Source organism: Ptychodera flava, chromosome 16 (genome assembly GCF_041260155.1).
Source record: "Ptychodera flava strain L36383 chromosome 16, AS_Pfla_20210202, whole genome shotgun sequence".
Classification (NCBI taxonomy): Eukaryota; Metazoa; Hemichordata; class Enteropneusta; family Ptychoderidae; genus Ptychodera; species Ptychodera flava.
The window spans coordinates 12,037,872-12,148,460 of NC_091943.1; the positions used below are offsets into that span (position 1 = coordinate 12,037,872).

Genomic DNA, 110,589 nt, shown 5'->3' on the forward strand with positions numbered 1-110,589 from the left:
ACTGAATACGTTACAGATTAGTTCCTCAACAAACGATGTTCTCGTAGCTACACTTGGCGGTTTTTACGTTTCCTTTGATTTTTAATTAAGCTTATTTTGACCCAACTACAACTTCTTTCTGCTATCTTTAGTAGTTGATATTTCTTGTATTTAAACTGTTATTATCTTAAGTTGTAAAAGCTATACCAGTCTGTATAATCAAAGTTAAGCCTAATGATGGAACGGGACAAGAGAATGTTTACGCATGAATCGTTTAACACTTCGTATAACCGCCAACATTTTGATGAAACACGACGAAACAAACTTTTCTTCCCGACCATCAATAGAGGGCGTTATTATTTAAAATTGAGCTGACAGTCTAGTCCTTGTTGCTGTGGTGGAGATGATATAACGTTGTTTCCATTTGTGCCTGGCAGCTGCAACTGACTTGGTACCAGTACTAGGGGCTGGTAGTTGCTCCGCTGAGCTCATATCGCCGGTTTTAAAGCTCCATAAGCTGTATCTTTTGGCTATTTTTTCAGAACTTTTGTTTTGTGGTTTCTCTACACTTTCTGCATTGAATCCCTGAACTGTACTTTAATGTGCCAAGTATTTACCTTATCAACACAACCTATATGTATAATCTACATTGTTATTGTTGAAACTTGTATTCAAGTCCGGACTAGAATTAATTTGTAAACAATGAGCAATGATCACTACACACATACAAACTTAGACTCTCCACAGTCGCTGTGCCTTGTTTTCTGCGCGCCCACGATGAGACTGCATTCGAAGGCTACGCGCTGCCAGACACCGCGTCGCGTCTCTGAAGGGCGCGCGCGTGTTCCAACAGCATAAACAGGAAGAACGCGAATCGCAGGGTCTCTGCCAGACTAATACAAACTGTGTTGACAAAAAGAATACTCGAAATTTCAGCATGACAAACGGATTAGGGTCAGACACGGTGAGCTTAGTTGATGTACTCAAACAGGATACTGAAAAAACTTGCCACAAGTTACAGCTTATGTCCCTTTAAATGTCGATTTTGGTTCGTTGACGCGACGATAGACTGAGATCCTCACACTGAGATAAATACATGCAGCAATGTGTAGTTTTTTATTGGTTTATTTCATCCATTATATGATAACTTGCATCAAACCAAAGTGAAATTAAATCTTCTTGATGATAATTTTTGTGTTTACAAATAAAAACAGTTCGGGGACAAGCTTGGTAAGTACTCGTTTAACATAAACACGGTTGGAACTAATTTGGGATAACTGGATCAAACTAATGTCGGTTGAATCTGCAAATGTAAGCTCATCTGCTTTTCTTTTTAAGTTCTACACTTGTTTTTATGAGTAATTTGCAATATCGCAACATTCAGCTAAACTTTCAAGAAATTTGAATTGAAAAATATAAAGATTCACTTCTCCCAAATTAGTTCCACGTGTTAATAAGAAATGGTATAAATGCGTTTGGTAAGCTTATTGCACTGCATTGCAATATATATATATATATATATATATATATATATATATATATATATATATATATATATATATATATATATATATATATATATATATGTATATATGAAAGCTTATTGCACTGCCTAGCATATATATTTATATATATATATATATATATATATATATATATATATATATGTATGTAAATATATATATAGATATGTATGTATATATATGTATATATGAAAGTTTATTGCACTGCCTAGCATATATATATATATATATATATATATATATATATATATATATATATATATATATATATATATATATATATATATATTCATGTTGGCTGGCCCTCGTCTCCCTTTGGAGAGAAAATGCCGGGGCAAACGCATAAGCCCGGGCCTTAGACTTTTTAATACTGTAGTGTCGGGCTTATGACGAGATGCACTTCAAACACACAGCAGCATAAATAGAATGAAGATCGATAAAACGTCAGTTGATTTCAGAAAATTTTCCATCGAAAAAAGTTGGTTAGATGTGCAAGGCAACATCTGTTGTAAACGTAAGAATGACAACACAAGTACTAGAATGAATTAAAAACTGACATGAGATCTATCTGAGATCTGACTGAGATCTCTTTCCTTACCACTACATACATGCATGGCACGCGCCTGTGATGACAAGTACGTGAAAAATTACTTTATTTGTTTTCTATTATTGCCAATATTGAGTTGATTGAATGGTAGCCTATCGTGAATTTTTTCAGAACTATGCCAGTACACTTAAACTCTGAAATTTATGTGCAAGTGTCTAGTATGAAAGGATAGCGTGCAGAACTAGTTTGTCAAAAGTTGTCCCTATATCGGCAACAATCTCCTGATTGGAGCTCGGTCACTCTGTCTAGCGATCGTGCTCAGGAGAATGTCTCAATTTCGTTGTAGTGTGTCAGGCTGAAGATATGTATTTCACTATACGGTAAAAGACATACATGTATGTGTGCTATGCCTTCAGAAATATGGTGGGTGGTTCGGCAACATTTTTCTGTCGTTTCAACTGTAATGGTTGCACCAATAAAAAACCAGCAACATTTAGAGAAATCATTGGTGATTTCCAAAATGCGAACAAAGAAGGTTTTGGGTTAAAGGGAAACTGCGAATTTCTTGTTTACAAACAATGTATTTCGTGCACGATATCTTGATGCACCTCATCATAGCTGCAACATTACATTATAGGATATATATTATGAGAGATATGTTTTAACTTTCATCAATCACCATCGCACCTTGGATACAGTGTTTACATTAGTCGTATGGGTCCCACACGACCTTTGAGCGCACGACGACTGGTATCCCTTTAAGGGTACTAGGTAATAGGTCGGGTCACCGGAAACACCTTTTATTTATTTGGCCTTATTATCCTTTAAAATTTTTTCTTTGTTTGTTTGTTTGTTTTTCAGTTGAATTACTTACCTTTCTATGTGTAAAAGAGATCAGAAATGATAAAATGTAAGATTCAAATTTAATTTTGTCATTATATAGCTTATTACCTAACCAAGAGGGACAAGCCCCTGTCGAAGGGGGTTGCCAGAACAATAATGCAGGAAAAAAGACACAGAAAAATTAACACTTAACGACACCTTCGGGTCATTAAGTTATCCACACTAGAGCTATACTTTAGGTATTTTGTTTTCATGTTCATTAACCCCTAGCAATATTTTACTGAATAATTGTGTATTCCTATATATATTACATGAAGGTAGAATTGCACAATGACATAGCTCGGTTATTGAACCAATCTTTTCAGATTGGGGATTTGGCCGAGCGGTTTTGTCTGTGGCTTTCTCCGCTAGTGATGGGTACCGTACGTTGCGTTGTTGTGAGTTCGAACACTGTTGATGATATCACTATATGTGTCCACAAATTAGGTCAAACAGCGCCGTCAGCGGTAGAGCGGAAAAGGTTGGTTTATAATGATTTATTTTGATTTCAGTCGGTAGGCGTATAAACTTGTGTCATGAAGATTGTAATATTGGGGGCCACAGGAGATACTGGCAAGGAACTGGTTCGTCTAGCGCTTGATTCAGGACATCAAGTTGTTGCCATAGTCAGGAATAAGTCGAAGATAACCCAGAAGCACGCAAACTTGCAGGTAAACGACTATGTTTGTCCATGGAGGTACTGAGAGTACTCCATGGTTTATCATAAGCAGGCGAACCTAAGACTTGACGCGGTGCACAACGCCCTTCGAAGTTCGAGTACGATTTGAGCGCCTGTATACATTGTAATTGGTCCGTGGAGAGCAGCATGAATAGTTACATCATATCATATATTGTTTATCAAGAAACTTATCTGTCAGGGAAAATATCTAATAGTTTACCCATAGACTACTAAGTGAATGTGGTGGCGGGGTTAAAAACGTGAAAGTCAAAACCAGCCCGTCCGACGTCACCACAGCTATGGACGTGCGGCTAGGTGAAGTTCCAATAGCGCAGCTACAGGTGAAGTTCCAATGTCATCAGTATTATACAACACTTTGTGCCCCGATATAAAAGCTCCGAAAACAAAAGAACACCTGTTTCTCTTACATTCTCATACCTGATTGGTGCAAATTACACACTAATGCATTCACTGGATGTTAATTTCCCGCTTTTATTGCAAATCGTACTAAATTTCATATCTAATCATGACTGTCACATAACACAAAACATGTATAATGGGTAATGCAGTACTCCCACTAGAAAAACTAAGAATGGGGAAAAGTGAGATGAATTAAAATCGTTATACCCAGTAGATATAAATTAACATGCCTCCTAGCTAGGGATGAACTCCAATTTGAATATCACTTATTGGTAGGGACCGTCTCAAATTTTCGCATATTCAAAGAGCGAAATTCGTTTGTTTACAGGGGGTGGGGTGGGATGAGTAAGGGGAGGGGGTTTGACCTCCATTTAATGAGTGAATTTCACTTTCGCACTTTCTTATACTCTTTACATTGTGAACAGAAACTGCACACTAATGTACTAACAAATTTTGCTGTAACCAGTGTAACTGTTAGTACTCAAATTTGATCGATTACTTGAGGATGTAATGTGCTCAGTGGATACATATTCCTCGGTAGCTTAGCAAAATGTTACATTGTACTCTCAGGCAGACATCAACATTTCGCACTTTTAAACTTTCGTTTAGGGGAAAGGGGTTTGATGTACACGAAGAAATTTTGTTTCTTGAACTTATGAGACAATCTGAGACTGTCCCTAGGGCCGAACAAAAACATTGTGCTGTTCCAATAACCCACCCTACCCTAATTTTTATCTGCCGACCCTTAACTTTTTAGATCTACGTAAACATGGAAGTGAAAAAAAGAAAGAAAAAACTGTAAAATCATGCTTTCGTTACTTGGCATTTGATTTTTGCTTGAACGAGGATGTCTTTATGTTGTTTTTCCTTTATATGTATGATACATTTTTCTAGAAATGTTGTAGCCAGTGTTTGATTGCCCTGAACTCCCGAAAAATGCATATTTAAAAATAAAAATATTTTGGAAAAAAAATTCCTGCCGACCTACCTACATTATTTTTGAAAACCATGTTATCGAAACAGCACAATTTACTTTTTTGCCTAAGATAGTGAACCTCAGACAAATAATCACTGACACAATCACCAAATTCATAAAGTGTATACTTACCATCTTTTCAACTATATGCTGGCATTAGGTGGATTCCTTCTGCAATTGCTACAGCCAGGCATTTATTCCTGCACTGGCCAATTTCCCAAATGTAAAACAATTAGCTCCTTGCTTTCCTTGGGTCTCACTACTGACTGCCCAAAGGTTAGTGGCAGCCTGAGATGACTTTATCTTTATCAGTTGTGTATAGCATATTGCTGAAAACTTGTGCTCTTTGCTTGTTGCTTTTCTCTTCTTCTTTGCCCTGGCCCCTACCTGGAAGATTTCTCTTCTCATCATTAGAACCTTCTGCCAACTCAAATCTTCTGTACTCTTCCACCAAAGGCTGACCTAATTAACCCTTTGAGTGCTGTAATTTTTCCCGCCGAAATTTTAGTGCAACATTTTACCAATTTTTATGAATTTTTCTGTAATTTTTTTGATAATTATCTTGTTCACATTGGCAACCCAACTGAAATTTGGGCCGACGCAAAATAATTGTCCTTTTGGGATTAAATTTGGTCCGTGTCCACACTTACCGGTACCAGAATTAGGGCCGACGTAACTTTACCTTCCTTTGTGACCTCTGACCTGTCAAAGTTCAAAATGGCGCATTTGAATATGGCACGCTGTTTCTACTGTTCATGATTTTCCTGTGTTTTTACGCACAAGAAGGGCAAATATGACTACCACTCACCCTTTTAATCATCGGAGAGATCTTCACCATTTATTGGATGAGCATATGGTATATATAAGACCGCGGTGGAGAAATAACCAGTGCGCGGCATTTTTGACATGCCTCTCTAGTCTATTACGTGCACTGTGGAATCGAATGACATGGTCTCGTTTGCGGAACAAAGGTTGGTGGGAAGTTCAGCGTACATGGGATGATATTAAAATGTAAAGACTGGATTGAAAACTTTCGATAGGTGTAAACTTTAGTTTCAAACGTCGTTTGTTTTGTGCGAATAGTGTGACTAGTTCAACTTCGATCCATAGCGGAGGCCTGGTCAACTGGGACCAGGGCCGACGTAACGTGTCCACACTGGCGATTTGCGTCGGACCAAATTTTGCGTCGGCCCTGAGTCGGCCCTGAACCCCCCCTTCTAACCGGGACCAAACTGAGTCGGCCCAGGGCCGACTCAGCGTGTCCACATTGGTTTTTACGTCGGCCCCGGCCCTGGTCGGGACCTGGGCCGACGCAAAGTCGTCAGTCTGAACGTACCAAATTTTGAACCAAATGGTCATCACATTGTATTGGCTACAGTTTCTTATCAAAATTTTGGCAAAAATCTTTAAAAATTGACTGTGATATATTTTTTAAAGATGACAAAAATTAACTTTGGCGCTCAAAGGATTAATCAGACTTGTAGGCCATTCTTATCAACTTTTGCCAATGCATTAATAGAACAAACCTTTGCCAATATTCTCTTTTGCAGTAGTGACTTGTTGAGGTTGTGGCTGCAGGATGGAACTTGGCTGTCAATGCGCATCAGATTAATGGTCAGTTAATTTCTGGTTGAACTTGAATGTAACTTTGCACCCTTTCTTTTTGGAGACTGATGTTTCATAATATATCTGCTCTTTAACAGCGCAAATCTGTGACTGGCTTCAATTTCCTTTCTGCAGTGCCTTGTAAATGTGATGTCATTACTTTCTCCTGATCCTACAACTTCATTTATTTTTGCTGTTTTTACCAACCACGTGTTGGACTCGACTTTGCAGACTGTAATTTTCACTTTTCTAATGACTGAAACATAATGTCAAGTGGAAAAGGAAATGGATGCCAGCAGTGTACAATGACTGATGATGAGAACACAAGAGAACTGCTAGACTGCACACATAACGGTGCTCCAACCAATACATAAAAAGGCTCCCAAAATGAAAGCACTTTTGTTCCTAATGCGTGTAGATTCCCATACCTATTGTAGCAAATCTCATGTCTAGCTGCCACCACAGTAGTACAAGTGACATTACGTTTAGGTCCTAAATATCTTGTACGTTTTTGTTGAACCTTCCCCCATTTTTTCAGCTTCAGTATCAATGAAACAACCTGATGATGGTTTTATGTATAGTGAACCAAGTACAATGTACATGCATTCAAACACCTGCTACACTGTACACCTAATACTAGCTAGATTGGAAGATCCGTCAGCTCTTTTTCTGAATTCATTCGGTAGAATACATCAGTATACTTGCTTTACTATACTTAAAACCACCAGCTACATTGTAATTCATCAGGAATAAAGAAGAAACACATGGTGTTGACATTGCAAAGTGTGGTGATTTGTTTATGTTTCTCTGTCTGACGTGTGTTGAGTGGCTGTGGTGTGTTGTGTAACTGAGAGCATGTAGCTGATTAAATGTACACAAGACTACATCCAGACCAGGTGTTTATGTTGCAAAATCGCTGATACACATTGATTAAAACAACACCCCAATTGGCCAATTAAGTTTGCAGCGTGAACAATTTTGATTGTAAAAGATTTTAGCTATGGAAAGGAACTGTTGGCGAAGTCGTATTACAATATTTATAAATACACTAACTGTTAGTTTTGATGCATTTTCTGGTATTTTTGTTCTTTGTACTAAATACCATCTAATGGAGCATTTCCTGCACAGCTGTAATAACTAAATTTCCTATCCACTTAGTAAAGATCTATTGGGTAGAGTTGTGTGATTGTATTAAGAAAGCAAGTTGTGGAATATAATTAGAAGTAAGACCTGTGGTTCAATTGAAACATGTAACATATACAGTGAAACTTTGTTCAGCTATAAAGTATAAATATGCAAATTTTGACATTGAAGACAATCATATTTACTGTCAGATATTATTCCTCCTGATATCTGATTGGTTAATTGGATCAATTCAGTTCACCCTATGTAATTTTGTCTTCTACTTCATCAGGTAGAGGAAGCTAACTTATTCTCTGAGGAATCGTTGATACCACACTTCACAGGGAGTGATGCGGTGTTGTCATGCATCGGTAGCTACTTGGGATTCGCCAACTTCTTCAAAGTCACTCTGTACTCAGAAACTGGGAGACCCATCATATCAGCCATGCAAAAAGCTTGTGTCCAGCGATTTGTATGCATAACGTCCTGGTGTACAAAATGTAAGCCTTGCTTAAGTCACTTGTAGCATGCAGACTTCATTTGCAAATATATACCGTATATTCTTTCTATATATTCAGTGTCCGTTTACCAGCTTGCAAAATGGCTAATTGATTTTGAGATTGATAACTTGCATGTATTCAACTCTCGACTCTCATCAAACAAGTTAATTGACATCAATGTTCAGAGGTTGTGCTATACTATCTTCTTTTGCAGTGCTAACTTTTGATGTGCATATTGAAAAACAAAAGTCAAAATATTGGTAATCTAAAAATGTATCAGTCTTGTGCACTGGTTTCTGTTATTGCTTTTCTTGTACCCATGGTCGACAGTTAAATGTGAAAGAAGAACTTAGCCATTAAACTATTGATAAATCTGCCCTCAGATTACAGTTTGAAATCTGAAAATATTGTATACTACAGCAAAACAAGGGACTCAAGTGATAGAGGGCAGGCAACCTTTTCAGTCTCCTGCCATGAGGGTACACAGTCCCTTGTTTTGGCTATAATCTCTTTATTATGTGCCTTTCCAAGATCTTTTTTGTTTGATTTGCAAATAATAATCACATGAGTTAATTTCTATGCAATTTTTGGATTTTTTTTTAGTCAAGGACATTGTCCAGAGGGGTACTAAATGTGAGCCAAGTGTCATTGACGCTGAGTTTAAATTTCTGAGCTGTTGTCAAGTTAAAAATAGTTATGGGTCTGTTTCAGGCTGCTACATCATCAACAACTTTCCATTAGATAAAGGAGCTGCTGCTTGAAGTTGTGACATTATTTTAAATATCTTGGATCTTATCTTGACGAAAACTTTGCTTTGATGAGGTGAACACCTTATATAATGAAGAAAAGCCCAACAAAGATTACATCTCAAAGAAAGCTTAAATCATTTGATGTACATCAGCCAGAATGTCCTCCAATTGGTGTTCAGATCTCTTATTGAGAGTTTTGTGACTTTTAACATTGACCTATGGTATTGTAACTTGACTGTTACAAAACAGAAACGAACTTTCCCAAATTGTGTGAACACTAGCAGAAAAAGTAATTGGCCTCTTGCAATTCTCATTATCAAGCCTTTATCACTCTGCAGTGAAAAGAAGGCACATAATATCATTGGTGATTCAACTCATTCTCTTCATTGTCAGTTTACTTCATTGAGGCATTATCAATATCTAAGGGTCCCAACCGGTAGGGAAGGTCACTTCAGAAAGTCATTTATGCCCAAAGCTGTCACTGTGCCACAAACTCTCTGTAAATCTGTGATGTTGTAGATTGTAGTTGTTTTGTAAAAGTAAGTGAGCCTGAAAGTAAATTTCTGTTTTTATGGACAGATGAACAGGTATTTGATTTGAATTGAATATATGAGGCATGTAATAATGATAAAGTATTGGCTTGGGCCATCTTTTACGGACTCTGATTTTTCTTAAGCATTTTGAAAATTGATCACAAAGAAAGATTGCAGGCTTTTCAGCATGAATAATGAATGGATATTTTACTTTGAATACAGATAATAGAAATGATCCTGGGCCATTTGTCATGGAGTGGATTGTATTTCCTCTATTTAGAGCTATTTTAAAAGACATGGCAAGACTTGAAGATATTCTGCTCAGTGAGGATTCCAGCGATATCAACTTTACCATCGTCAGACCTCCCCAGCTGACCAACAGCCCATCAAAGGGTAGGTGTGGTACTTCTGCTGTGGTTTAGTTCATTTTGCCTCTAGCTGTATCACAGCACAGGAAAGGCAAGCAAGAAATTGAGTCATTAAATACAGTAGTAAATTAGTCCCCACGGACATCGTGTAAGGGGACTTATAGGTTTGGTCATGTCTGTGCGTGCGTCTGTGCGTTTGTCTGTTCACACAAATTTCTCAGAGATGCCTGGAACAATTTCATTCAGACCTGGTACAAGGATTACTCCTTATGTCATACATATGCACATGGATTTGTTTTGTGATATGAACCAATATGGCCTCAACCAACCATTTTGTTACAATTTTTTCATGTCCAGAGCCATAACTCAGACATGTCTCAACTGATTTTATTCAAAGTTGGTACAAGGACCTTGACCTCATGCGTAAGTATGTGGATTTGTTTCACAATACAATCCAATATGGCTATGTTGCAGCCATTTTGTTATGATTTTTTCCTGTCCAGAGCCATAACTCAGGCATGTCTCGACCAATTCTATTCATAGGTACAAGGACATTGACCTGTGTCATACATATATGCAAGTCACTCTGGATGTTCAGTCTGGTATTCAACACAAGCAATTTCACAAGTTTGAAAGGGTTTTTTTATGAATTTGGCAACAATAATTTGATGTACACGATATTGTGAGTGAAGTGGGTGTGTCTGAGCCATCCTGATCGCGGCAACCATGCCACAACTTCAAAGACCAGCGTAGACAAAGAAATAACAATAGGTGTGAAAGGGATTATAGGGCTGTCCTGTATCCTTCTATTTTTTACATCCATGTTCTGTTTTACAATACGATCCAATATGGCTGCATGGCTGCCATTTTGTTATAATTTCTTCATGTCTAGAGCCATAACTCGGACACATCTCAAAGTTGGTGTGAAGACATCGACCTATGTCATACATAAGTAGATATATTTGTTTCACAACACGATCGATATGGCTGCATGGCGACCATTATGTTACGAATTTGTCATGTCAAGAACCATAACTGAGACATATTTCAACCAATATTGCATTCAAAGTTGGTACAAGGACATTGATCAATGTCATGCATATGCACATCAGTAAATTTGTTTGGTGATATGTACCTGTATCATGTCAATTAACTGCAGATTTTCATATTTTAATGATTTTTGTAATAAGGCCAATATGTCATGGTTCATCAAATTTCATGAAACTTGGTACAAATGTTGATCTCACAGTGCTGTATGCAATTCAATGACACTTAGCGGTATTGTTTAAATTAATTGCTAATTTGCAAATACGTAATGAATTTTTGTAGAATGTCAAAAAGCATTGCATCAAACTTTATGAAATATGGTACAGGTGATAATCTGTAAGTCTTATAATAGGATGCAAAAATGTTTTGCACCATCCTGTTGATTAATTACTAATTGACTCATTTCATGGCCTTTTGTAATTAGGGTGGCAGGCCCAGATTGGTTTTACATTTTCACCATGGAACTCATTCTCTGCCAATATTAGCATTTAAAAACAGTTCTGTCAGAGGACTTGTAATCAAGTACCCATTAACAAGTGGGGACTGTCATCAATGATGACTTGTTACCAAATGTTAAAAGATGTGCAAGTCTGGAATGTGTGCATGTCCTGCTCTCACTATCACTGCATAGTATGTCAAAGAAATGGCCTGCAAGTGCTTATTGCTTATCATGGTACGTAGGAAGGAAGGGACTTGCTGTTGAATTGGCTTTATGAAGCTTTGCCCCATGATAGGTATAGCCTTAGGTTTAAAGGGGCAGTACTCAATCCCTGGTTTTCAGATTTGTTCTTGTTGACATTGAGTGCTTATGCGGTGTTAGCCCTCAATTTGTTTTCCATCAAAATTTTTATCAAGTTTATAGTCAATTGACTTTTGGATTAAGCTGATAAATGACCTATCCCTTTAAATTAGAGTTCTTCTAGGGCAGTTTCTTGGTCTGCTAACTCCATTTGACATACATTAATAATTAGGTAATACTTACCTAATTTGCATACATAAACAGTTCTGACGAAATTTCAATTTGCATACATAAACAATATGGCCTCCCTTATCTTTCAGGTCAAGAAATCCTGGTTGAAGAACGTCAGTTTGTGAAAGGTGGTTGCCGGAGCACCCCTCGTGTAGATGTTGCGAAATTCATGTTGTCAGCTCTGTCAACTGACAAGTATGACAGAAAAGCAGTAGCTATAGATTGTGCAAAACTTCGTGGCTAAATAGATCGAATATAGCTTCATGGCTATAGATTGAGTATAGTACTGACTAGCCACAATTGCTTGTATATAGTCTGGTAACTTCCATCAATTTCATGGTTGTTGATTGAGTTGAACTTAGTGGCTATTTGGTATATATATATATATATATATATATATATATATATATATATATATATATATATATATATATATATACCGGTATATAATATATATATAATATACATATATATATATAATATATATATATATATATATATATATATATATATATATATATATGTACCTGTCATACTAAAATAATCAAATATATATATATATATATATATATGTACCTGTCATACTAAAATAATCAAATATTATTCAGTTCATTATGAAATAAAAATATACAAATGTATATAACGGCATACATGTCGACCTATAACCTATCTATGCCAATAGATGTTCTAGAGAAACTGAATACGATTGTACAGTAAAGAGAATGTAAATGGATGATTGTTGGTCATGGTTAACATTGAGTAAGGGGGCAGAGACCTTGGCCATGGCTATAACTTTCAGATATTTGCAGTACTGACAACCCACAATGGTTTGTTTATACTCTCATAACTTCATGGCTGTAGATTGAGAAGAACTTAGTGACTATAGTATTTGGTGTATATATATATTTACAGCAGATGTGCCATTAAATGGATTGGGGAAAAAAAATTATCTTTTGTAGAAGGTCATTTGTGCAAGCTATTTCATATCGCAGCATGATCCCACAAGTGATCCGTACGTGCCATCTTCCATGCTGATATGATGCAATGCATCCCCATTGTGGCAGTCAGCACGTCCTTGGTAACATGTTGCCTTCCCTTGATGTCATTAAAGTCTGCGACTGACTTTATGGGAAAGGCTGCTGCGACATCAAGACATGCTATCAGTGGATTTAGGCCAAACCTTTGGTTCAATGTTGTTTCTTTGAGTTAACTGAAATATACAACTCATACCTGTTATTTAAGTTTTAGAAGATGTTATTTGAACTGTGATGGGAAGCGATTTCTACTCTCGGTCTCTAATGGTAATTGAAATTCTACCATATCCCAGGTCTTTGCACTGGCAATTATGTGATTCTTATTGTTTAAGTGTAGGGGGCTGGTCAAATCATGCCATGTATCATATCACTATAGGGAAAAATTGCGAGACTAGAGCGAGAAAATGACGCTTTCTCGCAATCAGTGAGAATCTGTTCTTATTCTCACCGCTGTCAGTGAGAAAATTTTAATCTCCATTGGAGATTGGTGAGAAATGCACTTCTTGGCAAGAATCAAGTGTGAGAACAAATTCTCACCGGTGAGAATGGAAATTCTCACCAAGTATATACTGTGAGAATTGAATTTCACTGGCGAGAATCATCAAGACTCCCCATTCATTCTGATTCATTCTGATCCTCGCCAATGAAAGGCAAGTCTTGATGATTCTCGCCAGTGAATTTCAATTCTCACTGTACTTGGTGAGAATTTCCATTCTCACCGGTGAGAATTTGTTCTCACACTTGATTCTCGCCAATGTGGTGGCATGGCAATGTCTAAATATCACGTTATACACGGTGACATCATCAATCCCACAACCTTCAGTCTGTCCGAGACCAATAAGGTTGTACAACAATTTACAACAATGGTGTAATGTTCATAAATAGCATTTATTCTGAATCAGAACAATATTGGCAGAAACGATGACACATTAAGAGAAAATTTTCAAATCTAAATACATGTAATGCAACACAGTAAACCTTAAATGCACTACTTCATTGTCAAAACCCGCTTTTATGACACATCCTAGTGTAAGACAGTATAATAATTGCCATACATACATACATGTCCCTACACAACCATGAAATGAAAACATATATGGTTTTGATGCAAAAGTAAATAGGTGAAATCAGCACATAACATACCATGTAAATTGATGCACATTCATTTGTCCCAAGTAATTTAATAAATGAACTTTCAAGGTGAGAAAAACATCAAATGCACAGATCCCCTGGTATACCATGTAACCCTGGTGCAGGTGTGTTGTGGTTAAAAACATTGTATCTTGTCCATGTGATGTGAGCTAACCTAACAAAGAGAAGTAACCCCGATGAAATGAAGAGAAAGTCGCCATTCTACAATGACAAAATACTACCACTATTCATAATGGTCGATTCAGAATTTACTTCCAGGGGGGGGGGGGGTGGAGGATTTTCAGGGGGGGCCACCCATTTTTCCCAAGAAAATTTAGGGGGGGCCGGACAAAAATACCACAATCTTTTAGGGGGGGCCAAAGAAAAAAAATATCAATTCAATATTTGCCCAGATTCTGATCTCTACAAAAGAGCACCGTAGACGCTACCTGGGTGACAGATAAACTCAACATGTTTAGTTAAACTCCTTTAGCTGCCAAATTCGGTAATATTCATAGTGGTTTGTTTTATGCATCTACTGCAGTATCTTGTTCTCCTCCCTGAAGCGTTATGAAATGTCCAGTATTTAGCGTGTCAATACAAACCATACAGTGAACAGTCAGGGTTGTTTTTGTTGAAAAGAGATCTCAGATCAAGTCCAGACTAGAATTTGTTTATCAACAATAACAATGGTCATTTATGTTCACACTGTTATGTTGCTAAATACAGCATTGGGTGTTCTATGTAGTGATAGAATAACAAACAAATGCTGATACACAGAGATGAACATTGAACAAATGCTAAAATTACAGCAAATGTCTTATTAAGGTTGGGTTTACCTTGTAGATTGTAAAGCAGTTGAAAGTTGCATGATAAAGAAGTGTTAATTTATGCAAATGTATGCAAATCACCTGATTTCTTGGCTACTTTTGCCTCCCAATTTCAAATTTCCAACGAATTTAACTCCACTCCGGCTGGGTCAAATTTTCTGAAATTTCACATTATGTTTTTTAAATGCTATATAACACAACAACTATCAATTGGTTTTGTTTGGCAATAAAGCTCTTACATTTTTAATAAGAGGCATTTTGAATAAGAGGCATTTTAATTTTGCTGATCATGATTTTAATCAATTATTAGAGTGTCAGTCTTTAAACCCCTACAATTTTAAAATGAAGATGGATAATGCCAAGTAAAATAGTTGTTTTTTTCTACATGAATACTATCCTTTCAAGTGAAATATTACATTTCAGAAAATACTGTCTAGTTTTCGACTTAAATTAATTTTTATCATTAATACAAAAATTGAGGTTTTTTACCCCAAATATACACCCACTTCATCCTTTGAGTAAACTACTGCTACTGCTACTCTTCTTTTTCTTCTCCTTTTTTCTCTGTTTCATTCTCATCAATTTTACCCTTTCTAAATTTTTTAAATGTTCTACATAACTTTTTACAGTGCTTACATCTACTATAAACTTTTTTGAAAATAAATTTATGGCCGTCTCATCTTCAAGGTGCTTTTCAGCGAATAGTTTTTTAATGTTGAAAATAAAAATATTATGTATTACTGTCAAAAATATATGGTGAAAAATTTACAAAAGGGTTGATTTTCCAATAATCCTGTATGTGCATCCAGAAGATCATGTGGCACTGCACCAATGCTATGGTGTCGGATTGTTGAAATATTGTGTACACAAGAAATTTGCTGTAGTCCAAGAAGTGATCTCAGTGTGTATGAGGCCAGGAGAAATGTGGATAGGCTTACACATTGTGTATTGATGCTAATACTTTTGTGTCCCATTCATTCTGATATGTATAATCAAAGATTTCACAGTGGCGGCTGGCAGAAAAGGCAAAAAAACAAATTAACATGTATTGTTTCGTGTCATCTGAAAACATGCGCATCATGACTATTCTAAAATTAAAGTTTGTTAAAAAAATTTGAAATATGAATGCTCTGTCAATTTTGAAAAATACTGCTGACAAAATGTGAATTTTGACTTACACAGGGTTATCTGCATTTTAATATGAACATTGGATTGTGAATGGAATGAGCAGAATAACATGTGAATTCATGTTTTGGATAAGGTGTTTTGTTCAAGAAATGTTCTAAAATATTCCTCAGCATTGTTGCTTTCAGTGGCAGCAACTTGGTTTTATGACAACCAAATTAGAAAAAAAGAGAAATTAAAAACAAGTTGGCTTTCACCAATTATAATTCCTAATGTTTAAAACTTTCACCGTGAGTCTGCAAATATTCAGCATCATCAAATGAAAATGTATGCTGAACGTGTGCATGTACATGTACATCTCACTTTCCAGAAATATCTGGATATCTGCAAATGAGATGTACCATTAAACTTCAAGATATATATCACTTTGCCAATTATCTGCTCCTCTGATTTTCTGTTCACCATTTCTAACTGACATCTTTGCTTGTCTTTGTGTGCTCATATGTGCATCATATGTATCAGTGAGACATAACAAAAAAGTATTCATATTTAGTAATTAACTTTTCTTCAGAAATTTACAACCAGATATGTTTATTGCTACACCCTTTCCAAAAGTGTGCCACTTGCAGTCCCTGCAAATCATTCTTTTATAGTCCCATAACCCTGAAATGATTGGTTATATCATCGATTAATGTCCACTAGGCCCTACAGTTCCTGCAACTTGTTAGACTAGATATGTCTATGATGTACCGTATAAGCATGCATGTATATATTGGGGGGGCCATGGAAAAAAAACAGGAAAGATGAGGGGGGGGCCATAGATTTTTTCTATAATTTACTAGGGGGGGCCATGGAAAAAATCACCGAGAAAATAGAAAATCCTCCACCCTCCCCCTGGAAGTAAATTCTGAATCGTCCCTAATGTTGTTTCATCACAAATTAGAAATATGCTTGTTTGTTTTACTGTATGAAAGAAATAATTTATCAATTTTTGCCATAATTCCTCATGATGATAGTCTGTACAGGGTCACCATGTTGTGAGCACATGTGGATGTTTAATGAAATTACAGATTTCCATGTCATGCTGTTGCATCCAATCCCATATTCTTGAAACTTTGTGAATTTGAGTAGACAAATGTTCTGGCTGCAATAACACAGCTTTGTAAATTATCCAAATTTGACAAAAGGTAAATAAATGGTCATTGCAGATGACAACCCTGTGCAGTGCACCCTCCACTATAATGAGTGCAAGTTTAAGGAAAAGTCAAAATTCCTTGTCCATAATGTATCTTTACCAATGATGAAAAAAATCAACTCAAGAAGTGAAAGTTCACGTGAAAGGGAATTTTCATCGTCAGTAGACAAGTGAAATCTTTGAGGTCATACTGATCCGATGAAATAATTGTTTCTTTCAACCCGTTGAATAATGCAGTTACCACAGCTGGGACAGTCAACTCATTTTGAACATTGTTGCAACATGTATCTCTGGACACATGAAAATACCTCCCTAAATCTCAAAATATACATGGCCTGAACTTTTTCTCACCAAACTTTCTAAACATCTACAGGACAGCAATCCAAAGAATAAACTATAGAATACATGTACAGTGTACTTTGAAAAATTCAAGAATCAGCTGAAACAAAGATTTGCACCTACAATATTTTGGTTAAAACTTAAAAATGAAGATGGCACCATAAAACCAGTATGTACGGACATTGGACAAGTGATGGATATTGCAAAGTGTTATCTTCTTGACAATATGGAATTGCAACAAATTAGTTACATTCATTCACTCAAATTTTCAGATGTGTACAGCAAATGGTGTACATACTAAAGTTGCTAACACACTTTTTGTAGTGTTTTGCATAGTGGAACTGAAGCATGCCAACATGCAAGAAAACAGTTTGGTATAAAATAACAGCAGTATTGGCGCTCTGTGGTCACAATAAAGACAAGGAACTGTGTTCTAGCATTGTGTGTCCATGAACGCTGTAGAACATGGCATGGTACGTATCTTGACCATACAGCAACCACTGTAAATTGTCATGTCATCATCCTACACACTGATGGCTTCGTTTTCAGACAAACAGACTTTCTGCTTGCATTCAAGTGGGAGTGACAAAGACTTGAACGACCACTACATGTACTGGGCTGCACTGAAACACACTGGAATTCTTCTTGAATAAGTTAACAGCAAAGGACTGCGTGAGTTTTGGATAACAGAACTTGACTCCACAGAGTGATGCATGTAAACCTTTGAAGAACTAGAGTTTCTACAAATGCAATCAGTGATATAGTGATTGCCACAATTCACGCCAACAGACAAAATCTCACAAAAGGAATACCAGTAATAGCTGTCCTTTAAATTTTTTTTTTTCAGTTACCGAATCAAATATATTGACTGCAATTTGAAGTTTCTGTGCAAGACCGTTTTTCACTGTTCAACATCATACACACATATACATAATCATTGCATTGTTCCCTAATAGGAAAACTTTTGAGTGATTATCATTTTTGGACATACGTGGATTGCACAACACAACGTGACTGGTTATAAATGGCACAGTAATTAATTTCTCAGTTTTCAATGAAGAAATCATCGGACTAGTAATTAAATTTATACAAATATTGTAAAACTGAGGAATAATAATGTACTGAGGAATAATAATGTACTAACTGAAATAAAAGCAAATGTTTTGCACAACTTGAATTTCGAAAGTGTATACATTGTGTTTACTTTGGTCGTCTTTGCTTAGCTTGTGTTACAACTGTATTGATAAGTCAATTATTGAGTACAAATGCGACTTCATAATAATGTGTATTTTCAGCAGGAACATTTCAAAAGAAGCGCCGTACTGATCTTTCTGTATGAACAAAACAAGATGCAGTAGAGTTTATTGTTTTGAGCCTTTGAGTGCCACAGTCAATTTTTGTCACCTTTATAAAATGTACCCCAGTCAAATTTTTCAGAATTTTGCCAATTTTTGATGAAAAAACTGTATCCAATGAAATGTGATGTCTGTTTGGTTCAAAAAAATTACAGAAAAATTCCTAAAAATTGGTAAAATGTTGCACTAAAATTTTAGAGGGAAAAATTACAGCACTCAGAGGGTTAATGAACTGTTTTGTATCAAAAGCATTAGCAATGCCAATGGTGATGATCGCAGTCTAATATGTAATGAATTACTCAGACCTTTAGCATGTTGATGGGTGGGTGATGAGGGTAAGCATATAAACACTGACAGTTTGTGTAGCTTAAACTGTGTAATCTAAAGGAAGTCAGCATAAAATAAGACTATATTTGCAAACAAATAAAATGCAAAAAAAGACTAGCCCTTCCCGAACCCCAATTTAAAACAATAGTAGAACCATATCATGGACCCTGGAGGGTGATTTGCTTTTGACTCCGCCAAACCGCTATGAGCAGAATTTTCAACTTTCCATAGCATAATGTCACCAAAATACATGACAAACCAACAAAATAGCACTCTTTATGTACAGAAATGCACTTGTAACAAAACTGATATGAATAACTGTTTGTCTACATAAGAACGTTTCACCAAAAGTTATTGTGTACTTTATGCATACCACTCTGACCTTGTGTCAAAAAGATGATGCAATTTAACTTCTGAAAATTTTTCTATATCAAAATTTGTATGTCTTGGAAAGGCATACTAAATAATTATCATAGTTTATATCCTACTTAATTAAGGTAATGTGTTTTACTATACATCTGTCTTTATACATGACTGGCTTTACTTAAATTTTCCTCTCAACTTTTTACCAAAATATCTGAATAACACTATTTTCCTGAAAATATACACGGTTAGAATGACCCTAGTGACAAAATGTCTTCTCTGAATTCTGATATGACATGGATCTAGATATACCAATGTAAATTGAGATCACCCATAATACAATAGGATTTGTACACACAAACACTGCAAGGAATTCAGTGTGTGTGCAGATATTAGCATAAGAAGTTTGGTAATTTGGAGAACCCATTTACTCTTATTGCACATTTTGAATGAACTAGAAAATAATAATTGTTTGCAGAAGAATATCGCAATTTTGTGAAAGTCTCGGATGCTTTTTGCAAGCAGTTGTACAGAATAACTTGGAACCAAAACAAGGAATCCAACTGCATCTGTTTTATCAACACAGTCGAAAGTAACTTTTTTCAGTGGATATGACAAAGGAACTGTACATGTTACTTCCTCACATGCACTGGCAACTCATGACGGTCATTCTAAGCTTTTAATAAGTGCAATATTTATAGCAATGCCAACCCTGATTATCAACGAAATTAACTCAAATTTCAACATTACTGAGTTTTTTAGAACATACCTTTTTCAAATATGATAATGTTGAGGCTACAGTGTAAAGAAATTCTGTTAAGCAGAAGAAAACTCAAATATCTGCCAATAAAAATCAGGGAGAATTGACAGTGCTTTTGATATTGTTCTGTGATCCCATGCAGATCTTGGCATTTTAGATGTACAGAGGTCAACTATAGAGGGCTCTCTTACATTCCAGTTGCATCATTGAGGTCCTATTCTGCCATCGACGGTGATATTTAGCAATCACTCAGTTGAGTTGTTGAGCTATGATGTCCATTTAGAGGTCATTGTTATCAATCCTAGAATATTGCGATTGCTCCTCAGGTTGACCGTGGGGTTGAGGTTGGCTGTTATTTCTTGCTGCACCTCCCCTGTGAAAAGATCAAAATGAAAACACTATATATAGCACACTACAGGAGTCGTAAGTAAAGTATCGTCTACTTCTCATAGGAGTTACTTAGAATATCTTTGAATTTGTAAAGTTACACATATATACAGCTGATGCTGTGAAATTATATAGCTGTAATTCTGTAATGAGGTGAACTTTCATTGATTCATAGAATACCATTGTGTGGAGGAAAGTCTGATTCTTGCAAATGTGTGATCCTACATGCAACCTAGACTGAAAGATCTGTCAATTGAGGAAGCTCCCTACGCTCCCCTCAGAGGGGGGGGGGAGTGTAGAGAGCGCCCTCAAACGATGGATCTTCAAGTCTACATGCAACCGTACAATGTAAATGGTGCCACTTGAAAACATTGAAACACATGAACAATCACATAGATGAAAATGTTTCATCGCTTATGGAAAGGACACGAGCTTACGCGATAGAATTTAACATCGTACATGGAGCCTTTTACAGATGAAAAAAGGGAATATTTTCTGTGGATGTTGCTATTTTCTTCAATTTTGACTCTCTTGCGATACTGGAAGGATGAATTTTATTCTCTATTAATAGAGGTTGACATTGAGAGGGTCACCTGGTGGGATGGTGACTGGTGTCCATATTCCATATTGTGCAATAACTATCAGCAAACATGGTGACAAGCATCAAATGAGCATGATCATGGAGAAAAAGTAATACATAAAATGAATGGAGACTTATATGTACATGGATGTGAATGTGATCACGGCTCCTCGGCAGGCTGTCCTGAGCCGTCCATCAAAGTCCTGGTTTCCATGGCGAGCTGATCCTGTCGCTTTTGGACGTGAGCAATCTTCACGGCGTCACCTCTACAGAGAGGAGTTACAAGATGATATGATAACACAGACAATGAATGCTGCAAAGTGTTAGACCTATACACAAATCAATATACCGGTACTTATCACCCCATTAATTCTAAATCTGGCAATATTTCTGAACATTGATATTTGCTTTTATCAACTCCAATATCATTCTTGTTTAGTTTTTCAATCCAATTTAAGGTAAAGTGCGACGAATTCAGACGCGCACACGCTTTAGAACGTTTCTGCGCAGATTTAACTCCAGCCTGCTGCAAATGGGTTATTTTGTAGCGCATGTATTTAACATCACCTGTCATTGTTGAAATTGCGCTTTTACCTAATTTTTTGACCCAGTCTCTTAGAAATACATGTGACCTATAACCTTGTCATGTTTTGACCTCCTAGTAAGCTGGTTTTTATTCAATATGAGCGCAAAATTAACATTTCTCTCCAATTTACATGGCACATATTACCCATTCACCTGGAGATATTGTAAAAAGTAGCGTGGTGACACCCTTTTATTAAAAGTGTAAACTAAATGGTATTATGTCAGGATTTTATTCGCCAAGTTTGGTCAAAATGACACCATTCAACGCGATAGGAAGAAAATTTGAAAATTATGTAGACTGTAGTGATATAATTTCGATATCGGCATTTTGTAATCGGTACTTATGTTAAAATTTCTTTACAAACATCATGAAAACTATACATTCGATAGATATGGATCTTAAGTTTTGGTATTTAGTAAAATTAACTCATTTGCTAAGCGTTTTATAATTGCTTTCTTTAGTTTATGTGAATTATATCATTTTTATTTATTTCTAACAACGCCATTTTAACATTTGTTTCCATGGAAATGAGTGTGGTGACCCCCATTTTTATTTCATATTTGCACTTGCACAACTTCCAAGAATATTTGTGCAAAGTTTAAAGAAAATGACACCACAACCTAATTTTGACGTAATTCGTAGTACTTCACCTTAACCCCATGCATCAACTCATATCAAAGTTGAGCAAGAGTCTTCTTTTTACTGAATTTCTGATTTCCATCATGAGATGGCCAATTTCCTGTTTTAAATGATTTGTGTGAAGTGATTATGAGATTATATCGGGTGTAATTGTTGAACAATACTTCATGAGCTGAAGACAAAACAACACAAGATAATCAGTTTGGTACAGTGATAACAAACATAAAAATCTAGAAATCTTGGAAGGAAAGCAAATAAATGATTAGGGGATCTAAATAACCTGGTCATGGTATAAAAAAAATTATTGCCTAAAGCGAAAACACCATCATACCTGTTGTGTCCTATATTTGCACATTTATAGAACAAGAATTCAGTGATTCATACTTCAAAATATGTTCATAATCCCCATTGATAATCAGTACAGTGGCATTCTAGTGCTGTTCTTTTACTGTTCAAACAACTCATGCCAGTGAAAAAAGTGTTTAACCTCTACTCTAGCAATGGGACAAGCTGTTACAGAAAATTCAACCCAACAACAATAACTGTAAACAATTCTTGCATTGAAATGTGGAACACACAGTAATGGAAAGGAGGGACACTCACTTTTTCCCCACAGCCATGAGACCGTACAGTACTCCTGTAATAAACACAGCACCACATCCGAGGAAAGTTGATAATGATGCGCAGAGGGCAACTGGAATAATGGCTAGTCTGAAAAAGGAAAGAAATACATAATCATAAAAATGTTCATCTAAAAACCACTTGGTAAGTACAAAACAGATGTTACACTTCTAACTGCATTCTCATATACCACATATTACGGGATTACATAGACATACATGTATATAGTAATAAACACAGATGCAGACATATGTACAGACAATTATGTCTCAATAAAATAAACACATTTCAGCAAAATTTGTCTTGATTTAATGTTTACGTGAGTGGTGTGATCTCATAATAGCCGTGTGATTGCTTGGCGAGCACAAACCTACACTCAGTTAAAGTCCCTCGATCATGTAAATTGGCCAAAACCATATCCGGGACGTAGATAACAAGTCATCGTTGATGACACAGTCCCCACTTGTTAATAATGGGTACTTTGATTACATTTCCTCAGAGAGGATAGAGTCCTCTTCATTAATTAGGTCTGTGATAAAAATACTTTGATACAGATGGCGCTCAATGGCCAAGAATGAGTTCCATGGTGATGAAAACATAAAACCAATGTAGGCCACCATCCTAAAGTTCATAAAATGAGTCAACTAGGAATTAATCAACAGGATGTTGCAAGACATTTTTGCATACAATTCTAACACTTAACAGATTATCACTGGTACCATATTTCATAAAGTTTGATGCAGTATTTACAACACTATGAGATCAACATCTGTATCAAGTTTCATCACATTTGACGTTGTATTAATTTGTGGCTATATCACCCTAATTAGGAAAGTTCATTACTTATGCAATTACAAATTAGATAAAATGACACTGATAAATGTCTTTTTCAATGTTAAAGCAATGTGAGCTTTACATCGGTTAACATCTGTATAAAGTTTCATGAATTTGATGCAGTACATATTTCTTGACATATCAGCCTACTTATGAAACTTCAATAATTGACATGTTACTGCTACATGACGTGAAACAAATTGACGAGCATATGTATGAAATAGGTCAATGTCAACTTTGAATGATACTGGTGGAAATATGTCTGAGTTATGGCTCTGTACATGAAAACATCGTAATAAAATGGCTGCCTAGCGACCATATTGGATCGTATCACATAAAAAAATCGACGTACATATGTATGACATAGGTCAATGTCCTTGTACCAACTTTGAATAAAATCGGTTGAGATATGCCTGACTTATGCCTCTGTATATGAAAAAATCGTAACAAAATGGCCACACAGCAGCCATATTGGATCGTATCACAAAACAAATTGACGTGCATATATATGACATTGGTCAATGTCCTTGTACCAACTTTGAATAAAATCGGTTGAGATATGCCTGAGTTATGCCTCTGTATATGAAAACATCGTAATAAAATGGTCGCCTAGCGGCCATATTGGATTGTATCACAAAACAAATCGATGTGCATATCTATGAAATTGGTCAATGTCCTTGTACCAACGTTGAATAAAATCGGTTGAAACTTGTCTGAGTTGTGGCTCTGTACATGAAAAAATCGTAATAAAATGGCCGGCTGGCGACCATATTGGATCGTTTCACAAAACAAATTGACGTGCATATCTATGACATTGGTCAATGTCCTTGTACCAACTTTGAATAAAATTGGTTGAAACATGTCTGAGTTATGGCTCTGTACATGAAAAAATCGTAATAAAATGGCCGCCTGGCAGCCATATTGGATCGTATCACAAAAAAAATTGACGTGCATATCTATGACATTGGTCAATGTCCTTGTACCAACTTTGAATAAAATTGGTTGAAACATGTCTGAGTTATGGCTCTGTACATGAAAAAATCGTAATAAAATGGCCGCCTGGCGGCCATATTGGATCGTATCCCAAAACAAATCGACGTGCATCTGTATGACATATGAAGTAATCCTTGTACCAAGTTTGAATGAAATTGCTTCTTGCATCTCTGAGATATCTGTGTGAACGGACGGACGCACGCACGCACACACGCACGCACGCACGCACGCACGCACGGACGCACGCACGGACATGACCAAACCTATAAGTCCCCCCGGACAGTGTCCGTGGGGACTAAAAACATATAATATAGATAATGACTAAGTAAGTAGAAAATTTTCATTTAAACATCAAAAAAAATACCGCAATTATACGGTGTCGCTCAAATTTGATCAGAATTGGTACATACCAAAGATCACCAATAAGTGTTATTTCTATCTGTTCAGTGCAGGAAAATTATACATTGATGTTATGACAATTTCTGCACAGTACACCAGAAAAACAACAAGAAATATTTAAACCAGAAAAACAAGAATGACAAAAGTAAATAAGGTCTGAAACTTTAGGTACTGAAGGTCAACTTTAGCAACATGCATAGCAGAGAATCTTTCAACCATGGATGTACAAAAATAGAACATCCATGGTTTCAGCAGATCTGTTAATATGTCACAGTTCATAAATAATGACAGGAAATGACCAATTAGCTGTTTCAGTTACTGCTACCACTCCCAAACATAATAGGTACCCTGCATACAAATAGGTTAAAGGTCAAAATCCTCTTATTCAGATGTGTGGGCTGATTCAGTTTACTGCCACCACTCCTGCACAATTGCAGTATTTCCCTTTTTCTTACCTCATTTGCACATTTTTGACACTGATGTGTTCATTTGAACAAATTCATATCTCAACCCCTACATCTACCTGTACACCAAATACTGAGACGGTAGCTTTGGCGGTATGGGAGCCTTTGTGTGTGACGGACATACATCCGCACATACATACCCACAAATATACAGACATACAGACGCCACTCAGACTCATCATATAAGCTCTTTTTGGTATTTATATATAAAACCAAATATGAGCTAACAATAAAAGCTAAAGTGATTAGTGGGCTAGACCAACACAGGCATAAAAATTCCCAAAGCATAGTAATTTGACAACTCGTGATCAATCTTGTCATCACTATTAACAAGTGTTCTTCCCAGAATTTCATGGTAGTGTGGTGGCTAATTTACATAACAATAAATGTAATTGTTATGGTAATCCGTTTATATTGTTTACCAAAAATTGAAGAGTGGCGGACACCACTCTATAATTGCTCTAGGGAGAACACTGCTAAGAATAGTTTGTCAGATATTAAACTCATATGGACAATAACATGACATGGTTATTAGTCCCTGCGTGCTAAACAGTGCAGGGCTGAATATACTCACACAAAATACGAGGCTGCTTTTTGCCAGTAAGGTCGCAGGTCAACCCATTTTGTTATTCTATCTACCAAATCTAACCATTGGCAACAAATTGGTGCTTCTAGGACTACCACAATAAAACCAAGCACCCTGTAAAATTTAAAAAAAAAGATAAAATTAGTGCCTGCAATAGATACACTGTTTATGAGTGTGCTCAGAGAGTGTATTGTATAGCACCATTGTAGCATTCTACTGGACTCTCCCTCATGTACTAATAGGCTTATATAAATTGTATGGGGAGATTGCTTTATTGTGTATTTAATATTTGAGTGTGGTCCAACCATTGCAAAGTGCAGCTCTTCTATTCTTGTTGCCATTTACAAAACTATTGTGTTATGATTATTATTTGAAGTTAAAGCATTGCACAAGAGATAAAATAGAGGTACTTACATCATTAGAATACCAGCAACTAAACACAGCGGTGTGAAAGTAATGCACCTCCATAACCCAAATATCATACACACTGTGAGTTGAATGAAAGAGAGATATTGTTAAGTTGATGATGTGGTTATAATGGGTATATTACATCAGTGTGTTCAATGTCACCAGTGTTTGGAAGTCATTTTTCCAGAGTTCTTCCTTGAAAAATCAAGAGATATTTCAAGTTCTATGTGTACAATAGACTATAAGGTTCAGTTGTGTATGGGTCTCCACAAACTCCAACACTATAGTAGGGGTTGGAGGTGGCATGACACATACACAACTGAATCTTTCACTCTGTGTGGGTTTGTTTTGCAGGATGAAATATGCCATGGCCATATGTCTAGTTTGTTTCTAATTTTTGTTGTCTATTATTTCCACATTTTAATACGTTTGCAAAAAAGAGTTTCCATGCAGAATTCTGCGTACTGAGTAACAAAGACACACTTTTCAGATTGACTGAAGTACACCATTCTGACTTCCCTTTGATGAACATTTTTTGATTAGAAGTTTTTTCCATACACTTCTCAATTCTCCATTCTCCATGTTGATGAAGTGACAAGATGTTACTTACAGAATATATGTAGCTGGACGTTAAACAATGTCATCTGGTATTGTACCACTTTAAAACTGATAAATTTGTTTGAGCTTTTTTATAATTTTGCATGGAAGATATTTTATCAGATGTAAATATGAAATGTCCCATCACTTCAATGTTTCTTTTTAGTTTCTACAAAAGGTCGTATTTGCTATTATACTATTTTGTGTGCCCAGTAGACAATATCTCTCTCACTCTCACACACACACACACACACACACACATTGATGTGTGGTCAGTGGGACAGGTGGCAGCCCATTGAAAGAATGAAAATCCTTGTCGCCTGGGATGGATTTGGTTTGAGCTTTGCTATGGTATGTGAGCAGGCACAAAATATAATACTGGTGGTGGGTAGTCATAGATGGTTAATCAAGCTTAATTATTGACCGTCACGGATTTAAATAAAAATCACGCTAGACTGAGTCACGGAGTCTAGTTCATGCGATTGTCTTGATTGTTTTGGCATGGTTTTACGTTTATCTAAAATTTGTTTTCCAAGTTTTTGGATAGGGTTTATCACATCACTTACAAACGCCTGCAACTGCACCAACTGCTCGTACCAGTATGCGAAACCACCACGACACCTCTGGGTCGGACTGCACTTGTGGATTAGGTGTTGAGTTGATATTGACAGCGACAGCTTTGTCGTCGGGTCCTGGAGAACTTTGATTGAAATCTCCGGCGCCTCTGGAATCCATTTTTGACGGTCACCTATCTAAATTGTCAATTGTCATGAATAGTTTCCCTGTAGCACAACAATTCAGTGAAAGTGTCCCGCTCACTTCTACTACAGCAACATTAGTAGCTTTCCATTCATGTCGACGTGTAAAGCCTCTATCTCATCGATGCACTTTGACCTCTTCCGACTCAATTTCCGACGATGCTGAAGTTAGACTCGGTTTCGGATTCGGTTTCGGATTCAGTTTCGGATTCGGTTTCGGATTCGAGTGACTGAAAGAAATTTTATATTTTCAGCCGATTTTGTTAAAATGTGGATTACTTTATTTCACTTGGAATTTATTTTCTTTACTTTCCCTGGACCTTTTTTCAGCTAAAATCAAATCAAATCAGACTAGACAAAGTGAAAATATATCACAGTGAAACAATGAAAATCTATTCTTAGCTGAAATAAATTTCTGTCTGTTCTGTGCTGTTTTGTGTCTATGTTTATACAACTATTGTCTTACGAATTCTGACCTAGTGTTATTGGATTATGGATTGGTATGATTGCAATTATTTTACAGTGAAAATAAAATGGTCCATAGTACTTCGGTATGTTGCAAAGATAAATACTTGTCGTCAAGAACAAGTTTTTAACGGGTTGCCTGTCGGCATAAATTGTGTGCATCTATTTACAAAATAAAATAAAATGGTTAAAAAAATAGAAATTACAGAAAGCTTCAAAGCACTTTATAATTCGAAATTGAAAGTAAGTGGAGGAAAACAACACTTACAAAAACATTTATACTTTAATTTGTTTATTTGTCACAATGTGTGTCACATGGTGTAATGCTAATGTGTTGTATTACTTTGATGTTTTGGTTGATGTTGATCAACATGTACTATACTAAACTCCCGGACTAAACTATCAGTTAATATGTTGTGTAATAAAGATTGCATTGAATGCATTCTTTGAATTGTGCGTAGTACTATTAGCGTACACGTATACTGTCACCTGTTCCAATTTTGCCACAGTTACAATGGAAAGAGAAAATCTAACCAATCACAGATTTTAAGCGGGTGGCCGCTTTTTAAAAACAGCGCCCTCACATGGGCATTTTGAATACCAAGGAACGCCCCTTTGACCATATATGGGCATATTTAGATTACAGGTGACTGTATGTCTTTAAATAGTCCTAACTGCATAATGCTAATAATTGAGGTGGACACTTTTGACTTGTGTAGTCATGCACATGCACCATAGTTTCTTGCTCTAGTGCCGAAAGTGTTTAGTAATTTTGAACTGTAAGCTTAGAAGTTATGGTTATGTGTGAAATATTTATGTCATGAAATACATGCTACAATTTATGCTGTGAAATATATATTACATATGCCGACCGGTAATCCATTAAAAACTTGTTATTGATGACAAGTATTTATCTTTGCATACGGAAGTACTATGGTCCATTTATTTTCACTGGAATTTATTTCAGCTGAAAATATTTTCATTGTTTCACTGTTATCTTATTTTCATTTTGTCTAGTCTGATTTTATTTTATTTTAGCTGAAAAAAGGTCCAGCGAAAGTAACGAAAATAAATTCCAAGTGAAAAATAAAGTATTCCACATTTTAACGAAATCGGCTGAAAATATAAAATTTCTTTCAGTCACTCGAATCCGAAACCGAATCCGAAACTGAATCCGAAAACCGAATCCGAAACCGAGTCTAGTTTCAGCGTCGTCAATTTCCGACTATGTTTTATCATAGAGGGCGCTAATAATCCAGACAGTCTCTGCCCGTTCATTAATCCAAAATTCTCTCTCTCTCTCTCTCTCTCTCTCTCTCTCCATATACAGAATTTGGGCTATAAAGACTTTTTGACTGATGCATCCGGAGAGAAGGGGTTAACAGGCGGTGTATATAGCTTACTGGCCATATCAAAATGCTTATCCTTCCTCCATTTCCCTCTGCACGGATCCAACTCTAGTAGACTATAGAAACCAACGGAGCAGGGTTCAAACTACTATGGCGATTACGGTTTAAATTTAAGTTGAATTCGCCCCGGGGACACGTAGTCGGACTCTGGTCCACCGCTTGTAGGCGCTCAGTTTGAAGCTCTTGGAGGAAATGAAGTTTCTGCACGGTCTCGGTTTTTTCAGTCTGAAAAATCAAAATTAATTTTTCTCAATGTCAGATATCGGTATTACATGTCAGGTAATTTGTTTCTCTACTATCTAATACCAAAATTGCAAGGTGACCCTAGACTTGGTTCAAGTCTGTGATTTGTGAATGTTTGAGTGGAGTGAACGCAATGATTTGTATTTTGCTTTCATGTGAAACGCGCGCGTGAGTGGACGCGATGAGTAGGGTGAACGCGATGAGTGGAGTGAACGCTATACAGCGGAGTTTCACCCGGAATCACAGAATCCGGCAGAAACTAACTCACTACTGCGCAGACTCAAACGTGACGCATTCAATCGCTGGGAAAACCTGGCGTGAGCTGCCAAATTCCGGATAGGTTTGTACGAAATAGGAGAGACACAAGAGAAACTATTATAAATGATTTATTTTTTTAAAATTCACCGACTTGAACCAAGTCTAAGGTGACCCTTAAGTTTCATTCTTCCATGGACTGATGGAACTAATGAGATTAAAGAGAAGGCAAATTGATTCAACCGATTTAGAACTTAATTGAATGCAAAGGTTTGAAAGGTGTGAATTAGAAAGTTGAGCTAAATGTACCATGAACTGTTGATATTCAAAAATACGTCCCCTTTACAGAATGTTTGATGAAAGAGAGTGTTCATATCATACATTAGGTATGCCGACAAATTGACAGAGCAGCTAATGAACATGAAGACGAAGTCATTTTTAATTTTAACAGCTATGTAAATCATATATATATATATATATATATATATATATATATATATATATATATATATATATATATATATATATATATATATATACGCGGTTCTCGACAAGGTTGAAAATGGCTGCAATAATTGTAGCCTTAGTTGGCCGTTGGGCTTTGGCCTCTGTCGTGCGGCTCCGATCGCGCCTTGCCCAACAAAGGTTTGGGCAAGGCGCAAACCGCCTGACAGAAGCCCAAGCCCACGGCAAACCAAGGCTACAATTATTGCAAGGCGCGAGCCTAACGACAGAAGCCCAAACCCCACGGCAAACCAAGGCTACAATTATTGCAGCTAGGTTGACAAGATATGAACTAAAAATGCTCACGTGTTTCTTTATATACTGCAGTCGTGTGTAAATTAAAACTTTTACGACATGTTTGCAACTTCATTGAACGTGGATGATCAACATCATGAACAATATTCACCGCAGATTAATTCTAAAGGTCATTAAGTATACAAATATGTAATTAGCTGAAATAAAAATACTAAATGTCTTTGACTGATGTGATTGTATCACCACTTCATATCGCAAGTGTAATTACCTCAGGTCAATCCTTCAAGCTATATATGCCAAACTGTGAAAGCTCATTAGATATGCAAATTATAAATTAGCTGATATGAAAATGCGAAATGACTTTCAATATTGTTTGAAACTGGTATCATCAATGTACATAGCATGCTTTGCCAACTTTTATCAAGTACATCCCTGTATATATCCCTAATTAGGAAAGTTCATTAAATATGCAAATTAGGAATTTTCTGAAGTAAAAATGCTTAATGACACTCAATAATGTTGTATCATAGTATCTTTAATGTACATAGCAAGTTTTGTCAACTTTGGTTTAGTCAATTCAGATATCCCTAATTAGGAAAATTCATTAAATATGCAAGTTAGGAATTGACTGAAGTAAAAGTGCTTAATGACTTTCAAGAATGTTGTATCATAGTGTAACGTGGCTTGTTTGTGATGCGGGCAGTTATAGTCGGCTTTGATACTTACACGCCGGGGTATAATGTCTGTTCCGTGGCCTAAAACGACACCAACCCTCTTCAGTTTGTAATTGCGTCGTTCTGTTTGAGCTGCATCATTCTATTTTGATCTGCACTCTTCAGTTTGTAATTGCGTCGCTCTGTTTGAACTGCATTGTTCTGTTTGATCGTCGCTCTTCAGTTTGTTTTGATGTAATACAGGGAAAGCAACTCTACACATTGGTCATATCAGTTGTTTGCGTTTTCTGTATGATATATATTGTGTATATTGTGAGTGTGTATCATGTTTAGTTTTGTTTTATGTAAAGTGTTGATTAGCCATGGCGAAAGTAATAAAGGGAAAGCAACTCCACACATCGTTCATACCTGAATTGTTTGCGTTTTGTGTATGATTTTGTGTATGTGTATATCAATATCTCAACTTATGTACTTGGATGACAGGAACAGAAAATGATGACCAATGAAAACGTATTCTTATTGCATTTTGATCAAAATGTATCAATCACAAACTCCTCTCTACTACAGAAAGCCCATGGTCTTTTTAGCCCTGCTGAGAAGGTGGTGGTCATTGCCACGACGACAATCAAAATTGGCATGTAGCTCTGAGAATGAAACGGGTTGCCAATACAATGGTTGGTCACCAAACGTTATAGTGTCACTGTCGTCAATTATACTAGTTTCTTTTGGGTAATAAAGGTGTGCTCGTATTCACATCAAAATGACGAACAAATTCACTTCAAAGGCAGCATCTTGAAAAATAGTTTTTTCTTTTTGTCCATGAAAAAAAAAACTAAACTAAAATAGCATTGGCTACCAACCATTGTCACTGGGCTACCCACCTCAGAAAATGGTAGCCCAAGTGGACTACCGGGGAAAAAAAGTTAAAGTGCCTGCGTAAAAAAGTCTAATTCGAAGCTGCGTATTATGCTCAAAACAAACTGAAGAGCGCTAGAGTCAAACAGAACGGCGCAAGTCAAAGAGAACGACGCAATTACAAACTGAAGAGCGCAGTTCAAAACAGAACTACGCAGGTCAAAACAGAACGACGCAGCTCTAACAGAACGACGTAATTACAACTGAAGAGTGCAGATCAAAACAGAACAACGCAGCTCAAACAGAACGACGCCATTACAAACTGAAGAGGGTTTGTGTCGTTTTCGGCCACGGTATGTCTGGGAGTAGAGACGGCTACAGGTACACAGAAATACTCTAAGTCGTAGTACTTTATTCAGCTTGGTAACACATAAGTTACACGGTAAAACTTCTATGACCTACACTAGTCGTCAGGGTCACGGTTGAACGTCGTCTCGGGGCGTCGCTGGTCAATGTCCCCAAACAAGGTCCACCCACGGAGGGAGCGTGTCACAAAGTTCTCCTAAATCGGCGTCTGGCGTTCTCCGTCTAACATGCTAAAATGCACAGTTTATATTGAGACAGAATCTGCAGAGTCATGGGTCTATAATTAATTAACTAAGAACAATCGGCAAAGTCAAATCGCTTTTGGTTAAGTACAATGTCAAACAGGGGTAAAGGTCGTCCAGGCATTGATAATGACTTCAGGAGTTGAGACAATAAAACGTCACGAAAACGAACACGGGAGATATTAAACGTGCAGGGTTACTGTAGGTCGTTACAATTAAATTCACAGTTAAATTCTAAGCAATTGTCGGGCTATGTCACAATAGTATCTTCATTATATGTAGCAAGTTGCGTCAACTTTATCATGATCAATTCAGATATATATCCCTAATTAGGAAAGTTCATTAAATATGCAAATTAGGAATTGGCCGAAGTGTCATCCCTTAATACCTTTCACGGCTGATATATCTTGGTGTGATCATCATTTTTAGCAAATCTCAGCACGATGCTGAAGTTATTTTCGTATTCGTTTTCGTATTCGTTTTCGTATTCGTATTCGTATTCGTATTGGAGTCACTGACAAAATTTTTTATTTTTAGTCCGAATTTCGTACGTATTATATAAAAGTTCTGTCTTTACAGAACTTAAAGTGCTTTTTATATGGCAATATATCAATACTTCAATATTTGAGAATGTAAGTTGAAAAAGATCCAATTTTTTAGGCCCTAGATTGAAAGATATCGTTGCTATAATTAGAGGAGAGATTTTAAAAACAAACGGCCAGTACACAGGCACTCCTTAGCTGGGTAGTCTGTTGAATAGATCGATTTTCGGTTCGATCTATCGATCCCGTAGTCGATATGCGCGCCATTGTAACCAAAATACTCACTAGGTTACAGTGGCGGGCATACTGACCACGGGATCGATAGATCGGGCCGAAAATCGATCTATTTAGCAGACTACCAAGATATTAGCGCCTGTGGGCCAGTATAGTAGTCTTTGGAGGAAAGATTTTTTAAACAAACATCATTTTCGTATTCGTATTCGTATTCGTTTTCGTATTAACTTTATCACAACAACCAACTTACACATTCTGTTGACATCATTAGTATCGATAATGGAAATTTAGCTGACCCGCCCAATTTGACGAGTTGTAAACTTAAAAGGTAATTTTCTTGTTTTAAACTGATATCTCTGAGAAAGTGATCGTCATAACGACAGTGAATGCAGGGCTCAACGTTATCGCATGCCCCTAAGTCGATGACATGCTATATTTAGACTGCTGTCGCAAAGAAAATATCATCTCATATGATGTGGGAAAGCGTCATAAAAGAAAACGAGATGAATAAAATGGTATCATAGGCCTATTTCCCGATCGGTATATTTGTTTCCCTAATAAAGATTAAATTAATGTGTGAGCTGTTGTCAGAGTCTTTATTTCAGTACGGCCCATCTCTTTTTCTTTCGTTGCGTTTGCGTCAACTGTCATTGCCAGAACATGTTGATCATCTTGTGTTATGATAAGATACACCAGAATGCATGGAAATTAATTTGTATCGCGAAATATCGAGAAATACCTGTATTCTATGATAAATAGACTTCAGCTAGTCTAGTAGCTGTCGCAACTGGCTCGATCGGTTTCCGTCATTTGTTACTGTGCGATCCAGTTTTAGGCTAGTGTTACGCAGTTTGCCCCGCTCTACAACTCCGTTCTGCAGGTCACTCCGAAAACTTTCAGCAGTACTATTTTGGGGGACCAATTAAGCCGCTAGCCGTAGATAGCTCCTTTTTTCAACAAAAATCTGAATAGAAATGCAGCAACTATCAACTTTCGATAGATATTTTGTAGGCAAGAGAACAAAACTCAAACGTATATGCGCATTTAATCCTAGCTGTGATATCGCAGCGGTACTTGCGGCGTGTATCGAACTCGCTCGGGTCAATTGAGGTCATCGCCACAGTCCCATCCATGGTCTGTTCTCTACTACCTCCATGGTTCTACATAATTGCAGTCGCTACCCGGCAGATTTGCCATGATATTTCAACAAAGTTGCTTGCTATTTAGATCTAGCTGAAAACAAAACCTTTATGAAACAGGATAATCCAGTCCAAGCTTGATGAAATCGATGCTTTGATCTGCTTTCCAAAGGACGATTTCCGGAAATGGTCTAGCCGGTCACATGCCACTAACGCAAATATTCATTACGCACGTGAACGCATGAAATATGTTGCAGTTACTGGTTGCTTGTTTTCCCTTGTCAGCTATATTTTGATGACATTTTATGCTGGGATTATGATTGGTTCATTGAAATGATGTGACAGCACTAAAACTGCTTCTGATACTTGATTGGATTGTAGTAAAATTTATCATTAAATTCATGGGATATTTTGACAGATCATTCAAGATACATCAGCAGACACATTGGCAGCGCAGAGGAGAGAACGCGCTCAAACCTTTGAGTAACTCCGCTCAACGGCTATGCTTATTCAATGCGTATTTTTGGGTCGTGGCCTTTCAGGACAATGCTCCGTGAACACTGAGCGAATATATGTTGTATTTGATCACGTATACGGTATGGAGAAATGTCTTGAAAAAAATTCAGTCGCAATCTCATAAAATTTGGTCGCCTATGCGACTGAAAATGGTCGCTACTTTGAGCCCTGATTGAATGTAATACATGAATTGTCGGTCGGTCCGGTTTATGTATAATATTGCTCACATCTTATCTTTACTCTGAAAGATAAACTACCTATTGTCACTGATTTATGTTACTTTCTCCCCTGTAGCAGCACGTACAACTTAGTCGTAACTTGCAATTTTGTAATTTTTGCCTTATCGCACTCCCTGAGTTTTGTAAAGTATTGTATTGTATTGTTATTATAATTTATTTCAGGTCTACGTAGAGCCATATCAAAATCAAGTAAAATACTTGAAATACAAATTGTAAATGGATATGATCATTCTAAAGTGAGTCCAAAAGGATGACCGGATATAACAATTTTCACATTTTTTTATTCAGATGGTTGTCCTAGACAAGTCCCCCGTTCATCATAGCTTTCAACAGTCACCCGTTTTACAGCGCCTCACAAAAATCTGCCCTCCCCGCAAAACAATGGTACAGTCCAGGGCAGCTCCTTTGCATCCGCTCTCACGAGTCCCATTACTTGGCACTGACCACCTGATTTCGGGGTGCATCCAGCTGCCCGGTCAACAGACATTGGCAAGCGAAGATGCTGCCTTACCAGATCCCAACCGATTTTAAGTATTTTTTTTAAATAAAATGAAGTGAACAAAATTCTTTAAAATCTACAAATGCAAATTATGTAAATTTAACCAAATTTGGCAGATGAAATTACGAATCAAATTATCAGAATATTTGAACCTCAGTAAATATCGTATATTGCACGTTTCATACCTGAAACCTGGACTAAAAATAACAATTTCTGTCAGTGACTCCAATACGAATACGAATACGAATACGAAAACGAATACGAAACGAATACGAAAATAACTTCAGCATCGTTAGTGAATCTCATCAAATAGTGTGCAGTCGTCCTCACTGTATGTCCGTTTTTTCTAAAATCATTTATTATATGCAAATGAGCAAAATGTAAGCAAGCCACAGCCACCGAAAACTAATCAGTTCTTGCAATTTGTAAACTTAATCTATGTACCAGATTTGGCTCTGATCTGAAGAGCAGTTTTTGAGATATCGGGCCCACAGACAGACAGATAGACAGACAGACATCGCTGCGACATAAGCTCACGTGTGTGAACACGTGAGCGAAAAATGACTTGAATTCTCATCGACGCATCATTTCTCGATGGTCAAGGCCTTACTTGTCGTGTGGCCGAGAGTATAGGCCTAAAACAAGGTCAGCTTGATGTTTGACCTTTCGATCTGCCCAAATTGGCTATAGAAATATTTGAAATCTAGAAGTAGCTGTGAAGGAAACAGTGCACTGCTTTGATGTCCACAGTCGGACCGTACCCTTCCTATTATTTACTGTTTCAATAGAGACTGCCGATGCAGTACTGTGACCGCAGTACTATGCAATCAAGGTAGAACGCGCGTTGGGGATAGATATTCGGACTCTCAAATTTCTACTATTTTTTTCTGAACTACCGCTTGTTGGGGCTCATTTTAAAGCTCTGAAAGGAAAACTTTCACCGGCTTAATTTTTCGAAACTATACAATTTTATGTTTACCGATAAATGGATGGTGACCATTTTGAATTTAAATATTGCAAAATGTTGAGTAATTCTATCGCTAGTTTCAAACTGTGCACTGTGACCCCTGATTTCTATTGCTGATTTTGTAAGAGAATGGTTGAAAGTTTCATTTAGGAAAGTTTTAGCAAAATTTTAAAGTGGATCATTAGATATCCTTGAGGGGGGCTGGAAGATTTTCAAAAAAAAACAAAATTCCCAGCGAATGTCAATAAAAAAAGTCAGCCAGAGGGGACTTAGGGAAAAAAAGATGGCTCACCAGGGTGAAAGAAAATAAAATTCATCAAAAGTTACTTTCTGGAACACATTTTTTGAATTTCAGGGCGCTCTTCGGGCGCAATACACAATGGTTCTTTGGCCAAATGCATTTGGGGAGTGCTATATTTATATTTCAATGTCTTCCTCATACAGCTCGATCCCAAGGGTGTAATTGTGGTCAGTACATGAAGCAACTTTTGGCTTTTTAAACTTATATATAAAGGAAAGTGAGGGCAACTTCACACATCGTTTTCTACCATTGTTAATGATAAGATATATTGAATCGATCAATGTGGTTTTATGATAGGGAGAAACATGGCGAGATGCCGGTGAATCGATAGTGTTTTGACCCTGGTCATGTGATCTTGGACCCCTTTATGTTAGAGTGATTCGTCTTAAGAAAGCCATCATTATTTACGGCCTGGGGTCGGAGAAATATGAGGGGGGTAACTCAAAATATTGAAAACTTCAAAGGGGGTTTACTCAAAATGTAGAGAGGAAGAAAGGCGGTTACTAATTTTTTGTGCGAAATAAATTGAAACACCTCTCAGATTGCACCATTGCACACATCAATTTCTCAACATTTTCGATGCATGAGGGGGGTACACCCCCTCGTGCTCTCCCTCTTCATGGTGTTCTAACAGTTTTATTAGTAAAAGACAAATTGAAAAAAAAACCCTCTCAGATTGCACCAGCTCGCACACGTCAATTTCTCAAATTTTTCACACGATACAGGACAAAACTGAACTGTTGTGAATTCATCCTTTATTATCACAGGAACATATGTTTTAATTGACTCCAGTTTAATAACCATTTTGACAACTAACCATACCGTATTCAGGCTTTTTCACTAGAAGCTGGCAGCTGGAGAAATAACACAAGAAGCCTGTCACAGATTTTCCATTCCTGCATATTCATTGGTCTTCAATCTCTGGCAAACTGAGAACTGTTTTTCACAAAACGTATTGTCATTGTTTGGTTGTTGAATATTGTGACTCAAAAACTGATCATGCAAAAGATGTAATAAAAATATCAGTGTTCAATGTCATTTTCAAACAATTTTACCAAGTGAAAACATGGTGAGACAGCGGTGAAACACCTCTCAAATTGCACCATTATACACATCAATGTTCAATACGAGAGGGGATCCCCTTTTCGTGCTCTCCCCCTTGAGATGTTTTAACAGTTTTACTTAGAAAAAACACCTCTCAGATTGCACCAGACTGCAACATTGCACACATCAATTTCTCGAAATTTTCCATGCAAGATAGGGACAGCCCCTCTGACGCTTTGCCCTCACCATCCCGCGTTTTCTCCCCCTGTACTTTAAAATTCTGCTCAGCCAGATATGCTTGTAAAAACTGTCATTATAGCCATCAAAATTAAACAATACTATATGGTTGGATACTGGTTATAGCGTGTGAGCTTAAATATCTGTATATTGTTGTCACTTTGTGCTGTATTTTAGTATATACATGTGTTGGTCTTTATGTAAGTGGGGGAGGGGGTCAGTCAAAATTTCTAAGTTAGAGAGGGGAGTTACTCAAATTCATCATGATTGTTGGGGGAGGGTTCTTCGAAATTTTGGAGTTTTTGATGAAATTCCTCCGACCCCTCCCAGGCCGTAAATAATGACGGCTCCCCAACGGTGTTTCGGAACCAAAGTGCGGTTCCTTCATCAGTCGCTCAAATTGTTTTGTTTTCCCACGTGTTAGTTAGATGGTAAATGGTAAATATATGTACAAGTATTGTGTTCCAACTCATTATCTAATGTGCAACATTTTACTGGGCACACAGTAGGGGACTGTACATTTGTTGTTGGGAAAAAAGTATCCAAATGAGGAGTGCGAGAAAAAAAGTTACCAGTAATCAGGGAGTGAAAAAAAATTTGAACAGTGGATCAGGTACAAAAAATGCAACCTCTTAAATCTTCCAGACCCCCCAAAGATATCAAATGGTCCACCCCTACGTCTTTCATTTTCGAGGCGCATACCACTTTAACTAAAGCCTCTATTGTCGAGAGGCCACCGCAAAAATTTGCCAGAACGTCAATAGGGATCCCCGTGCAGTTTGGTACTTATGAAAGTACACAATAATGACAAAATATATTTTGATATTCATAACCATAAATTTATTAGTATCAAATTATATTTACAGTTCTGTTTTACTTATACTGCCTTGCAAGCAAGCGCAGAGAACAATACAGACATACAGCCAGGAAAGGGTCGTTTATCTTATCCTGTGAGTAATTTGACATTAGTCTTGTAAACACATCCAATTTAATCGTCTAAAACATGGTCAACGTGTAGAATCACTTTGAAGACAATTTCTCAAAAGATTTCCAATCAATGTTGGGCAGTGAGTCTTCATTGTTTGTTCGTTCTATTGTTTACATGTAAAATCACGAGCAGACAAGACAATGTAGTTTAAAGCTTTGAATGAAAATCTTTCTGTCAACTTTGATCCCTGTCCTATCTCCAAGTTTATCAGTAATGTCTGCAAGTCACGATGAATATCCGCACTGTGTGTTGGCCATTCAAGGGTAATTATAGACTCAACATTGAGTTGTAACTCAGATTTCATTTCAGATTCTTATTATCGTATGCCAAGATTTTTATCCAAGAAGTTCGATCATGACATTTTGAAGAAAGGGAGCAAAAATTGTAGTGTTTGCACCAAAGCGCTTATAAAAAATGAATGGGGACTGAAACATACTCAGGAATGTTAAGGGGGGACCATTTCATTTCCTGAGGGGAGGATTGTTGGAAAAACATCGTTGGCAGGTGAAGGAGAAAAATATTTGATCCCGTGACGACTTGAGAAAAAAATCCCAGAGACGTATTTTTTGAAAAATTTCAATGTTCCTGACATCAGCAAAACTTGAGAAATCTGATTTTCTCATATGTTTCGCCGGTATTTGTAAAAACGTAACAAAAGTCTGGTTAAAACTAATTGCACACGGTATTTCTGTTGCAACAACAGACCATGGAAAACATATTTCAAGATTTACATATTGCAATAACATTGACACAATCAACATCAATCAAATATCAATCAAAGGCAAATTCTCGAAATCCTTTTTTTTTCAAGTCTTCCACCCCTCGGGATATCAAGTGATCCGACCCTTGGGAGTATATTGTCCCTAAACCAATTTGCTCATCATGGATGTTTTACCAGTTATCTCTCGTAAAAAATTTAAACATGGATTGTAAACTTGTACTGAATGCTACTTACACAGAGCTGCAAGGTAATTGTTGGGCATACCCATTTACCATAGGTTACGAAATTTCGTAATCACAAGGGGTGGTTGTGCATTGTTTATGCACATATACACAAATTTGCTGTCATTGCCACTGTCACACCCTTGAAATAAAATGGTTCTTCCCTGAGTGAAAAGTTAAAACATAACTCTGCCTACTGATTAACATGTCAAACTTTAGAACGCGGAAACATGCATTTTGACATTCATACAGGACTCGATGATCATTATTTGATAGTCTGAATGGGCAATGAGATATTGAATACGCAGAGATACACAGAGAAAGTGATGAAGTTTATTGTAATTGTGTATCTCGACTACCCTGTCTTTGAAATGTGATGATGTGATTTTGAAAAAGTACAATACACCGTACACGTGAACCGCACGTGTTATTATATCATATCCGCGTGTCCAAAGTTTCCGGTTTCGAAGATTGCATATCAAAAGTCCCTGATATCTCAACGCAGGGTAGGTCTAACACAGAATGTACGAAATAGCGACAAAATGACTTAAAGAAGATTCGAAAAAAGGCAAAATTGTCTGAGAACAATGAGTCATTCAAACGAAGTCGACAACCCAAAAATTCAATCGCCTTTCTTTACGTCCAGCCACTCCCCTACACTAAATGGAAGCTTCCTGTACGGTACACGAATTCATCGTGACTATGCAAAATTCCTTGGCGACGAAACGGTTTCAACATATCGTTTCAGTGGGAGTCGAAAGACAGCAAGTAGCCGTATCAATTTTGACGGACATAGTCGAGATGTATCAAACGGCTGGGCAATGAATGATTAAGCAGCGCTACGGCATATTTGTTCTATTTTGGATGTCTTCAACAAAATGATATCCCCCCCTACGATATGGCGCACTCCATATAGAGTGTTCTAGGTGTTGCATCATTGTTGATATACGCAAGGTCAAAGGGGTTTCCTTCTGGAAGAGCTATGGTACCACAGGGTCTAGCAAGCAGTATTAGTTCAACAAAGTGAAGAGTTCAATAAAATGAGCGTTATAGGAATCATTCCCTAATCTAAGTCCTACGCAGCCGCTTTCAGACCTCGACAAACTGTTAATATGAAAGCAGTCCATATATGATAATATAAGTCATTTGACCAATGGGATTAAAAGAGAAATTGTGTGAAAAAAATCAGCACAATGCACTCTCAGTTCCAAAACTGCAGGATATAGACTCGTACAGAGTGTTCCCCATGTGTCTAACTTTTGTTATATTGCAAGACATTAAAGGTATACTGTCACCTGTTCCAATTTTGCAACAGTTACCATGGAAAGAGAAAATCTAACCAATCACAGATTTTAAGTGGGTGGCCACTTTTTAAAAACAACGCCCTCACATGGGCGTTTTGAATACCAAGGAACACCCCTTTGACCATATATAGGCATATTCAGATTAAATGTGACTGTGTACCTTTAAGGCATGTGTAAAACATATGATACAACAATTATCAGCTTCTCTTACCCTGTTTATGGATGGTGCAACATGAATTCGCATACACAGCAACAATGAATATGGCTGAGGAAGGGGCAGAGTACAGAGAAAAATGCAACAGCTCTGAGTGCTATAAATGATTCTATAAAAGACAATGAATAAGCTTATTGAAATAAAGGGAGAAAACAGGGACATTTTCATGAATTTTGTTTGATACGAGATACTACTTATATTGTTTGACATGTTGAAAGATACTGAATAATGCTTGACCATGCATATATTCGACCCCGATTTTAGACATGATACATGAAACCATCGAGAAAATGAAGTAATGGTCATGACCATTCATTCATTTTCGCAGTACTATTTAATTTGTCTCATTCATTTTCGCAGTACTATTTAATTTGTATAAAACAGGCCATGGTCACCCATTTATTAAGTATCTTTCAATGTGTCAAACAATACAAGTAGTATCTCATATCAAACAAAATTCATGAAAAATGGCCGACTTTGTCCCTTTAAGGTGGGGCACTGTTGGGCGCCATTTGTTACAAACAGGTTGTGTTATAAACCTCAAGCAGGAACGTCACTGCCTTTGAAAGCTGCTTGCACTGCCCTGTGGCTCACAGCAGCATCGGGATTGGTGGATCCTCTGAATTCGGTGAATGAATGTAAACAATATATCAATCGCGGACGCGCACCATGAGTCGGCACTGAGTTGACGACCGACCGTCCGGGCACGACCGAAGTGGCTGAACGTTACTTTATGACTGTAAAGTATAACAGCTATGTCTACCTCACGTGTCTTTTCCCGGAGACTGCTCGAAAAGCTGTCAAAAGTGACCCGTGCTGGCAGCACCGCGAATAACGCTGGAAAACATGATGCAATAACTTCACGGTACGCAGACGCAAGGACCACTGCACGGCATATCAGTCAAACAGCTGTGGCCCACAGCGGGTCGTCGAGAGGCGGTGAACCGGAGTCGATGCATTTGCCTCAGATTGAGCTGCCGGACTACAAGGAGGAGGAAGAACGGCTATTTCGCGGTTTGGAAACGACATTTCCATGTCTCCTCAGACAGTAAGTGCCAATATCGATACAGGCTGCAGGCGCTTGGGTCACTTTTCGTACAGCCCTATCCTAAGCCCCGTGATTGTACGTACGGAAAGTGAACCACTCGCCGCGCCCGCGGATGACATAGTGTTATTTACGTATGTTTTCCCGAAACTCTCGACAATAAGTTCAACATATATGTACTTGTGTTCATCCCAGCCTTCTATCTAGCGAAAGACTTGTAAGTCAGCCAGCCAGTCCTATTGGTACTAGGCGACATATTAGCGGAACGTAGGATGCTTTCAAACTTTTTTGCAAGGAACGGCTGACAGGCAAGGTTGATCCTCTCCATCATCCGTGATTCATAATAGTGCTAAGCCTCAGTGCAGTGTCCGTGGTTTTGTAAATGAGTATTTTGTGTGTGTGGCCGGGGGGGGGGGGGGGGGGGGGAGGTGCTTACGCTTGCTTCAAGAATTTTAGGAAGTTAAACGCCATACCAAACAAAAAAGTTGAAGTTACTTACTGTCGTTACGACACAGGGCCAAAGTTTGGAGTAAAATTTAGAATCATGTTATGAAAATTGAAACGATGTACACGTTGCTCAGTTCTGCTGGTGTTGCAGTACAATGGTGCTCTGCGAGTAACTGTAAAATTATCTTCATCATCAGAATTTCAGATGCCAGTTTCAAATGATGTGTACACTACACAGTTAAAGCGTCTCTTTTCCTCTTCCTTGGTTGAAGTGATGGCAAATTTTGTGTCTTCGACTATTCAATGTCTCAAGGTTCTATTTAGAAGGTTCTATTTTAAAGACATGTCAGTGACTTGTCAAATAATGAAAAAAAAGTTACAAACGATTGCGCCGACATTGTCTCTTCAAGGTTCTACCCTTCCAGCCGTTGGCATAAATAATTAATTATTTCAGGCACGCATACTGGCTATGAAATCATACACGGTACAAAAGGCAATACAACCAGTATTAAATTGCTGTTCACGTTTCCAGTCTATCGGCAGACTGTCCTAGATGTGGATCGGAAGTGTATCGATAAACACTTTTTGTATTCACAAAGATTTGTCTGGCAGCACAATGCTAGCTGCAGGTCTGCATATAGTGAGTATCCCCATGATCAGGACACTGACTGCTCTGTGACAGCATGACATTCAGCACGTCCAGAAAGTCACCTTTGAACCTGGTGCTGCATCACTCTCCAAGCACCCATCGGTCACGTGTACCGCTGCATTTTAAAGTCTGCGATAGCCAATCAATGCCCCAACTCACTTGGAATATATTGCAAAACTCGTTTTGTGGACCGTATGGTTTAATCAGAGAAACATCCTGATATTATCGAAAAATCATGGCAATATTTTTTACATCTAAAAGTTTAAAAGTTCACAGGTGTAATTGTAAACGTGATGAACTTTATTGATTAACAAAAATTAATACAGTGCTGTGGACAACATGCATCATGTGCGTGTCAGCGTGACACTGCAAAAGTTGAATAACCCTACGCGTCATGATGTTTGCCTCAAGATACTGATGCAAATACAAAATTTTGTTACAAAACAGACACAAAAATGGTTTATTAAGTTATTCAAAAGTGAAGGACCTCTCTTTGGTTTACGGTATACACTACTAGGTGGAAGGGTATAGTGCATACTGCAACCAAGAGAGGTCCTAGACTTAATTATTCATTTGATACAGTATCATGTCAGTTATTAACTTGCATTATAAAGTCTTGTCCTTTACTCATCAAATATAAAGATTTGAAGTAGCCCCCGTGTCAAAAAATTGGACCCTACACAATCACTGAATACGCTGTCGAGCATACAGCCATCACATGTTATACTTCAGAGTCACATGATTGTCAGACTTTTACACTCACCGAAGGAAAAAAATGTGTATTTTTTAAATGCATGCACCTATTTGCATTATTGATGCACAAACTCCATGTATGGTTATACGTATCTTTTATAACTCCATTTATGGCTGATAATTGAATTCTAGTCCGTACAGCAATTTCATTTGTCAATAATAACGTATTACACATTACACACAGGTGTGGTATATCTGCAAGCCTAATTTAATACCTGGTATTTTATCATACCTTTATTGTGATGAACACATAAATATACACATTTTACAGAACAAATTTAATGAAAACATGATCTAAAGTATAGCATTTGCACTGCGTCCCTAAGATATATGCCATAACTGCTCTGAAATGTGCAAATATACGATACTCATTCACCAAACAAATAGAAATGGAACAGACTCTGAGAGACAGTCAATGGTCAAGGCAAACCGTACTTTAAACTTGCTTAGGAGTCTGGGGGCACTGAACCATGGACTCCTGCCCCAGACAATATCACTCGGATGTCCTTTTTGTGTTATTCACAGATCCAGGCATCCATTAACAGTTATGCAAAACAGCTAGGGAATTGTGTGTGTGTGCATAGTGTTGAAATGTAAGCTCTACTGAGGTTAAATATTGACAATAAAATTACTTCAAATTAAAAATATATACCAGGCAAATGAACATTTATACAGTAGCATGGGATAATCGCTAACCACTTAACCAGATCAATAATTTAATGTGATTGGTATTGTAGCTTATAGCTGTACATTCTCATGCCATTAGCACTGCAAAAAGACAGCAGTATATTCAGGCTATAAAGATACTTTAACCTACCAGTGTGGATAAATTGTAACATTGGTGAACACTTAATTGATATCAGACCTCATTTTCAGCAATAATAATTATAAAGCTAAACAGTTGGTAATATACCCAGCTTCATGTAAACATATAGCTGATAATAATTTACTAGGCTAACAGTAATACCAATGCTTGTTGACTGGTCAAGCAGTGGCAATATTGACATGCTGATAATGCTGATAGTGTATTGAGGCAATATGGAATTATGTAAATTGCCTGGCAACCAGTAGCAGTGGGCGATAACATTGACTATATATTCCAGTTATGAATTACTCTAAACAGGTAGTATTGACCTGCAACAATAATATACTTGCATTTGGACTGTGCCAATCATGTCCTTGGCCAGCCAATCAGTGGAAAGGAAATTCTCATATTGACCAGGCATGCAGTAGCAATATTTACCGTGGCATATATCCCATAGGGCGGTGTAATTCTGTCATGGATACTGTTTCATATTTCTTCATCTACATTCAACAGTATTTTTTTCTACATTTTCAGTGACTCATCTGGTCCGGAACCAGCCTACCAGAAGATCGTCTCTGGATTCAAAACTTACAAATACAGAAAACCTTTCCATTTGAAATACAACAATGGAGTTCTTCCAGAATTAGATATTGCATATGAAACTTGGGGAGAACTCAACGCAAACAAAGACAATGCTGTACTTATACACGCTGGGTTGTCAGCCAGCTCTCATGCTAAAAGTCACAAGGTTTGTGTTCAACATATGGTCATCTACTTGTACAAAATTTTGAAATTCTGTAAGACAATGGTATAATGAAGCAAAAGGTTAAAATATGGAAAACATGCAACAAGAATAGCTATTTCAGTTCAGGAAAGCTAGGAAAATGTCCAAAAAAGATGTTTAAAATCGTGAGGGACAGAAGAATTTTAATGGGGGGACCACTGAGAGGGATCCAATTTCATTTAATGGGACCCTCCTTGTAAAACAATAACTTTTACCTTCCCCAAATACTACATATTACCTTTCCAAGAGCTTGTAGCATATTTACAATTTTCACCAAGAAGATTCAGAGAAGCATAAACTGCCTTAAACACTTGCTATTCAAAAATGGCTGCCATCTCTGTGTTAACTATGTGAAATAACTGAATTTCTGATCTTTAACAAAAATATTGATGTAAAATCCTGTTTTCCTCTGTTTCATAATGAAACACACTGGTCTTCTGCATTTTAGCAAAGGAAAATAAGTTTTTAAAAGGCCACGTCCTGAGAGGTGTCTTACGTTTTTTGCAGGACAACAGAAATCCTGGTTGGTGGGAGAAATTTATTGGTCCAGGTTGTGCTGTAGACACTGACAAATTCTTTGTGATTTGTACCAGCAATTTTGGAGGCTGCTATGGAACAACGTAAGTACAGCAGATCTAGATGGAGAGAAAAAGAATCTCAACAGTTAAAATCAGACAAGACAATTTTAAAGAGACAAAGTCGACCTTTTTTGTATCAAGAAAACATTGAATGCTTGCAGAAAGTCACTCAGGGTAAAAAATGACAATGGTACATATCTGTAAAAGTGTCAAAAACTACCTGTTGGCTTAAGGTGGTTGGAAAGGCTAGAGCGTCAGTTATAAATTTCAACAAAACTATTAAAATATAAAAGTAGTCAACATTCTCTGTGGAATAAAAAAAACTAGACATTTGGGCACAAAGGCATTGCAGAGTTATAGCCTGTTAAAACTTCAGAAAAACTGACCAAATAAGAAGAAGTTGGGGAGTCCTTAGTGTATTAACTATGGTAGAGGTCCCCTAGCTTTTAATAAAATGTTTGAAAAGGGAAAGTCATTATTTGCTGTTTTTCAGGAAAGTTTGACAAGGCGGTGCTGGCATTCAGAGTGAGTGACTGCTAATGTAAATGCATTTTTAGATTCTTTTAGTGTCAAAGACGTGTCAAAAGTGAGATTAACCAAAAAGACTGCTCTTTGACTTCAAAAGAGGGGTGCAAATATGGCTTGTTTTCAACATTTTTGACAGAATAACAGTTTTCCTACATAATTGTATACCAATTTAATCCAACTTTGAAATGAGATATGGACATGGAATTTTTACAGCCTATTAACAAGGTTACAGATAAGATGTGTACGGCACAATTTTCCTGTATTTGAAGTACTTTTTGAAAAATCACATTTTGAAATTTGAAAGAATTTTTAATAATTTTTTGATATATAAACCCATGTAAAATCATAAAAACAAATTTTATTTACAAATCCTGCCGTACAAATCTTACAATAAATAGTGTCAACATATTTATAACTAATTTGGTAATATTAATACTATCCAATTATTATTAAATTCAAATATGTAAAAAAAATATGAAAAATTAAATTTTAATATTTACTGGTGTCATATTTCAAAATCATGGCTGTAAATATACAATTTTTATATTCTTTGGAGAAAATATTAACTAAGGGAGTTATCCTAAAAATTTGAACTAAATATCTTGATTCTAACACTTGAAACTTGACATTAACTCTGAGAAAAGAATTGGTGCAAAAATAGCCTTTCCAACCACCTTAAAGCAAAGTGATATTTCATTTGTGACCTCTAGACAGAATGGATTTTTCCTATTCTGACTTACTGTCCTATGAGAAAATAAACATGGCAACACTGTAAGGGAAAGCTGCTAGCTACCCTTATCTCTATGAAAAACCGGCAATTATGATATCATTACAAAAACTTGCATGACGTCCAAACTTTATGTAACAGTGTGTGTTCAGCCATGCACAGTGAGAGTTGTACACTGAACTTGCTTTTGTGGTACAGACCATAAAATGTTTCACTTAATATTCAATCTTGTCTGGCTGCAAGCAGAGTTTAGTTTTTGCTAATTTTTTTGTAATTTTTGTCAAAAAATCTGTTTCTCCAAATTTGCTCATCTGATAGCTTTTATATTTAGTATACAGGTTCTGAGGGTTTGTTTAATTTTTGATGTGTTGAAATTACGGTGAAATCTGCCATTTTATATTTTTGGGTTAATTTTGTTGTTTTTGGTCAAAAAATTTGTTAATCAAAAACTGCTGGTCTGATAGCTTTGATATTTGGTATTCAGGTTCCTACAAATAGAGTAAATGAGATATATTGATATTATGATTAAATCTGCAAGTTTGCATTTTGGGGCAATTTTTAGCACATTTTTGGTCAAAAAATTTGTCTCTCAAAAGCTGGTCATCTGATAGTTTTGATATTTTGTGTAGAGGTTCCTAGGGGTTATCTTATTTATGATGTATTGAAACCATGATAAAATCCTGCAATTTTGTATTTTTGGGCAATTTTTGCACTATTGGTCAAAACATACTCTTAGCTTTGGTTGACATGTTCTCAGGGATGATTTTAATGTGATATGTTCAAATTTTGATGAATCTTCAATTTTGTATTTTTGCAGCTATTTTTACCATTTTTGGTCAGGCCACTGAAATGAGCTATCAAAGATGTCCACACTCTATACCAACATATATGTCACAAATAGTTATTTACTACATAATGTATAGCAGCCACTAGGTCACTTGTTTTTTAACCAGCGTACCTTAAATTCTGTTCTGTTTGGCTCATAACCAAATCTTGCAAAATTCCTAAGTAGAGTCTAAAGTCTAGCATGATTTCAACGATGTTACATTGCCCAAATTTACTCTCGGGCCACCAACAAAATATGTTTTGGTTAGAAAGTGCATATCTGAGTAGATGTAGTATATTTACAAAGAGGAACACATGCCAAAAATCTGCATTTATCTTCATTATTAAAGGGGAAGTTCACCAAGGATGATTTTTACATATGTGGTAGCTCTGTGGTCATTTACCCAGGAAACACTATTTTCACCATTTATAACTCGCAAGATTTTTTACAAAAACGATAAAAATAGTACAGGAAGTTGCCCATGTAATTTGAATCATGGGGAAAAAAGCTCCAAGCTTGGAGCTTGCATAATGTGATATGGAAGGGACCATCTCCGGACGGGTATGGCCCCCTCATTGTCCACTCACAGTAACACGGTAGTAAACAGCGACACAAAATCTGACAATGGACAGTTTATTATAAGTAAATCATCGTTTATGCAAGGATACTCAGTATAAACAAAAGTTATGTAAATACGCACAGCCTGCTTTAAGCATGAGTGAGTGGACAATGCAATACCCATGGGAAAATGGTCCCTTCCATATCACATTATGCAAGCTACAAGCTTGGCGCTTTTTTCCCATGATTCAAATTACATGGGCAACTTCCTGTACTATGTCTAGCGTTTTTTGTAAAAAATCTTGCGAGTTATAAATGGCGAAAATAGCTTTTCCGGGGTAAGTGACCACAAAGCTAGCACATATGTAAAAATCATCCTTGGTGAACTTCCCCTTTAACTCAATGTTTTCTCATCAGTTTGGTTGTCTTTTCATAACAACTGTGCAAACACATGCAGTTTTGCAACAAGTATGCCCTAGCTCTGGCCATTGACCTTAAACTTTATTCTCTGATCAAGCTTGGACATTTTACAATGTCATTCTCTGAGTCAATATAGAGAGTTTTGGAACTTTTCATATAGCCAGTCTTTTACCAGTACTTGCAAAACGTAAAAGTTCTTGAATTCAAGGATATGTTTTTACTCAGTGACTCATTTAATTCAACGAATAAATAATAATTTTTCAAGTACAAGATTCTTGTACTGGTGAAAATTGTATAGACAAAGACTACCGTATAATTTAGGTTACTGTTTCTTTGCTCCTGATCAAACAATACGTCCAAAGCATCAATGATTACGTTACCAAAACTTTTTATTTAAAAGGGGTCCATCATCCATAAATCCGTTAACTGGTGAGGAATATGGTACAACATTCCCAATAATATCAGTGGAAGACATGGTCAACACACAGTTTCTTCTGTTGGATCACCTTGGGATAGAAAAGGTACAAGTATATAGCCGGATTAAACAAGAAGATTATTCAACTTACAAGGACGGTCATTGACCTGGGTTTTATCAAACCTCGCTCTTCTAAAAACTAAAGTTCGTATGTTTGTTTGCATAAGGTATCTTTGATTTGATACTGAAAACAAATTGCAAATTCAGTAGTTTTAAATACAGTCTGCTGAATGGTGTAAGAAAATTTAACAGTGCATGATGTAAGGAAATTATTTTATCCTGTTATTTGGTTTGGTTCCTAGGTCATACTGAAACTTCAAAATGAAAATATTTAATAAGAAATATTCATTTCAACAGATTACATACTCCTTCTGTAATCTCTTACCATTCACTGTTATCACAATCATGACTCTGCATTTTTTAATCTGATTTTTTTGTTCTGCATTGTCTTTTTTCCATTATTTTAATCAGGTTCATGCATCTATTGGTTCATCTCTGGGTGCGATGACATCACTGTTGTTAGCAGCTCTTGATCAAGACAGGGTTTGCAGGTGAGATGAAATGTTGAAAGGATACAGCACTGGGAACCTTTGAAAATATGTTCATTATAATTGTGTTATATAAAACATATACACACTCTTTTACCACTCCCTTAAGTGTTTTGATAAACAGAATGTCAGACTTTCCAATATATGTAAGTGGTAGTTGTGCAAGTTTTATGCATAATATTGGCCTCAAAGATATATTTTGAGTCTCAAAGTTTTACAATACTTATCTGGTCAACTTTTTGTGTGGGCTCATTTTGAAGCTCTGGAGTAAATGAAGTTTTTCACAGTATTATTCTTTTGAAAACCAAAAGAATTTAATTTCTCCTCATGACAGGGATGGCAGCCATTTTGAATTTAAAATATTGGTAATTTTTAGGTAATTTGTTTCTCTACTATCAAAAGGCACAATGATGCCAGAATTTTATTTATGATTTCTAAAGGGACTGGTTGTTTAAAAGTTTCCTTTTGGGAAAATTTGAGCAAAAGTGTAAGTCTTTCAATTTCAATGTGCGAACTGGTGCATCACATAAATGTTCAATATCAGTGACAAGTGAAACTGGAAATGATTTTAAATCCAGATTTAAGTCCAGTGTTCAATGAGAACACTTGACATACTATGAACACAGGCTGAATGACAATACTGTCAACGTACTTCATCTTGATCGTTTTGGAGTAGAACACAAAACAGAACAAAAATACTGGAGAAATACAACAAATGTTTGAGCAAAAGGAGCTTTACGAATACCACGAAACCTTTAGATATAAAGGTTAATAATTGTAATTTATGTTTAAAAGATACCTCTTCAGTGGGAGGGAGGGACAGACTTGAGTGTTGACCAGACTATAGTCTTGCATTTGTAAGGTCACTATAGATTCCTTGCTAGTTGACATTCTGTAATTTGACTCCAACTGTGACACAGAAAACGATACTCCCAAGTATAGTTAGGCTTTGAAAGGGCTGAAGTTTCATGGACAAAAATGCACTGAGTGTAGCATTGTTCACTTTTTTGCCACTTTTGTTTTCTGTCCTTCAGGGTAATTTCCATATCAGGAGCAGCGCGTTCACACCCGTCCTCCATCGCACTGCGGTATTTACAAAGACGTTGCATCATGACAGATCCCAACTGGAACAAAGGCCATTATTACAAAGGCACCTATCCTAAAATGGGCATGAAATTAGCAAGGTCAGTCAGTGTCATCGTAGTTTAACAAATCATCTTTCATCAGGTTTACTCTGAAACTTACGATGAAAAGTTTTGTCAGTAACCTTTAAACTCCATGGCTACTACAATATGTTACTTGCCACAAAATTTCACCACCAAACTTGTCATGAGCAGGTATAGCGATCTCATCGGAGTTTCCAGGCACTAAGTACACAGTCCCTCCACCAAACAGTATAAATAGTACATGTAATTCACTATAGTGCAAGCATTTAAGGTACAAGTGCATGTAGTGGAGGATTTCAAGTGGAGATATGGTGTAAAAGTTCCAGTTTTGGCATGCATCTAACTGCAAATATCTGCTTTTTCCACATGCGTCGTAATTGAGAATATGTTCGAAAATGTCATTGACAGTAGTTTTGTTGTAAATAAAACAGCTAATATTAGGTAGTAGAATTTCAGACTGTACCCACATCGTGAGAAGTTATCGGCTAACAAGGCATCTTCTATTTCTGCAGAGAGATTGCAACAATAGGTTTTCGGAGTGGCCCTGAATGGGAACACAGATTCGGGAGGAAGAAGATTGATTCCGGGGAGAACCCAAGTTTGTGTCCGTACTTCTTGATTGAAAGCTACCTGGATTATCAGGGAGAAAGTTTTGCTGAAAAGTACGACCCAAACTCACTGCTGTACATTTCAAAGGTAAGAATTACTATGAATAGGAAGAGTTTGTACACTTCAAGAAGTGTTGCATGGTGCTATAGGAAAGGTGTATGCAACATCCACAGGTGAACTTATTTGCATAACAAAAGTGGCTAACATTTCCATGTTGCATCACAGCGAGATCTTTTCATGTTAGAGAACTTAAGGTCAATATCAAATTATCCCTACCTATTGCAAGCTAAAACGCATCATTTTGTATTAGTTAATAAATGACCTGCAACTTTAATTTTCCCTGGAGGCATCTTTAAAGAGGCACTGTCTCAATCCCTGGCTGTTGCAGTAGTACTTGTTGACATTTGGTAGTTATATGGTGTTGGCCCTTAATTTGTTTTCCATTGAAATATTTATGAAGTTGGTTAATTTACTTTTAGATAAAGCTGATAAATGACCCTCCCCTTTAACTAAGCATTTTAGCCTTGACCCATACCCTAACAATTTCCCATTTTATCTAAGCAGTGAATGTAAAATGCTGTCTATGTGTCTACTCATGTTCACTATTGTCTCTCTCCATCTTAATTTTATTTCCATCAGGCAGTGGACATGTTTGATATGGCAGAGGGGTTTTCCTCTATGCATGCTGGACTTTCCAGGATAAAGTGTCCAATCATGATACTGGGAGTACAGACAGACATTTTATATCCAGTCTGGCAGCAAAGAGAGTTGGCTGACATCCTGAAGGAAACAGGTGAGCTAGTCCCTCATGGTAATTTAACCCATTTGTCACAATGGTTTTGCCCAAACTCATTTTTATCAATGATGTAATTGTAGACCTGTAAACAGGAAATTTGGACGAATAGGTTAATGTGTTTTACCTTCTTAAAGCTATAAACAAAAATTAAAGCTGCAAGCAGCGTTGGCGGGGCCCAAGCGGTTAATCACGTGACCGATCCAAATGTCTTTTACAAACTTGAAAGAGATCAGCCTAAGGATGACATGAGTAAAATTTCAGCTCAACTGGTGTTTTACTTCTGGAGAAGAAGATTTTTAAAGATTAAATTGGTATTTTTCGAAAATCCAATATGGCGGCCAAATCACGTGACCGATCCAAATGTCTTTCGCAACCTTGAAAGAGACCACTCTAAGGATGACATGAGTAAAATTTCAGCTCAATCAGTGTGTTAGTTCTGGAGAAGAAGATTTTTGAAGATTAAATCGGTATTTTTCGAGAATCCAATATGGCGGCCAAATCACGTGACCGATCCAAACGTCTTTCGCAAACTTGAAAGAGATCACTCTAAGGATGACATGAGTAAAATTTCAGCTCAATCAGTTTGTTAGTTGTTGAGATGAAGATTTTGAAGATTAAATAGGTATTTTTCGAGAATCCAATATGGCGGCCAAATGACGTTACTGATCCAAACGTCTTTCGCAAACTTGAAAGAGATCACTCTAAGGATGACATGAGCAAAATTTCAGCTCAATCAGTGTGTTGGTTCTGGAGAAGAAGATTTTAAAGATTAAAATGATATTTTTCGAAAATCCAATATGGCGGCCAAGGTCATGTGACCGCATGCAATTTTATTTGCCAATTCTTAAGACCTTAGGTCATGCTTGCTATATAAAAAATTTCAAATTGACTAGACCCCTAGGTCAGCAGGAAAAGCCATTTTTAGGTTTTCGGAAAATCCAATATGGCCGCCAGGTCACATGACCAATCAAAATTTTAAGGATAATATGCACGAGTACCCATAAGTACCTATAAGCTCTCCAAGTTTGAGAAGTTTATGTAAAGCTGTTTCTGAGATCAAGAGTGACAAAAAAGTGACAGTAGAAGAAGAAGATGAGGAAGAAGAAGAAGAATATTGAACTCCAGTAAAACCAATAGGGGCCCAAGCCGCAAGGCTTGGACCCCAAATAAACTCAAATGTTTCTTCATGTTGCATTTATAGTTCTGTATGAATCCACCAGTATTCTTATGCTGTGTTCTATGTTGCTTTAGTTTCTTTGTCAGTTTTGTAAATTTTTCAGTTCATATTGTACACACGTTTTGTTTTGCTGAAAAAACGGTGCTTTGCATTCCAAGTTTTTGATATTTCTTTGCAGGCAATGAAGCTGTCACTTACTATGAAATCAATTCCATTTATGGTCATGACACATTCCTCCTGGATCTGAGTAATGTTGGAGCCGCTGTCAAGGTGACCATTTTCTTGATTAATATTATTTCTCCAAGGTTGGTCATACAGTGAGTAGCGTTTGACCTGAAAACTGCAATATTTCTAACTTAACTTTGACCCTTTAACCAAATGTTTGACGTGCCACATTATTCCCTTTGGCAAATATGAGCTCTACACCAGAAAATGGGATTTCAAGGGTTAATTTTTGTAGACGTTGTTACAGTTCACAAAACTGACTTTGCTATTTTTGCCACCTGAGCCACTTTTGCATAGAGTGAATCCCAGTAAGCCAACATTATGTGACTCTCATGCACCAAACAGCTCTTTTATAACGAGAAAGTAGAGGCACTGATACAGATTTTCCAAAATTATTATCTATTGAATCAAAGGGTGTTCATGTACCACTTGCATATGTCAGTGTGAAATTCTAATAACTCGGAACTCTCCCCATTGGCAGGGACATCTGGAAACTGACTTGAAGGAAACAGGATTGACGAGAGATAAGAAATTGAAAACAGAGAAGAAAAGTGTTTGGGAGGAGTGGAAATCCAAGGACAATGACAATACATACTACCTAAAAGGACCGCACAGTCCTCCAGTGATACAAAGGCCCAGCGATGAGGAGGGGAGAGTCTTGGAAGAGGATGAGAGTTTCAACAGTGAAAATATTGGGGTCTTGGAAGAGGATGAAAGGTTGCGAGTACTGCAGTTCCAGTCGCAAGCAGCAGATGCAAGCGTCATGGGTGATGGCGGCGTGTGGAATCAATGGAAGGAGAAAGATGATTTCTATCTGTTGAAAGGCCCCCGTAACTGAGGCATCATTGGCTTTTTTGAGAACATACACATGAATAAGAGCAGGATTTTCGGTCAGGCCAGAACTCAGGCAAATATTACAGTAACTCGAATCTGTTTGTAATGATTTGTCACAGAAAGCCAAAGAAAAGCATGTTGTTGAACAGGGAAAACTTTACCAAAGTTCTCAAATCACTGGTCTGTGTGCCTTAGCCCCAGTACAAAATTTAAAAAGTGCTCAAAATGTGTGTTTTCCTCACAGACATTCACATAGTATCAAGATGGAGTAAACTTGGACTTTCCGCTGTTTCACACAACACAATAAATGCAACGGTTTTAACTGTACAATGTGTATCATCTGAATAACTTAATCAGACAGAGCTTGATTAAACACAGGGGCTGTAAGACATATGACCTTTTAATATGAATATTAATGAGGACTACCTAATATGGAGGTGCCCTAAGGCTCATTTATATGCAAATAATAGGTAAATGTTTACAATGTATGAGCAGGCTTCCAATTATACAAGAGGAAATTTGATACACCTTTGTTTATATGCCGAAATGAACAATTCCGTAACTTTGTACATTCCACGTCACAAAAAATTTACCAAGCTTCCCAAGTTTTTTTTCTGCAAAAATAAAGGTAAATAGTTTTATAGCGCAGTTTTTACAGATCCAGAAATCATCTCTGTATTTAGACTAAGCAAACTTTTGATTGGCTTGACTAAGTCTTAAACAAACTTTTATCTGTAGTTGTCCAATCAGAAACAATCTTAGAAAACAGCTTCTGTAGCTTCTGTATAATGTTGACATTGAGAAGTGAGGAAGTTGAAGCATAGAAATGACATTAATGGCATGTTCCTCTTTTGTCATAATTTTGGTTTGTTTCAGACAATGATTCTTTTTTTTTCAAATGAACAATCCAACGAACAGTCATGTAAGTTGCCATTTTGGTTTTGAACCTTTAATGTTAACTCTTAAAGTTTTTACGCACAATCTCTTTTGTAGACCATTCCTGTATAGTAATGTAAACAAACAATTTGAATCTTTTCTTTTGAACTGATAGACAAAGTTTTCCAGTATATTTTCAATATTTCAAGAATTTATGAATATCGGGATGTTATTGTTATCCATATTTGGTATGTTGTGTATTACATGCACCTTTCTATACATTGAGGTTCATGTTTGTCACACTCAAATTTGTATTTTATTTTGTTCAACACTGTTCTTATAACTTAGTTGCTATCATTAAAATTCAAATATTTCATCCTATTTTGTGCTTTACAAAATCTGACAGGACTCTCAGTCCAGGACTTCAAGACACTCTGAACTGTCGAATTACTATAAGATTTATGCTCTGTTTATGACAGTCATGGATTTCTTGACTGTTACAGTTAACCAGTCATAGCCTCTCTGTGACATAATCAAACTGTTACAGACATAAATACTGTCATATGGCAGTGAAGGAACAAAAACATTTCCTGACAGACTACAGTGACAGTGATACGATTTGGTAGTTGGAGCGAAACCTATCATACAAGTGTCACCATAGCAACTACTATATAATGGCAAGAACAGAACTACAAGTGTAACAGATAATGCCATTCATATCATGTTTACTTCCTTTGATTTCCAAATGAAAAAGTAAGCTTTCTTTTCAAGGGTAAATCTTTAAATTGCTTGCTATAGAGAAAACGATTCTGTTCAAAGTTATGCTATCACAGTTTCTTCAATCTACATGTCATCTATCAATGTAATTTTCCAAGTGACAGCTATGTTTATTAACTTCAGTTAAAAGTCAGTGCGAATGATAATTTTCAGTTTTTTGTAAATATTGGAATCAGGTGTCATGACATCTTTTAGGAAATAAACAAAATTATATATTACATGTAAACCCCGTTTATTTATATCTGTTGACAAAACTCTTATTATTCCATGAACCGTCACCTTCTTGCAAGTTAGTCTACTGCTAGGTGATATGGAGTGGTAGCTGTTATAGTTTGTTACCGGTAGTGCAGTAAGTGTAGGGTGGTGTGAACAACTTTAGCTGTGACTGCTGTGGTGCATCTGGTGATTGTAGCAGTTCACATTTTGAACTTTGAAGTATTGTTATTTTTTTATCATCTATACTCAGATATCATCCTTGTACTTGTTATTTTCAAAAGTCTTTTCAAAAAATTGTGGCACATATTTATTTGTGCACATTGGATATAGAAATGTGATGGCATTTTGAAATAGCCCTATCCTTGTTTGTGCCATATCTGTAGTGAAATATATATGTAACACAAGCATGGAGTGCGCCATGGTAGTTGTACTAGTCGTTCACTACCATATTAAAAAAATATACAAATAAGCAATTAATTGTCATGATACTGCAAAAAAAGTATTTGCACACTATTACAGCTCTGGTATACCAACATTTGTACCAAGTTTCATCAACCTTGAGTCATTAGTTCTTGATATATCACCTTAATTACGAAAATGGGACTAAAATGATGTATGATATTGGCTCGGCTGTGGGCTGTTCTATTGTATTTTACTAGTCACTATTGCGAGAACATTAGCCCTGCGTACGATGCTGTGTGTTTCCCTCACCCCCAGCCAAAGAACCTGACCAGTTCCTAACCTTAACGATAACCTTAAGCGAATAGGTTTTCATTGTGATGCCGCCATGCTAGTTCATTGCTTTTCTTCATATTTTTACTTCAATGTAGATCAGCCAGCCAGTGTAGATCTATGAGTACAGGTGTGACATGATCGAAGTTTCGAGTCCGCGAGACAAGGCGAGCTGCAGCATTCTGAAGTGATTGAAGGCATCCGAGCTGAAATTTCCCAACACTATACAAAAGACTGTTGCAGTAATCAATCCAATTGAAAAGTGACTAATGCATCTTTTCAGTGGTGGGTTTGTCCAACAATTGACGGATCTTGCCAATTTTAGGCAGTGCATAAAATCCATTCTTACAGATGTGGCTGATATGGTTTGACATCTAATTTGTCCACCCTGCGTACCGTGCTGTGTGTTCCGGGCGTTACATGGCCCCAAGGGCCAGTAATTAGAAAAGATCATTGAAAATGCAAACTAGGAAATGGCTGAAGAAAAAAATGCATAGTGACTTTCAATAATATTGTATCATAGTATCTTTAATGTACATAGCAAGTTTCATCAACTTTGATCAAGCCAATTCAGATATATAACCCTCATTATTAAAATTCATTTAATATGCAAATTAGGAATTGGGTGACGTAAAAATGTCTTTTGACTTTCAATAATGTTATATCACAGATTAATATCCCTAATTAGGAAAGTTTATTAAATATGCAAATTCGGAATTGACTAAGGAAAAAAATTGAATGACTTTCAAGAACGTTGTATCAAAGTAGCATCAGCTTGGGTCCAGTCAATTCAAATATATATCCCTAATTCGCAAAGTTCATTAAATATGTAAATTTGGAATTATGTGAAGTTAAAATGCTTAATAACTTTCAATAATGTTGAATCATAGTATCTTCAATATACATACCAAGTTTAGTCAATTTGATCAAGTCAAATCAGATATATATCCCTAATTAGGAAAGTTCATTAAATATGCAAATTAGCAACTATCTTTCATGTCACCCCTTAATGGTTCCCACTGCTGATATATCTTGTCTTGGTGTGATCAACATTTGTAGCAAATCTCATCAAATTGTGTGCAATCGTTTTTAATGTATATACTCTTTTTCTAAAACCATTAATTATGCAAATGAGCAAAAGTATGCAAGCCACACCCATCAAAAACTTATTAGTTCTTGCCCTTTGCTAACTGAATCTATGTACCAGATTTGATTTTGATCAGATCAGCCGTTTTTAGGATATCGGACCAACAGACAGACAGACAGACAGACATCGCTACGACATATGCTCACGTGTGTGAACACGTGAGCAAAAAACGTAACTTGAACTTGACGTCTCCCACCCCACTCCGAATTCACGTGCCACGTGCCGTGTGCCAGGGACTCGTGAGAAATTATACGGAGGGAGGGAGGGCCTAATTAAAAAGCGTATTCGACGAAATCTGACACAATCACACAACGGAATCTAGGAATTGCGTTAGTTTATACATGCCCAGAGTATATTCAGGCAACACCACAATAGCGCTATTCACGATTACAGGTTTTTTACTAAATATAGCTGTACGCGCGCGACATCGGACTCGCAGCTTGAAATGCGGACAAATTTTATCAATGTTGCTTACATGGCCATTTTAGCAGCTTGTACTCTGAGTCGTGAATATGCCTTTAGGCTGCGTTCACAAATAACGATTAGGGGGGGGGGGCTGGAGGAATCTCGATTGAAATCTTATTTTTTTTCAGATCCCCCCCTAAGTCCCCTAAAAAAATTTCAAATGCCCCCCCCCCTCTATATGGTCAAAATTTTTCAAGTCCCCCCAACTATCCAACAGGCCTGCATATTTGTACAGGATGTGAGCGCAGAAAAAATAAACATGTATTGCGCCGTTCTGCTAACAGGTGTTCAACACTACCTGTATTAGCACTTTGTATAGTCATATTCCCAAGGCAAGTTCTTTAAATGCATCAGTGAATTTTTTAGATTTATTGGTCTAAAAGCCAACTTGAGTTAATCCAACTCTGGCCAGGTCGATTGCTCCTATTGAAGAGCACACAAAATGCAATCATGACAGAGTAGGAAAATTGTGAATTCTGGCTAATTGCCGTAATGCACAGTGACCTACCAAAATATTGTTTCAAAACTACAAGACCTATATAAATTAGATACTTCTCAAAATTGACAATACCGGAAGGTTAAAATATTCCATCAAATAAATGTTTTAATCTCTGAAAATTCGGGTGTGATAATTGCAAATTTGGTTAAAATATAAATAATTCCATTTGGTCACATATTTTTTCTTTTAGTCTTTGCTATTCAAAGTTTTACTTCTGTATCATTTTATAATAAGAGTGTGAAAATTTAGAAAATCAAGAATGGTGACCCCATCTTTTTTCTTTAATATTTGATTATTCTCATATGCCAGAATTCAAACATTTCTATGTTTCCTTCCATGTGTTTCTCTCTGGTCTGATCTTGTGTACAAGTGAGTTTCACTGTCATGAGTGTCATTTGACCAAAACTCTTCTTAAACTACCATGTACATCAGAGTCAGAGCTGTCTCTGTCACTGTTCAGGTATGCAGTGACAGTGACTGCAGTAGCAGGGTAGTATCTGGTAGTGACACTACCGTATGCAGTAGCTGTATTAACTTTGATAATTTCGGCAATATTTTTGTTCAGTTTTACAACTGCGTTCTTGTTCTACTCCCTACAGCATGTTGAATTGTCCAGTATTCAGCTTGCTATCACAGCCTGTGTATGTGTACCATGCATTTATATCACTGACAACTGACTGTCAGTCTGGACTCCAATTAAATTATCACCAAATACATATTTATATTTATATATACAGGCTTTGTCAACAAACTAAATATTGTGTGTTTGAGCATGCTGTAGGTAGATAGCAAGAAACTGTAGTTGTTATATTGCATAGAAATATTGCAGAAATCATTAACAGTTGCAGCTTCTGCCCTGTTACAAGGCTCAAGTTTGTTTTTTACGACAAATCACACGTTTAGATTTTTTCGAGATAAAAGTCATGAAATGTGACAAAATGGTTCTAGATTTTGTTAAATTATTACTAACATTACAACATTTTGATGGCATAAAAAATGGTATTCATTTTTCATTGAATTACCTACAAAAACTTGGAATTGGAAAATGTGAAACTCAAAAGGGACCCAAAAAGTCCCCCCTACAGGTAGAGTAAAATTTTCAAATCCCCCCTCCACTACCCCCAAAATTTTCGAATACCCCCTGAATTCCTCCAGCCCCCCCCCCAACCGTTTTTTGTGAACGCAGCCTTAGTATTCATTGTTACACTAGTAGTCGTGTACAAAGATGTGTTTTCGTCATTTTTACATGCGTAATTTTCAAAAGCGTAATCTAAAAATGCGGACAAATATTTATTTTGCATATTAATTAGAGAACAGTCACGTAGGCCTAAACTGTGAACAACCCCATACCCATCTCAACACTAACTTTGTTACGCCAAACTCACAAAAGTCGGGGATAGAAATTAATTAGATGGAATAAGGTCTTTAGAGTTTGATCAATTTCGACACTTCTACACACAGAGAGGCCGACTTCGTCTTGGAGCCGAGTTGTCGCAGAGCTGAGAAGTTTGCGACTGGACGTGTTCTCATTGTATTCAAACTTATTGGCATCTAAAGAGCGGCACAATTGTGCACTTTGTCGCAAAACCGTGATCTTTGTGACAAACTGATGGTGAATCACAGTGATATTTGGGAAAGGGTATCAGTCATTGTTTTCATTACCAGAAAGTAAATTGAAGTAATGCGGAACAACAAATGTTACGGTAATAACACAGCGTGTAGGTATAAAAGTTGGCTACAGATGGAGACATACGGGATACGCTATCCGTTCACGTGATCGCTAGGTCGGAAGCAATTCACACTCAAAGTCGATGCCGAAAAGACAAAGTGAAATACTATTGGCCGATAATTGTAGTTTTTCTCTATTTTCCCGCCTTTGGCAACCTTACCATATGGTCTACAAAATCAATGTTCAGAATTTTGATTCATCAAGTTTTAATGTTACAAATTTACGCGCAGTTTGATTCTGAAAAATACTGGCCCTCCCTTCCTATAATTTCTCTCGAGTCCTTTTCTGCATATGCACAGAATTCGCTGGTCATTTTCTGGTCCCCAGTTCATGCATTTACAAGGCGGTGTTGAAGCCCGAATGTTGATTTATTCATGAAATTGAATCAATGAATTAAATTGGAGTGAAAATGCATCTACTTCTGGCACGCGGCACGTGAATTAGGCTTACCCTAAATGTATACGCATACGCACGCACACACATACATACATACATACATACATACATACATACATACATACACACATACATACATACACTTGAAAAAGTTACCACAATGGCGGTTGATGTCACTCATCGTCGCCTATCCTATATCTCAGTAATTCTTTAGGGCTAGTCTATAAGCAGATTATATCCGGACTGAAAATCTACAATTACAAACAACCTTTTCATTTAAAATACAACGGCGGACTACTTCCTGAACTAGACATCGCGTATGAAACCTGGGGAATCTGAACGTTCCCTCAGTTCACACACTAAAACTACTAAGGTGAGTATTTTATACTTCTTGTAGAATTTATCTGATTTACTTTCGTAAACTGGGCAGCAAATCGACCAGGTACCCAGCAAGTTCACAGACGATATTGAAACTTGTTTTGAACTTGAATATATTAGCAACATGAAACTAGACAATAATTCTGGCTGCACCAGTTTGATTGGTCGCAATCTGTAGCTGAATATTATCATATTGGCATAAACTAATTTGTGACAAGGGTTAAGGAACTAAAGGACATTTTGCATTCTTTATTATGGTTAATGTCTCGTAAGACCCAAACAATAAATGTTTTGGTGGTATTTTTGTGCTGGATTCTTTTGTAGGACAAAAAGAACCCAGGATGGTGGGAAAAGTTTATAGGTTCTGGCTGTGCAATAGATACAGAAAAATTCTTTAAGGTTTGTATAAACAATTTAGGCGGTTGCCATGGAACGACCTTAGTACGTTTTTCGGTTGAGTTTGAGACAAAAGTATTTGTACCAACGCAAAAAGTACCTTGTGAAATTGTGAGCCTCTTCTTCAGAATATGAATTAAGTCCCTGTTAAACTATGGACCTAAGAGTAAGTTAGTCTATGAGAAAACGCAGTCTTTCTCAACGTCAGGAAATCACCAGATGATACATTGTTCCCTATAATAGTCACTTTACTCTCTTTACCAAAAACACGCCGTAGCAATCATACAAAGCGCTAAGAAAATAATTGGAATTCTATAAAACATTCCAGTAAGATTCCAAAATTAATCAAAAAATTGTTGACCATGCAAAATGCTAACTGACGCTTTCTCATTTGACCTTTGAACTTTCAAAGAAGCCTTTTTGACTTGAACAAATAATCACTGGAGTGAAAATCCAACATCAAATTACAATGGAGATGCCAGGATATTGATACTTTATCAGGAAAAAACCACAGGCCAATTAGACATTATTTTCGTTGATTTTTACTGTTATAATCAAACATTTATTATGAATATCAATAATTATTCATATGAATGTTACGAACAATGTCGTCTATTTTGTGTAAATATCTTCTGGAAACCCCATTATTGTTATAATTATGATTATCAATAAATTATGATTATGATTTATAAAGTCATATATTACACATTGTAATCTGATTACATAAACAACTCTGGAAACCCTTATTTGGTTCATAATGTATGCAAAAATATACAAGTGACACCATCACCTATGGCGAACGTTACTACTTAGTGTATAAACTGTAACTCTCGCCAAAGACTGAACACGAGTAATGGTGTCACTTGTATATTTTTGCATTATGAACTGAACAAGGGTTTTCAGAGGGTTGTTTACATAAGCAGATTACAATGTGTATATCATAATCAAAATTTTGTTAACAATCATAATTATAAAACAATGGGGTTTCCAGAAGGTATTTACACAAAATAGACGCCATTGTTTGTAGAAAAAAAAGTTAAATTATTCTGTAACATTCATATTAATAATTCATTAATAGTCATAATTAACTGTTGATCATAACAGGAAAAAATCATCACAAATGATTTGGCCTGTGAAAAAACATGTCTTCATCAGATTTTATAATTTTTTATCTAGGTATCTGGCTGGCTCTCTCTCTCTCTCTCTCTCTCTCTCTCTCTCTCTCTCTCTCTCTCTCTATATATATATATATATAATATGAATATATATATTCATATTATATATATAAATTCATATATAGTAATTTATGTTATCATATATATATATATATATATATATATATATATATATATATTATATATATATATATATATATATATATATATATATATATATATATATATATATATATATGATAACATAAATTACTGTCTTACTTAAGATTGATTACTTTGTACTTCAAGTAATTTGTGTTGTATTTTGTTACTATTTATAACGCTCTTCCAATAGCATCGAGCACTGTAAATTATTACAGTGTGCGAAATTAACGTCGGTCCGACGGTCCGAGACCGACAGATTTCTCGTCGGGCCGAAAGTTTTTAGCAACATGTCGGTCCATATGACCGACTGGAATTTTGAATAAATACATGTAATGAATATTTCTCCGTCAAGACATGTAACAGATGCAGATGATGACTGGCTCTGAATCATGTGATTCAGACTTGAATGTCATGCATCTATATCAATGTTTTCCACCGAGGGAGTGCGGGGCAACAGAGTTGATCGCACTTCGTGTCCTGGTAGTGGGGAATTCGATCGCTATGGTACGCCAGACAGGGGGGTTGACAATGTCGCAACATAGTAATTCTTGTTTTGCGACATTTTACATTTACTATTATAGTCTAATCCCTGCGATCGGCGCGCAAAGCACGGTGCAGCTAATTATATTCAGATCAGTATAAATTACGTCCGTGCATGCAGATTCTAGCAATGGAATGGATTGATTTTGGTGCAACAATGCGATACAATATTATAATAATACTCGTCCAGTGAGTGTAACCCTGGTAATGTTAGCATATCGGTGTTTTATATGACGACTTCACTAGTTCTACACTTCAACTTTTTGGAATTTATAGGCCTAATACAGCCCTAAACTGACTCCGTTTCCTATGCTTTGATTTTCAATAGATGTGTTCAAAACATAAACGGTTAATAGAGGAGTTGCAGCAAGATTTCGTTGGAAAAATACGTATGACAAACGCCGCTCTCATTTTGCTATCAAAATCAAGTGTATAGAAATTGCAGACAACATGAATGGCCCACGTCGCCACTCGCGGAAATGAATGCATGATTTCTGATCGAAAAGTTTTGCCTGAGCGATTGCTGGGTGTCATCGCCCCTGAAAGCTTTAAGTTATTAAAATGACTCTGAAAAGTTTGACAGACACTCGATAAACCATCGCGAAACGTCAGTTAATAATACCGTAAAATCTTAAAAACGCAATTTTTTGCTACATTTAGTCATAAAACGATATACATCGAAACAATTTGAAGCCCTACTCCCGGCCTCAGAGAGAGAGTATACACGACGGATCGTGCAACTCGACAAAACTGTTATGATAAGGCTGCCTTGTTTTATAAAATGTACAATTGTCATCGATATTTTGTGGTAACAGTCGGCCTTGTGAACTATGGTTAACGGACCAACGAGCGAGCATAGATGTTTTAGTTGTCCACAAACAAACGCAGCCGCTGCGAAACGTGAACTTGACTGTCGACTGCAGGTAGCACAATTGGGCTGTCATGTAACATCTAGTCCTTATATCTGGCGTAGTTCAAAACCATGGAGCTAAAAAAATACCTCCATGTTCAAAACCAAATATGTTTAGTCGACAGCACTGTTCTCGTGGTAGATTTTTGTCTCAATGTCAATTTATCTAATATGTATACCGTATACTATATAATGAAAAGACTTGTATGAAAAAAACAATCTAGAAAAAGTCACGATACTTGTCCTTTTGATAAAAGTATAACTTCATCTCTTTCTTCATGAATGCAAGAGAGGCCACATTTAAGCATATTTATATTTGAAAAATTTTGAAAGTAATCCACACGTCATATCAAAACACATACCAAGTATTTTCTCCCTTCTGTTTTACATTACAATAAAAAAGACGTAGCGATCAATGTTTGCATACAAAATTTATTCATACACTCCCCTTACTCATGACTGTCTTCACGGTACTAATAAAGCTATTCACTCACTCTTCTACCACTCGCGTTGGCTAATTTCAGAATTGATTTTCAGCTCGCCTACCATTTTCAAATCACAATACAATTGTACACAGTAATGTAGAGAGCATCATCCCCATAGAAAGTCGTGAGAGTCAAACTGTCTCGCTTTCATCATCCACATGTAGTCAGTGCATGAGCCTGTATTCCCGGCCCCTAGGTGTTTGACATCATTTTATGGTCCGAGAGTAGGGGATTAGACATAGCTAGAAAAAATGTCAAATTCTCCTGTTAATCCCATAGTCCCCCAATGGTGGAAAACATTGATAAATGCATGCGCATGGCATTGAAGAAGATGAGGGCTGTGATCTTTTTCAGATTCCAGATAATGTAGATGAATGATTCATGATTATTCACTTACACTATTCTGCAAGCTATGTAAACAATAGTCTTTTGGAGTGAATACTTGCTGACTCTATTGATAAAAGGACATGAAAAATTGAAGATTACAACATTCAAAAGCATAGTACTTGTGGAGAGAGTGTTAACTTTCAGGGCTCGAAATTAGCGGTAGTCCCGCGTCCACAGACTACCAACTTTTCTTTTGGGCTACCAAAACCCATGAAATAGTAGCCCACGCGGACTACCGAAGCCTGGGACATGATATTACTTAGTGAGCGACATGATTTTGGTCGCTGTGAGACGACCGACGCTCATACAGTCAACCCAGTTATGAAAATTAAAAGGCGACAGAGCAGTCGAATTTGTAGTGACAAACTTTCAATAAAGTGTCATTATGTTAACTGATGTACTTGGATGACAGGCTCGGGAAATGATTGCCAATGAAAATTTATTTTCATAGTTATTTAATCACAATGTATCAATCACAATTAAACACAAAATTATTCAAACTGCAAAGTAAAAGCTGTCGGGCCATCCACAAATTACGCTTTCCGAAGTGTACGAGATCATCCCATGATAGTGTACTATGGTGTAGAAATATAGCCAAAATTGCCACGAAAGTATTAGGAACATGACTGTACCAAGTTTTCATCCTGAAATTCATAGCTTATCTATTTTAGTCATGTTATATTTACACGTGCTGAGTGGAAAGTCGTTGTCATGGCGAACATCAAAATTTGCATGTGTGAATAGGTCGTCTAACTTTGAGGCGTCACCGTTGTCCACTACACATGCTATACCGTTCTCCTAAGGCTATGATCTGCAGGTATTCATGTCAAATGACTAGAATCATGCAAAATAAATCTTTCATAGTCTAGATATAAATAAAGATATCCTTTACAAACAACTCTTCATTCATGCATGGGCTACCAGACCTTGTCACTGGGCTATCAACTTCAGAAAATGGTAGCCCAATGGGACTACCAGGGAAAAAAGTTAATTTCGAGCCTTTACTTTAATGGTAATACAGGTCGTTAACAACTGCATTTATTGAGGACCGGCAGTTTTCTGTAAGGACCTGAAGCTTTGGCTCGGTGCAGGTCCTTATGACCTGAAGCTATTTTCTCTTAATTTCGCACACCGACTGTAATATATATATATATATATATATATATATATATATATATATATATATATATATATATATATATATATATATATATATATATATATATATATATATATATATATATATATATATATATAACCGTACTCTCTGTGCCCAAGTTCAGAGGTTGCCATAAAGCCATTATGGTGATAACCGGGAGGGCACATTGTATACATTTTGTGTATATATATATATATATATATATATATATATATATATATATATATATATATATATATATATATATATATAATATATATATATATATATATATATAGGCCCTGACGCTCTGGTCGTTTTGGTGGCGATGCCGCATTTAGATGAGGACCAACAAAAGGTTAGGATGAACGATGGTCATCGATATCACACCATGAATGACAGTTTGTTTTTATAAGTTTAGAGGTCACCGCTACGTCACTGTAATGACGTACGTTCTGCAGAGAGCCGTGAAGAACAGTTTTACCTTATAGAGGTCACCGCTACGTCACTGTAGTGACGTTCTGCAGAGAGCCTTGAACAACAGTTTTACCTCAGCAATATGGCGGTCTCCGGGTAGTCATGTCGTTTGAAGCTAGAAAAAAGCCGACATTTCAGTGAATTTTAAGCGGATTTCTGGTCGTGGTGAGTCCCTAATAACCAAGTTGTTGATGAGTGTTGGCAATTTGTAATTTGGATGGAAACTTTTCGAAAGATCGGCGAACAAAGTTGCGACAAGGGTGCTGTCGGGCGTAACGCACTTTCCCATGGCTGTGGTGGCAGGGTTAAAATCAGGGACCTTGTCAAGTATGGATGCTGCCACGCGTCGGATCGGAAGAACCTACTGGACTGTACCAATATTTTTAGGGGTGGCTGACGGATTTGAGGGGCTGCATATAGCCCTTGAGACGACACATATGCCTAAGTTCAACTACATACTAGTTCAATTTGTGTGTTCTGTCTTCTCAACACATAAATCCTACACGGAAATGGGTTAATATTTAAAGTCGTTGGAACTTTCTTGTGTTCATGCGCATTGGAGAGATCCCGTCTGAAAACACCACAGCTATGCACCCACAGCTACCCACCGTGCACCACAGGCCTGTGCCGTGCACCATAGACAAAACCGCTGATTGCAGCGCGCAGTTTCTTTTCTAAAAACAGCCGATTTTTAATTTAAAATCGTGATCGATCCTAGTTTTCGAGCACGCTCATCTTGTTTAGATATACAGTGTGCTAAGGTGCGTTTTAGACTTATGCAAAGTTCGCATTTCTCTCTCTGTGCAAGGGGATCATTTCGCGTCCGCCATTGTGAATCTTGTTCGATAGCCAGTAACACTGCCCTGCAGTATGCTCCGCAGACTCGCGGCGGCAGATCTAGTGATCTAGATCTAGAATGTATGGAAATCCGGTCACGACATGCGACATGCGACCTGCGACTTCAAAACTGCGACCTGCGTCCTGCAAGTTTGAAACATGCGACCTGCGACTTCGGCATTTAGACCTAGGTGTAACTTGCGACTTCACAACAGCGACCTGCGTATATAAGAAAATGAGAGCAACTTTACACATCGTTTTCTACCTTTGATAGTGATGCGGTATATTGAATCGATCACTTTGGTTTAATGATATGGAGAAACATAGCGAGATACCGGTGAATCGATAGTGCTTTAGTGCTTTGACCCTGGTCATGTGATCTGGGTCCCCGGGAAAAGAACCGGTTATGTGTTAGAGTGATTCGTCTTGACGGTGTTTCGGAACCAGAGTGCAGTTCCTTCATCAGTCGCTCGAATTGTTTTGTTTTCCCACATGTTAATTTGATAGTCGCGATTGTACATCAAACTGAGATGCTGGTATGGTTATAACGAATCTGGCTTTCCCTCTTCGAGGACGAAGATGACTTCATCACACAACCAAGGAGGGGATACAAAACAAGAGAGCGACTGATCACATGACTATGGAAACTAGGGATGTGTTCCGCACAAAATAAATGCAATGATCCTTTTATTCACCATATCGTAATATTAAACAAACTTGGTAGAGCCGATGTGTGGAGTTGCCCTCATTTTCCTTTATTAATTTATATTGAGTCGCTGGTACGTCATAGTCACAGTCACATCTCGCAGGCAGGCCCACAGTCGATCTGCGACTTACAAACTCCGAGATAAATAATGTCTAGGGCTGGGTGGGGTGCATGGTCACCGAATCGAAGTACAACATCCAAAGAATACTTCTTTAGGCCTAAACTAGGTCATTTCGATCTGTGAAATAGCCACCACTTCAGGAAACAACATATATAACAACATGCTTGTTGAAGTAGGCCTATCAAAACAAATTTTATTCATGAAAATCGGTGATCAGTTGAGCATTGTCCCTTAATTTGAAACCGGACTTTGAAAGCAACCGAACAACATGTAGGCCGACACAGCTGTGTCATCGAAGCTCATCTCTTTCCAAAATGACACAACCTATCATAGCTCTGCATGGCAGGGCTGTGTGTTACCAGCGTTAGGCCCATACGGCTTCCCACCACATGTGGTGGGAGGCCGTATAACGCCGGTAACACACAGCCCTGCCATGCAGAGCTAAACCTATCACTGATATTACTTGTGACTGCTTTTCATACTCTCAATAAACACCGAAAATCATGGATCAGGTCGTGATCTCGCAGGTCGCAGTTTCAAACTCGCAGGTGGCAGCTAGGCCAGAGCACCCGGAAGTCGCAGGTTGCAGTTTGACAAACACGCAGGACGCAGGTCGCAGTTTTGAAGTTGCAGGTCGCATGTCGTGACCGGATTTCCATAAGAATGGGATGTAATAATTTGTGAAAATTTCAGAACAGTATATTGAATTGTGAAATAGAATTGGGAATGGCATGTTGTGTTGTGAAATGAAATTCAGAACAGCATGTTAAATTGTGAAATAGAATTCGGAATGGCATGTTGTGTTGTCAAATGAAATTCAGAACAGTATGTTGAATTGTGAAATAGAATTCGGAATGGCATGTTGTGTTGTGAAATTAAATTCAGAACAGCATGTTGAATTGTGAAATAGAAAATGGAATAGGGAGGATACGGAGCAGTGGAATAGCATGTTTAGTAGTGAAATAGAAAACGGAGTTGCATGTCAAATTGTAAAATCAAAGTAGTAATTTTGGCATGGATTGGATACCATTAATGCCTTTGTACATTTTAAAGTCTGAGTCATTGTCACGACATAGCAACAGGCTGTGCCTATAAGTCCCCGGCCTTGAGGTTAAATAGGTGCATGGCGCAAGGCCTTTGCTGCAGTTCGGAGAGAAGCTGCAATGAAAAACCCCGAGCATGTGTGGATTCTATCGCTTTATCCATCTCATGGTGCATGTTGAGGGATCTACTGTGCGATCTTGCTCACATCTCGCAAACATGCAAGAAATTCAAACCTAAACGTGCCGGCGCTTGTATGCAAGAATTCTAACTTTGACCCTGTTGTGCCCGAGCCTGACTTGGCGTGTTTGTTCCAAGGCAGTTTTGACACTCAGGTCTTGACCTTCTTTTTATCATGTGCCGTAAACATCAACCAGCATCATCTATTTAACTACGTCACCCCTAAACCGGCACAAAACCAGAGAAGATCTATTGCAGCATGGAACTGGAAAAGAGAAGTACACAGTTTGGTGAACGTGAAGTACAGTCCACCTATAAACTTCTGTGAGTGCCATATTTAACAATGATGAGATAACTCTACATATAAATACCAAAGAAAGGAAACAAATTTTGTGAAATTTCTACATTTTAATTAAAACTTTTCTCCCATTGTAAAAGTGTACAATTTAGCTGTGCACTTTGATATGAGCACGTCATGAGTAATAATATGGACCATTCTTTTATGTTTTAACGTTCAACTTAACTTTACATCATGTGGTTCACTTAAGTCTTGAAGTATATGTTCGCCTTGAAACCTCTTTTACAGTTTGGCACCAGCCAGAGAGTATTCAATTAAGCACTATTTTGCAAGCAACTATGAGGCATCTAGCGCCCTCGCTGGCGTGCTATTCAGTGAACATCTTGGCTTACGAAATGACAAAATGTCATAGAATAATCCTCTTACGTTCTATAAGCAACGTTCTCACTCATAAATACGCATACGCACGCACATACATACATACACATGCACACACACATACATACATACATACATACATACATACATACATACATACATACATATACACACATATACACACCAATCTGATTAAAATCAGATGTAGAGTACGGCGACGTCTTCTTATGCGTACGCGGTATTCTCTCGCTGTCGCCTCTCACTACAGAGGCGACAGCGAGAGAATACCGCATACGCATAAGAAGACGTCGCCGTACTCTACATCTGATTTTAATCAGATTGATATACATACATACATACATACATGCATACATACATACACATGTACAGACATACACACACACACACATACATACATACATACATACATACATACATACATACATACATACATACATGTTGAAATTTACCACAGTGTAGCTGATGTCACTCATCGTCGCCTATCTTATATCTCAGTAATTCTCTAGGGCAAGTCTATAAACAGATTATATCTGGACTGAAAACGTACAATTACAAACAACCTTTTCATTTAAAATACAATGGCGGAGTACTTCCTGAACTAGATATCGCGTATGAAACCTGGGGACAACTGAACGTGGATAAAGATAATACAGTTCTGATACACCCAGGGATATCACTCCGTTCACATGCTAAAACTACCGAGGTAAGTATATTATATTATGTTTGTAAAATTTATCTGATGTACTTTCGTACTCATTTTACAGGCAACTTAAAAATAAACTGGACAGCAAATCAGCCAGGTACCCAGCAAGTTCACAGACGATACTGAAACTTGTTTTGGTGATAATTAAATAACTTGATTAGCAACATGAAACCAGAAAGTAATTCTGACTGCAGCAGTTCGATGGGTGGCAATCTTTACCTGAATACGCGCCTTATGCGCTAGCATAAACTAATTTGTGACAAGGCTCGATGCACTAGACAGGACGCTTCGCATTCTGTATATATTTTGGTTAATGTCATGATGTTTTTATTGTGCTTTGGATTAATTCTTTTGTAGGACAACAAGAACCCAGGATGGTGGGAAAAGTTTATAGGTTCTAGCTGTGCAATAGATACAGAAAAATTCTTTGTGGTTTGTGTAAACAATCTAGGTGGTTGCCATGGAACGACGTAAGTACGTTTTTTTTCGGTTGAGATTGAGAGTAAAGTATTTGTACCAATGCGAAAAGCATGGTGTGAAATTGCTTGCCTCTTCTTCAGAATATTCATTGAGTACTTGTCAAAGGGACAAAGTTGGCTATTTTTCATTAATTTTGTTTGATACAAGATACTACTTATATTGTTTGACATGTTGAAAGATACTGAATGAATGGGTGACCATGCATATGTTCGACCCCAGTTTTAGACAAATGAAACCATGGCGAAAATGAATTAATGGCCATGACAATTAATTTTATTTTCGCGATGGTTTCATTTAATTTGTCTAAAACCAGAGTCGAATATATGCATGGCCACTCATTCATTCAGCATCTTTCAACATGTCAAAAAATATATATAAATAGTATCTTGTGTCAAAAAAAAATTCATGTAAAATGGCCGACTTTGTCCCTTTAAAACTTAGACCTCAGAGTAGTCTATGATTAAACACAGTCCTACCCAATGTCAGTAAATCACCAGATCATACATGGGTTCCCTATAATGTATACCAAAGACAAGACTCTTCATGACTAGTAAATACTTCTGTAGGGGTCCGTCATCCATTAATCCATTAACTGGTCGGGAATATGGTACAACCTTTCCAATAATATCAGTGGAAGACATAGTCAGGGTACAGTTTCTTCTGCTGGATCACCTAGGAATTGAAAAGGTAATTAAAATTTTCAACAGACATTTAATAACTGCAGATTATTATGTTTTGCTGATTGTTTATCCATAACGTCTATGGCTGAATGTCTGACGCTATGTTACGTTGTATTACTTTTAATTTGTTCCTTTTTTGATATTTTCATGTTAGGCCATTTAAAGAAACTCTTTGTTAGCCGTCCTTGGATTTTTTGAAACTTACCAGCCAGCCAACCAGCAGGTGGTGGTGGTGGGGGGGGAACAAACACAGACAAAATCACAAGTGTATTAACATAAGCTGATTTGTAATTTGGTTTCTTTTGGAAAAGTAATATCTGTAATTGTAACAGTGTTAACATTGTGTTTGTTTTCTTAATTTTCTTTGAAAACCTACCAGCAAGCGGACGGCAAACAAAGAATTTTATTTTATAACTCGCCTTATTTCTTCTACCTAAGGTACACGCTTCTGTCGGTGCATCCCTGGGTGCTATGTTATCCCTGATGTCGGGAGCAGTCTTTCAAGACAGGGTTGAGAGGTAAAGCGTGCAACATAGCAGTCAGTATACGTCTTAGATGTAATAATAAGAAAATATGTGTCGAGTAAAATTCATAAATTAGCCTCATAACTCGAATTGAGCCAGTGTCATCATCACAAGTTGAAAAGACAATGTTGGCTACAAAATTTGTAAGTTTAAATTTGTCTATTGTTGACTTAAGGTAGTACGCTACCATTCTATATAGGAGAGCGCCCTCTTTTGTCCAGAAGATGTACATGTTACTTTTAGACTACCTAACCTGGTGAGCGTGAATAACAGGACAAAATGGCAAAAAATCATGCTAGTGACCTTATAATATTTCTTTCAGAAGTTTTTATGAATCAAAACAACCGAAATTATATTTTGCACTGAAAAATCGACAGTTATTTTTATTTTGAAAGATCAGTAGAGAATAATTAACAATTGTAGCTCTGACATAATATCAGTAAGCTAGAGGGTCAAATCTCAGGTCTAACAAAATTCACCTTTTTTCGTCACTTTTTGCTGTTTAGTAAGAAAATTTGCGTGGTGACCCCAACTTTTTTGCTTCTAAATCAAAGAACACTGTCTGTTTGATAGATATTGCTGTACTTTTTAACATTTTGAAAATTATTTTGTGCATTTACATGAAGTTTATATTTTCAAAAAGACTAATTTTACAGTTAAATGATAAATTTAGGGTCTAATATTTAATTTTTAAGACAAGACATCACAAATTTTAGTTGATTGTCCTAATTCAGCTGTCCTGGCAATGCAAAAATGTGGTATGCACACTGGGATCTGTTAATCGTTTGCGACAAAATAAAGATTCTGCTGGTAAGTGCAAATTTCGCAAAATGGGAGATTTAGTGATTTTCTGTCAATTTTGGCATGTGGTTTTTCAAAAATTTTGCAGGGGTACCCCATATTTTTTTCATATCTTTGCAATGTACGCAGAAAGATTATTTCAGAAAAGTCAACTTCAAGAATGTCCCAACATTTTTTGGAATGGTAGCGTACCTCCTTAATCTGAATGGGATCATGTATTTAAATATAACACTTTGAAGTTACCGGAAATTTGTTTCTGAGTGAACCCTACATGAACAAGTTTCCTAGTAGTTTTAATGTGTGTGTGTGTCTGTGTCTGTGTCTGTGTGTGTGTGTGTGTCTGTCTGTGTGTCTCTCTGTCTGTCTGTGTGTCTGTCTGTGATTATTCTTCCTAACCTACTTAACAAGTATGAACGCCATATGGTGAGCAGAGAAGAATTTTAAACCAAAATAACGGAAATATTTGAACGTATATTTCATTTTTTCAGGGTCATTGCCATATCTGGCTGTGCCCAATCTCATTGTGCATCCAGTGCTTTCTGGTATGTTCAAAGACGGTGCATCATGACAGATCCAAACTGGAAAGGGGGCAATTACTATGGGGATGCACTCCCGATATCCGGAATGAAAGTAGCAAGGTAAGTCAATTCCAGGGAATGTATTTGTAAGCAATAGACCATACTCACACCCAGTTCACGACAAGTATGCAAGGTTCTTTTCTACCTACTAGTATCAGATCGCTGTATTTGCGCCATCAATATACTGGTATGGTATAATTCGGAAATATTGTTCGAACCGACCCCTCTAAGAATTGTAGTGTCATGACTCTCAAGTCTTAAGGTGGGTAGAATGGCTAGGTCAGTTAAAATCTGAGAAAATAATAAAGTTTTTTAGCTCACATTTGGTTATACCAATGTGAGTTTATCATATAGGCTGAAGTCGATGGCGTCTGTACGTATGTGTGTATGTATGTATGTATGTATGTATGTATGTATGTATGTATGTATGTATGTATGTATGTATGTATGTATGTACGTACAGTATGTCCGTCAACATCAAAAACACGCAAACCGCTGCACGTTTCAGCTTGGTATTTGGTGTGTGGATGCATCCTGGGCTATAGATGGGATTTTGTTCAAATGAAGTCTGCATTGCCAAAATTATGCAAATGAGCTTACAATGTGACAATGGTTAAGAAATTAATAACTCAATAACCGCTTTTTTAATTGCTTTGAAAATTTGTTTGCAAGTACCTTAGGTGAACCTTATAGAGTTTTATGAATATTGTGAAGATATCCTTAATTTTGTATTTTTGCTGAATTTTTTGTGATTTTTCTCATTTCCAGTAAAAAGTCTTCTTCTCTGAAACCGCCAGCCCAATCGCTCTCAAATTTGGGTTGTCTCTTTGCAAGGGTGTTACTCTTCTAATTTGTTGAAATTATGACAAAATTGGGAAAATTACTATTTTTGAGCAATTTTGTCATTTTTGGTCAAAAAATCTTAAATAGTATTTCCTTTTTAAAACCCCTGGACAGACAGCTTTCATATTTGGTACACAGACGTACAGAGATGACAATAATTAGATACGTGGAAATTGTCCTGAGAAATATAAAAATTTGTATTTTTAAAACAATATTGTCATTTTTGGTCAAGAAAACTTTATCTCAAAATTACTTGTTTGATAGCTTTGTAATTTGGTATAAAGTCCCGAAAAATGTTATTAGATAAATTTTCTGCTCAAAGTGTTGGGAAACCCCAAAATTTGTATATTTTAGGTAATTTTGTGACCTTAAATGACCTACACCAACCCAGGATATAATGTGAGACAATTTTGAAGGCTGTGAACATAATTTTGTCATATTTGGTATCAATTTGTTGGAAAATTTGATCCAGAAAACAAAGCTAATGTGACTTTTTTCATTTTGGACCAATTTTTGTAACTTTTCTATATAAGACATACAAGAACTGATGAGAAATTTGGATCCAGGATAATTCCAGATGGTGTAATCACCGCCCACAGTGGAAGGCATTTCACTATCTGTAACTAACTTAAGTGCTGTTTACATTAGAATGATAACACTCATGGCATTAATTAAAAAATCTCCAAGGTTGTAAATGTACTTCCTGTCATTTGGTCTTATGTAATACCAAGGGGTGGAACATTTGATATTCAGGAGGGGGTAGGGTCTAGAAGATTGATGATGTAGCATTACTTTTTTACCAGATCCCTTGTGCATTTTTTGCCCACTCCCACCTTTTCTTTTTATCAAGCCTTCTCTGTTTTTTGTTGTTGACATTTGCTTATGTATTTAGGATCTGCTTCTCCCATTGCTATAGAAGTTGATATGCATGTTCCTAGAGATGACCTCCAGTACTTAAGTTGCAGACCTTATTTGCTTTTGTCATTCTTGTTTTTCCTGGTTTAAATATTTCTCGAATGGACCAATTCAAACCGAATGTGAGCACATAGTGTCCTTGACGGTATTTTTGAAGTTTATATTGATAGAAATGAAATTCATGAAAAAAATAAAGGTCTGTCATGAAATCCAATGTGCCAAACTGAAAATCTTCAGGTTATCACCTCGACTTTGAATATAAATGTATTTTTGATATTTCTAAGATATTTAACATCACTAGGTATCTACAATTCAGTCCAATAAAGTCTGCCGGGAGCCATTTTCTAGTGGTTTCATGCCAGAGGCAAATGAAGCATGCATGTCTCATGACAGAGTCTAACATATTTCATGAAAACATTGCTCTTGGAGACTGTACGTGATCGAATCTGAGTGTAGGTACCATATTGTGATACTTGCACAATCCAATAGGGCTACATGGTTGTACTTGTGTCAAGAATCCTGTAACTCTTAAGCCATAAATCAGATATGGAAGCGTCAACGTTTAATCAATGGACAATGTATTGTTACATCCACATTGAGTCAGTTTGTTGTAGGATATGATCAACTGTGACGATTTAGTGTTGATTTTTTTCATATCTAGAGCAATAATATAATATAGCTGCAAGCAGCAATGCCGGGGCCAAAGCAATCTTAAGTGGGAAAAAGAAGGCAATTGTAATCAGAGAGGGCAAAGGTCATTACCGTTACATGTCTTTTTTCCAACTAAACTTTCTTTCCTTATGTTACATCTGTCAACAAAAAATCTGAACACTAGGTTTATTGCTAGCTAAAAAATTAGAAACGTGCACAATTATGAGGTACTGCATGTGGCATCATAAGGTCTAAGATCGTACCAAATATGAAGGGTGTAGGACTCTTGGTTACTGAGTTATGGACAAATATGTATATATTAATCGAAAAAAGGTCATCGAAATTAGATATGTGCATATTTAATGAGGTACAGCATATCTTACCATAAGGTATCCCATCTCACCAAATATGAAGGATGTAGTCCTTGTGGTTACTGAGTTATGGACAGGTATGTATATTTGAGGTCAAAGGTCATCGAGGTCATGTGACATTTTGTCAAAAAAATTGTATCCCATAGTTATCCCTATATACCAAAAATCAGACCTCTAGCTCTGTTGGCTTGCCCAAAATTAGACATGTGCATATTTAATGAGGCATGACCTATGGTACCATAAGGTCTCCCATCATACCAAATATGAAGGGTGTAGTCCTTGTGGTTACTGAGTTATGGACAGATATGTATATTTGATGTCAAAGGTCATCGAGGTCATGTGACATTTTGTCAAAAAAATTGTATCCCATAGTTATCCCTATATACCAAAAATCAGACCTCTAGCTCTGTTGGCTTGCCCAAAATTAGACATGTGCATATTTAATGAGGCATGACCTATGGTACCATAAGGTCTCCCATCATACCAAATATGAAGGGTGTAGTCCTTGTGGTTACTGAGTTATGGACAGATATGTATATTTGATGTCAAAGGTCATCGAGGTCACGTGACATTTTGTCAAAAAAATTGTATCCCTTAGTTATTCCTATACCCCAAAAATCAGACCTTTAGCTCTATTGGCTTACCTAAAATTAGATATGTGCATATTTAATGAGGTACAGCATATCTTACCATAAGGTATCCCATCTTACCAAATATGAAGGGTGTACTCCTTGTGGTTACTGAGTTATGGACAGATATGTATATTTGAGGTCAAAGGTCATCGAGGTCATGTGACATTTTGTCAAAAAAATTGTATCCCATAGTTATCCCTATATACCAAAAATCAGACCTCTAGCTCTGTTGGCTTGCCCAAAATTAGATATGTGCATATTTAATGAGGCATGACCTATGGTACCATAAGGTATCCCATCTTACCAAATATGAAGGGTGTAGTCCTTGTGGTTACTGAGTTATGGACAGATATGTATATTTGAGGTCAAAGGTCATCGAGGTCACGTGACATTTTGTCAAAAAAATTGTATCCCATAGTTATCCCTATATACCAAAAATCAGACCTCTAGCTCTGTTGGCTTGCCCAAAAATAGATATGTGCATATTCAATGAGGCATGACCTATGGTACCATAAGGTCTCCCATCATACCAAATATGAATGGTGTAGCCCTCTTGGTTACTGAGTTATGGACAGATATGTATATTTGAGGTCAAAGGTCATCGAGGTCACGTGACATTTTGTCAAAAAAATTGTATCCCATAGTTATCCCTATATACCAAAAATCAGACCTCTTGCTCTGTTGGCTTGCCCAAAATTAGATATGTGCATATTTAATGAGGCATGACCTATGGTACAATAAGGTCTCCCATCATACCAAATATGAAGGGTGTAGGCCTTGTGGTTACTGAGTTATGGAAAGAAATGTGTAATTGAGGTCAAAGGTCATCGAGGTCACGTGACATTTTGTCAAAAAATTGTATCCCATAGTTATCCTTATATACCGAAAATCAGACCTCAAGCTCTGTTGGCTTGCCTAAAATTAGATATGTGCATATTTAATGAGGCATGACCTATGGTACCATAAGGTCTCCCATCATACCAAATATGAAGGGTGTAGCCCTTGTGGTTACTGAGTTATGGACAGATATGTATATTTGGGGTCAAGGGTCATCAAGGTCATGTGACATTTTGTGAAAAAAATTGTTTTCAATGGTTATCACTATATACCAAAAATCAGACCTCCAGCTCTATTGGCTTGCCCAGAATTAGATATGTGCATAATCAATGAGGTATAGGATGAGCTGGTCATGTGACATTTTGTTAAAAAACCGTAACACTGATACATGTCCTTGTGTACCAAAAATCAGAACTCTGGCACTAGTTTGACGGCTGGAATTACATATGTGCATAATCAATGTGGTAGAGAAACATGCCAGGGTCATAGGTCAAGTTCATCCTCAAAATATTGATTTGCAGTTTGATCCCCTGTAGGTCATTGTTCAGTAGTCACTAGCCCCCGGCCCCCCGCGACTCTCACATAGGCCAGAATAGCTTAGCTGCAGAGGTATAGGGGAGGTCAAAGGTTATTGAAAAATCAGAAAAATAATACTTTAAAAATCTTCTTCTCATAAACGGCAAGGTGAAAATTCCTGAAATTTGGTATGTAGCATCTAGGTAGTATGGTCTAAAAAGTTTCTTAACAGATTTTCGATTTTTCAATTTTTATGCAAATTAGGTGAAATTAAAATTTTTAATAATTAATAACAGCCAGGTCATGTATCCAATCAAAATATGAAGGGTCAGGTGCACCAGTACTCAGTATGCTTAATATGCCCTGCAAATTTGAAAAGGCTGCGCGCAACGGTTTTGGAGATCTAGCTTGCAAAGAATTGTCGGAAGAAGAGGAAAAAGAAGAAGAAGAAGAAGTGATCCAGAGTAAATACAATAGGGGACAAGCCCCATAGGGCTTTGTCCAATAATTACTCCATTTGTTCGAAATTGCCACTAGGTCATTTTGCCATGGCATACATTTGCGCATCAATGTGTACATAGGTTCAGGCAGTCATTTTTAGCTCCGCTGTCAGCGACGCGGAGCTTATCAAATAGGTTGATTTTCCGTCGTCGTCGTCCGTCGTCGTCCGTCGTCCGTTGTCCGTCGTCGTCCGTCAACAATTGCCTTCTCCTCTGAAACCACAAGTCCAATTGCTTTGAAATTTTATATGCAGTTCACTTAGGATGACCTCACTTCAGTTTGTTCAAATTGTGGTGAAATTTGCATATTTGTATTTTTGGGGCATTTTTTAGCTCCGCTGTCAGCGACGCGGAGCTTATCAAATAGGTTGATTTTCCGTCGTTGTCCGTCGTCGTCCGTCGTCGTCCGTCGTCGTCGTCGTCGTCCGTCAACAATTGCCTTCTCCTCTGAAACCGCAAGTCCAATTGCTTTGAAATTTTATATGCAGTTCACTTGGGGTGACCTCACTTAAGTTTGTTCAAATCGTGGTGAAATTTGCATATTTGTATTTTTGGGGCATTTTTTGCTGTTTTTGGTAAAAAAATCTTCTTCTCTGAAACCGCTTGTCCGATTTCTTTGAAATTTAATATGCAGTTTACTGAGGGTGACCTCATTTAGATTTGTTCAAATCTTGGTGAAATTTGCTTATTTGTATTTTTTAAGGCAATTTTGTCATTTTTGGTAAAAAATCTTTAAAAATCTTCTTCTTCAAAACTACCAGTCAGATAGCTTTGATATTTGGTACATATGTCCTTAGGGATGATCTATTTCAGATTTTTTCAAATTGTGCAGAATATGCAAATTTCATTTCAGATTTGTTCAAATTGTGCAGAAATATGCAAATTTGCATTTTTAAGGCAATTTTTGCCATTTTTGGTCAAAAAATATATTTCTCAAAAGGTGCTGGTCTGATAGTTTTGAAATTTGGTATACAGGTTTCTACAGATGAGCTAAGTAATATATATTGAAATTATTGTGAAATCTGTAATTTTGTATTTTTGGGGCAATTTTTGCCGTTTTTGGTTAAAAAATGTGTATTTCCAAAACTACTCATTTGATAGCTTTGAAATTTGGTATACAGGTTCCTACAGATGAACTAAATGATATTTATTGAAATTATGATGAAATCTGCAATTTTGCACTTTTGGGGCAATTTTTTCCGTTTTGGTCAAAAAATGTGTATTTCCAAAACTACTCATCTGATAGCTTTGAAATTTGGTATACAGGTTCCTACAGATGAACTAAATGATATTTATTGAAATTATGATGAAATCTGCAATTTTGCACTTTTGGGGCAATTTTTTCCGTTTTTGGTCAAAAAATGTGTATTTCCAAAACTACTCATCTGATAGCTTTGCAGTTTGGTATACAAGTTCCTACAGATCACTTAATGATATTTATTGAAATTATGATGAAATCTGCAATTTTGTAATTTGGGGGCAATTTTGCCATTTTTGGTCAAAAATATGTATTTCCAAAATACTCATCTGATAGCTTTGAAATTTGGTATACAGGTTTCTATAGATGAACTAAATGATATTTATTGAAATTATGATGAAATCTGCAATTTTTTTTTTTGGGGCAATTGTTGCCATTTTTGGTCAGAAAATTTTATTCTCAAAAAACTACTTTTCAGATAGCTTTGGTTGACATGTTCTTGGGGATGATCCGATGTATATATTCAAAGTATGATGAAATCTTCAATTGTGTATTTTTGCAGCTTATTTTAGCCACTTTTTTCTGGCCACTGCATTGAACTATCAAAGATTTTCACCTTCTTCATCAACATGTGTCAAAAATAGTTATTCTCTACATAAACACAGCGGAGCTATATCGGCCGCTAGGTCGCTTGTGTTATGATTGTTTTTCGTATCTACATGCCACCACCCGAAATAATCGAGGAACTTTGAGAGCAGCTGTTATCTTTACTTTGGGAGATGTGCTACCAGTTTGACTATTTATCTGGTTCTTTGATTGGCTTAACTTGATTTGCCTTGTATATGCAAAAGTGCACCACTGATTTCCTGCCAATTGAAGCCAGGTGTACGTCATCGACTGTTCTTCCTTTCAGAGAGATTGCAGTTATAAGTTATAGAAGTAGCCCCGAATGGGAACACAGGTTTGGACGGAAGAAGATTGAATCTGGAGGAAATCCCAGTTTAAACCCATACTTCTCCGTAGAAAGCTATCTGCAGCACCAAGGGGAACGATTTGCAGAAAAATACGATCCAAACTCACTGTTATACATTTCAAGGGTGAGTTACGGGTACACATAGGTACCGAATACTAGAGTATTCAGGGTACTCAGGTATAAGTAAGCAAATCCCGCTCGTACACATTATATTACAGGACAAAAAAAGTTAGGTGCTAGGCTTTATTACAAATCAACATTAACCTCTAATTTGTGCTTACGTCTGTCGATCGTAATAGAACCTTATAAACAGTAAATTATCACTTTAATTTCATTTCTAAGTTTGACAATCAGAAAATCTTCTAAGTGAGTATGGCATCACCATTTCTTTGAAGTTCCTTCCAGTAAATCTACATTTACTGCAAGGTTACATTTCTCGCCCTATGTATAGCTGTATTATTTTTCATTTCTCGCTCAATGTGCGTACAATGAGCTATATTTTGATAAATAAGCAAACTTAACAATTTTATTTGTCTTATCTTCCCGATTTAACCCACTTTTTTTTCCTTTTAAAACTCAAAGTAATTTAAAATCGCATATAAAATTGAGTAGAATGTGAAATAATTGGCATGGTAAGAATTGGATGTAAAACAAAGATCCTAAAGTCCCCTACGTACGTACACGCTACCAGGAATTAGTTTGCATCTGTCATATGACAATGGAGTTAAATTATCTATACATGGGGATAATGCGCCCTCAAAATACGTGAAAAGACTCGAACACATGGAAAAAATACAGAGGAGTGATATCAAGAACACATGGAAGTAAACAGTTCGCTGCTTCAAGGGTAAACCTTTATCCAATATTCACTGTCTATAATTCTGATTGTTCTCATACCCACACATTCAGGCAATGGACCTGTTTGATATGGGAGAGGGATTTCCTTCTCTGAATGCCGGACTTTCCAGGGTAAAATGCCCGATCATGATACTTGGAGTTCAGTCGGATATGTTGTATCCAGTTTGGCAACAAAGAGAGATTGCTGACTTACTCATCGAAACAGGTGAATCCCTAATCAGGCAAATTCTAAAATTTACGTATATCATGAAGTACTTTAGACTAAAAGATCCGTCGCTCGAGGAGGGGGGGGGGGGGGGTAGAGGGCGCCCTCGAGCGACGGATCTTTCAGTCTAGAAGTACTACATCCTGAAAATATTTTCAACGAATGGATTTAGAAAGCAAATAACCAATGAATCAATCAAATAATTGCATCTCTTCAGGCACACTGACGGAGAAGAGGAATATTGCAAAGGAAATATTCTTCAATAATATGGTTTTCAGCTCCAAAATTTCAGGTTTAGAATTCTTCAAAACCTCAAAGGCAGAATGGCCTAACTTGACAATTTCAGGTTGGAAATCAAATGGTTTAAGTATAACGAAGTCAGTCTTTTCTGACGTGGTGTGGAATCATCGTTTAAATTCATACATTTGAATAATCTAGCTTTATAATGTAGCTTCCTTGTAGTTGTTCAGGTGGCATTATGTTGAAAACACGCCTGATCATGAGAGAATATATCAAAAAGTATACTTATTTAACGTCAACGTGTTTGCTTCATTTAACAACATTTTTCAATTTTTGGTTTGGTATGTCAATCTCTTCCCAGGCAATGATGCTGTCACATACCATGAACTGAATTCTATCTATGGTCATGACTCATTCCTTCTCGATCTCAGCAATTTTGGTGTCGCTATTAAGGTAATATTCTGTATTTAAGTTGTTATTTAATGTCTTGTCGTTATAGGATGTGTCAGTTTGTCATCCAAATTGGTATTTATTCAAGTAAAATTCCAACACACCTATTCCATTCGTTATTCTCTGTTTGCTAGTACTTTCAGAGCTATAGTATATGGTGTTTGCACATTACAGCTCATCAAGACAAGCTTGTAATAATTGTAGCCCAGGGATTGTGCGCTGGGTTATGTCGTGTTTGGCTGTTGTTGCTCAACGCCGACGCAACAACAGCCACAACCATTGCAGCTAATGCCTACCCAACTTTCTAAGTGCATGTAACCACAGGCATTCGACTCAACGCAAGCAAACCGTCACTGCCATGCAACTCTGAGAATAATTTGCATCAGTGACGATTTGTTTGCATTGAGTCGAATGCCTGTGCTTGCAACGAAGAACGATCAAAATAACACTTCACAGAGCAACATCAAATCACCATTTGATTTGTATGCAGGCCGTGAAGTATCGAAGTGATGTCTTTATTTTGAAGAGAAAGAGCACATTACTATATTCTCATGTAGCCAATGTCATTCCCATGGCGACGAGTCAATTGAATCCAGCATGTTAACATACGCTTGGCGATTCTTCTTAGCAACAGCAGCAACACTAGTAACAACAGGACAGACAATAACAGGACGACAACAACAACAACAACAACAGCAACTACTACAACTACTACTAACTACTGCGACTACTAATTACTACTACTACTACAAATAATAATAATAATAATAATAATAATAATAATAATAATATAACTGTTTTCCATTGCTATCTGCAGGGTTACCTCGAAACAGATTTGAAGGAAATGGGCCTTGTGAGAAAGAAGAAACACAAACTTTGATATTAGCATAAAACGTAAACAGTTTAGATATGAAAACACATGATGGTAGTTTTAGGAGTAGATGGAGCACAATACAGCTGGTGAACGACGAACAAATGGGGATCACAGTGAGACAAAATATATGTCCCCAAGGAGCGTCAGTCTTCTCTGACGCAGATTGTGGGCCTATGACGAGATCAAAGCAAAATGCAAAATATAATGGGTTCCGTAATTTTGCTAGACTTTGCCCAGGACAGTCAGATGAGCGGGAAAATGAAAATATGGTTTTCAGATCAGAAACGGGGAAAGCATGTACTTGAACCAATCACGTATTGGTGACAAGATGGAAAAGCAGGAAAACGTCAGCTGTTAGTTCAGTCTCCCCTCAAGAGATGACGATTAATCTACTAAGTATTCGACTTTTTCTCAATCTGACATATGAATGGGTGACGACTTTCTTTGAACAGCGAGAACGTTTTATTATCACCAGCATGCAAACGGTCGGGCTGAGAGAGAGAGAAATATATGACAGAACTAAACTTGAATATTTGGAGAAAAGAAATCTATACGTTTACTTTTTTCTTTGAACTTTTCTCTGTAAATGTACCGAGCTGAAAATCAAACTACAAACTCGATCCAACCAACTTGAAATCCTCTTCCCTACTTGATTGTGGGCGTGGTTTACTATTGGTTTCCCAGTGGCTATGGCCTACATGACGGACACCTTTCAACAGCCAATCAGATTGAACAAAGTTAAGAGTGACAATGATTGCGATGGACATATCATTTGATAGAACAAATCCTTTCCTTTTTTTCCAATGAAGTCCTCCATATTGGATTTTAACTTCCCTTACAAATACGCTCTCTTCCTCAGACCTAGTAATAGGTAGCAGCATGATGAATGGTCATCCGAAGGGCGGCGAATTTTACGGCGTTGGTACAGAGGGATACCAAACCAATCACAAAAGTTTATAACTTTCTTTGCGTGTTAAAGAGGTCCATTTTCCAGTTTTACCGCTTTCCTTTCGTAGACAGAACTTTCCCACATCAAAATTAGATGCCTGCGCGCCGCGCCATATTTTGATTCCGTTTCTGACGTGAGCAGGGTCGGTAGGTACCGAAGGTGATAGAATTTATGATGCGAGGTACTAAGTATATTACAATGAGCAAAAGAAGCACAATTTTTGTGAAAGTCGAGGACGAGGTGTACAACATAACAGTCCCTGTGTCATGCCGCCGACTGAATATGTTAACCGCCATTTCATTGAAAGAGAGGATATTTTGTCTTCATGGTGGACGACAAATCCTATCGCAAAATAATGCAGTTGATTTCATAATTTTACAAGCCTGGCATCGTACACTGATTTTTCATTAAAGTCGCAAAACTGCTTTTTGTACGTATACACTGATGCCGAATTAGAACAGGCCATATGATTATTCCGTGTTTCGATTCGCCAGAATACGTCTAGAGACCCCAAAAGTGACGTCAGAGGGTATAGGAACTTCCCCAATAAAAGCCGGATTATCGTAAATCTATGCAAATGTTAAAAAGCCACGCTACTGATCAGACGTGCCTTGTTTGGTCCCAGAATCCAATAATTTTGCTATGTGTCAGGCGTTCATTGTCATTGAATCTTGCATATGATGTCAGTGAATATATGGCGACTAAACTTGTGTCACAAATAAAGTGAAAAAGTGTTCCGCTTTTTGTCGGAGAACGCATATGTTTCAAAATGTGCTCCCTGTAGGACCATTTGACCCCTTATATGTCACGAAAGTGCCCATCATGATTATTCAAATCTCTCATACGTTCAAAGCGATGCTATGAAAATTAAAAAAACTCCGCCTATAGCGTCAACAGTAATCCCCTATTGTGCGTTCTCCAGGGAAATAGTTTTTGACCAAATTTGGAAAAGTGCCCGGTCAAGTGACCGTAGTGTAGTCTGCAGCTTTGAAACAATAGCGGGTGACCCGAACGTGATTTTCCACTCCAACAGCGTAGGAACTTGAACAGCTCATCGACGAAAAAGACTCAAGTGCAACCAAGGATGTTGCTACGTATGCTTAGAATACTTTTTAGAATACAGTGGTTTATATATTACCGCTGTGGAGCAATCGCCAGATAAACTTGTCACAATGCACGCTTGCGGCCTCGGGGAATAGCGATGTGTTTCTGGTAATGCACGGCTCTTCGGGATAATAAACGGGCGCTATAGCCCTCATGGACAGGTAATAGATGTTTATTATGTATGGCACATGGCTCTGATTCCCAGCTACCGGTCGCATATGCACAATGCTGAGTACTGCATAATATCAGAAAGACATTGTGACGACATGAATGTCCAAAAACTGTTGGATGATGCATTCAACCTCATCTCTTTATGTCGGCTTAATTTTTTGTATTTCCCCACTTCTTAACCTACTTCGTCTGACTTACTCTGAGTATCTGATCATGCATAGGTACCTTCGATGGGCCTTTTTGAGATCAGCTCATGTCATAGTGCAATATAAACTTTATAATTGTCTTGTCATTATGATTACATTTTGGCTATATCTCATTTAAAAGATATTTCTTCAACTGTTTTTGAACAATTAAGCACAGCGTTTATAAAGCATACCTTCCTCGTCGAAAAAAATCGGTTTGCAAACTTACTCTCGGAAATTGACGATTAAAAAGGTAATATGCAGTCGTGAAGTAATCTTTTCAGGCCATGGATTCCAGTTTACAGTTACTGTTGAAGCGTGCTGTTGAAAAGTTCACTTTTTCTCTTAAGCTGTCACCTTCATCTGTTGGAATAATATTCAGTTCGGCTGATGCGAGTGGTATTTTGACGGAATTACGCTCAAATTTCCATACGGCTTAGACGTCTCAGTGAACGTGCCAAAGAGCGGCATTTGAATCGTTATGAAAGGAAAGTATATCAGCATACTTCCTTCTACTTCAGACTGATTCCCTGTGATCTAGTTTCCGTTTGTTAGGTATCATTAGAAAGATAATTTACTAATCTTTAGAATGACATATTGTAACATGCAATATCTTCTATAGTTTTCATGATATATAACCAAAACTTACCCCATACCCCAATGTTTACATTGAAAATTGCAGTCATAGCTAAAACCAAATTCTACCAATTTTTTAGCTTGACACAAAAAATCTGGCCGTTTTTGCTATGAAATCTATTTTATTTGGTAGAGGGACATATCCGAAATATAAAATAGACTTTTAACATAAAAAATATTGGGAATCTACAGCTGTAACAGTCATATTTTGAAGGTACCGCAAAATAACAGTGTTGCAGATTTGCATGCATTTTTGTTAAAACTGTCTTCTTATAAGTTATCTGCCGAGCTTGTTTTTGAATATAACCTGGCTTGTTGGGTATCATTAGAAAGATAATTTACTAATCTTTAGAATGACATATTGTAACATGCAATATCTTCTATGTTTTCATTATATATAACCAAACTCACCCCATACCCCAAAGTTTACATTGAAAATTTCAGTCATAGCTAAAACCAAATTCTACCAATTTTTTAGCTTGACACAAAAATCTGGCCGTTTTTGCTATGAAATCTATTTTATTTGGTAGAGGGACATATCCGAAATATAAAATAGACTTTTAACATAAAAATATTGGGAATCTACAGCTGTAACAGTCATATTTTGAAGGGTACCGCAAAATAACAGTGTTGCAGATTTGCATGCATTTTTGTTAAAACTGTCTTCTTATAAGTTATCTGCTGAGCTTGTTTTTGAATATAAACTGGCTTGTTGGGTATCATTAGAAAGATAATTTACTAATCTTTAGAATGACATATTGTAACATGCAATATCTTGTGTAGTTTTTATGATATATAACCAAAACTTACCCCATACCCCAAAGTTTACATTGAAAATTTCAGTCATAGCTAAAACCAAATTCTACCAATTTTTTTAGCTTGACACAAAAAATCTGGCCGTTTTTGCTATGAAATCTATTTTATTTGGTAGAGGGACATGTCAGAAATATGAAATAGACTTTTAACAGAAAAAATATTAGGACTCTACAGCTGTAGCGGTCATATTTTGAAGGGTACTGGAAAATATTAGTGTAGCAGATTTGCATGCATTTTTGTTAAATTTGTCTTCTTATAAGTTATCTGCTGAGCTTGTTTTTGAATATAACCTGGTTTAGTAGGTATCATTAGAAAGATAATTTACTAATCTTTAGAATGACATATTGTAACATGCAATATCTTGTGTAGTTTTCATGAAATATGACCAATACTCACCCCATACCCCAAAATTTTCATTGAAAATTGCAGTCATAGATAAAATCGAATTCTACCATTTTCTTTACCTAGACATATAAAATCAGGCATTTATTTGTATGAAATCTATTTCATTCGGTAATAGGTCATGTCAAAAAATATATAATAGACTTTTAATAGAAAAAAGATTGGAATTCTGTAGTTGTAACAGTCAGATTTTGAAGGGTACAGGAAAATCTCAGTATTCCTGACTTGTGTGCATTTTTGTTGAATGTATCGTCTTTTTAGTCATCTGCTGAGCTTCTTATAGAATATATAATGTAAGTTGTTAGGTATCATTAGTAAGATTATTTACTAGTCTTTAAAATGACATATTGTAACATGCAATATCTTGTACAGATTTTTATGAAATATGACCAAAACTTACCCCATACCCCAAAATTTACATCGAAAACTACTGTCATAGCTAATGTCAAATTCAAGCAATTTTTTTACGCAGACATAAACAATTAGACAATTTCTTGTTTGAAATCTGTTTTATTTTGTACTTTGCTATATCAGAAATATGAAATGAACTTTTAACAGAAAAAATATTGGGATTCTATAGCTCTAACAGCTGTATTTTAAAGGGTACAGCAAAATCTCAGTATTCCTGATTCGCATGCGTTTTTGTTAAATCTGTCATCTTATAAGTCGTCTACTAAGCTTGTTATTGATTATAACTGGGTTTGTTTAGTATCATTGAAAAGGTAATTGAATATTCTTTACAATGACATATTGTAACAGGCAATATTTTGTATATTATTTCATGGAATATGACCAAAACGTACCCCATACCCCAAGGTTTATATTGAAAGTACTGTCATAGATAACGTGATCAAATTCCGTGAATTTTTAGCTAGACATGATAAAAATAGCTCTGTTTCGGTATTAAATCTGTTGTATATGGTACTGGGTCATGTCAAAAATGTGAAATAGACTTTTAACAGAAAAAAATATTTGGACTGTATAGTTGTAACAGCCATATTTTGAAGGGAAATGCAAAATCGCAGTACCGCAAACTGGCACCTTTTTTGTTAAATTCTTCTTCTTGTAAGTCATCTGCTGAACTTATTTTGTGACACAACCTGGCTTGTGAGGTATCATTAGTAGGGCAATTTATTCTTCTTTAAGATGACATATTGTAATATACAATGTCATTCATAGTTTTCCTGGAATATGGTCAAACTTTACCCCATACCCAAAAAGTTCAAATCGCAAATTACGGCTTATCTTTAATTCTACCATTTTGCTGCACATAATACAAAAGGCAATTCTTGTTTAAAATCTGATTTATTTGTTACAAAAGTATGTCACAAGTATAAAATTAACTTTTAACGGAAGATGATACAATTTAGTAGCCATTTGGATCATTTTTGGAGGCGGAACCCATATATTGCAAATGTATGTGTTTCGGCAAATTTGCCCTGAAACCTGGGTACCCTTCCAAATATGATCCAAAAGGCTACAAAATCATATTATGTTCCTGTTAAAAGTTAGTTTCATATTTGTGACATACTTTTTTAACAAAAACACAGATTTCATAGATTGCATACAAGCATTGCCTTTGGTATATAAAGTTAATAATTGTAAAAAAAGGTAGAGTTTCAGATTTGCAGTAATTTGCTGTGTAAACCTTGGGGTATGGGTAAGTTTTGGTCCTATTTCATGAAACCTAAACAAGACATTGCATATTACGATATGTCATTTTAAAGACTAGTAAATTACCTTTCTATTGATACCTAACAAGCCAGGTTATGTCAAAAATCAAGCTCAGCAGATGACTTATAAGAAGACAGATTTAACAAAAAAGCAAGCGAGTTGGCAATACTGTGATTTTGCGAGACCCTTCAAAATATGACTGTTACAGCTGTAGAGTCCCAATATATTTTCTGTTAAAAGTCTATTTCATATTTCTTACATTCCCCAGTACCAAATAAAAAGATTTCATATAAAGCATTGCCTTATTTGTTATGTCTAGCTAGAAAATTGGTAGAATTTGACGATAGCTACGACAGTAATTTTCGATATAAATTTGTGGTATGAGGTAAGTTTTCGTCATATTCCATGAAAACTATATCAGATATGTCATATAACAATATGTCATTTAGAACAGTAGTAAATTAGTTTTTCAATGATACAATATAAACATGGTTATGTAATAAAATAAGCGCAGCAGATGACCTACAATGGGACAAAGTTAACAAAAACACATATGAGTCTGCACTGCTGTGATTTTGCAGTACTCCACAGAATATGCCTGTTACAGCCATAGAATACCAATATTCTTTCTGTTAAAAGTCTATTTCATATTTCTGACATGTTTCTGTACCAAATAAAATAGATTTAATAGCAAAAATGGCCAGATGTTATATGTCTAGGTAAAAAAATGGTAGAATTTGGTTTTAGCTATGACTGAAATTTTCAATGTAAACTTTGGGGTATGGGGTAAGTTTTGGTTATATATCATGAAAACTACAGAAGATATTGCATGTTACAATATGTCATTCTAAAGATTAGTAAATTATCTTTCTAATGATACCTAACAAACCACGTTATATTCAAAAACAAGCTCAGCAGATAACTTATAAGAAGACAAATTAAACAAAAATGCATGCAAATCAGCAACACTGTGATTTTGCGGTACCCTTCAAAATATGACTGTTACAGCTGTAGATTCCCAATATTTTTTCTGTTAAAAGTCTATTTCATATTTCTGACATGTCCCTGTACCAAATAAAATAGATTTCATAGCAAAAACGGCCAGATTTTTTGTGTCAAGCTAAAAAAATTGTAGAATTTGGTTTTAGCTATGACTGAAATTTTCAATGTAAACTTTGGGGTATGGGGTAAGTTTTGGTTATATATCATGAAAACTACACAAGATATTGCATGTTACAATATGTCATTCTAAAGATTAGTAAATTATCTTTCTAATGATACCCAACAAGCCAGGTTATATTCAAAAACAAGCTCAGCAGATAACTTATAAGAAGACAGTTTTAACAAAAATGCATGCAAATCTGCAACACTGTTATTTTGCGGTACCCTTCAAAATATGACTGTTACAGCTGTAGATTCCCAATATTTTTTCTGTTAAAAGTCTATTTTATATTTCTGACATGTCCCTGTATCAAATAAAACAGATTTCAGACAAAGCAATGCATATTTTATTATGCCTAGCTAAAAAATTGGTAGAATTTGAGTTTTACTGTAATTTGCAATGTTAAATTTTGGGGTAAGGGGTAAGTTTTGGTTATATATTTGACAAAAACTGTAGAAGATATTGCATAGTGCAATATGTCATCTTAAAGAAGAATAAATTCCCTTTCTAATGATACCAAACAAGTGAGGTTATGTTAAAAAATGAGCTCAGCACATGACTTACAAGAAGACAGATTTGACGAAAATGCATTTGGCTTGGAAAATCGTGATTTTGCGGTACCCTTCAAAACATGACCATAACAGCTATTGCGTCCCTATATTTTTCCTGTTAAAATTCCATTTCGTATTCTAGGGATCCCAAGGGTTCTGAAAAATACAGGTTTGTTATCCTGGGGGGGGGTGTGCACGTAGACCCCCTCTAGCCCAAGGACTAAAAATTACAAAAAGTGTTTTTGCATCGGATGCTCTGAGGAACCTGAGAAAAACAAACAATAGTGAATATATCGGGTAATAAATTCGTCACACCACTGATCACTATATTTCTGTCTATAATTTTGATGGTGTCTGAAATACGCCCTACGTGTAATAAGGTAATACTTTGAATTAATTCAGCTTTTATCATTGTCTACTCTGTATACAGATGGAGGGGAGAGTGGGCAAAATATCATGAGTCAGCAAACTTGTGAGCGCACATGTATTCAGATTATTTCCTAACGTCAAACATACGAGGATGAAAAGCAGACTTTGAAACATGACAAAGTGATGTATGTGATGTGTAATGCTGACAGCTTCTATAGATTGACGTCCAGCAATTAAAATGTTCTTCTACTAGTTAAAGAATATTAGATTTCCATGAAAACTCATTACATTTCCATTAATTCGTAACAATTATATCCAACCTTGGTTTTCATAAGCACAGAAAAGAGCAAGAATTGCCTATGTTAAAAAAAAATACCATTTGCGTGTCAAAAGTAGCAATTAGAAGGTGAAAGTTTACGCTTCGTAGTTTGGGTAGAGATAATCAATAAACGAAGACCTTACGATGACTTCCTTAAAGATCGGCCGATTGTGATCATGTTCGTTTCAGTTAAGTTTAGAATAAAGTAGTGTTTTCTTAATTGGGGAAATATCAAAATTCGGATGTCAAACGTACTTGGGGTTAGAGGGCAAAGTAGTTTATTTCGTAGTTGTTGCAAAATGCAAACGTGCAATTGAAAAATAATCGATAACTATCAATAATAGTTCATTTATATGTGTTTTTTCATTCAAATTCATCACTTTAGATACAAAAATAAAGTGAAATTTTGTATAATTTTCTGCACTTGTATACATGATATAGATTCCCCAATGTGATTTCCCATAATCCTTTACATCAATAATAAATTCAAGCATAACAGCACTTTGTTAATAATTTCAGAACAATTAACGTTTTCGTTGTTAAACATATTATTTCAGGTAAAAGAACATAGCAACATATGTTAAATGTGAAAAGAATCGAACAAGTTGCACTTTTGTGAATGCTGTGGATTATTCATAGATTGCAAATTGAGAAAATTAAATATGATGCTTAGAAAATCTTAAGTTTTCCTGCCAGGCTATAGCACACAAATGGATGCTGCGAACTTTTGCACCTCTGTCCTATTTAAATATGAGCACGATGTCATAGGTCACAGGGGGGTCATAGGTCAAAGGGTTCAGCGGGACTTGCAGGTACAATTGTTTTCACCACGGTTTGGCCTAAACCCATTGTTATCAAAGGTGATTGTGGACCTGTTTACAGGGCATTCAGGGTTCAATGGGTTAAGGGCAGATGGACCCATATACAAGGAAACAGGGCAAGACGTTTAATATGATGTAGTGTTTATGTTACACAGCCATCTCAACACTATATTATACTGAAATGTTGACGAACCGAGTCTTGTGATTCTACCATGATGTCTTCAGGTTGACTTGTGAATTGAATTTGAAGCTTGACTTTCCATGAATTTCTGACACATGAAAGAAAGAATTTCCTAATCCTGTGCATTTGTATTTATGCCAGAAGAAAGCTCATTTGTCCTCACACAGCAAGAATTCTGCAGATCTCAAAAATGATTTTAAATTTACATGATACGCTATGATACATAATTCTGTTGGTTTGACCCTTGCACCCCCATATCCCTGACTATGGGTCCATCCAACGTCTTGAAAACAATAGGAATGTACCAAAATCTGATGATGAAAGGGTTACATTAAAGATATTCTTGAAATCGGTCATCCAGCAAACAGATGTATGACTGTAATATTGTGTCAATGACAGACAGTACCATCACACGAATTGCCTCAGAAAAACTGTACAGAATGGCTTTACACATGGTGTACTGCTACAACTATTAAGTACAATGACGTTCTACAGACACTTGAGAACATCTTAATGGTTATACAGAGCATAAAACTCTTTCAAATAAATAAGACTGATACAGTTCAGCTTTACTTGTTAAATTCACTATATGTATGACGGTAAAGTCACTTAAGAAATCTCCAGAATTCTTCCGAAATTTCAGAAATGTAAACATATGATAGGCTGAAATCGTATGTTGTTCACTTAACAATATCAACATTCACTACACTGTTTTGACAGAAAAACGTGAAATATTTGGGATGAATATTAGCACCCCATGGAATTGATTCAGGTAAGTTTTCAATCTATGAATTCTAATGAGGTAAAATTCAACCATTATCTATCTAGAGAATTTGTATCGATTTGAAGAGAACTGTTCAGCAAAAGTGATGAATACTTGGTTTTGTTGAACTTTTGATGAAATTCTAAATTTTACAATTCCTGTTTATGGAATGAGAAATACTGTTGAATAAATCTATTGGTCATCATCATGATAGTTGGTAACGGGAATGGGTTTAAATTGAGTAATGCCGCAAATAGTGCCATAATAATCATATTATTGGTCAGGTATATACAAACTTTGTGGATATTTAAAAAAAAATTAACAGCTTAACATTTTAACAGCTTATATATGTTGTTTGAGACAGAAAGACTGATTTCATCAATCAGAAATGGCTTTTCTATGGTACTACAGAATACAGAGATTGATCACACCAATCAGAAATAGCTTTATATCAGTAAGGGGTGGGGGTGGGAGAAAGAGACTGTTATAACCAATTAGAAATGGCTTTACATCAGACTGCATAGTTACTGACAGTGTAACAAGTGGTTCTCTCTCTCTGCTGTATGCATACATCATCTTGACATCTTACAGTTACCAATGAGGATGAATAGAATTGAGAAAAAAGACACACAGAGGCTTACAAATTCGTCTTTGTTGCTCACATACTCATATCTATTCAAAATGCATCTTTGAATGGTACATATACATACATCAGTCTCCAAATATCTCAGCTTGTTTCAACTATGATAGAGCTTTACAATTGTGATATATAGATTTATGATCCTGACTGCTTTGATTCATTGAAGAATTTTTAGAAACGTGCATTTCTCTAAGTTTGCATGTGCTTACAGTCCATTTCTGCACACTGTGAGACAAACAGACATTTTTATAACCAGTATTTGGAGTCCTTGTCCCTTTTCTATCCTCTCCGTCACTTCATCCACCTCTGTATCTTCCTCCTCCCTGTCCTGTATTTCATCACTCTCACTGTCGGGCTCACTGGGCGTCAGCGAGGGCGCTTTGTTCGTATCTACATCAGCTCGGGTTCCTTGCCATAGATTCAATAAAAGAAGTTTCACATGTCCTCTGAGATTTGACCAAAGTCAGCGTCTGATTGGTGAAAGCTGGCTGTCTATGTTTACAGGTAAGAAATCACCAATTGCGATATATAGACTTATGGTCCTGACTGATTTCATTCCTTGAAGAATTTTTATAAATGTGAAAAGCCATTTCACTAAGTTTGCATGTGCATATAGTCCATTTCTGCACATTGTCAGACAAACAGTCTTGGGAGTTCTCGTGTGACTACTGTTGAACAAGATCCTAATGAGATTCAGAGAAACATTGTCATAGTTCCCAGGGTACTAACATAAACTCATCTATCATTATTCCTTCTCTTGTTCATCAGTTTGTCCCTTTTCTATCCTCTCTGTCATTTCTACCAACTCTGCATCTTCCTCCTCCCTGTCCTGTGCTTCATCACTCTCACTGTCCGGCTCACTGGGCGTTGGCGAGGGCGGTTTATTGTGTCTCTGCAATAGCTCAGGTTCCCCGTCTTAGATTCAATAAACGTGCATTTCTTTAAGTTTGCATGTGCATACTGTGGCTGCTCACTGTGAGACAAACAGACATTTTTATAACCAGTCTTTGAAGTCTTTGTCCCCTTTCTCAGTATCCTCTACATCACTCCTTCCACCTATGTATCTTCCTCTTCCCTGTCTTGTGCTTCATCACTCTGACTGCCCGGCTCACTGGGCATCGGCCCCAACGCCGGATGACCTCCAAAGCAAAGGGCTTATAGTTTCAACCGAGAGATGTTCTACAACTGAATTTCTACAAAATACAGTAACGGTATACATATGCGGACTTTGGTAAAACTGTGAGGGTTTGGAATTCTTCTGTGACGATAATTTCTCTAGGGAGATAGGGGTAATCAACCAATTATAACTTCCTGTGAATGTCATTAATCTACAGGTGGTGATTCCATGAAAATTCGCCCCTCCAATTGGAAAATATTCCAAATGCATTTCATAGTTCAGCAACATCACGATAGCGCCCTCTTTGATAACTTTATATATGTGACTATCCTATCAGTCACAGTTCACGTTTACTGGCATCTTTGTCAACTATATGTACAATAAACTTGAGTAAAGTAAGCTTTGGTACGCAATGCAGGTGAATCTGCTTTTTACAACGACCAGAAATAGATTGTATTATTCTCTATCTGCACAATATATATCAATGATAATAATTATGCTATATATAGATAACACAAAATAGTTATGATTCTCAATTTATTGAAAATTTCACCAAACCGTATAGTGAAAAGCATAAAACGGAGATCCTAAATAAAGACGATGATTTCTGATGGGCGACTTGTCTGTAAATCACTACTTTTTAAGTGGCTTGAAGGCTTTCGAAGATAGTGAAGTTGAACCTAAAGCATGTAAAGTGTAACTTTTTCAATACACTTGTAACTTGATGGATTTGTAATTTTAAAAAGTGCGCCCTCAAATTGTTAAACTTTACATTTCAGAAGCAGTAGCGCGATTAAATTGGTCCTCTGTATTCGCGCGAGAAGCACCGATCTTTAGGCTGCAACAACGAAGACAATGGTTAACTCACGATTGTAATGTTTTGTCAGCGATTTTGGGGCATTTGCATTTCGGTTGCTCAAGGGTAATCATAAGGTTATTAAATCTTCGTCTGGTTCGATACAATAATTTATTTTTCTTTGCGGAAGAGAAATGGGACCATTCAATTTCTCAAAGAAATTTTTATTAGTGAAATGGGGTCAAGTATTCGATGATCTAAATGAAAATACAAACTTAATTATTCATTTCGCCATCGAATTAGCTATCCACCGAATTCCAGTGACTCACTATAAGATTTTGCAGCATATGGAGATTTCATCTAAACTGCATTAAAGATATCTCTTTCCGTAAAGTGAGGTTGGAAAAATCCCATATCGTATAATTGGTCTAGTCTTACTGTCTGTAGAATGTCCATTATTTCAACATAAATCAATTTGTGACTCAAAAAATTAATTTATCGTCTATTCAGTCCACTTCAGGTATGATAGACTTTAAATCGCTTTGATTTGGAACATGCAAGCTAGTGTCATCAACCCCCCCCCTCTCTCTCTCTCTCTCTCTCTCTCTCTCTCTCTCTCTCTCTCTCTCTCTCTCTCTCTCTCTCTCTCTCTCTCTCTCTCATATCGTATTATTATGAATTACAAATTCAGAAAACGCAAAACGGTATACAGTTTGTGAATATTACTTCCTAATTCATCAGTAAGAATTTTTCAGCTGAAATCTGTGACTAATAAAGTAGGAAGACACATGTAGGCTTTAACAAAGACAACTTGACCCCGTGTCAGCGCAGGGAATATGAATGCAAAGGACCTGTTGGCTTATTCACGCTCTGATATAATGATGAAAATATTCAAAACTTAATGAAGGTGCACAATGCAACACAATTTGTAAAATGCCGGTGTTTCACGCCATATACCATATATTGCAGAGAGAGAGAGAGAGAGAGAGAGAGAGAGAGAGAGAGAGAGAGAGAGAGAGAGAGAGAGAGAGAGAGAGAGAGAGCCCGGTCCCCGGGTTGGTGGGTACCCATGCGCGTTACCAAATTCACGGAAAAGGGGGTGTTTTTCTTCAGTCATCTCGGAGATTCTAGGTCCGTGAAATCGAGAAAAGGGGTACTTTTTCAGAGTAACCTCCGAGATTAGGGGTAGTCCTTTCATAATCTCCCTAGGACACTAAATCTGGTCTAGTCTCACTCACAAAGAAAATGAAAAACAGTACCGTACGTTTGTATGTACATATGACGTATACATGCCCATCACTTAGGGTCCATGCCCTCCCCCCCCTAAATCAAATTTAGATCCAAACAGATCCAAACGGATAAGGAAGATGATTGTGTATGAATGTGACTAAAATCAGGCGAGGACAATGTATACAAAGTCAACCTCCAGGGTCAACCCTGGAAGTCAACATACTAACCTCCTAGATTTCGAAAATAAGGGTATGTTTTTTGCAGCTAATTTCTCCCAGATTTGCCACAAATAGGGGGTGTTTTTCTCAGAAATATTCTAGGAAAGGGGATACTTTTCAAACTTGGGTAACAAGCATGGGTACCCACACCTGGGGACTGCCACCGCCGGGAGAGAGAGAGAGAGAGAGAGAGAGAGAGAGAGAGAGAGAGAGAGAGAGAGAGAGATGAACAACGCCATTTTAGAAAAGTGTAGTCAACTGATGCAATGTATACCACAATGTATAACTTCTTTCTCTTCAAGTAGTACGCGCCTGGAAACCTCAAGACGTAAACTTTTGCCCGAACTTTCTTCAAGGAAACTTTCGACCAGATGGCAATCGCGGATCACCGTGCAAAAATTGGTACTAGGGAAACACGTAACACTCGTAATTCAAAATGGCCACCATCCCTGTGTTTACCCTATGAGGACAAGTTAAATTTTCAAAACAATAAGAAGGTGAAAGTTTGTTTACCTCATGGGTGAGCTACGAGATGAGCTCATCCAAGCGGTATACCAGAAAAGCATTGCGAAATTGGTGATTCCTCGCATCTGTCGCGAGGCGCATTCCGCCTCAATATGGTGTAAGATATTCATTCAATAAAATATCATAGAATCCGGCGATTTTTCTATCCAGGAAACGTAGTTTTCTGCTGGAACATATCCTGAGAACGGATTAATTGTAAATAAAGCTTTTTTATCACATTTTCGAAGACGCAATCGATTTCGTGAAGCCCAAAAGCTGCATCGAATTGTACTATTTTCCAATGAAAAATCGACCCGTTTTTATTCTCATACACTTTCATATCACTCCTCTTATTGCTGTTTCCATCACATAGCATAGACACAGTATCTATCTGTAGTTTTGACCTAGCTGTGTATTAGTGGTAATTTTTTTACGGTCCCTAAGGAATATGTACAATCATTGCATATATTGTGCAAGTGAAGGAACAACCAGATACAACTGTTTCAGAGAATGAAAAAACAACTGCTCAAAAATTCAAATTAAAAATTCGTTAACGTTATTTCATGTTTTGACGTTCTCCTGACAAACACTGCTAACAATTAAACTAATAGGCGTCTGTAAAACTTGGTAATTATGAGTTTACAATGAGCTGTATTATCTTTCGAGGACCTTGAATTGCATCACGAGTCTACGCAGTAGCCGTTAATTGATCTATTCCATTAATGAGAATAATTAGGTCTATTAAAAGTGTAACTTTTGGTGACCTCGTCTGGATAGGCATTGACAGCACATCAACTGATGATGATGATTGTTATTATTTTAAATGACAATGGAATATTATCGAGAAACTGTTACGGAAAGAGTTACGACTCCTTATGGTCGACAGAAATTGAAAATGCGTGTTTGTGCGCATCGAGGTTAGATATTCGGACTCTCAAATTTTTACAATACTTAACTGATATACCACTTATGTGGGCTCGTTTTGAAGCTCTTGGAGAAAATTAAAGTTTCCACCTTATTTTTGTGAATATCAAAAATAGTTTTTCCCAATAGAGTTAGCATAGGGATGGCGGCCATTTTAACGTAAACTATTTGTTTCTCTGGTACTAAAATTTGCACTGTGGCCCCTGAATTTTATCCTTGATTTTGAAAGAGGGTGGTCGAAGGTCCCTGAGGAAAGTTTGAGCGAAAGTTTCAGTCTTTCAATTTCGAGGCGGATACTACCTAAACAATAGGACTTTTGGCATTTATTACTATTTCCATCATGACGCATGTAAACATATTTTCTGGTGTAGTAGCCTAATAACCTTCTACGGTCTGTTAAATATCGTTGGCTTGTTCACTTCAGCGATTTCCACTTTCCTTTGGTTTCCTATTGAAATTACAAAGAACTGGAGCTTAACAGCATTGTACGCCTTGTTCAGCTTTCAAATGGACAATATATCTCCTCATAGTCGAGAGAGTCCGTCGAGAGAGTCCCGTCATATCGAGCCAATACAGAACATCAACAACATGAAAAAATATGGACATTTAAATAGTTCGAAGGTCATTTAAACCATGTCTGAGACCGTTCCCGAAAAATCCCAGGTGTATACTTTGACGTACTAGTTTCCCACCCGATAACTGAATTATGTAATATGCTTCTGGATTTAAAATAAAATTACCATTGATAGAATAATCAAGTTGTCAACAATTAGGCTCATCGTCATCTTCTGAAATTAACATTGCAGCCGTTACTTGGAAATGCACACAAACGGCGGTTTAATTCAATCCTGAAGACGATAAAACATAGAAAGTAAGTGAGACATTGCGATTTACGGCAGAGGAGAAAATATGGGATCACTCAAAAAATCAGAAGCTACAAGGGAGTATTCCAAGATCTAGAGTTGAAGGAAGGGGGGTTAGTCAAATGGGGCTGATCCAAACCTTGTGGTGAAATGACCTCTGCACATTGTGTTCGTTGCTAGTAGCGAGAATTTGTCCTGTAAGTTTGTATTACATCAAATTTGTCGAATCCATGTCCATTGATGCAGATCAACAGCATATCGACAAGGCATTGTAACAATTGTTTCTAGAGGGACTCACAAACAACAGTTCGTGTCTTAAACTGTATCCTATATTTACATGAAGTCGCCAAAAATATGCTCTAGCTTCGTGTAGAATACATCTGTGGACAAGTCAAATTCTAATCGAGCAATAATATGATTGTAGGTGCTCAAAATAACAGTGAGCAAAATGTTGAAAGGAGCATTCCAGACCCTCTCTCAATTCTTTTTCTTGAAGTATAGTTCAACGCATAGATGTTCTGACCTTGTAATCCTAAAATTCAGCATGTTATTAGTGATTCTACTGCCCTCGGAATAAAAAATTCATCGAACATATCAAACGGATCATGATGATAGTAAGGGTAAAAAACAGAAACATTTAATCCATAAAGATTCGACACCTTTGATCGTTGAAATGCTTTAGTTGCCAAGATTTCTCATAAGAATCTTGTAGTTTCGAACGGCATTTTTACAATGCAAAAATATTGTGACTGTACAATTGTTTCTCTCTATCTATCTATCTATCTATCTATCTATCTATCTATCTATCTATCTATCTATCTATCTATCTATCTATCTATCTATCTATCTGTATGTGTGTGGCTGTGTATATGTGTGCATACACATAAACATACTGCGTATATATGAAGTATGTATATGCAATATATACATGTTGCAAATACATAATATACATATATATATATATATATTGCATATATACCATATATTGCATATATACCATATATTGCAGAGAGAGAGAGAGAGAGAGAGAGAGAGAGAGAGAGAGAGGAAGAGAGAGAGAGAGAGAGAGAGAGAGAGAGAGAGAGAGAGAGAGAGAGAGAGAGAGAGAGAGAGAGAGAGAGTTTTAATGGAGTTTCCCAGGTGTGGGGTGAATTCGTCTCCCTGGCCATCGTAATACGCGCTCGTTCTAAGTAAAAAGATTGATAGACCGTTGAAAAATATTGTATGCTGCATAAGCGCAATGAATTTTCAGTCGGAATATTTCATCATATATTTGTATATTCATCATTTTCCACAACTTAATAAATTTTCTTGCAATCAATCATATCTCTCAGGAGTTGACGGACTGTTTTTCAGAGCACACAGGAGCTGTTGATTATCTAATAACCAATCTAATACATTTAATATATTCAGTACCGACCACGAGGAATCTGTCAGGATGTATTTACTATCTTCATCACTTGTAATCACGCCAATCTATCAATTTGGCAGTCTTCTCTGTACGACCACGCACACCTGAGTCGATCAATAAAATCATGTCTATCACAGCTGTCAACTGCACACCAACCAGCAACGCATCGTCTTCAAACGAGTAAGTCTATCGTCACCTTTGCATTGACGATGAACGTGCCGTCATTTTTTCCTCGATGAGAGGAAAAAATATATTCTAGTGCGCTAGAATGTTACAAAATAAATTGAAGGAAAACGCTACAGCATGAACAGACCTACAGCTGCCATAAAGGTGTGATTGATACCAAAAGCTGTTGAAGGCTTTTCTGTACAATGAGGGAAAATACAAGCTGTATACTAGTTTTGCCAGTTTGAACGAGAAGGATATATCTGATCGTGATCTTGAGTTAATTACTATATTTTGCGCAACATTGACTGTTGCATCAGACAAACGACGTCAGTATTACACCAGCGTGTATCTCAAGGTTGTATGCTGACACCATGATCGAGTTTTCCAGTCATATCGCTGGTGGTAATACTGTATCAGGCTATTTTATTCTTTCTCGTACTCGTAGTTTCCGAAAGTCTTTTAAAAATTCCCGAAAAATACCAGTTTTAACTTCTGCGACTTCATGACTGAGTTTTGGCGCCATTTGACGTGTCATTTTGGCGCTTGAAAATGTTTTCTCAACATACGCTCTCCGATCCTGCACACTTCATGTTCGCATTGTACGAAACTGTACACAGGTGAGACAATGCCACAAAGGGTTTCCAGCGTGTAACCGTTCGTGTTTGATGCCAGATAGCACGACGTGAAATTATATCAGATGGAAGAAAAGACGCCTTTCGGTCTCAGGAGTCCATCCAACAAGTCGAGAATGATACGCCTGTCGAGAATGTCTGGCAAATCTGAAAAGAAAATCAACAACAGCAAACACTCACGTGTGAAGACTATTTCCGTGTAACGCACGTCATTGGCTTGCTTGGATCAAATATGATCCAAGTCAGGCTATAGACTGCTAGAGACTCGTCCTTACAATGGAATTTATTAAGTTTCAATTTACTATTTACCTCCGTGAAAATGTAAATTCCGACTGTTTTGTCTGTCTGTAGAGGAGTTCCTTCTTTTCAATTACCGTTCCTACTTGTTAACGCCAACACGCACAATGACGAAACCAAAGTAAATAGCCGCCAAGTCATTCTGCAATTTAACACAAATCTTTTCATTTCTTATTCCACAGACGGCTAAACTATTTGTCTTCCTGCAAAGATCATCTTGAAGTAGAATTGTTGTTAGGTCACGGGGACGGCGTTTTCCCCTGTGATTCTCATAAGTAACAGACCAGCTGCAGCAAGGGAAAATAGCGCCCTCGCGAGCAGTTTTAAGTTAATCCCCCATCACATGGAGGGATGTGCCTGTTGTCCATCTTTACCAAATCGCATTTTCGAGAATGGGGTCAAAGCGACACCTGTTATCATGGTAGAACAGCGAGGTTCTCCAAAGCAAGACTACGTATTACAGTGTTCACAAAAAGGTGCTGGTTTCTCGAAGATTTTCACTTTCTCGGACAATTCTTGTCGTAGGACTTCACAGCAAGAGCAACATGCTAAAAATATAAACGTTCCTTCTTTGCAATGGCATTTCCACATCATGAATTCGCTCGCCGTGATGTCATCATCCCCACCATTATTAGTCAATGGGGGCTCGTTAATTGCTTGCTGCGAAAACGAGCCCTGCCACTCCTTGACGTGTTCTGCTACCACTCCAATCACCAAGCTACCCGAGTGGCAGAGGCTACGGATTCGCAGCAAGTGAATTGTATGAACAGTACCAGAAGGTCGAATGGCTCATAAAATGCGGTCGGCAATAATCCAGTCATCATTTCCTGAAATTAATGTCGCTGTTAAAGTCTTCGCGCACACAGGGGAAGGGAGTGTAATATCATGCTACAGGATTCTGGTTTTTGCGTCATCCTTTGAAAGTAAACGTCCACTGAGTGAGTGTTTAAGTCAAGACTTACAGAATGTCTCACGTCATCCCTTTTTTGCGGCACGGCATGAGATTACTACTAGCATAAAAGCTGATTGACCATTTGATGCGTGGGTCTAATTGTCCCATCGGAGTTTTTTTAGCTCCGTGATTACACTGAAATGATGATATTGTTCGATTCAATATTTGACCCTGGAGCTGACGCATTTTTCCCAGAATTGTAAACTCCATTGTCCATTCGCTTTTTTCGAGTCTCGTAGAACATTAATACATTTGCATTGTGGCCTTTGGCGAAACGCGTTGTGTGAGGAAAGGTACGACACGAAAAGCCTTGTGTGCGAGAGGAGGTGAACGGCGCTAACATCGGATATACGATAACTCAGCCATGACTACTCTAAGAAAAGCACGCCTTTTTCACTGTACGTTTAAAATATCGATGAAATTCGAAATAAACACGCAGATTCAACACATGTAACAACATAGGCGAAAACAGAACCACAGATTACAATCTGCCTTTCCTTGTCAACAGTACTTAAGTCAAAAGTTGACATAGATCGCTGTGCGGAGACTATAGGTGTCTCAACCAACTGACGGAAATCGATCATCAATCAACCGGACAAGTGTCACTATGACGCAATTACCGCGTGAATTATTTATCCTGGTTCAATTTTTTGCTGGTTTTTACGAGCAGAATTAAGATTTCAACGTTGTTTTACCATCGCCGAGTACTTTGAATGTCGCGAAATCATCAGAGACGCGTCGATGAGAGTAATTCGGTAGAAAGGTCGTAAATACTTGGTCTGTCTTGAAAAAAGGTACTAGCAGACACGGAGGTCATTTATGCATGTACCTTTCTGACTAAGGGTCATTAAAAAAACGACTGACAAAAGGAAAACATATACTATTTGAGAGATTTACGTGGAAACTAAAACAAATACACAATGCCGCGGACAGAATGGCCGTAACATCCATAAACACGACAGAATTCAGGTATTTAAATCTTCAATGAATGAATATTAAGCTAGGAGGATAAAAGTTACTCTCGTTAGAAATACAGCTACAATTGTGACAAAAGACAACCACTATTGTGGACCCTTGCATCTATGCTGTAAGGTAAACGTTTTGGTCTCTTTTTGTTCCATCCCTTAGCTTTTCATGTCATTGTTCAACATAGAGAAATGTTTCAAACACTGGCTGCTCCCCAAGAGGGAAATAAGCGTCGGTCGAAGATAGCGCGTTTTTTACTTAAGTAATACAAGGGACAGTTTTTATAAGCTTTATTTCAAGGCAAATTGGAGTAACTGTGCACAGCTTTCAAAGGAGAACAAAGGACTATAACCACATAAACAGACAATGTCAACAACCACTAATGCCAGGGATTGACGTCTGCCCCTTTAAAATGCTCATCAAATGTTCATTTGTGTCCCACTTTTTGGCGCAAGCCAAATCTAGCCATGCACCCTTGAAAAGATCCACCAGAGAGAGAGAGAGAGAGAGAGAGAGAGAGAGAGAGAGAGAGAGAGAGAGCGCAAAACTGATCAGTCCCTATTAAACACTTCACTTGAGTGAAATATTGGTGTTCAACTGGGTTAAATTTTGACCACCTATTAAACACGGAAGTATGTGTCTTAAAGTTTCATGGCGTTTCATCGATCAGCGTCCAAGACGATGCATGGCCATAGACATTTGGTTTGACGTTGACCGTCCATCATTCACCGACTTTATCGATTCACCATTCCTACGTGAACTCCACTTCAATTTTTTCGAAAACTACGTCAAAGCAAGTCACATCCTATGTTTCCGTACCTAAGGCTAGGATACTTACTGAGCACCTGTTTCTTCCAAAAATAGCACAATCGACGTGATAATGACGTCCCGATGGGTTAATCCTGACGTGCTTAGGCTTCTGAGTACGTCATCGACCACGGCTGCTCCCCTACTGTGTCAAATATACGTCTTTAGAACTGTGGGAGGTTTAATGTTTTCAGTGCTTGCACGATTGCGCGCTTTCTGTTGAATTTCGTGTTCATATCCCCATGAAATTAAATAACGATGTATCTTGCTACGATTATTACGTTGCCAGGATCCGCGATGTGTGAATGAATAGTCTTGAGCGCCTCAGCTTGCCGATGTTATTCTGTTATTTGTCTCATGCCTAGCTCTTTTTCTGTCTTCAGTTGTACTTGGTTTCAACGAAACAACAACAACAACAAAAAGAACAACAAGACACTCAAGAAAAGTCCTAAAGTATATAAAGTACAAGATTAATGAAGAAACGTTCATAATTTATTATAAAAAGTACATTTCTATATCTATTATTAAATAAAATTCTTCATTGCACGGACCCACAACCAACCTTTCTACAGCACGAAGCATATGCATAGTAGAGGTCTAAAGTTTCCAATAGAGATATGATATCATAGTTTGTCAACTTTTTGACAGGTCAAAAATAAAATGGTTGCTTACCAAAAGGTTTCCCTAGCAAGATGAAACCGCGGTGACTGGCGATGAAAGTCCATGTAAAATGCAAAGTTATTATGTAACTCATACAGACAGACAGACAGACGATGGACACCCTACACTTATTATACGCAAATCAAAAACTGCATAGAATGAATCCCAAAAAAATTCCTGATGAAATGTGTACTTTTTGTCATAATTTTCCGGAAACTTGAGCACCTGTTCTGTAAGTGTCAAATTATTATTTCACTTTGGAGACAAATATATGTTGATTGGGAAAGCCACTCAATTTGAGCTCAATGCCAAGCAAAATATGTATGATTTTATCAGATTTAGATGAATCGCTATTAGTTAATTTTATTTGCTTGTTGGTAAATCCAGAAAACACATTTACTACTGTAAACTGAATGGTGTAAATCCAGAATTCAGAGGTGTTCTGTCTCTGGTTAAGAGAGTTTATCAATGTAAATATTACATAGCAAATAAGAACAACAAATTATTAACACATTTTAAAAAGCGGTTACCTCTAATACCATACTTGAAATAATGTTTGTCTCTTTCATGCTTTGATGAATTTACAGGGACTGTGAAATTTATTCTATTGTATTTGATTGTTTTTGGTTAGACCGAATAAATATGACAAATATAAAAAAAAAATACCGCAATTATAGATGTCGCTCAAATTTGATGAGAATTGGTACATACCAAAGATCAACAATAAGTGTTGTTTCTATCTGTTCAGTGCAGGAAAATTCTACGTTGATGTTATGACAGTGATTTCTGCACAGTACAACCAGAAAAACAACAAGAAATATTTAAACCAGACAAGTCATCGTTGATGACACAGTCCCCACTTGTTAATGGGTACTTTGATTACAGGTCCTCAGAGAGGATAGAGTCCTCTTCATTAGGTCTGTGATAAAAATACTTTTGAATAAATTCGCTTGATACATGTCTGAGTTGTAGTTCAAGACATGAAAATGGTAATAAAATTGCCACTCGGCGGCCATATTGAATTGTATCACGAAACAAATCAATGTGCATATGTATGACATAGGTCAATTTCCTTGTACTAACTTTGATTAAAATCGGTTGAGATATGCCTGAGTTATGGCTTTGTACATGAAAAAATCATAACAAATGGCCGCACAGCAGCCATATTGGATCGTATCACAAAACAAATTCAGGTGCATATGTATGACATTGGTCGATGTCCTTGTACCAACTTTGAATAAATTCGCTTGATACATGTCTGAGTTATGGTTCTGGACATGAAAAAACGTAATAAAATGGCCACACAGCGGCCATATTGGATCGTATCACAAAACAAATCAATGTGCATAGCTATGACATTGGTCAATGTCCTTGTACCAACTTTGAATAAAATCTGTTGAAACATGCCTGAGTAATGACTCTGTACAT

At 36.9% G+C, this 110,589-nt stretch overlaps 4 protein-coding genes across 6 annotated transcripts; 3 read left to right on the forward strand and 1 right to left on the reverse strand.

Moving 5' to 3' along the window:
• The first annotated feature begins 3,416 nt into the window (after positions 1-3,416).
• Positions 3,417-12,333, forward strand: LOC139152836 (flavin reductase (NADPH)-like). 2 transcript variants are annotated; one of them, XM_070726189.1, is made up of 5 exons: positions 3,417-3,602; positions 6,557-6,620; positions 8,026-8,233; positions 9,738-9,908; positions 11,990-12,332. In XM_070726189.1, the coding sequence occupies exons 2-5, from the start codon at positions 6,603-6,605 to the stop codon at positions 12,142-12,144; spliced, it is 552 nt and encodes a 183-aa protein (XP_070582290.1). In that variant the 5' UTR covers positions 3,417-3,602; positions 6,557-6,602; the 3' UTR covers positions 12,145-12,332. The 2 variants fall into 2 exon arrangements, with proteins under 2 accessions (XP_070582290.1, XP_070582289.1); XM_070726188.1 differs by lacking the exon at positions 6,557-6,620 and having other exon boundaries at positions 11,990-12,333.
• Positions 12,334-18,826: 6,493 nt separating this feature from the next.
• On the reverse strand, positions 18,827-28,387 carry LOC139152837 (calcium channel flower homolog). 2 transcript variants are annotated; one of them, XM_070726190.1, is made up of 6 exons: positions 28,020-28,387; positions 26,863-26,935; positions 26,437-26,562; positions 23,155-23,262; positions 21,471-21,592; positions 18,827-20,732 (listed from the first exon to the last, which is right to left on the reverse strand). In XM_070726190.1, exons 1-5 carry the CDS (start codon positions 28,186-28,188, stop codon positions 21,487-21,489), a joined length of 582 nt encoding a protein of 193 aa, XP_070582291.1. In that variant the 5' UTR covers positions 28,189-28,387; the 3' UTR covers positions 18,827-20,732; positions 21,471-21,486. The 2 variants fall into 2 exon arrangements, with proteins under 2 accessions (XP_070582291.1, XP_070582292.1); XM_070726191.1 differs by lacking the exon at positions 21,471-21,592 and having other exon boundaries at positions 28,020-28,327.
• A 14,848-nt stretch (positions 28,388-43,235) lies between these two features.
• On the forward strand, positions 43,236-58,474 carry LOC139152838 (uncharacterized). The gene is made up of 10 exons (XM_070726192.1): positions 43,236-43,693; positions 46,879-47,092; positions 47,636-47,748; positions 51,166-51,286; positions 51,712-51,791; positions 52,823-52,972; positions 53,467-53,650; positions 54,203-54,356; positions 55,715-55,806; positions 56,243-58,474. Exons 1-10 carry the CDS (start codon positions 43,401-43,403, stop codon positions 56,597-56,599), a joined length of 1,758 nt encoding a protein of 585 aa, XP_070582293.1. The 5' UTR covers positions 43,236-43,400; the 3' UTR covers positions 56,600-58,474.
• Positions 58,475-69,472: 10,998 nt separating this feature from the next.
• LOC139152839 (uncharacterized) lies at positions 69,473-87,702 on the forward strand. The gene is made up of 11 exons (XM_070726193.1): positions 69,473-69,627; positions 72,545-72,671; positions 73,540-73,747; positions 74,105-74,217; positions 74,794-74,914; positions 75,346-75,425; positions 76,721-76,870; positions 84,187-84,370; positions 85,156-85,309; positions 85,911-86,002; positions 86,817-87,702. The coding sequence occupies exons 2-11, from the start codon at positions 72,607-72,609 to the stop codon at positions 86,877-86,879; spliced, it is 1,230 nt and encodes a 409-aa protein (XP_070582294.1). The 5' UTR covers positions 69,473-69,627; positions 72,545-72,606; the 3' UTR covers positions 86,880-87,702.
• The last annotated feature ends 22,887 nt before the right edge of the window (positions 87,703-110,589 follow it).

Bases quoted from the DNA above. Each gene is read 5' to 3' on its own strand.
- LOC139152837 (XM_070726190.1), bottom strand. From the start codon at position 28,188: ATGGATTCCAGAGGCGCCGGAGATTTCAATCAAAGTTCTCCAGGACCC. The intron at 26,936-28,019 runs GTAAGTGATGTG...TTCAACTCACAG, and splicing joins TGGTGCAGTTGCAGGCGTTT to TGTGTATGATATTTGGGTTA. The intron at 23,263-26,436 runs GTGAGTATATTC...TTCCTTTTTCAG, and splicing joins AAAGCAGCCTCGTATTTTGT to ACTAGCCATTATTCCAGTTG.
- LOC139152836 (XM_070726188.1), top strand. From the start codon at position 3,468: ATGAAGATTGTAATATTGGGGGCCACAGGAGATACTGGCAAGGAACTG. The intron at 8,234-9,737 runs GTAAGCCTTGCT...CTTTGAATACAG, and splicing joins AACGTCCTGGTGTACAAAAT to ATAATAGAAATGATCCTGGG. The intron at 9,909-11,989 runs GTAGGTGTGGTA...CTTATCTTTCAG, and splicing joins GACCAACAGCCCATCAAAGG to GTCAAGAAATCCTGGTTGAA.
- LOC139152838 (XM_070726192.1), top strand. From the start codon at position 43,401: ATGTCTACCTCACGTGTCTTTTCCCGGAGACTGCTCGAAAAGCTGTCA. The intron at 53,651-54,202 runs GTAAGAATTACT...TATTTCCATCAG, and splicing joins CACTGCTGTACATTTCAAAG to GCAGTGGACATGTTTGATAT. The intron at 55,807-56,242 runs GTGACCATTTTC...CCCCATTGGCAG, and splicing joins ATGTTGGAGCCGCTGTCAAG to GGACATCTGGAAACTGACTT.
- LOC139152839 (XM_070726193.1), top strand. From the start codon at position 72,607: ATGGAACTGGAAAAGAGAAGTACACAGTTTGGTGAACGTGAAGTACAG. The intron at 73,748-74,104 runs GTAAGTATATTA...ATTCTTTTGTAG, and splicing joins CACATGCTAAAACTACCGAG to GACAACAAGAACCCAGGATG. The intron at 74,915-75,345 runs GTAATTAAAATT...CTTCTACCTAAG, and splicing joins ATCACCTAGGAATTGAAAAG to GTACACGCTTCTGTCGGTGC.